This window comes from Pogona vitticeps, chromosome 2, assembly GCF_051106095.1.
Source record: "Pogona vitticeps strain Pit_001003342236 chromosome 2, PviZW2.1, whole genome shotgun sequence".
In the NCBI taxonomy this organism is placed as follows: domain Eukaryota; kingdom Metazoa; phylum Chordata; class Lepidosauria; order Squamata; family Agamidae; genus Pogona; species Pogona vitticeps.
The window spans coordinates 141,088,584-141,232,762 of record NC_135784.1 but is presented as its reverse complement, the minus strand read 5'-3'; the positions used below and the strand labels follow the sequence as shown (position 1 = coordinate 141,232,762).

Below are 144,179 nucleotides of genomic sequence, written 5' to 3'. Positions count from 1 at the left end.
TGTCTGATTTATTTTTCTGTTTCATTCTGAAATTCATTGGGATAAATGCCAGCTGTGATGAACAAAGTAACTGGTCTGTATATCTCTGTAGGACTTCTGAGGGAGTCAAGCACCTTATCTAGGGGTCTGGCAGTTTCAGCTGTGGTTTACTATTGCCTTCTTCTGCATAGTACTAACAAAAGTTAGCTTGAGTGTCACTGCCTTTGTCTGTGAGACACCTTCTGCCAACGTCACTTACAGCTACCGCTGCTGCTCAGTAGCAGCCCTTCAGAGATTTCTCCACCTCCTTCACCATGGGGACTATTGGTTCTCTTCTGCTGACGCAGGGGCTACTCTTGAATGCATCTCAGGCTGTGACCATTCTGCCTTGAGGGATCCTGCTAGGAGTCCAGACTTATAGTGGAGTTTGCCCTCCTGATGGCACTGCTCTTGGCTTCTCTGACACGCTCCAACCCCTCACCACATCAAGGTGCGCACCCAAGGAGGGGGATAGGAAATATAGAAATATCTTGTTCCTTTTGACCAAATAACTGTGTTTGGGTACCATGAGCTTTGACTTGGGAGGGTTAGGGTGCTTTTTTTGTGCTCTGCCTCAGGCAGTAAAATGTCTTGGCCTGGTCTGGCCTCTTGCATCATGTTAAGAGCTGTGGTACCCCAGTACAGAGCCATCACCAGGAGGTAATTCATAGAATCATAGAACTGCAGGGTTGGAAGGGATTCCCAAAGGCCATTCAGTTCTGACCCTTGCTCATCCTTGACAGGTGGCCATAGGGCATCTGTTGTTGTTGTTGTTGTTGTTGTTGTTTAACTACAGTGAAACACATGCACAATAATTACTTAGTGGCTGTAATGTCAAAATTACGACTTGGGTATACAGTATATACCCATGAGACCTGTCACGCATCTGCCACCATGGATGGAACTTCCATGTTCTACCTCAGGACCTTAAGGATATTGCTCTTCAGTAGAGCCTGTTTACACATCAGGCAATGAGACATCAAGTCCAGAGGTCCCCCCTCCCCTGTTCAGGGCTGTCATACAGTGACAGCATTCAGTTGGCCAAGTGGGTTGTGATTACTCCACTGAAATGCAAGGCCTGACTTCTCAGAAAACGTTCTGCTAGGGAAGTTTTATCCAGGGAATGCCTAAATTGCACCTTGAAAACAGGACATCCCCGTCATTGCAGGTTTTGCTGAGCAGCCCGGCCTTCCCAAACAGATTTCTTCTTTGGCCCTGAGGGCCATGAAGCAAGCGAGCCATCCATCTGCCAGCTCACAGCCCTGATGGAGACAGGTGCAACCTGACCTTCAGCGTGGTGTATTTTTATGATGTCGACTCTCCGCTTTATCAATTGCGCTTGCTTTTTACGACTTCTCTGGGGTTTTATCACTGCTGCTGACTCACCTCACAGTGAAAATGGGGATTAATATTTTAAGGGAATTATGTCATGTGGCTCCCCAGAGGCTCCCTGCTGTATTGACCTTGGTGCTTTTCTTCCTTGTCCCGCTTTGCTTGCTCAGTAGGTTTTGAGTTCCTCCTTTAACTGCTCGATTTCTTGCCTGCTTTCATGATATTTCCAGTTGTGGGAAGGAAAGCAAATGGTATAATCAGAAGCATGGGGCTTTCTCGATGATGCTGGGCTGCATCCCCTGTCATTCCTCCCTGTTGGCTATGCTGTCTAGAACTGATAGAAGATGCAGTCCAACATCATCTAGGGGGCCATAACTCTCGGCTATGCTCCCACAGTTCAACACAGATTCCAGTGCACTAAAATTGACCCTGGATTCAGGTCTGGACTATGGAGACTATAATGGGGAATCAGTAAGGTAAAGGTAAAGTTTCCCCTTGACAATTTTTGTCCAGTCGTGTTCGACTCTAGGGGGCAGTGCTCATCCCTGTTTCCAAGCCATAGAGCCAGCGTTTTGTCCCAAGACAATCTTCCGTGGTCACATGGCCAGTGTGACTTAGACACGGAACACTGTTACTTTCCCACCGAGGTGATCCCTATTGATCTACTTGCATTTGCACGCTTTCGAACCGCTAGGTGGGCGGGAACTGGGACAAGCGACGGGCACTCACTCCATCGCGTGGATTCGATCTTATGACTGCTTGGTCTTCTGACCCTGCAGCACAGGCTTCTGTGGTTTAGCCCACAGCGCCACCACGTCCCTTAAAGGCGAATCAGTATAAAAGGCTAAAGCCATGACCACCATATCAGTCCCATTGTTATTTATTATCTGTGTAGATTCCCAGACTTCTAGGAAGTGAGGAGACATTTAGCAAAAATTTCAGGGCTTCTTTATAATGTTCCTTAAATAAAAGACAGGATGGTGTGTTGTTGTTCAGCACGATCTGGGAGGCACCATGTCTACCATCACCTTTTGCTTTAAAACTATCCACTTTTCTGTCACAGACCCAACATCAAGACCTTTGACTGTCTTTAGATGCCTCCCAGTGCACCCTTCCTTTAATCATCTTCTGTCTCTGCCGTGCTTCCTGGGGTGTATCTTGACACTGGGAAGAGGTTTCCCATTTCTGCCTAGTGGACAGCTTCCTCAGCATTGCTTCCTTAGCAGATCCATGCTAATCTTACTGTACCTGCATTTCTGCTGACACTTGAGCCTTCACAACCCAGTCTATTTGCATTGATCATTGATAGCCCAAGCTATCTCTGTAATCCATCTGGTGGATTAGGAAATGTTACTGGCACACTGACTTCAGGGAATTGTGTGTGGTGTAGTCCAAAAGAGTAAGTTTTGACCAATGTTGCTTGAAGACTAACATTCAGAGAAACTCTAGCATTGTAGTTGACAGACTTGGGTCCCTGGATATCATTAGACATCAACTTGCAGAATCGTTAGTCATTAACCCTTGGTAGCTGGGAATTCTGGGAGTTGTAGTTAACATTATGTATGGATTCAGCTTTGGGGACCCCTATTTTTGCAGAAAGAAACAGGTGACATGAGCAGAAGCTAAGAGGGAAATCTGTACTGTCTGAGTATGGTTGAAACCTAATGATAGTATGAAATAATGAGCAGAAATATGTCAAATAATGTCTGAAATCCTGTTGCATAGCTGTGCCAGCATAATGTGAAGTTGTGAAAGCAGTAGTGAAATTTATGCCAAGGCAGACGTTGTATCCAACAAACAGTTCCATAGGCACATTGCACAACTGCACAATGAACTGCACAATCAATTGCGCAATTAGGCATGCAATGTGTACCACTTGGGCATAACTCTCTGTGAACATCTGAAGGCATTACTAGCTGCCTAGCTTCAGCTGCTGTTCCTTGACTGGGATTTATTTGACCCGGGTCATTTCAGTACTGGGAAAGCAGCCTTAGAAATGCCCTTGGGAATGATGTCCTTTCCATGGCAAGTGATTTTTACATAGCTGCAGTCTCTACATGCTATCTTCATTTCGGGTGTCTTCAGCTCAGTCAGGGGCAAACAATGTGGAAGTTGCTGTGTAGAGATTCATAATGTGTTGATGGGAATCCTGAGTCATCATGCTGAGAGCTAGTATGCTGTAGCGATTAGAGCATTGAATTGAAAGTTCAGAAATCCTGGTTCAAGTCTTCACTCAGCCACATGATGCTCACCAGGTGACCACAGATCACTTCCTCTCTATTAGCCCCACAATTTCTGTGGGGATTAAATCATGAGAAAGGGAGCCATGTACAATACCTTCAGCTCCCTGGAGGGAAAGTGGGATATACATATAACAGAATATCTGGGATGGCAGATATAACTGGAAATTCCTAAGGCAGAGAGCTGCTGTTGCTCAGAGTAGATTTCTTGCCTTTTCTTAATGGTCTCTAGCATAGACTCACACAACATTTTCAGCCCTAGCCATGGGGAAAGAATGACCTATAGGCAATGGGATGGTGGGGGTGCATGAATGTAGAGAAGGATTCAGGACATCCAAGGGAGGTAGCACTTCAGGCTGTAGGGGAGTGCAGGTTGTCCTTACACTGTGTGTGTAGATCTAGCTGTATCAACACCAGCCTTCCGATATACGGAAGGGTGGACAGACACCTGTATTGGGATGGTGGCATAGGTCACATTACACCACATATTACCCGTAAAGGGGGCAAAAGAATCACTGAGTGGTAGCAGTTACATATCTCGTATAACCTTTCTTGTTTAGGCCAAGGGTGGGGAAAAGTGATGCCAGACTCCAGCTTTGACTAGTCCTACCCCACTGTCATCAGTGTTTAAGGATGATGGGGTTTGTACTCCAAAAGCATCCTGGGAGCCATGGGTTCTCTTCCTCTGATCTACAGTAGTTCCTTCCTGGAAAAGGATCCCCACCCCCCGCCCCCTCAATGGTTTATAAAAGCACACGATGGACTTCAGGCTACAGTGTTCAGCTGCAAGAGATGTAAGAGCACAAGAGCATAAGAAGAGCCCTGCTGGATCAGGCCAAGGGCCCATCTAGTTCCTGTCTCTCATAGTGGCCCCACCAGAGGCCCCTGGGAGGACACAAGACAAGTAGAGACCTGTCTTCTGATACCTCTTCCCCTACATCTGGCATTTTGAAGTACCTTCCTTTTAAGCCTGGAGATGATACATCCCAATCAGGTCCACCCTTTGGAAATCAAGGATTTTTGTGTCAGATTTGCTTGACACTCTCCCCCCAACATGCATGGCGAAAGAGACCACAGCATGGTCACTATTCCCTAGCAGTTCAGTGATATTCATGTCCCTAACCAGGTCCTGAGTACCAGACAAGATTAAATCCAGAGTCACCAGTCCTCTGGTAGGGTCCATGACAAGTTGCTCCAAGGCACAGTCATTTAGCATGTCTTGACCTGAGCACGCATTGACCCAGTCGATGTGAGGTGCTATACTTAGGGCCAAGCTGACAAATTGCTCTGTGCTAATTGTTCATATTAACTGGTCTCAAGAAGCCTCCAAAAATGGGGAGTTGCAACTCTGATCAAGTCTTGAAATATCAGAACCTGGGGGATGAATTTCTTCTGACTTGTTCTGAGAAACTAGCTCCAAAATTGCATCTCATTGCCTCTGCACCAAAACAGATTATGTAAGCTGTATTCTTGAGACAAAGCAAGCACTGATTTGAGTAAACATGAGACAAACAGGGAGATAAAAGAATCACGCAATACAGCCTATCTCTTAGATCAGTCTTGATAAAATAGAACCTGCTATTTGGAATAACATACCCACACAAGCACCTTGACTCCTCTTGTCTCAGAGCAGGTAAGGTGTACTTGCCAGGTAGCAGTACCTGCTGAGAAAGAAGGGAAGGCCTAGAAAAAAACTGGAAAAATTGGGGGGGGGGAAACTATCCCCCCGTTTTTTTTCCAAAACTGGTTTTTAGGTGTGTGTTTTTCAGAAACATTGAAAAAAATGGAGTGTGGAACATGTGCTTTTACAATGATGATATGTCTATGACATGGTATTCAAACGATATAATGTGAAGACCTTAATGAAACATCTCTGAGACTTTATGTATTTATGCACTGCAGATATATGTAGAATCTGTTTGGCTGTAACAAGCAGGCTTTTCTTGAGATGCTTCCACATTATGCCTTCCCAAACCTTGGAGTCTGCTTTGGAATGATGCAACACAACGTCAGTGTTGAGAGCTGCTGCATCCCAAGTTGAGCCAGCTGTTACACTGTTCACCTTCCACTGGGACAGGAAGAGGAAAAAGAAGGTGAAATCACAAACAACTTACAGGAAGCATGTCATCAAAAGAGATTTTATCCTAATATTTGGCCCAAGCTGGCAGAGTTAGAAAATCCAAATGGTGTCTCTTCTCCCATTGACCCCATTAATAGTAGTAACAATCTACCAGAAATTTCTCCAACAACTGGCCCACTGAAAGAGATGAGAAGTGTGCAGGTCCTCTGCTATCCCTTTCAATAGGGCTTGGGGAAAGACCTTCTTGGCCTTGTCACCCATGGTCTTGATCCGCTTGCTTCTCACTTTGACATCCTTAGAAGGACCTGAAATCTACCACCTGGACACCTGGAGTCTCGCCTTTGATTCAGAGCTCCAGTGGCTATTTTCTCAGAATGGATGTCCTACCCTGTCTTATAACTTATTTTTATCTCCCTTCTCCCCCAGTGCCTGTCCCTTGATTATCATTCCAGTATGTCTTAGCTAGTGGCTATTATTGTGACAGATGAGTATTTGGCATGCTGAGTGATCCTTGGAGAAAACCGACACCTGTCAGAATCCTTCCTCTGTAGAACTCCTCTCCCATGTTCCATATGCTGTTGTTATTTCCAGATAGCACAGATTGTGCTATTCCTTCTGTTTACATGAATAGAAAGTAAGATCCCAGATTAGATTATTGGAAGTCTTGTGTTCCAGTCTGATTCCTTCCTTTAATCTTTCTCAAACTGCCATGTGGTACTATACACCGGCCCAATTCATCAGGAGTCTTCACTCACTTTGTAATTTTCTATTTTTGATAACTTAGACTTCTAAGTGAATAGGGATCAGAAAAGTGAAGTGGATGTGAAAGTCAAAGAATATGGCTTCATAGAGATACATCAATGCTGTCTAGAAATGTGTATCATAGCATTCCTAGTCTTGATAGGATTCCCTCCCTCTTTCTTTCCTCTTGCTCTCTGTAAATATCTACACCTCCAACATGATGATCAGAGGTGAGACACTCCAGATTTTGTTGGACTTAAAACTCCTATCAGTGCTAGCCCGCACATTCAGTGAAAAAGAATGATGGTAGATGCATCTGGAAAGCCATTTGTTCCTTATGTCTGCTGAATCAATATAAATGTTCCCGGTCCAAACAACTGGTGCCAGGGACAACGATAGCAGGGATAAGTTGCTTTAAAAAGCTTTTCTCCTTGTTTATTTCTGACCAAGGTGGACATTCCTGGTTGCAGAGATGATGGCGAGAATGGTGCCATCAATGTATATGGCACCTTCGAAGATGAATAGAGGCTATAGAGAATTTCTTAAGTAAAACAGACAGTGGAAGGAGGAAAGGGAGAGACCGACACAGCAAGGGATGCCTTGCAAGGCTGTTACACAAAGCACAGTTATTGCTAGAAATGGGAAACTGAGAAGACAAAGTCTTTAGGAGAAAGGGGGGGAGGAATGTGACTGCAGAGAAAGAGGATGCTCCCAGAGTATTCTCCAGGTAGAAAGGAAAGCATGGAAGCTTCACTGGTGTCTAAGGGATCCTTGGGAAGTGGAAGGTGGCACAATGGGAGAAGACGTGGTGAAGGACAGACAGAGCACAAGACGCACAAGTGGAAAGACAGTGTTGCCCACAGCCATAGAGTGCCTAAAAGGGCAAGGAATGTTGGTTAAATGGAAGAGGGAATGGAAAGCCTGTAAGGGCTTGGGAGGATATTAAGCGGTCTGAGCAACGGGAAGCGCAAATGGTTGGCAGCAGGTTTTTGGATGCAGCTGAGATGACTGGCCATCACTGGGGAGATCCAGGGCAAAGAAGGTTGCCATGGGAAAGAATCAGAGCATGACTGAGAAGTCCAGTCAAGGGGATGAAGAAGGGCAGGCTGATGGAGTCTCATGCATCAGGCTGGTTTGGGGAAAAGGAAAAACAACACCTCTGAGTGGATCTCAGCCCAGGAATTTGTTTTCAGGATCAGAAGTGGGCTTGAAATCCTCTCACGCCAAACTCCATCCACAAACCTTCACCAACCACCCTGCCTCCTATATTTCCAACAGTCTGAAATCATGTGATGTGTTAGAAGAAGGAGGAGGCAGTGGAAGGAAGGGGAAAAAAAGAGAGAGGAGATAGTTGTTAAGTGCTAAACAAGTGGGAGTCAGAAAGCCTTCCTGATCTATGGCGATTCAACCAGAGATCTGCCAAGAGCTCCTGCCTTCTGCTTTAAACAAGTCCTTGACTCTCAGCTTCAGTCCTTCTAGATGTAATACGGGATAGTGATATTATCTCACAATATAAAGTATTGTAAGATGAAGAAGCATCCTGAGTCATCAAAGTGGAAAATGAAAGGCAAGAGGACTACTGCTGTATCACACCCCCACCCCCACCAAGTCACCCTGTTATACTTAGTACTACTAGAAACCATGGGATTTGATGAGACAGTCTGAGGCTTAAGCATGGAGAGACAATAGCAGGGGATCAAGAACAGTGCCTGAAACCAAAGGAAGAGATAACAGGGCATGAGCTTCCCCCAGTTAAAAAAAAACAAAAACAAAACATCGCATCAGTAATCTGAGTCAGTGGGCTGAGAGCTAGGAAATGACAGTCCCAGATACCAGAGTCAGAGGGGTGGGAGTCAAGCTCAACAGGGGAAGATCAGCAGCAACAAGCACAGCTGAGAGTAACAGGAGGACTAGGAGAGAAGAGAGCGATTTAGATGTCTGCTCCTTTAGTGAGCTGGTGCTGCTAGTGGGGCCCTGAGGAAGGCAGTCAAATTGGAGAGGATCAAGAATGGATCGAAGGAGCCAATGTCAAGACAGTGGAAGTGAGCAGCTTAAGTCAGGAGTATGAAATCAAAGAGAAGATGTGACATCATTTGAAGGATGTGGATGGTTTCAAGGAAACCCCACTGAGGAATCACAAGATGTTGGTATGTGTGAACGTGACAAGAATGAAGCCAATGGAAAGGGATGGGATGGCGTCAGCAAAGCATATCTGTATTGTGCTGGTGATTAGGCTGCAGCAGTTGAACATTGGATCAAGCTTACCGATCATCTCCCCCCCTTTATCACAACAATACACCCATAACAAAAACAGCCTGATCACCATAATCACCCTATCTCCTGAAAAGGACAAAAAGCTGATCCCGCAGCTACAAATACTCAACTATCCCACACACTACACCAGAACACAGACAGAGTTCTAACTCTTGTCCTCTGAAGATGACAGGCACAGAGATTGGCAAAGCGTTAGGAAGAAAAACCTCCAGAACATGGCCAAACAGCTCAAAAAACCTACAACAGCCATCGGATCCCGGCCGTGAAAGTCTTCAAGAATATATTTAAGGGTGGTTTGGCCATGAACAGGCAATTAAGAGCCATTAACTTTAGAAAAGACCTACTCCTCAATTTTAATCTGCACCAATCCAGTGGCTTGCATGTTTAGATTCTTCTTATGGGCTGGGTGGCTGAGGGCATTATGATAAAGAGCAACTGAATTTCAAAAATTTATTATTATCTAATAATGCAGAGCATTATTATGCTTATGTTGAGAATTCACCCTGTTCAACATCCCCTGGCACCCATTTTCAGTCCCTGCTACTTAACAAAGGGAAACTAAAGCAGCAATGTTCCAATAAGACTTACATGAAATGGTGCAATTATCCTTATCAGCTGTGTGTATTTCCACCCACACCCTACTGCTCCTAGTGTATCAAGTCAATGGGCTTCTTCTGTCCCAGGACTGACTGATACCAGAGAGATGAAATCTTGACAATAAACCCTGAAGTTGTCCTCCAGCAAGGGATCGTCTGTCTTTATCGGCACAACAGCATCTGATAATGGGTATTTTTCTGTGCATTTTCAGAGATTAAGTATCAGGGAAAATATCTGTGCCTTGATAAGAGACTTCACCTTTGGCCCACCTTCTGCAGGCAAAAGTTCAGAGAGTCCACCTGTCCCTAGAGGCAGAAGGAGCAGTTGCAAAAAACAGAGGAAGGGGCAGTTTATGGGTGTCCTCAGAAAGACCAGTACAGAAGGCCTGCTTTAAGCTGAAGGCACTTTGCTTAAGGAAGACCAAATCTTGGGTCTCTTTTCTGGTAAGGACTTCTCCTGCTTCAATTGCAAAATAGCACATCCATGATTGGCAAATAGTCATGGCTCTTCCTGTCTCTGTAATACGGGCACTCTTGAGCTCACAGGACAGGGGGCTGATAGAGAAGAGTCCGGCCATGTTGCCAGACTGATGTTTCCTTCTCATTGTCATTTCCTTGGTCAGCCACCCTGGTGCCTCAAAAGGAAAAACAGAGAAATTCCCTCCGATCTCCACTTTGGTATCAAGATTCTGATCCAGATTATGCCACAGAATAGGGACCCTCAGAAAAGATAGGACTGTATTTTCTGCTTGATCCGTGCAGACCTTGGAAACAGGAGTGGGGAAACCTCTGGCCCTTGAGATATTGACAGACAAATTGGTGTCTCTGCATCATGTGACTGGAGTGGGGACACCCAGACTGATTGTGCAGATTTTACCACAGAGGTGAAGAACGGGTGCCCCTTGATATTGGTGGACAGAAACTCCCATCATCCCTGGTCAGTGGCATGCTATTCATTGTTACATGCCATCCAATTGCCTCTGGCCCATGACCTATCTCCAAAATGTCCTGTCTTCCATAGCCCTGCTCAGCTCTTGTAAACACAAGCCTTTGCATTCTTTAAGGAAGTGGATCCATCTTGTATTTGGCCTTCCTCTTTTCCTGCTGCCTTTAACTTTTCCAAGAATTATTGTATTTTCCAGAGAATTCTGCCTTCTCATGTCTTGCCCAAAGTTAGATAGCCTCAGTTTTGTCATTTTTGCCTCCAGAGATATTTCAGGCTTTATTTGCTCTAGGACCCACTTGTTCATCTTTCTGGCAGCACAGGGTATGTACAAAGTTCTCCTCTGGCATCACATTTCAAACAAATCAATTTTCTTCCTGTCAGTTTTCATCACTGTCCACCTGTACATTGAGATCAGGAATACAAACATGTGGTTGATCTTAGTCCTGGTCTCCAGTAACACATCTTTACACATGATGATCTTTTCTAATTTCTTCACCATTGCCCTTGTTTCCAACAGCTATAGCATGATTTCCAATAGGCAATGGTGCATTTTATCTCTGCGTCTGCTCAATCTGTACACAGAACATTTCATAAGGAAAGCCAGACTAGATTCAGATTAAGGAGGAGTGAAAATTGGTGGCAGAAACATCAGTAACTTAAGGTACTGTATGTAGATTACACCATCTTACTGCCAGAAAGCAGCAATGACTTGAAACAGCTTTTAGTGAAAGTAAAAGAAGAAAGTACCAAAGCAGCACTGCAGCTGAACATTAAGAAGACCAACATCATGACTGCAGAAAACTCTACTTTAACATTAAGAACAAAAAAATTGAAATAGTGAAAGATTTTGCATTTGTGCAGTCATCAATCCAAATGGAGACTGGAGCCACAAAATCAGAAGAAGACTGAGGCTCAGGCCTGGCCTGTTCAGATTTTATCCCACCTAACCAAAAGCAGTGTGGTGTAGTGGATAGAGTGATGGATTAAGACTCTGGAGAAGAGGGTTTCAAGGAGCGTGACTGGTAAAACCACTCCTTGAATATCTCACTTACCTTGAAAGCCCTATTAGGGTTGCTATAATTCAATTCTGACTTTACAGCACAGAACACACAACCAACCAGCAGCAGCAACAACCAACCCAACAAAAAAAAGTTATGGTTGTTGTGGGTTTTTTGGGCTTCTTGGCCGTGTTCTGAAAGTGGTTCTTCCTAACGTTTCGCCAGTCTCTGTGGCCGGCATCTTCAGAGGACAGCAAACTGTGCTCTGGGTAGGCTTGAGAGTGGGTGGAGTATTTGTGGCTGTGAGAAGGCTCCTTCAACCGGAAGGAGGAATGTCTGAAACTCAACAAAACCTGGCTCCCAGCTCTCAAAAACACAGAGTGCAAAAGGTCAACGAACTCTACCCAGCCACAAGGTCAGGGGATTACTGCACACAAAAGACCAGCTAATGACACCCATCAACCACAGGGACAGAGAATCTCCCCTCTTTATCAAAACAATACATCCACAACAAAACACATTAATCAACCATCTCCTGATTAGGACAATAGCCTACCTCACAAACTAGCCTTCTCACAGCCACAAATACTCCACCCACTCTCAAGCCTACCCAGAGCACAGTTTGCTGTCCTCTGAAGATGCCGGCCACAGAGACTGGCGAAACGTTAGTGTTACATAACAGCACTGATGTTACCTGTCTGTCATGGGTTTGGAGGGAAAGTTCCATCCTATGGGGAGTGGAAGGCGGGACATCAGGAGGAGGGGCTGTACTGTATAAATATGTGATGCCTGTGTGGTGAAGAGTAGATGCTGAGACAGACTGTGAGACACTGGGTTGGGACGAAGCAGCAGCTGGGGAAGAAGAAGCTGTTGTGGGAGTCTGGGTGTCTGACAGGGTACTACTGTGTGTCAGAGTACCAGCCTGAAAGGTTCAGGGGTCTGTTGGTTAGCCAGAACTGATGGGTTCAGGGTCTGTGCTTTAAGTTAAAGGTTCTAGGTGAACCAAACTGTATGCTTGTGTGTGTGAGAATAAGCCACGTTACTTTATTTTATTCACCTGATTGTTTTATTTACCCTGTTTGTATTTAAAATAAACCTTATTCTTTTATTGTTTAAAAATCCATCCCTGGTCTGTGTGACTTATTATAGGGAATGGTTGGTGGCAGCTTAGTGTAACTGTGTGACATATCCCAGTAGGTCTGGGTTTGTCACATTGATTGGTGTCCAGCGGTGGGATACGACTGGTCCAGTTGTCCAGCGGTCCAGCAAAGCCTTGGCAAGTGTGCCCAGAGCAAGGGGGATCTAGTCAGGGACAGTTTGAGGCGCGTAGGTAATCTTCTAGGTGGACCTCACGGGGAGGTGCGCTAGTAGAAGAACGTGCCAACTGGGGAGACTTAGATTAAGGTGCTCTGAGGCAGCCTAGTTTTGGCGGGAAAACGCTGAGGCAAAACTGCGTAGCAACAGTGAGCTAGCTTGCCAGCTGAGAGGCCCAGCAGAGGGGGGTAGGCTCTGACTCGATACTGTTGCAAATTTAGTGCTGAAGAACAGCAGCAATCTCTAGGAGAGCTGGTTCTGAGGCAAGAAGGAAAAAAAGTGGTCGTTTTATTTTGAGGCTTGACTTTTTAAAGCAGCCTGTTCTGAGGGGGGGGTTATGCCCTTGACTCGAAGCCAAGTAGCAGACATGAGTGAAGTGAAAGACCCCCAGATTGACCAAGGTTCTGAGGATGAATTTGGCTCAGTGCAAGGTGACAGCACAGGAGAGCAGAACCCAGAACTTAGAAAATTGATCCTAGCCCAACAGCATGAACTGAGGGTGAGGGAAATGGAGGAAAGATTAGAGAGAGAGAAAATGGCATTTGAATTAGAGCGAGAGAGAGAGAGAATGGAGAGAGAAGAAAGAATGGAGAGAGAGAAGATGGCGTTTGAATTAAGAAAACTGGAACTGATGAACCAGAACAATAATAATAATAGGGATTCTGAGGGAGGCCAACTGTCTAAGGCTGACCTGAAGAAATTCCCTGTGTACCACAAGGGAGATTGTCCTGAGGTGTTCTTTTCCTTAGTGGAAAGAGCGTTTGTGGACTTCTCAGTGAGGGAAACTGAGAAGATGACCATCATGCGGTCTTTAATCAGTGGTAGCCTGGCTGAGGTTTATGCCGAGATGCCTGAGGAATTGATGAAAGATTTTGCAGAGTTTAAAAAACTGGTGTTTGCAAGACATGGGATAAATGCAGAGCAGCTGAGACAAAGATTCAGGTCCCTCACTAAAAAACCAGAACAGACTTTTACCCAAGTGGGGGCCCAATTGGTGAGGCTGCTTGAGAAATGGCTATCGCAGGAGGGAATAGAGACCTATGAGCAGCTTAAAGACTTGATAGCCCTGGAACAGTTCTATTCAGTCCTGCAGGGGGAATTGAAATTCCAGGTGAGGGAAAGGAAACCGAAATCTGTGGCAGCAGCCGCAGAGATCGCAGATTTTATCTCCCAAATAAGAAAGCCCTTGGGTGAGGGGAAATCTGTAGGTAAACCCAAAGAAACCTACAGCAAGTACTCTCAGGGACCAGGGAAAAGCCAGCAAGGGGGAGGGGCCCATGGTGAAGGGAAGCCCTCAGGCATGAAACAAAGACCTCAGATTTTGGAGGGAAAACCAAAACAAGATGAGAGAGAATCAAAATATACCAGAAAATGTTATTTCTGTCAGGGAAAGGGTCATCTAATCTCAGAGTGTCAGAAATTAAAGCAGCTAAAGGGAATGGTGCCTCAGAATGCTAGTGGGACCAAGCCAAAAGCTGTGTTCTGTGTCCAGAAAGAGCAAAGCTCATTGTCACAGAGGGAGCCTGTTGCCATGACTACTCAGTCTGGAACAGCTACCTATGCTGATCAGGCTGAGGAAAATGGTCCTCTTGTGGAGGTAAAGCGCTGCTTGCTGATAAAAACAGATTCTCAGTTGTTTGAGACAGCAGGGGTGGACGTAGGAATACTTGACCGTCAGTATAGGGGGCTGCGGGACACTTGTTCCCAGGTAACCCTGTGCCATCCAGATATTATTCCTCGGGAGTTTATAATCCCAAATGAGAGCATAAAGGTGGCAGGGATTGAGGGGCAGATAATCTCTCTGCCAGTAGCAGAGGTACCTGTCAACTTTCAAGGCTGGAGGGGAGATTGGCGGATAGCGATTTCATCGACTCTGCCAGCAGCCGTGCTCGTGGGAAATGACCTGGCTGAACATGTGAAACGGGTGCTAGTGATTACACGCTCACAAGCCACCACAGGGACAGTTCAGGGGGGTAATGATGAGCCAGAGACGGTAGCAGAGGGGAGTTCAGAAGCTGTGGTGGAAACCTTAACCACAGACAGCAGATTTGGACAGGAGCAAAAGGCAGACGCCACTCTCCAAAAGTGTTTTGAACAGGTGACTGACGCCCAGCTAACACCTGAGACCCCAGTGAGATTTCTGGAGAAAAAGGGGATTTTATATAGAGAAACCCTGAGGAATATCTCAAAAGGGGGAGATGGGATCAGAAGTCAGCTGGTGGTACCTGAAAAGTATCGCCCCATGATCTTACAAAGGGGGCACTCTGACATGTTTGCTGCACACTTAGGGGTCAACAAAACACAGCAGAGAATCACACAGAATTTCTACTGGTCTGACATAGGGAAGCAGATCAGGGAGTTCTGTAAACAATGTGATGTGTGTCAAAGGCAGGGGAATAACCGCGACAGGACCAAAGCAAAGTTGTGCCCTTTGCCTGTGATTGACACTCCGTTCAAATGCATAGGGGTGGATATTGTGGGACCTTTGCCCAAGGCCACAAAGAGGGGGAATAGGTTCATACTAACAATTGTGGACCATGCCACAAGGTATCCTGAAGCCATACCCTTGACAAACATCGAAACTAACACAGTGGCCGATGCTTTGGTGGGGTACATGTCCAGGATGGGATTTGCCTCAGAGATAATCACAGATTTGGGCACATCGTTCACGTCAAAGCTCATGAAACGCTTATGGCAAATCTGTGGAATTAAGCTCAGGGAAGCCACTGCCTATCATCCTGAAAGTGATGGGGTAACTGAGAAGTTCAATGGGACTCTAATGCGCATGATTAGGGCTTTCTTGGCAGAGAATCCAAACAATTGGGACCAGAAGCTGCAATCCCTTTTGGTTGCTTATCGATCAGTGCCACAAGCCAGTACCGGGTTCAGTCCATTTGAACTTTTATTTGGGAAAGGGGTGAAGGGGCCCCTTGATTTGATCGAGCAGGGTTGGGGGCAGATCGCCCAGGGTGACCCACAAGACGTTGTGACTTACATAGACACCTTGATGAATGACCTAAGGAGAAACCTAGAGCTATCAGCAGAGACCCTGCCAGCTCAAAAGGTCAGAAAGAAAGCTTGGGATGACCAGGAAGGCAGGGAGAGGCGCTTTAACCCAGGGGAGGAAGTGCTTTGGCCTAGGCTCTGCAGAGAGAGCAAACTGCAGCTGGGTATCCCAGAAAGAAAATACTTGGGTCACAAGGTAGGGGGAGGAGTGATAAAACCCCTGGAGGCCAAAATAGAAGCTGTTCGTGATTGGCCTAGACCCAACACCAAGAAAAAAGTCAAATCATTTCTTGGGTTGGTGGGCTACTACAGAAAGTTCATCCCGAGGTTTGGCGAGATTGCGGCTCCGCTGACCGATCTGACGAGGAAGAAGACTGATGACAGCATCCCGTGGACCAGCGACTGTGAGGCGGCGTTCCAGAGGTTGAAGGAGGCGTTAATCAACTATCCTGTCCTGCGTGCTCCAGACTTCGACCGGGAGTTCATCATCTACACCGATGCGTCTAACAGCGGGGTAGGAGCAGTTCTGTGCCAAGAGGATGAGAATGGTGACCAGCATCCAGTGTCCTACCTGAGTAGGAAACTTCAAAAAGGTGAGAGACATTTGGCAACCGTGGAGAAGGAGTGTTTGGCCATAGTCTACGCGATCCAGAAGGCCAAGCCTTACATCTGGGGAAGACATTTTATTCTGTGTACTGACCATTCACCATTGCAATGGTTAAAGACAATGAAAACCCACAATAGCAAACTTATGAGGTGGGCTTTGAACTTACAGGACTATGACTTTGAAGTGAAGGTGGTCAGAGGGTCAGTGAACTGTGTTGCTGACGCCTTATCAAGAAGACCTGAAGACTGAAGACGGCGAAAGAACATGGACTATATGTATATAATGAAGACAAAAAGTTAAAATGTACCTGGTTTTAAATTGGTTGGTATTAATAAAGGTAAATTGATGTACTGTATATGGTAAAATGTTTAAATGCATATTTGCTATGGTTAACTTGGAGTGTAAGTATATGTAAGTATTATATGGTATGTATAAATGTTGTTGTGTATTTTATGCAGGTTGTTTTTTTGGTGAAAAGCACTTTTAGCTTTCCCCCTACAAAACAACTTTTAAAGAGGGGAGGTGTTACATAACAGCACTGATGTTACCTGTCTGTCATGGGTTTGGAGGGAAAGTTCCATCCTATGGGGAGTGGAAGGCGGGACATCAGGAGGAGGGGCTGTACTGTATAAATATGTGATGCCTGTGTGGTGAAGAGTAGATGCTGAGACAGACTGTGAGACACTGGGTTGGGACGAAGCAGCAGCTGGGGAAGAAGAAGCTGTTGTGGGAGTCTGGGTGTCTGACAGGGTACTACTGTGTGTCAGAGTACCAGCCTGAAAGGTTCAGGGGTCTGTTGGTTAGCCAGAACTGATGGGTTCAGGGTCTGTGCTTTAAGTTAAAGGTTCTAGGTGAACCAAACTGTATGCTTGTGTGTGTGAGAATAAGCCACGTTACTTTATTTTATTCACCTGATTGTTTTATTTACCCTGTTTGTATTTAAAATAAACCTTATTCTTTTATTGTTTAAAAATCCATCCCTGGTCTGTGTGACTTATTATAGGGAATGGTTGGTGGCAGCTTAGTGTAACTGTGTGACATATCCCAGTAGGTCTGGGTTTGTCACAGTTAGGAAGAACCACTTTCAGAAAACGGCCAAGAAGCCCGAAAAACCCACAACAACCATTAGATCCCGGCCATGAAAGCCTCCGCGGATACAAAAAAAGTTACTTTGGCAGATACAACTTACTTTCACTGGAGTGCTCCTGTATGCCTGTCTGAACCATGAACAGTCAGAGTCCTTTCCATGCTTAACTTTTAAAAATGTCAATAACCATAGAAACACCGCATCTCATGGATGAAAATCATTTGAAGTTAGAAGAAAAAAGTACAGTACTGTAGCTGCTTCTGTGGATATCCCTATACTGTATTGTTATGCCAATATTGGGCCACCAGGTGGCACTGTACAGCTTTGTATTAGGAAAGCCGTAGCCATCCCCTGTTGTGTTCTCAGCTGGTCATGCCCATATAGGCTATAATTACACTGAATGACCTGAAGCCACCAGTGAGGGACAGAACAATTGGTGCAGTGCCTGCTGTTTAGGAATGGGGAGATCTGCCCACGTAAAGCGTCTTTCACCCAGCATGATGTCAAGCCGTGAAACATAACAATCAGTGTTACGTGTTTGTTTCCAACAAGTTTGAGGTAGCCAAAAAGGGCTGAAGAAAGCAGCTTAGACAAATGAGGGGCTTGTTTGAGTCCAGATACTCCATGGCAAGGCAGGGTGGATGGTCCAAGTCAAGACCAAAAGGCATCACCAGGCTACTTGGGGTCCCCAAGCTGGGACAAGAGGTAGAGAGATTCAGAATTCTTGAAGGAGTTCTGCAAAAGCTAAGTAGGAGGACCCCGAAGATTGGGATGGAAGAGATGCACCCATCGTACTATTCCAGGATGAGTTGAGTGGGGAAGGCAAAATATTGCCCCTGAACTCCCAGAACCTATCCCAGCCCTGGAGAGTCATGTTGGCTTTGACTTCGACTCAGGATCTTTTGGCTTCCCAAGTGTAGGAGGTCCACAGCGAGGATGAGGAATTTCTCAAGACCCATTCCTACCACTTGAACGAGCCTTGCTTAGCTGGCACCTTTGCACGACCTTTTTGTCAAGCATGGCACACTGAGTCTTAATTAGACATCTGTACAATAACACTGACCTGCAGTTTCCACCTTATGGACCAAGCTGGTTGCCTGGGAGATCCACGCTCAGTTTTTCTCTTGCTTTTTGCCCATGAGGCTTATGCTGCCTGATGATATCTGCCCTGAAGTGTGTTTCCCAAACTTCAGCATATTCTTTGTGCTGATCTAAGATGGACCTGCTCACCTCTGAAATCAGGCTTAGCATCAGATGTCTTTAAAGGCAAGCAATTGTAAGCTTGAAGCTGGGTCAGTAAGTGTTCCATAGGAGGCAGAAACCCAGGCTATGATTTTAAGGAGCCAAGGGGTCATAGGCTCTTTGTTATAGGAGCTGGATGGTACATAGACTCTTTGGAGAAATCCATTGGGGGCAGTTCATGCATTTGGCCAAGAGTTTGGAAAAGATAACTATTTTTGGACTGTATCTCCTGAATCTACCATCCATCCAGCACAGTTAGTTGCCAGGCTGTTTGGGGAGTAACTGTTTGACTCAATGATAACACATAACACTTTCTCTCTCAAATAATGAATTTAACACGTAATTAGAAATAGACCTCCCAAAAGTGATAAAAGACACCTTTCCTTGCCTCCATTGTGCTGCTTTTCAGCTGCTTAGCTTTGTGCTTCGTCACTGGAAGGCAAATGGAAACTCACTTTGCAAGTCTGATTGCTGAGATATGCATCACGGAAGGGAGGGGAGAGAATGCTTTGATCCCAGGGAATACACATTTCCCTTCGTATTTAGTTTGAAACTCATCAACCCATCAATTTCCCATACATTTATATACTACTTGTCAGTGTAACATATTAGGTGCTTTACCATGCAGTGATAAAAACTAAAAGCAACAATAAAGGCATAATCAAACAATAACAAAGCATCATAAAGGAATAGCATTAAAAAACAATTCATCATAGGGTGGAGAGCCTGGGTAAAGAACAAGGCTTTTGTTCGGGACTGAAAAAGGCAGCAGAACTCAACCTCCTTGGAGAGAGGATTCCCTGAGCTGGACTCCACTTCCTGGATGCCTTACCGGAGGCCCTGTGGCTCAGCAAAAGGTGCACAACCACCTTCAGGGCAGGGTCTACAGACTGGGCAGGAGCACGTGCATTCACAAGAGCTGTGCACTTTTTCTTTGGAGGGAGGAGGGATTGTAGCAATTGAATTAATAGTACAGATTTACGGACAACTTGCAAACAGCCCACATGTTATTAGAACTTGGGCATGTTAATATGTTAATGTAACTACCATGCCAGAGCTAGGAAAAGTTATATCTTTTAGACTCTTATCTCCCATGGCCAATCTGGCTGGTGGGACTGGGAGCTGCAACCCCCAAAAAAAGCACACTTTTGCCAAATTCTGCAAGGATGTTGTGTAGATTTCTGAAGCCATTCCCCCAAGAGTGCCCTGGGACCCGTGTTGCTGTTGGCTCTGAAAATATACTTCCTGGCTCCATAGAAGCCCACAGAGCACCTGACATGCTCAAGAGTTCTCGGATACAGTCTTCTACTTCTTATTCTTTCTTTACTGGGCGTTTTTTTTCCCCCTCTGCCTGCCTGTTTCGGCTGTATTGAATCTCTGCTGGCGCGCTGGCTGGCACTGCTCAGGCTCTGTGCTTAGCCAGCCAGCCAGCCAAGGGGTATCTCCCATTCAAGGTTATGCCCCGGCAAGCAGGAAGGCCCTGACTCAGCAGCAGTTCCGCTTTTGCTCCCCTCCGGTTGCCTTGCAGCTCGGAAGGATATTTCTGACAACTTCTCTTCTATTTATAATATTTATGATCTTTATATCCTGCCCTTCCTTGAAGGAGATCAGAGCAGCTGCATAGAAAGGGGCGCATGTGGTCGAGAGAGGCTAGTCTGCTCGAAGGCCACTCAGAAACCCTCACTGCATGCAGCTCAGCAAAGAGCCTGGTTCAGGATCAACCCTCCCTCCCCCCCCACTCCCCCTCCAATCCAGAACTAGCAGGAGAATGTCAGGAGTTGCCTTGCCTGCCGTGAGTGACTCAGATGACATGATTAAGTCGCCCACTTATCCTCAAGATAAAGAATAGCAATAAAGGCATCAGGTATAGTTGTGACCCCGTGCCAGCCCATTTTCCAACAGAAGCCGACACACAAGTGAGAACAAATAGATACCTGGTCATTAGCTGTCTGCAAAGCCTAATTTCTCCTTTTTTCATCCACAAGGGCCAGTGAGACAGCTCTCTGAAGGAATGAGTGTGCGTCCAATAACAACAATTCAAGTCACTTACCTTGGAAATGCCCCCTCCTTTCAAAAGGCCCACCTGAAATTTCCAACACCTTCCTCTTTTCTCCTTACCTGCTCCACCCTTCCCCTCCCTCCTTGATTCAGCAGCACCAGGGCTGGGGAACCCGGGGCCCTCCAGAAGTTGTGGGACTCCAGGATCCACCGACCTTAGTTATCCTGGCTGATAGGCAGGAATGCTGGGAGTTGGAGTCTCACAACAGGTGAGACCTACATGCCTATAGCACTTTTAATTGTCCTCGGGATCCAGTACAGTAATGGAGCAAGAGTTGCCCACTGACAAAGACTTCCATGGGTCACTGCTTCACTTTATAGTAGATGAACTCATTTCCGGCCAAAGGTCAGGTCCATAGAAGATTGGAACCACTAATCATTATTAAAAGGTGCCTTTTTGGGGTTCCTTCATCCCAAGGAACAGCTTGGAAAGAAACTGTGGACCAAACCTCCTGGATCTGGTGGTCTCTACACATGTTGATGGGTATTGTAATCCAGTACTTCAGGAAGGCCCCTACACAGATTGCTGCCTTGTTGTGGCGAAGGGGCTTGAGTAATTCAGAGAAGCTACAGGCTGTGCCGTGCAGGGCCACCCAAGATGGACAGGTCATAGTGGAGAGTTCCGACTACACGCAATCCACCTGGAGTGAGAATTGGCAATGCCACTCCAGTATCTTTGCCAAGAAAACTCCATGAACAAAAACAAAAGGCTAAAAGATATGATGCTGGAAGATGAGCCATTCAGGTCAGAAGGCATCCAACATGGTACTAAGGAAGAGCGGAGTGGTTAGGCCAATACAGAAAGGATGCTCAGCTGCAGACGTGCCTGGAAGTGAAAGGAAAGTCCAATGCTGCAAAGAAAAATACTGCATAGGAACCTGGAATGTAAGATCTATGAACCTTGGGAAGCAGGATGTGGTCAAACAGGAGATGGCAATAATAAACATTGACATCCCAGACGTCAGTGAACTAAAATGGACCAATTCAATTCAGACAATTATCATATCCACTATTGTGCGCAAGGATCCCATAGAAGAAGTAGAGTAGCCCTCATAGTCAACAAAAGAGTGGGAAAAGCTGTACTGGGATATAATCTCAAAAGTGATAGAAAGATTTTAATACAAATCCAAGGCAGACCTTTCAACATCACAGTAATCCAAGTTTATGCACCAACCACCAATGCTGAAGAGACTGAAATTGACCATTTCTATGAAGACTTACAACATCTTCCAGAACTGACACCAAAGAAAGCTGTTCTTCTCATTATAGGGTCCTGAAATGCTAAAGTAGGGAGTCAAGAGATAAAAGGAACAACAGGTAACTTTGGCCTTGGAGTTCAAAATGAAGCAGGGCAAAGGCTAAAAGAGTTTTGTCAAGAGAATAAGCTGGTCATCACAAACACTCTTTTCCAACAACACAAGAGGCGACTCTATACATGGAAATCACCAGATGGGCAATATCGAAATCAGATTGATTATATTCTCTGCAGCCAAAGATGGAGAAGCTTTACACAGTCAGCAAAAATAAAACCTGGAGCTGACTGCGGCTCTTATCATCAGCTTCTCATAGCAAAATTCAAGGTTAGACTCAAGAGAGTAGGAAAAACCACTGGGCCACTCAGGTATAATCTAAACCAAATCCCTTATGAATACACAGTGGAAGTAAAGAACAGATTTAAGGAACTAGATTTGGTGGACAGAGTGCCTGAAGAACTTTGGATAGAGGCTCGCAACATTGTACAGGAGGCAGCAACAAAAACCATCCCAAAGAAAAGGAAATGCAAGAAAGCAAAGGGCTGTCCAACGAGGCCTTACAAATAGCAGAGTAGAAAAGGAAAACAAAATGCAAGGGAGATAGGGAAAGTTACAGAAAACTGAATGCAGACTGTGACAACCCCAGACCTACTGGGATATGCCACAGTTTCACTAAGCTGCCACCAACCATTCCCTGTAAGGAGTCACACAGACCAGGAATGGATTTTTAACCAATAAAGGAATAAGGTTTATTTAAATAACACACAGGGAAAATAAAATGATCAAGTGGATAAGATACAGTAACATGGCTTAGTCTCAATCATACATACACCAGTTTGGTTCACACAGAACGCATTTAACTAAAGCACAGACCCTGAACCTATCAGTTCTGGCTAACCCTACAGACACCTGAACCTATCAGGTTGGTACTGACTGACACACAGTAGTACCCTGTCTGACACACAGACTCCCACTCAAGCTTCTTCTCTCAGCTCTTCTCCTCCAGCTTCTCTAACTTCTCCACACAAACTCCACATATATATACAGTACAGCCCCTCCTCCTGATGTCCCGCCTTCCACTCCCCATAGGATGGAACTTTCCCTCCAAACCCATGACAGACAGGTAACATCAGTGCTGTATGTAACACCTCCCCTCTTTATAAGTTGTTTTGTAGGGGGAAAGCTAAGGTGCTTTTCTCCAAAAAACAACCTGGATCCAAAACATACAAAAACAATTATACATTAACATACAATACCATACTTACTTATACTTACACTAGGATAACCATATCAATTAGGCATTTAAACATTTACCATTTACAATACATCAAGTTACCTTTATTGATACAAACCAATCATGTTTAATACACAGGTACATTTAACTTTTTTTTTTCCCATTTTTTTATTTTTTACTTTATATACACATATCCAAACATAGACATATATATACACACATATGCCTAAATCTTTATCTACAAACGATACATACTGTAGAGCTTAGCCTTGAAGCCTTTTGTATAATAACACATTTCTTTCAGCAGTGTCTTCTCCTCATTATTCCTTTTGGTCATTTTCTGTTTATTACAAAGTTTTTGCTTTCCACCATTCGTAGAACATATTCCAGCTTTCATAGTAAGTTGACTTTTCTTGCCCTTTTAGTCTCTTTGTAAGTCTATCCATTTCAGCGCACTCTAATATTTTTTTGATAATGACTTCGTCTTTTGGTGGGTCTCCCTCCTTCCATACTTGTGCCCATGCTAATCTAGCAGCTGTAAGGACATGTGATATTAAGTAATAACTTTGCTTATTTATATTATTTGGTATTAGTCCCAATAAAAAAGTTTCTGGCTTAAATTGTATTTCTTGTTTAGTCATTTGTTTGATCCATGTATACAGTTTGACCCAGTATTTCTTTGCAATATCACATGTCCACCATGTGTGGTAATAGGTTCCTTCTTGGTTTTTACATTTCCAGCACTTATTCGAAATATTGGCAGAAATTTTTGCAAGTCTGGATGGAGGGAGATGCCATCTATAAAACATTTTATACAAATTTTCCTTATATGATGTTGCTAATGTTAATTTAAGATTTTTAGTCCACATTTGTTGCCATTTCTCAAGTTCAATACTATATCCCAAATTTTTTGACCATTTTACCATTGTTTCCTTAACCTCCTCATCTTGAGTGTCCCATTGCAATAAAAACTTATATGCTTTCTGAGTTTGTTGTTTTTCTGTAGTGAGTAATATTTTATCAAGTGCTGTGTATTCGCTATAAAATCCTCCTGTTTTTTTATCCTGATTATAGATCGATTGCAGTTGTAGTTGGGGCCACCATGAAAGAGTCAGTCCTTGACTCTCTAGTTGATCTTTTGTCTTTAACAGTCCTTCCTTATTTAGGAGCTCGTTATATGTCGTTATTTTCTCAAATTTCAATAGGTTTGGGTGCGTGAATGCTTCCATCGGTGAGATCCACCTAGGAGTTTTCATATACATTTAACTTTTTGTCATCAAAATATATACATAGTCCATGTTTCTTTCGCCGTCTTCATTCTTCAGGTCTTCTTGACAAGGCGTCAGCAACACAGTTCACTGACCCTCTGACCACCTTCACTTCAAAGTCATAGTCTTGCAGGTTTAAAGCCCACCTCATAAGTTTGCTATTGTGGGTTTTCATTGTCTTTAACCATTGCAGTGGTGAATGGTCAGTGCACAGAATAAAATGTCTTCCCCAGATGTAAGGCTTGGCCTTCTGGATCGCGTAGACTATGGCCAGGCACTCCTTCTCCACGGTTGCCAGATGTCTCTCACCTTTCTGGAGTTTCCTACTCAGGTAGGACACTGGATGCTGGTCACCATTCTCATCCTCCTGGCAAAGAACTGCTCCTGCCCCGCTGTTAGACGCATCGGTGTAGATGATGAACTCCCGGTCGAAGTCTGGAGCACGCAGCACTGGATAGTTGATGAGGGCCTCCTTCAACCTCTGGAACGCCTCCTCACAGTCGCTGGTCCACGGGATGCGGTCATCAGTCTTCTTCCTCGTCAAATCGGTCAGCGGAGCCGCAATCTCGCTAAACCTCGGGATGAACTTTCTGTAGTAGCCCACCAACCCAAGAAATGATTTGACCTTTTTCTTGGTGTTGGGTCTAGGCCAATCACAAACTGCTTCTATCTTGGCCTCTAGGGGTTTTATCACTCCTCCCCCTACCATGTGACCCAAATATTTTATTTCTGGGCTACCCAGCTGACACTTGCTCGCCTTTACTGTTAGCCCTGCTGCACTTAACCTCTGCAGCACTAACTCCAGGTGTTTCAGGTGATCTTCCCAGGTATTGCTGAAGATCCCTATGTCGTCAATGTAGGCCACAGTAAAGTCACTGAGCCCTGCTAAGGTCTGGTCCATCAGCCTTTGGAATGTGGCTGGTGCATTTCTGAGACCAAAGCTCAGGACTCTAAACTCATAGAGACCAAAAGGGCTGCAAAAGGCGGTCTTTTCTTGATCCCTGGGATCAATTCTTAATTGCCAATATCCCTTTACCAGGTCCAATGAGGAAATGAACCGACAACCCCCTATGGTTTCAATCAGGTTGTCTAGCCTGGGCATTGGGTAGGCATCAGGAGTGAACAATGTGACAAACCCAGACCTACTGGGATATGTCACACAGTTACACTAAGCTGCCACCAACCATTCCCTATAAGAAGTCACACAGACCAGGGATGGATTTTTAAACAATAAAAAGAATAAGGTTTATTTAAATACACACAGGGAAAATAAAACAATCAGGTGAATAAACTAAAGTAACGTGGCTTAGTTTCACTCATACATACACACAGTTTGGTTCACACAGAACCTTAACTTAAAGCACAGACCCTGAACCTATCAGTTCTGGCTAACCCACAGACACCTGAACCTATCAGGTTGGTACTCTGACACACAGTAGTACCCTGTCTGACACACAGACTCCCACAACAGCTTCTTCTTCCCAGCTGCTGCTTCGTCACATCCCAGTGTCTCTCAGTGTCTCCTTGTGTGTGTTCCTCTCACCACCCAGGCATCACATATTTATACAGTACAGCCCCTCCTCCTGATGTCCCGCCTTCCACTCTCCATAGGATGGAACTTTCCCTCCAAACCCATGACAGACAGGTAACATCAGTGCTGTATGTAACACCTCCCCTCTTTATAAGTTGTTTTGTAGGGGGAAAGCTAAAAGTGCTTTTCACCAAAAAACAACCTGGATAACACACACAACAACAGTTATACATACCTTATTATACTTACTCATACTTACATTCTAAGTTAACCATAGCAATTAGGCATTTTAAACATTTACCATATACATTACATCAATTTACCTTTATTCATACAAACCAATTCAAAAACAGGTACATTTTACTTTTTGTCATCAATATATACATATAGTCCATGTTCTTTCGCCGTCTTCATTCTTCAGGTCTTCTTGATAAGGCGTCAGCAACACAGTTCACTGACCCTCTGACCACTTTCACTTCAAAGTCATAGTCCTGTAGGTTTAAAGCCCACCTCATAAGTTTGCTATTGTGGGTTTTCATTGTCTTTAACCATTGCAATGGTGAATGGTCAGTACACAGAATAAAATGTCTTCCCCAGATGTAAGGCTTGGCCTTCTGGATCGCGTAGACTATGGCCAAACACTCCTTCTCCACGGTTGCCAAATGTCTCTCACCTTTTTGAAGTTTCCTACTCAGGTAGGACACTGGATGCTGGTCATCATTCTCATCCTCCTGGCACAGAACTGCTCCTACCCCGCTGTTAGACGCATCGGTGTAGATGATGAACTCCCGGTCGAAGTCTGGAGCACGCAGGACAGGATAGTTGATTAACGCCTCCTTCAACCTCTGGAACGCCGCCTCACAGTCGCTGGTCCACGGGATGCGGTCATCAGCCTTCTTCCTCGTCAGATCGGTCAGCGGAGCCGCAATCTCGCTAAACCTCGGGATGAACTTCCTGTAGTAGCCCACCAACCCAAGAAATGATTTGACTTTTTTCTTGGTATTGGGTCTAGGCCAATCACGAACTGCTTCTATTTTGGCCTCCAGGGGTTTTATCATTCCTCCCCCTACCATGTGACCCAAGTATTTTATTTCTGGGCTACCCAGCTGACACTTGCTGGCCTTTACTGTTAGCCCTGCTGCACTTAACCTCTGCAGCACTACCTCCAGGTGTATCAGGTGATCTTCCCAGGTATTACTGAAGATCCCTATGTCGTCAATGTAGGCCACTGTAAAGTCACTGAGCCCTGCCAAGGTCTGGTCCATCAGCCTTTGGAATGTGGCTGGTGCATTTCTGAGACCAAAGCTCAGGACTCGAAACTCATAGAGACCAAAAGGGCTGCAAAAGGCAGTCTTTTCTTGATCCCTGGGATCAATTCTTAATTGCCAATATCCCTTTACCAGGTCCAATGATGAGATGAACCGACAACCCCCTATGGTTTCAATCAGGTTGTCTAGCCTGGGCATTGGGTAGGCATCAGGAGTGGTTACACGGTTTAATTTCCTGTAATCAACACAAAACCTAATGCTCCCATCAGGCTTGTCCACAAGGACTATCGGAGAGGACCAAGGACTAGAAGATGGGACTATTATGTTCTCCCTCAGCATCTCGTCCAGCTCCTTCCGCACCTTGTCCCTATAGGGTCCCGTTACTCGGTATGGGGATACTGCCTGCGGGGGTGCATCCCCTGTGTGGATCCGATGCATCACTCCCTTCACTATCCCCGGCTTGTTGGAAAACACCTGTTGATATTTACTAAGCAGCATTTTTAGTTCTTGCTGCTGGTCTTGGGTGAGTGCAGGACTGATCTTTACCTCCTCTGGGTTGTATTTTACTTCCCCTCTACCCTCCCAGAAGGGTAATTCAGCTTCCTCACTCTCAGCTGCTTTTATCGCGAATAAAACCCTCTGTTCCCCTCTGTAGTAGGGTTTTAGGGCATTCACATGAACCACCCTCCTTGCTTGGTTCTCCTCCTGCTCTATTAGGTAGTTCAGGTCTGACATCTTGGAAATGACTCTATATGGTCCTGCCCATTTGAGCTGCAGTTTATTCTCTCTGCAGGGCCTAAGCCAAAGCACTTCCTCCCCTGGGTCAAAGCGCCTCTCTCTAGCTTTGTGGTCATACCATGTTTTCTGTCTGACCTTCTGAGCTTGCAGGTTTTCTGCTGCCAGCTCTAGATTTCTCCTTAGGTCATTCATCAAGGTGTCTATGTATGTCACAACGTCTTGTGGGTCATCCTGGGTGATCTGCTCCCAATTTTGTTTGATCAAATCAAGGGGCCCTTTCACCCTTCTCCCAAATAAAAGTTCAAATGGACTGAACCCGGTACTGGCTTGTGGCACTGATCGATAAGCAAACAAAAGGGATTGCAGCTTCTGGTCCCAATTGTTTGGATTCTCTGCCAAGTAAGCCCTAATCATGCGCATTAGAGTCCCATTGAACTTCTCAGTTAACCCATTACTTTCAGGGTGATAGGCAGTGGTTTCCTTGTGCTTAATTCCACAGATTTGCCATAAGCGTTTCATGAGCTTCGATGTGAACGATGCGCCCAAATCTGTGATTATCTCTGAGGCAAATCCCATCCTGGACATATACCCCACCAAAGCATCGGCCACTGTGTTAGTTTCAATGTTAGACAAGGGTATGGCTTCAGGATACCTTGTGGCATGGTCCACAATTGTTAGAATGAACCTGTTCCCCCTCTTTGTGGCCTTGGGCAAAGGTCCCACAATATCCACCCCTATGCATTTGAACGGAGTGTCAATCACAGGCAAAGGGCACAACTTTGCTTTGGTCCTGTCGCGGTTATTCCCCTGCCTTTGACACACATCACATTGCTTACAGAACTCCCTGATCTGCTTCCCTATGTCAGGCCAGTAGAAATTCTGTGTGATTCTCTGTTGTGTTTTGTTCACCCCTAAGTGTGCAGCAAACATGTCAGAGTGCCCCCTTTGTAAGATCATGGGGCGATACTTTTCAGGTACCACCAGCTGACTTCTGATCCCATCTCCCCCTTTTGAGATATTCCTCAGGGTTTCTCTATATAAAATCCCCTTTTTCTCCAGAAATCTCACTGGGGTTTCAGGTGTTAGCTGGGCGTCAGTCACCTGTTCAAAACACTTTTGGAGAGTGGCGTCTGCCTTTTGCTCCTGTCCAAATCGGCTGTCTGTGGTCAAGGTTTCCACCACAGCTTCTGAACTCCCCTCTGCTTCCGTCTCTGGCTCATCATTACCCCCCTGAACTGTCCCTGTGGTGGCTTGTGAGCGTGTAATCACTAGCACCCGTTTCACATGTTCAGCCAGGTCATTTCCCACGAGCACGGCTGCTGGCAGAGTCGATGAAATCGCTAGCCTCCAAACTCCCCTCCAGCCTTGAAAGTTGACAGGTACCTCTGCTACTGGCAGAGAGATTACCTGCCCCTCAATCCCTGCCACCTTCATGCTCTCATTTGGGATTATAAACTCCCTAGGGATGATATCTGGATGGCACAGGGTTACCTGGGAACAAGTGTCCCGCAGCCCCCTATACTGACGGTCAAGTATTCCTACGTCCACTCCTGCTGTCTCAAACAACTGAGAATCTGTTTTTATCAGCAAGCAGCGCTTTACCTCCACAAGAGGACCATTTTCCTCAGCCTGATCAGCAGAGGTAGCTGTTCCAGACTGAGTAGCCATGGCAACAGGCTCCCTCAGTGACACTGAGCCTTGCTCTTTCTGGACACAGAACACAGCTTTTGGCTTGGTCCCACTAGAATTCTGAGGCACCATTCCTTTTAGCTGCTTTAATTTCTCACACTCTGAGATTAGATGACCCTTTCCCTGACAGAAATAACATTTTCTGGTGTATTTTGATTCTCTCTCATCTTGTTTTGGTTTTCCCTCCAAAATCTGAGGTCTTGGTTTCATGTCTGAGGGCTTCCCTTCACCATGGGCCCCTCCCCCTTGCTGGCTTTTCCCTGGTCCCTGAGAGTACTTGCTGTAGGTTTCTTTGGGTTTACCTACAGATTTCCCCTCACCCAAGGGCTTTCTTATTTGGGAAATAAAATCTGCGATCTCTGCGGCTGCTGCCACAGATTTCGGTTTCCTTTCCCTCACCTGGAATTTCAATTCCCCATGCAGGACTGAATAGAACTGTTCCAGTGCTATCAAATCTTTAAGCTGCTCATAGGTCTCTGTTCCCTCCTGCGATAGCCATTTCTCAAGCAGCCTCACCAATTGGGCCCCCACTTGGGTAAAAGTCTGTTCTGGTTTCTTGGTGAGGGACCTGAATCTTTGTCTCAGCTGCTCTGCATTTATCCCATGTCTGGCAAACACCAGTTTTTTAAACTCTGCAAAATCTTTCATCAGTTCCTCAGGCATCTCGGCATAAACCTCAGCCAGGCTACCACTGATTAAAGACCGCATGATGGTCATCTTCTCAGTTTCCCTCACTGAGAAGTCCACAAACGCTCTTTCCACTAAGGAAAAGAACACCTCAGGACAATCTCCCTTGTGGTACACAGGGAATTTCTTCAGGTCAGCTTTAGACAGTTGGCCTCCCTCAGAATCCCTATTGTTATTATTGTTCTGGTTCATCATTTCCAGTTTTCTTAATTCAAACGCCATCCTTTCTCTCTCCAATCTTTCCTCCCTCTCCATTCTCTCTCTCTCTAATTCAAATTGCCGCTGTTTCTCTCTTTCCCTTTCCTCCACTTCAAATTGCCTCATCCTCAGTTCATGCTGTTGGGCTATGAGCAATTTTCTGAGTTCTGGGTCTTGCTCTCCTGTGCTGTCACCTTGCACTGAGCCAAATTCCTCCTCAGAACCTTGGTCAATCTGGGGGTCTTTCACTTCACTCATGTCTGCTACTTGGCTTCGAGTCAAGGGCATAATCCCCCCTCAGAACAGGCTGCTTTAAAAAGTCAAGCCTCAAAATAAAACGACCACTTTTTTCCTCTTGCCTCAGAACCAGCTTTCCTGTAGAGATTGCTGCTGTTCTTCAGCACTAACTTGTAACAGTATCGAGTCAGAGCCTACCCCCCTCTGCTGGGCCTCTCAGCTGGCAAGCTAGCTCACTGTTACTATGCAGTTTTGCCTCAGCTTTTTCCCGCCAAAACTAGGCTGCCTCAGAGCACCTTAATCTAAGTCTCCCCAGTTGGCACGTTCTTCTACTAGCGCACCTCCCCGTGAGGTACACCTAGAAGATTACCTACGCGCCTCAGACTGTCCCTGACTAGACCCCCCTTGCTCTGGGCACACTTGCCAAGGCTTTGCTGGACCGCTGGACAACTGGACCAGTCGTATCCCACACGCTGGACACCAAACAATGTGACAAACCCAGACCTACTGGGATCTGTCACACAGTTACACTAAGCTGCCACCAACCATTCCCTATAAGAAGTCACACAGACCAGGGATGGATTTTTAAACAATAAAAAGAATAAGGTTTATTTAAATACACACAGGGAAAATAAAACAATCAGGTGAATAAACTAAAGTAACGTGGCTTAGTTTCACTCATACATACACACAGTTTGGTTCACACAGAACCTTAACTTAAAGCACAGACCCTGAACCTATCAGTTCTGGCTAACCCACAGACACCTGAACCTATCAGGTTGGTACTCTGACACACAGTAGTACCCTGTCTGACACACAGACTCCCACAACAGCTTCTTCTTCCCAGCTGCTGCTTCGTCACATCCCAGTGTCTCTCAGTGTCTCCTTGTGTGTGTTCCTCTCACCACCCAGGCATCACATATTTATACAGTACAGCCCCTCCTCCTGATGTCCCGCCTTCCACTCTCCATAGGATGGAACTTTCCCTCCAAACCCATGACAGACAGGTAACATCAGTGCTGTATGTAACAGTTACGCGGTTTAATTTCCTGTAATCTACACAAAACCTAATGCTCCCATCAGGCTTGTCCACTAGGACTATCGGAGAGGACCAAGGACTAGAAGAGGGGACGATTATGTTCTCCCTAAGCATCTCGTCCAGCTCCTTCCGCACCTTGTCCCTATAGGGTCCCGTTACTTGGTATGGGGATACTGCTTGCGGGGGTGCATCCCCTGTGTGGATCCGATGCATCACTCCCTTCACTATCCCCGGCTTATTGGAAAACACCTTTTTATATTTGATGAGCAGCATTTTTAGCTCTTGCTGCTGGTCTTGGGTGAGTGCAGGACTGATCTTTACCTCATCTGGGTTGTATTTTACTTCCCCTCTACCCTCCCAGAAGGGTAATTCAGCTTCCTCACTCTCAGCTGCTTTTATCGCAAATAAAACTCTCTGTTCCCCTCTGTAGTAGGGTTTTAGGGCATTCACATGAACCACCCTCCTTGCTTGGTTCTCCTCCTGCTCTATAAGGTAGTTCAGGTCTGACATCTTGGAAATGATCCTATATGGTCCTGCCCATTTGAGCTGCAGTTTGTTCTCTCTGCAGGGCCTAAGCCAAAGCACTTCCTCCCCTGGGTCAAAGTGCCTCTCTCTGGCTTTGTGGTCATACCATGTTTTCTGTCTGACCTTCTGAGCTTGCAGGTTTTCTGCTGCTAGCTCTAGGTTTCTCTTTAGGTCATTCATCAAGGTGTCTATGTATGTCACAACGTCTTGTGGGTCATCTTGGGCGATCTGCTCCCAATTTTGTTTGATCAAATCAAGGGGCCCTTTCACCCTTCTCCCAAATAAAAGTTCAAACGGACTGAACCCGGTACTGGCTTGTGGCACTGATCGATAAGCAAACAAAAGGGATTGCAGCTTCTGGTCCCAATTGTTTGGATTCTCTGCCAAGTAAGCCCTAATCATGCGCATTAGAGTCCCATTGAACTTTTCCGTTAACCCATTACTTTCAGGGTGATAGGCAGTGGTTTCCTTGTGCTTAATTCCACAGATTTGCCATAACCGTTTCATGAGCTTCGATGTAAATGATGCTCCCAAATCTGTGATTATTTCTGAGGCAAATCCCATCCTGGACATATACCCCACCAAGGCATCTGCCACTGTGTTAGTTTCAATGTTAGTCAAGGGTATGGCTTCAGGGTACCTCGTGGCATGGTCCACAATGGTGAGAATGAACCTGTTCCCCCTCTTTGTGGGCTTGGGCAAAGGTCCCACAATATCCACCCCTATACATTTGAACGGAGTGTCAATCACAGGCAAAGGGCACAACTTTGCTTTGGTCCTGTCACGATTATTCCCCTGCCGCTGACACACATCACATTTTTTTACAGAACTCCCTGATCTGCTTCCCTATGTCAGGCCAGTAAAAATTCTGTGTGATTCTCTGCTGTGTCTTGTTCACCCCTAAGTGCGCAGCAAACATGTCAGAGTGCCCCCTTTGTAAGATCATGGGGCGATACTTTTCAGGTACCACTAGCTGACTTCTGATCCCATCTCCCCCTTTTGAGATAGTCCTCAGGGTCTCTCTATATAAAATCCCCTTTTTCTCTAGAAATCTCACTGGGGTTTCAGGTGTTAGCTGGGCGTCTGTCACCTGTTCAAAACACTTTTGGAGAGTGGCGTCTGCCTTTTGCTCTTGGCCAAATCTGCTGTCTGTGGTTAAGGTTTCCACCACAGCTTCTGAACTCCCCTCTGCTTCCGTCTCGGGCTCATCAGTACCCCCCTGAACTGTCCCCGTGGTGGCTTGTGAGCGTGTAATCACTAGCACCCGCTTCACATGTTCAGCCATGTCATTTCCCACGAGCACGGCTGCTGGCAGAGTCGATGAAATCGCTAGCCGCCAAACTCCCTTCCAGCCTTGAAAGTTCACAGGTACCTCCGCTACTGGCAGTGAGATCACCTGTCCCTCAATCCCTGCCACCTTCATGCTCTCATTTGGGATTACATACTCCCTAGGAATAATATCTGGATGGCACAGGGTCACCTGGGAACAAGTATCCCTTAACCCCCGATACTGATGGTCAAGTATTCCTACGTCCACCCCTGCTGTTTCAAACAACTGAGAATCTGTTCTCACAAGTAAGCAGCGCTTGACCTCCACAAGAGGACCATTTTCCTAAGCCTGATCAGCAGATGTAACTGTTCCAGATTGAGTAGCCATGGCAACAGGCTCCCTCAGTGACAAGGCGCTTTGCTCTTTCTGGACACAGAACACAGCTTTTGGCTTGGTTCCACTCGAATCATGAGGCACATTTCCTTTTAACTGCTTTAATTTCTCACACTCTGAGATTAGATGGCCCTTTCCCTGACAGAAATAACATTTTCTGGTGTATTTTGAGTCTTTCTCATCTTGTTTTGGTTTTCCCTCCAAAATCTGAGGTCTTGGTTTCGTGTCTGAGGGCTTCCCTTCACCATGGGTCCCTCCCCCTTGCTGGTTTCTTCCTGGTCCCTGAGAGTACTTGCTGTAGGTTTCTTTGGGTTTATCTACAGATTTCCACTCAGCACCTAAGGGTTTTCTTATTTGATAAATAAAATCTGCGATCTCTGCTGCTTCGGCCACAGATTTCGGTTTCCTTTCCCTCACCTGGAACTTCAGTTCCCCATGCAGGACTGAATAGAACTGTTCCAGCGCTATCAAGTCTTTGAGCTGCTGAAAGGTCTCTGTCCCCTCCTGAGACAGCCATTTCTCTAGCAGCCTCACCAGTTGGGCCCCCACTTGGGTAAAAGTCTGCTCTGGTTTCTTGGTGAGTGACCTGAATCTCTGCCTCAGCTGTTCCGCATTTATCCCATGTCTGGCAAACACCAGTTTTTTAAACTCTGCAAAATCTTTTAACAGCTCCTCTGGCATCTCTGCATAGACTTCTGCCAGGCTGCCACTGATTAAAGATCGCATGATGGTCATCTTCTCAGTTTCCCTTACTGAGAAGTCCACAAACGCTCTTTCCACTAGGGAAAAGAACACCTCAGGGCAATCTCCCTTGTGGTACACAGGGAATTTCTTCAGGTCAGTTTTAGACAATTGGCCTCCCTCAGAATCCCTATTGTTATTATTGTTCTGATTCATCAGTTCCAATTTTCTTAATTCAAACGCCATTCTTTCTTTTTCCAGAGCAATTTTCTCTTTCTCTAATCCCAATTCAAATTGTCTTTGTTTCTCCCTTTCCTGCATTCTTTCTCTCTCTAATCTTTCCTCCATCTCAAATTGCCTCATCCTCAGTTCATGCTGTTGGGCTATGAGCAATTTTCTGAGTTCTGGGTTCTGTTCTCCCGTGCTCTCATCCTGCACTGAGCCAAATTCATCCTCAGAACCTTGGTCCACCTGTGGGTCTTTCGCTTCACCCATTTCTGCCATTTGGCTTCGAGTCAAGGGCATAATCCCCCCCCCAGAACAAGCTGCTTTCAAAAGTCAAGCCTCAAAATAAAGCGACCACTTTTTTTTTCTTTTGCCTCAGAACCAGCCTTCTATAGATTGCTGCTGTTCTTCAGCACTAACTTGCAACTGTAGCCAGCCAGAGTCTACCCCCCTCTGCTAGGCCTCTCAGCAGGCAGGCTAGATCACTGCTACTTTACACAGTTTTGCCTCAGCTTTTTCCCGCCAAAACTGGTTGCCTCAGAGCTCCCTAATCTAGTCTCCCCAGTTGGCACGTTCTTCCACTAGCGCACCTCCCCGTGAGGTACGCCTAGAAGATTACCTACGCGCCCTCAGATTGTCCCTGACTAGACCCCCCTTGCTCTGGGCACACTTGCCAAGGCTTTGCTGGACCACTGGACAACTGGACCAATCGTATCCCACACGCTGGACACCAATCAATGTGACAACCCCAGACCTACTGGGATATGCCACAGTTTCACTAAGCTGCCACCAACCATTCCCTGTAAGGAGTCACACAGACCAGGAATGGATTTTTAACCAATAAAGGAATAAGGTTTATTTAAATAACACACAGGGAAAATAAAATGATCAAGTGGATAAGATACAGTAACGTGGCTTAGTCTCAATCATACATACACCAGTTTGGTTCACACAGAACGCATTTAACTAAAGCACAGACCCTGAACCTATCAGTTCTGGCTAACCCTACAGACACCTGAACCTATCAGGTTGGTACTGACTGACACACAGTAGTACCCTGTCTGACACACAGACTCCCACTCAAGCTTCTTCTCTCAGCTCTTCTCCTCCAGCTTCTCTAACTTCTCCACACAAACTCCACATATATATACAGTACAGCCCCTCCTCCTGATGTCCCGCCTTCCACTCCCCATAGGATGGAACTTTCCCTCCAAACCCATGACAGACAGGTAACATCAGTGCTGTATGTAACACAGACTTCCAAAGAATAGCAAGGAGAGACAAGAGGGCCTTCTTAAATGAACAGTGCAAAGAAATAGAGGAAAATAATGGAAAGGGAAAAACCAGAGATCTGTTCAAGAAAATTGGAAGTATTAAAGGAACATATTGTGCAAAAAGGGACATGATAAAGGACAAAAATGGTAGGGACCTCACAGAAGCAGAATACATCAAGAAGAGGTGACAAGAATACACAGAGGAATTATACCAGAAAGATCTGAATGTCCCGGACAACCCAGATAGCGTAGTTGCTGACCTTGAGCCAGACATCCTAGAGAGTGAAGCCAAGTGGGCCTTAGAAAGCTTGTCTAACAACAAGGCCAGTGGAGGTGATGGTATTCCAGTTGAACTATTTAAAATCTTGAAAGATGACACTGTTAAGGTGCTACACTCATTATACCAGCAAGTTTGGAAAACTCAGCAGTGGCCAGAGGATTGGAAAAGATCAGTCTACATCCCGATCCCAAAGAAGGGGAGTGCCAAAGAATGCTCCAACTACTGTACAATTGCACTCATTTCACACGCTAGCAAAATTATGCTCAAAATCCTCCAAGGTAGGCTTCAGCAGTATGTGGACCGAGAACTCCCGGAAGTACAACCTGGATTTCGAAGAGGCAGAGGAATGTGAGACCAAACTGCTAACATACGATGGATTATAGAGAAAGCCAGAGTGTTCCAGAAATACATCTACTTCTGCTTCATTGACTACGCAAAAGCCTTTGACTGTGTGGACCACAGCAAACTATAGCAAGTTCTTAAAGAAATGGGTGTGCCTCACCACCTTATCTATCTCCTGATAAACCTATATGTGGGACAGGAAGCAACAGTTTGAACTGGATATGGAACAACGGATTGTTTCAAAATTGGGAAAAAGAGTACGACAAGGCTGTATATTGTCTCCCTGCTTGTTTAACTTATATGCAGAATACATCATGCGAAAGTCAGGACTGGAGGAATCCCAAACCGAAATTAAGATTGCCGGAAGAAATATCAACAACCTCAGATATGCAGATGATACCACTCTGATGGCAGAAAGTGAGGACAAATTAAAGAACCTTGTAATGAGGGTGAAAGAGGAGAGTGCAACAAATGGTCTGAAGCTCAACATAAAAAACCCTAAGATCATGGCCACTGATCCCGTCACCTCCTGGCAAACAGAAGGGGAAGATATGGAGGCAGTGACAGATTTTACTTTCTTGGGCTCCATGATCACTGGAGATGGTGACAGCAGCCACAAAATTAAAAGATGCCTGCTTCTTGGGAGGAAAGCAATGACAAACCTAGACAACATCTTTAAAAGCAGAGACATCATCTTGCTGACAAAGGTCCGCATAGTCAAAGCTATGGTTTTTTCAGTAGTGATGTATGGAAGTGAGCGCTGGACAATAAAGAAGAGTGACCGCTGAAGAATTGATGCTTTTGAATTGTGGTGCTGGAGGAGACTCTTGAGAGTCCCCTGGACAGCAAGCAGAACAAACCTGTCAATTCTAAAGGAAATCAACCCAGAGTGCTCACTGGAAGGACAGATCCTGAAGCTGAGGCTCCAGTACTTTGGCCATCTCATGAGAAGAGAAGACTCCCTGGAAAAAGACCCTGATGTTGGGAAAGTGTGAAGGCAGGAGAAGGGGACAACAGAGGATGTGAATTTGACCCAACTCTGGAAGGCAGTGGAAGACAGGAAGGGCAGGCATGCTCTGGTCCATGGGGTCATGAAGAGTCGGACACAACTTAACGACTAAACAGCAAGGACAACTTCATGAAAAAGGCTGGTCAGGGACAAGTACCCAAAACCACTGTATCAAAAGAGACTGAGGGATCTAGCAAAGGCATCAAGAGTGCCCTCACGGGGGCAGGAGGATGATGCCACCAGGGCGGCTCGTGGTGTGTTCCCCCCTCCCATCCCATCATGGGAGGCAGGACGTATCTGTAAATCAGTCTCTGGGGAATACAAGCAGGAGGCCGTTGCTGCTCTCCCATCCTCCTTGTGGTTTTCAAATGGGAACTGGTTGGTCGATGGGGAGGCAGAATGCTGGATTCAGTAGGCTTTAGCTGGGCTAGTATGTCTCTTCTTATGTTCATAGGCACTTTCTCCATCCTGTTTTTTTAGTGCATCTCATCCACCCTGATTCTCCTGTCAGGGTGGAAGGATCTGAGAAAGAACCAGATAATTAGTTTCATTCAGAAAAACCTGGGCTTGGTTCATTACCACACTCCTGAGCCCCTTTCCCCGTGGAATGAAATACCAGATACTGGCCCATACATGAAAAAAATGGAGGGGGTCCAGAGAGGGTTTTTGTTACGTTCTTACCACTTTTCCCTCCAGCCTAACGGGTGTATCTTCCTCATATAAGGAACCATTAGAAAGCAAATAGTGTTTGTAGGGGCCTTGTGTGGAATTTTTACTTGTGGGCCTTAACCTACATTGGGTATCGACGGGAAATTCCAGATCGCCGGCTTTGAGCTTGCTTCTGAAAAGCCTGAGCAGGGCCAGCTGTGGGACCAGCTGGAAACCCCCGCAGTTCCTTCCTCCCGGAAACTGACTTTGCACACAGCAGCCAGAAGGCCGACGGTTGTCTTGGCGCGAAGGTTTTCCCCAGCCCGTTGGCGGAGAACGTCTCCCAGCCTTTTTCCAACAGGACTCTCCCGGGCGGGGAAAAGGGACGTCATTCATCCCCCCCCCCGTCCCACGCCCGCCCGCCAGCCCGCCTGCCCGCCTCCGCTTTTGGCTGCTTTTCCGCCTCCTCAGCCTTGCCGGAGAACGTCCCTTCGCCCTGGGCTGCCCGGCGACACCCCCGCCCCTCCGGAGAGAGGCTCCCTGTCTCCCCGCTGACCTCTGGAGAAAGAGAAGCTCGCTCGGAAAACGCCGACTAAACTTTTGCAACCCGAGGAGGAGGCGGGCAGGCGGCGCCTGGGAGGGAGGAGGCGGCGGCTTCGCGGAGGAGTCGGAGTCTCTCCCTCCCTCCCTCCCTCCCTCTCCCCGGCCCGGCCCGGCCCGCCTTTCCTCCCCTCCCTCCCGCTCCTCCCGCTGTCCGTGGTGCTGAAATGCCCCGGCCGCAGCCTCCTTGACGGGCCCCGAGCGAGCGCGCTGGCTTTCGAGAACTGCCGACGCGACCCAATTTCAGGCCGACCGCTGTCGCCGAGCTGACCTTTCCAAGCGGGGCTGGCAGATTCCTGAGGCTTGCGGCGTGTCCCATCGCTCCCCTGCGCACCCTTCGGGGGAAGGCTAAACGGGCTCTCCTGGCGTGGGCTGTCACTCCCCATCGATCTCACCTCCTCCGCCAAAGTGTGCGCCGGACCCCTCTTTTCCCCGCTGCCGCCCCTTGGACTGAACCTGATTATCAGACAGGGAGAACTTTGCACGAGGCTTTGTTCGGCCTCAAATCCCGGACTTTTGCTTCTCGTCGTCAGGAGGACGAAAGGAAAGAGACCAACTCAAGGGCGGGGTGTTTGTGTGTGTGTATGTGTTTGTGTGTCTGGGGGGCGCGGCGGGTGCCAAGTCAACAACAACAAACCCAAGTGTGTTCTATATCTGACCTGCGCCTATGAATAGTTCTTTTGTGCACTTTGCATTTGAATTCTCAGTGCTTTCTCCATGGTCCAGGAGCCAGAACTGATTTTTGCTATTCAAGGCAACAAAATTAACCAATTAACAGTAAAGTTACCTCACACAGAAGGTGAATATGAGTTCAAATGTGACTTGGCTACTAGACCCAGGACCCAGAGAGAGTACCGTGGACTATCTGTATTCTCACATGTCTTGAAATCATGTTGTTGTTTCTTGAAACCTGGTGTCCAAAAAGGTGCAGATTATAATTTTATATTAAATATTGGTTAGATTTTATATTAAAACTGAGATTGAACCTAGAACCTAGAGCCAGTTTGGTGTACTGGATAGAGTGTCACACTGGGACTCAGGAAACCTGGGTTTAAATCTCTGGTTGGCTATGGAAACCCACTGAGAGGTTGCAAAGATAACCACCTTTTGAACTTCTCATACACCTTGAAAGCATCTCACATACCTAGTTGAGTCACCATACATCAAAAATGGCTTAATGGCATATAACAACAGCCTATCAACATGCATGGATTCTTATGGCAATCTAAAAAAAATTGCTTCGTGGTCCACATCCAGCACAACAACTGCCAAATGACTATACCATACATGATGGCTTAAACATTGCACAACACCTTTCTTTCTCACTTATTAATTGTGGAAAATGTTCCCTTGGGCATCCTCCATCTGTAACGGTATCTCTCTTACTCTTAAATGGGGTGAATTCCCCAGACATTTACGTGGACAGTAGGACTGTGTAATTTCAGCTGCTTGGTGCAGCAAGATTCTCCGACTGAACCCCCACCAGAAATACACCCCTTTCCTAAAATCTGGCAATGAATCCAAAAGCACAGGGGATCTCTGGCTCGGAAAGGCCCCTGCCTGAATCCTTAAAGAGCTACCGCTAGCTGGTGTAGATGGGAAGAGGAAAGGGTTTGTGGCTTTTCAGATGTTGGTGGATTCCAGACCCCAACGTCCTAGCCATTGGCTAAGTTGCTTGGGGATGATGGGAGCTGGAATCCTGGTTTTGATAATAGTGTGCTGGATGGATCAATGTTTTGGTGCAGTTTAAAGCAGGTTCCTCAACCTTCTTATGATCTGTCCTATGAACTGGGGACACAGAAACACACCATGGCCACAGTGCTCTAACTTCTCTGAGCACTGTTAGTCTGTCTCCTTGTGAGGCATTAGGAAGATATAATTTGCCACAATAGAGAAGGAGCCTTTATTTTTTTGCAGAAGCTACTTCTGCAGTCTCTTCCTCCTGAGCTCCTCATTTCATTCCCCCCTTGTGAGGTTAACCAGACACCTGGTTTGGGTGAGGGGCTGGGAGCAAAACTGTCCAGCATTTTCCATGCTTAAAAAAAAATAAGCCAGAAACCATATTTCTGACTGGCAGATCCTGCAATTATTGATAAACACTCATTGGCCACTGGAGCCTGGTGAATTGCCAGCCTAGCAACCCCAGTGGAGTTCTTTCTCACCAGCATCATTTTTCTTGATGACAAGGTATTCAGGAGGAGCTGTGCTGGGGTTTAGCTTCTGTGTAACTTTCCTCCCCTTTCTATGCATCACTTGTTTTAAATGATCTTTTGGGCCTTAAGGACAGATGGGAGGGAAATTGGAATTAACACCCGTAATTGTTCTTTCTGATTCTCTAAACAGAGTTAGAGATGAGGGGCAGTCTGGGAAGATCTAAAGTTTTCCAGTGGATAAAGCCCTTTTACGTTGGCTTTGTGGTTACAAGCTGCAGCTCAGTCTTGGTATCCCGGTGTAGGATTGAACCCTCCCCCACTAACCTTCCTCCACATTTACAAAACTGAAATACATCACTTGAGAACCCAAGTACCTTGCCCAGGGGGTGGTCACACAGGTGTTGTTTCCCCCTCCCCTTTGCTGGTGAATATGGGTCAAACAGGGGTGGTAAAATGCTTTGCATATTAGAGTATCTCTTCCATATAGTATGGAATCTTATATGGCATGCAGTACAGAGGTAGGTTGTGAAACCAGGAAGTGAGGGCCATTACCCGGAGCAGATGGACCCACTGCTAATATTCACCAGATCAGCTGTTTAAACCTCCTGCCCAGAGTGGCCCATTGAGGATAAAGACTGGGCCCCATTGTGCAGTTCACCCGATTAGCTGAGAGATCAGACCTTCCACCCCAGCATGCCATGATCAAAGTTTGGAGTCATAGGAAATAGTGGTTCCCATTTGCAGACTCTCTGTGGGCCAAACTGAGAAAATTCAAAACTGGAGTAGGCTTGGAGGGAAGGTTTCTTGCTGCTGGAGGGCCTTAAAAGTGCAACTTGTGCCAATATAACTGTAACTGCACCATGATGAAAGCACATGGGCCATTCATGCCACTCCACTGCATGGCCAGTACAATCTCATGAGATAAATGTTTCCTCTGCATTCCATTAAAATAAGTTTCATAGTTGTATCAATATGTTATTAAAATGTCTGCAAAATGACTTATCAGCACACAACCTTGTGTTTTCATCCTGCTCCAGAAATCTTTCAATTAATTTCTCCCACACCTTTACTTTATCTGGCAAGAGAGCTACATGCCAGCACAGGTGGACTGACCCACAGTGATGGCAACAGGAACTGGGAGTGGGGAGAAGAGATATATAATGCTAAATATGTGTTGGTCTGCTCCAGAGCTTTATGCATTTTTATAGAAGAGTCTAGAGCAGTTCCAATTTGATAGGAATGCTGGCCAGGTCTGAAAATTAGACCAAGCCTCACCCATGCTTCTTTTGGCATTGCAGGTGTCGGAACCTGTGTGTCTGAGCTCAGGACCATGAATTCAGCTACACCCACCTGTTGGTGGACTGCTCACACCACTTGGAAATTAGCCACACGTCAGTATAGATGGGCTCTCCATGCCCATACCACTGCAGATAGACTGATTTTGCAAAACTGGAAAGATAGGTGCCCACCACCAGTAATCCAGTGGACAGAAGACCTTGCAGCTGGTCCAGTGGTTCAGTGTGCTTGTTTTCTGGTCAAACAGCTGATCCTGATACGGGAGGGTACTGAAACTGTATTTTAACATAACTGTTACAATCATATGTGCTGACAACACTTGGAAACTTCTTGAAAAATTCTCTATGTACCTGCAGAACATAAACACTGCTCTGTATCTATGCTCTGTATCTATACCACAAACTTTCTTGATGTACAAAGTGGTTTGTGCCCATCGCTAGTCAGAACAATGGATCCAGCTACACCTATCTGTTTGTGGAGTTCCCCACATCACTGTGAAAGGGCAAAATGCCAGCATAGCACTGCAGGTCAAAATGTTGACATCACAGGATTCTGCTGTGAAGATGTTTCATAAGATGAATATTTAGACATTTCTACAGACATGTGTAGGTGTCTTTTCACACCCATGAGCTGGGGGGGGGGGGGAAACTGGTGCTGTGAGACTCTGCCTATTCCTGAAATCCAGATGCTTTTATTTTAGAGACTGGAAGCATCATTTTGATGGTGTTCAAATAGGGCTGGAGTGCCCAGTACATCCTCCTGGGCAGAATTCCCCACAGTTCTCTGCAGATGTGTTCTAAACAGTCACTTCATGATTCTTTTGTGAGGTTGTCAAGGGACGGGAAAGAAAACTACTCCTTTTTTTCACTACCATCTCCATCTTCAGTGGTGAAGAATGTTACACCACATTCTTTTCATGCAGAAAGGCCCACGTTTGTTCCCTGCAACCTTCAGGGAACTAGTTTAAAATCAAGAGGCAGGAAGAGGATATTATCAGTACATGGCACTTCATACGGTACAGGAAGAAAGTCCTGCCCCAAGGAATTTACAGTTTAGAAAAAAGACCAAAGGGGAAAAACATGGAAGGAGAAGAAAGATATTGAAAGGGTGAACAGGCCACAAATATGCCCTTATTTCAGTAATGTGTACTTAGGCTTAGCGATGGTTGAGGAAAAGGAGGTGACTTTGTGCCCTCCAGAGATTTTGGACTCTAAAATTCCACATGCCCCTGACATTATTGCTGCAATCTTACTGGTGTGATTATCCCGAACACCTGGTGGGCACCAGGCCTTTTGTTCCTGCAGTAACATATGAGGAATAGGATGTGGTGCCAAAGAGCTTTGATAGCAGGTCTGGGGGAGGGGAGCTGTCTGTCTCAGGCTCCAGAGAGTCTCCCTCAGCCATAGCCTTTGACACTGTGCCAGGCAGAAGAGTGGTCCATGTTGGACTCAATAAAAGACTGTTTTGTACATTTGCAACCAGATGTCTACTACAGGGCTGATTCTGGTGGACAGGGAGACACTGTTTGGAGAAGCCTTGGGCTTCTTCTCCACTAGGTGCTGGTGGCTGCAAAGACATGGCTGCAAAGCTGTAGGATTTTCTTTTTAAAAACCTTGTAGGACTACCATGAGCCAAACAGACCTAGTGGGTTTTAAACCAGAGCTTGCACAAATCTAGGAATTCTATTGTGCGGCGAGAGCTTAATCAGATGATTGCAAAGGTCAGAAAGGATTAATCTTAACTCCAGGTATTTCAAGCCATTTCATTTCTCCTCCACCAAAAATGGTCACAGCGACAGAGCAGAGAGTTCCTGAAACTGATAGCATGTTTGTTGTTGTTTCACTCCCTGCACTCGTTTCAAGGACTTGATGATAGGGAGATTTTAGACATTGTATTAAAGGGAGTCAAGAATGTATTCCCCACACACCCAACATCAACATCGACCAGTTTATTATATATTGCTTTATGGTGACATACAATTTCTTTTATAAAACCAATTTTAAAAGTATATCTAGTTCTATTTTTTTAAAAAAAGCACACTTCTCACATGAAACTGGACAGTGATAAAGCAAAAGCAAAACATAACCCCAAAGCAGATAAGCTATAATCCCAACAACAGTTTAAAAGCCAATAAGATGGGTGTTTTGCCTAGTACACCCAGGGAAAACATTCCATAGTCTTGGTGCTATCAGGTAGATGGCCCTGTATCTGATGAACACACCAGAAAGGGGAAGCTGCAACAAATATTTTGTGGAAGGGCTTCATCTGGCAGGTGCAGATGGGAACAAACCCTCCTTTCCATAGCCCAGTTGCAGAACAACTGGGCTATGGAAAGGCAAAAACCTACCCTTTGAATTACACATAGATGCAAACTAGTAAATAAAGCGGATCTCTGAACGGAGGCAAAATATCACAATTTTGAGTGGTCCCTCTGAACATTCTGTCGGTAGGTACGTAAAGACTGCTAACAGATGAATCAGTTGCAATACGTGTAGCATCAAGCATAAAATCAGCAGCCAAGGCATCAATACTACCACTACTGATATTGTTGTCATCGTCATCATCATCATCATCATCATGACCATCATCTTAGAACTGCAGAGCTGGAAGGGATCCTATGATCACCACTACTACCACTACTATCGGAAACAATGTGCCATCAATTCACTTCTGGTTCATGGCAACCCTTCCCAGTGTTTTCTAGGCATAAAAATTTAGTACTCCGAAGTGGTTTAACATTGCCTTCCTCTGGGAGTGCTCTGGGACTATGCAGTTTGCCCAAGGCTATGTCCGCTGGCTATCCCCCTCCACCCCCACAGCATAGTGGGGAACCAAACTCTCCATTGCTGGCTCCACAGGCAGGTATCCCATTCAGTGAGCTGTCTAGCCAGGTCATGAAAATGAGGGCATCCTGAAAGACCCACAGCAGAAGAACCACAAATTACAGCAGTGCTATCTATGAAGGGTCAACACCATTTCAACTATGATTTGGTCAAGTGCCTCTTACACAGGAAGCTTTTCCCTTTTTGTTGCAGATGAAGTTGTCTTGACTGATAGCCTGAGCTATCTGCAATTATTTTTTCTTAGGGAGGGCACCATTGTGGTCCCACAGAGTGCAGACTGACGTGCAAGCTAAGCTCTGCAAGCTAGCTGGAGGCTAGAATATATGGTGTTTCTCCCCCCCACACACACATCAATGAGTCCAGTTAGCCGCCCTGAGTAGACATGGTCTAGAGGGGCGGGGGTAAAAATCAAATAAATAAATAAATAAATAAATAAATAAATAAATAAATAAATAAATAAATAAATAAATAAATAAATAAATAAATAAGGCAGAGTCTTTCCTAAGTGTCCTCCTATGCACAGCCATTAGCTTTAAACAGCCAGGCAGCTGGGTTTTCCAATATGTCATGGTGGGGAAGCTTTGGTCCTCCAGGTCTTTGGCTTTGGACTTCAATTCCCAACAGCTCCACCTGGCTCAGTTAAGCCTAAGGAGCTTGTGCCACATTAGCCCAATACATGGGCCAAAGCCAAGGTTCTCCATCACTGCCATATGTTCTGTTTTGGTCTAGTATGTGGGTTTTATTTTGTGTGTGTGTGTTTGTGTGTGTGTGGTGTGTTTTATTTTTAAAAACTCGCTTTTTGTAAACTTATCTATTTCCCAATGTGTCTGTGATCCATTTAATCCATATTAGGTACAGTACAGCTCGCTGGGTACTCAGCAGTTTAGGCATCTGACTGCAGAGCCAGAGGCTGGGAGTTCAATTCCCCCCCCCCCACTGTGCTTCTTCCTGGGAGAAGAGCTAGCCTTGGTGGCCTTGGGAGAGCTGCACAGTCCCAGGATGACTCCCATAAAAAACGGGAATGGTAAACTACTTCTGAATACTCTCTACCTGGAAAAACCATGGGAAGTGTTAGCATGCAACAGGATTGAATTGATGGCATATGATGGTGATTATTTAGTAGGATTCCCAGTGTGGTGTAGTGGATAGAGTGGAGAACAGGGTTCGAATCCCCACTCAGACATGAAAAGTTACTGGGGGAGTGAAACTGGTAAAACCACTCCTTAAATATCTCACTTACAGTACCTTGAAAACCCTATTAAGGTCTCTACTAGTCGGTTCCGACTTGATGGCACATAACACGCAAGCACGCACATGCATGTGCACACAGACACAGACACAGACACAGACACAGACACAGACACAGACACAGACAGACACGCACACACACACCCCTCTGTAATTCCCAGAATTCATTTCTCTCTATATTCCACATCTATAAAAACACGTGCCATTCCCTGACATGTGAGGCCTATCTCCTTCCCCAGTTTCCTTTATTAATTAAAAATTTATCTTGCTGTTGTGTCAGAACATGGCACTCATGATGACTCAGAACCACAACAATAATTCACGTACACACAGAAATCCATTTAAAACATGGCACCAGGTTAAATGCACAAGTAAAACACAGCAAGGAAATCTGCCTGTTTCCTCCACAGTGTGCAGCAGCATTTTCATTGCACAGACAGCATCAGAGCAGTCTCAGGATAAGGAGGAATAAATGATTTGCAAGGTTACTGCTCACTAAAACAGAGAATCACATGAATGTGAGTTGACGCTCTTGTCCAAAATATTTGCAATTGTATATCCACTATTTCTTTCCTTTATATATAAACCCTCTGGAAGCCACAGCTCAGGTTTGCAGATGACAGGTTTGCTCTCTGCTAAAGGTTCACATTCCTTTACATACATACACACACACTCTCTCTCCCTCCCTCCCCCCCCTCTCTCTCACACACACACACACATGGACACGCAGACAAATCTGAGCCCAGCAAATACCCTATTACAGTTGTCATGGAAATTAGAAAGTGTGTCTGTTTGAATTTCCTCAGCGCAGGCCTCCTTGTTCCCAGCGGTTGCTACATCAGAGAGCCTCTGGCAGTGCTAATGCAGGCGCCACTCTCATTAGAGGACTGGGAGGCTCAGTGGGCAGCCACCACGTCTCTCCCCCTGCCCGCCTGCCCTGACTGGCACTGAGGACTGAGGGCCACAATTGAATGTGTCAGGCTTCTTTAAGCTAAAGCAAGTAAAGATGTCTTACAGCAAACTGAAAGGTGCGATTAATCAATGCAGTTCCCCGGAGGATGCTGGCCTGTCAGGCACAAAAAACCACATACATCACAACAGGGGAGAAAGGAGAGAAGGCCTTGCTCAAGTGGTTCCCCCCCCACTGCCCCCCACACACATCCATTCTGTTTTGTGTTGTTTTATTTTGCTGCTCTGTGGCCATTTTAGGTCCAGGTAAGCTGCCGGTTCCTTTGTGATTTGAAGCTTGGACAGGAGCCAGTCGAGACAGGGGCCAAGCAGAGCAGGAAGCCAGCTCTGTGTACTGGGAGGTGTCCTCAGCTGGATAATGAGCTCTTGTCACTGAAAGATGGGCAGATGGAAGGATGGAGTGCTATGCTTTTAAGGCACACCCTGGCTGGAAACATTATTTTACCTTCTTTTATTGGTAGACAATTAATGCAGAACCACTCACATCTCATCAAGCCCACCCAGAGGACAGAAAAACGTAGATCACATTGTGGCCTGGACCAAATGTTAAACTTCTTGTCCCCCTTTTCAGCAAAACTGTTAACTCACTGAAGGCTTTTGTTCCTAAACCATTAAAGATGTTTATGGGGTTTGGGATTGAATCAGGAGCCTTACATTGTTCAACTGCCATCATGTAAGAAATGGGTCATAAAACTGCCGAGGAAGGGAAGGAAGAAACGCTGGAGCAGACAGATAGATGGAGGGAGGGAGGGATATGTATGCACACCAAAGTGGCCTGGGAAAAGAGGAGGGGAGTGCTGGGAGAAGAAGTGGGGAAGATTTCTGTTTCAGGAAGGTTGTGTCAAGTATAAAGCCTGATCCAACAAGGCGTGCTTTGGGACTGGCCAGATCTCGGTGGGAATGTGGAATGAGGCAGGTTGCAGGGGGGGTTGGGCAGGGGTTCGCTGATCTGTTCCGCAAACCACCAAGAGTAGTGGGTGTCACTAAGTGGGGCAGTATATATGTTGAATTAATTAATTAATTAATTAATTAATGAACACACAGACAGAAAAAAACACAGACAGACAGACAGACCTTCTGCAACTGCAGGGAGGGGAAAGGGTGTGAGAAATATGTTAACGCAAGAGAGCTGTTACACCAGAAAGGCTGGGCATGCTCCAGATCCATGAGATACACCTTTCCACAGTAGGCAGTGTGACAGTTTCGTACAGCAGGTGCCGCTGCTTAAGCTGCCTATGCTGGTGTACTGGGCTTGAACTTCCATTATGCAAAGGCAGCAGGTGATCTGCTAGCTGGGCATTATGGGATTTGTAGTCCAAAACATTTGGAGGAACCATGGTTGGGGAAGGCCAACTTACATTTTGCTATCTTTTGCAAAGCACAGTGGATGGGGCTGCCCCAGGACTCATCCCCGTGAACAGCTTGTCTAGAGACTGAAGGTCATTTCTATGGGACAAAAGGCCTCTCTCTTCCATAGGGTCCTTAATCCGGTACAGTAAATGCTTTTACATAGAGTCCTGGACTGTGGACAGGAGTCAGGTCGAAATTAGAACTGCCCTTGAATTTCACTTAAATTGGAACTCAGCTCAACATCACTCAGGATTCTGTTACTGGAGAGTTGTGTGCTGAAACTGTAGGGAAGCCGGCTAATAGCCTCACTGCATCTGCTGCGTTTCTCCATCCGGGAAGTTTTCTATCACTTTTAGCACATGCACCAAAAGTGACAAGCGCCATTCATTCCTGCAGTGCCTCATATGAGAAATAAAGTTGAGGAAACCATAAAATGATAGAACCCCTGAAGCTGTTTGACTATACATGAAATATATGTGTGTCATTTTTTTTTAAATCACCCAGGCCTGCAGCAAGAAATCAGAACTACAGGAGAGCAGATACACTCAGAATCTCCAAGGGTGGGTGTGTTTTGCAAAGCAAATTGTTGAAATAGGTACCAGCTTCCATAGTGGGTGATGGGGGGAGGGGAGGGAGAGGGAGGGAGAGGATGCTGATAATGGTAGAGAAGAGGGAGGAGCTGTAAATGCCCACTCTTATATAGCCTTGCCCCTCCCCCTCCATGCAAGGCCATTTGGGTCACCACAATCCAAAGTAGTTGCACCTCAATTAGCCAAAAAGGAAAAGTCATCATTCACCTCTGCTCCTGCCTATCATCTTTCTCTTTGTTTCTCCCTTCGTCACCCTTCCAGTATTTTTGTGAGTGTGACAAATATCCCTGGCCACTTCCCCTGAATACTTGCATCTTTCACTTCCTTTCCAGACAATTGGCCTCATCCCGGCCATCTCCCTTCCAGGTTTGGCACGACTGTGATTCTTGCATTTTCCTCTAACCCAACGTGAAAGGTGGAGCTGCAGGTCCTCGAGAAAACTGGCTATTGTCACAGAAGGCCAGTGGCCCTTTTCTGTTGCTATCCCCCATCAGTCCCTCCCTCTTTCTCTCTCTGGTTCCCTTCATTATAATTTCATCTCCCACCCCCTGGTGGCAGGTCCTCCTCCTCCCCCCCCCCCGTTCACCACACTAGCACAACGAAGAGTCTTTCTCCCCATCTCGACATCGCAGCACCGCACATAAAAGCGGCCCTGATGGCCGTGGCATGATAGCAGAGCCAGAGCTTAATTTCACAGCATTTTTCACGTAATACTCCATAAAACTGAACAAATTTGCTGGACTCCAAATTCCATCTCATTATACAGAGTCAGTGCAAAAGCGGAACCCTTTTAGATTCCAGGGCTCGAAGGCCCAACTAAGGGGATGTTACAGAAGAAGGGGTGAAAAATAATTAATTAGGTACTGCTCGGTATCTTTGATCCTCCCTCGTGAGGCACATTAAATAAAATGCCTGGCTCATGAATATCAACTTGGCATGGACCCCCACCCCTCGCCCCTTCTTAGGGGATTAAAAGTGAGCCTCAAAGACATGGGAAGCTGGGGTGTATTGCAAAGGCTGGTAGCAGCTATTATTCTGTTCTTTCCACAGATGTCCTCTGTGCCCATGCTCAAAATGTGTCTTAAGGCTCATTGGGAAAGCAGGAGTGTGTGTAGCAAGAAGTGGAACAGCAGGACAGGGTAGTATAGGACGAAGGCAGTGGTTCCCAACCTGGGGTCCCCAGATGTTCTTGGACTACAATTCCCAGAAGCCTTCACCACCAGCTTTGCTGGCCAGGATTTCTGGGATCCAGTGTGCACACACAGCTAATTCATATGGGCAAGTGGGCACACTGTTCCATCTTAGGCTCAGGCTTTCTCCTCCATTGTTCTACTCCTGCTTGCCTCCGTCTCTGTGGCAAAGTGTATGTGCGTATTATGTTTACTGGTTTCTGCACGTGAATACTCACTTTTGCTTCTCTTTCTGCCCATTGAAGATTGCTGTCTCTTCCACCCACCCACCACTACAGGCACCAGCTACCACAGGGCCTGGAGATCAGCCTGCAGGAGAGGAAAAGATGAAGACATGCACCAGAAAAAAAAAACCCATGGAAAAGATTTACAGTAGATCCAAGGGCAGTAGTGACGTGTGAGGGCGCAATCGCTGATTCGGCTGGGACAGTCAGGAAACAACTGATGGGAGCAGAGATCTTCTGATATGTTACTGGTTGCCCTGTGTGGTTGTAAAGAGACCACAGGACTTCCATTCTCCTCCTTCCTGCCACTTCAGGTCCATCCATGCAGATATTCTGTTAGTTCTTTCTGACCTGCCTATAATTGCTTCCAGGTCAGGATGTGGTCTGTACCTGAACACAAGCCCAGTTCGAACTTCAAGTGTATTGCTGTTCAGTGTTTCCAAGAACATGTCCTTCCTGGCTCTCTTGCATTTTACCTCATCTCTTTGCTTCCTTGTCTAGGCTGTCAGTACAGTCTAGACCTCCCGAAAGATCTGCTTTCTGTCAGCACCACAACTGTATTCCATGGGTACATTTATCTCTGGTGATCAGGACGCAGTGCTAGTGGAGAGGAGAGCAAAAGCAGGAGTTGTGTGAAGTATCTGGGTTGTTTTCATGAGAACAAGATGGATCTAGCACAGGGAAAGTGTGGCCCCCCAGAGGTTGCTGAACTGTGTCTCCCATTATCCTTCAGTGGCTATGATGTGCAACATCATTGTTTTCCTGTGTGTGGACATATTCCCCAGCCATGGTCTGATGATGAGCACAGTTTCTACTAGGCACCATGTCTTCACATTTTTGTCATGCTTCCTGCTTTCAATTTCAGCAATATCCAGAGCTTCCAGGGGGCCGGACCTTCTGGCTGTAGCATTTTTAACTGACTGTGATGCATACTAACTTGGTCCGAAGGGGAGTTGAAGACCAGGCTTGATTTTATACAGTTTACTGTGTCTGGGATTTATTTGAAGAGCAAAGTACTTCCCCTTTACTGTAACCTGAGCCAGTGAGATCCAGAGTCAGAGAGCCACTCAAATAACAGCAGTGGTGGCAGCAGAAGCAGCCACCCTCCCACCCCCACTGATTGTCAGTAACTTTTCACTGACAGATACTTTTTCATGAATGCACAGCAAATAAATATTAAATGGTGTTTTCTATAAGATTTTACTGCAAGTTTTATTATCAATCACTGAATTTATTGGTGGTTAACAATCCTGTAGGTATATCAGACTCTGAAAAGAATCAAGACTGTTTATTCTCTGTTTTATTATATTATTCCTTACCCTCTTTGGACTACAGCTGCCATCATGCCCAGCTATACTTGTTAGGGGTTATAGGGGCTGTATAATCTAAAACATCCAGAGGGCAGATCTGACAGAAATGAACACATGAAACAAACAAAAACAAACCAACAAAGAAACCAGGAATCACCTTGGTGCTTTCTCTCATCACACCCCAATCTTCTATTTGAGGTACAAATAGGGCCTCTTAGGATACCTGGCTCGTTTTCCAGTCCAACTCAGTTCTTGCTGTCTCCCCGGCAGCAGGCATGGAAATTGTGTGTGTGTGTGTGTGGGGGTGTCAGTAGCATCACAGAGCAGGTAGATTAAAAGCATCCAGCCCAAGCAATCCTGCCAAGGAGAGCCTATTTCGCCTGAGGAAATTAATTAATCTCCAAGCCAACAAGGATGCTCTTGTCTATTCTTTAGTTAATCCATAACCCTGAAATTATGGCATCTGTTCAATACAGATGAAATTAATTACCTTGGGAAACAGGTAACAGGTTGCATTTCTAATGCCCCCTTATCAAATACAGTAATCAAAGCTACAAAGTGCTTCCTTGAGCGGAGTCGGCAGCAGACAACCTGGGATTCTTTGAAGCAGTCATTAAATACTGGAGCAGCTTTCCTCATAAATCTGGCACAGACACCCTCACTCTTAAGTAAGGCTAGAGTCAGTCACTGGGGAAAAAAGGCCACAGGAGTAGAGCAAAGGAAGCCAGAGGAATTGTTTTCAGGACACGGCAGCAATTTCTGAAAATCTCAGGCATGGTCTGTGAGGAGCCTACACTGCTGGTGCACCATGAGTTGAGAGGGATCTGCTTTGCATAGAAGCAGGCAGAAGAAGGTGTCAGAAAAGACACATGACATACTCCCTTCATGACCGGAATACTTCTGCGATGATCTGCAGAACAGTGGTTTCCGTTTGTTCAAAAAGCAGTATGTGAACCACATTAAAGAATGGACCAAGGCTGTTGGCTACCACAGTGACTTATTCCCACATGGGCCTATGAACTCATCATTGTTTAGTCGTGTCTGACTCTTCGTGTAAACGGGTCACCCCTTAAACAGAACACAGACCATCTCCCATAGACTGTAGACTGTAGGTTTATGGTGCCCTGGTGTTCCATCTCCACATGATTTTTCCAACTACTGTACAATCGTAGAGGCTGAAGGTAACTGCACTGGAGATCAAAGAAGGGTTTTGTTGTTGAGGTTCTACCCATTTGGTTGTGTGTCTGATTATAGCAGCTATGCTTTGCTCCCTTCTTCCAGGTCATAATTTCTGGATGTCAGCTGAACGACTTCCCATAACCCAGCCTCCACATGTGACTATTAGGAGGCATATATCCTTTCTCATCCTTTTCTTCTCAGGATGTGTGCATATGTGTGTGTGTGTGTGTGTGTGTGTGAGAGAGAGAGAGAGAGAGAGAGAGAGAGAGAGAGAGAGACGGGGGGGGGGAAGGAGGGGTATGAGCCTGAAAAAGAGAGAGAGAACCGCTGTAGAGGTTGAGATTTCAGGAAGTTTAGTTCTCCCCATTGCTTTGGAGTGTGTTTCAAAGGAGTCTGCAAACAACCTGTCAGAATGACAGAGAGAGGAGAATTGCCTCTCTGAGGACAGAGAGAGGTACTTTCAAGTACCTGCAAATGATTGGATGACTCTCTGAATCAAGAGACAGAACATTTCCCACAATTTTCAGGCAGGCATTTGGTGTGTGTGTGTGTGTGTTGTTCTGTTGTTAATTGCTAGAAATACTGTATATTCCAGCTCAATCAGACTTTCCTTTCTTTTTCTTCAGAGATACGAAGCTTGCTACTTTGCAAATGGGTTGAAACAAAGAAACAAACAAAATCTAAATTAAGGGAACCAAGGTGGAAAGCTGCTGACCACTGCACAGAACGTCAGCACAGAAGCCAGAAAAAGTACCACAATCCTAAGGAAGAGCAAGCACAACCCCTGTTAGCAGTGTGTATACAGTAATTGCATGAGCAAGACCACATTACAGGAACAGCACTCCTTGGCATGTGCCAAGCATGAGTTTAATTACCACATCATTTCTGGGACGCCTGAGGGACATTCGCCAATTTGAAAAGACATACATTAAATGTGTCCCAGGAAGGGGCTTGCCATCCATTGCCTCTGAGAGCAATATTTAGTTCAGGTTGAGCACTCTTTAAGATGCGAGTTACTAAAAGTGCTCGAGCCTCCCTTTTCAGTAACAGAAGAAATAACATTACAGAAGCATTTTTATGTGACTGGGAATTGCAAGGCGAGCCTTCCATTCTTCAGAGATTTCACACAGAAAAAAGATGAAACCTTCAAAATAGGGCTCCTAATCTTGGGAGAAAGAGGGGAGGGGAGGAACTTCCTTCTTTCCTTCAGAGTATAGAACAAAACAACCATAGATTTGTGAAACACTGGTTTGCCAATGGCCCAGAGCTGGACTAGGAATTGAATAATCAAGGTCCAAAGTTCTGTTTGCAAAGGAACAGAAATTCCCTCTCCCCTACTTGGCTTTCTACTCATGGCGTCTCTGGGCACAGTTTTTCCACAGGTTGCCTCCTGAATAGATTTCCAAGGGAGCTAGCTGTCTTATTCTGTTGCAATGAAAACAATGTAGAGTCTTAAGGGAGCTATCCCCAAGGGAGCGAGAGCTGCGCGCTATTTGGCATTAGCTTTTCTGGACCGTCGGCCACTTCCTTCGGAGGCATGCGAGGCCGCGTCTTGTTGCGATCCCCGGCAGCTGATGCCAGACAAACTGAGTCTGGCTTTGAAGCAGGTCCCGCAAGACGCGTTGTTGTCTCTTTCCCTCGTGAATGGGGCGCGTCCGCCTACGATCCCGTTCACGTTCCGTCTGAGGAGAAGTCTGAGCGTGAACCAGGCGTGGGGCCTTCCCCGCGGCTCCTTCCTCGCCTTCCTCCGCTTCGAAGCCGGCGCCCGGGATGGGGGTGGGGTGGCCGGCCGATGCTCCCCTCCGTCTCCGCGCCCTCCGGCTGGAGGGGCCCGATGACTCTGAGGGGAACAGAGAAGGTCCCCTCGCCAGAATGGCGCAGGAGCCTTTTTGACCCCTGGGCGCGCAACCAGCGTGATTGACTCTTTCTTCCTTCTTCCTTCTTCTTCTTCTTCTTCTTCTTCTTCGTAACGTCCCCTCATGGGAAGTTAGCGAGACCGAGAGGGAAGACTGAGAGGAAAATAGGATGGCGGCTTCAGGGCTGGTTCTCTAGTCAGCAGGCTCTCTCTCTCTCTCTCTCTCTCTCTCTCTCTCTCTCTCTCTCTCTCTCTCTCTCTCTCTCTCTGTGTGTGTGTGTGTGTGTGTGTGTGTGTGTGTGTGTGTGAGAGAGAGAGAGAGAGAGAGAGAGAGAGAGAGAACAAGGCGCCGTGAAACAGCGGGGACCTCGCAGGGAGCGGGATGCCGCCAGGGCGGCTGAGCAGGGCCGGGGAGAAGCCTAAAGGGTCTCGCCCAGCAGGGCGCCGTCGCCGCCACCCTCGGCGGAGAGGAGGTTGACGTAAGTGGACTTGGGAGAGGAGGAAAGGACAAGAAAGAGTCTCATCATCAGATGTCCAGAAGTGGATGGAGTCGGGGCAAAAATGGATGTGGCCACTCCAGGCTTGCTGTTTTATCCCCCCCCCCCCCCGCACACGGGTACTCAGTCATACAACATCCACCTCCCACCTCGCAGGAGCGTCTTGCAGACTGGATAAGGGAAGGGCCTGGTCCCAATACTTCAGGGAGGAGCTCCAGCCCTGGTCTGGAGCCACCTCAGTACACATGCATGCACACATTTGTGCACGTCTTCATGGAACATCCATATATACGCATGTGCTTGTGTAACACACACACAGAGAGAGAGAGAGAGAGAGAGAGAGAGAGAGCACCTAGGACTGGGGGAAAAACCATGTAATTGCTGAGGGAGGAGCAGAACCTTTGCCCAGATCACAGCATGAAAGAAAGGGAGGGTTAATCCTTTCACCCCCGAGTCTTGTTGAATTTTGCTCTCCTTACATGACAACTGGATGTGAAAGAGGTTCCCACTGGAAAGTGTTTGTGTTTTCCCCCTAAAGGGCAGGAGAGTTAAAACTGCTTATGCAGTGCCACCCACCCACCCGTCACTTATAAAAGCAAAGAAAGTCCGAGAGCAGAGAAACTAAGAGGGAAAGTGCATGAACCAACTACATTCACAATGGCTGCTGAGTGAAATACTAGCGGTATTTGGCTGATATGGCTAGCAGCCAAGGAAATATGATATTCAATAATATCTTCAGGCTTTAGACTAGGCTTCATCAGCCTTGTGCCTTCCAGAGCTTGGGGGCACAATTCCCAACATTTCCTTCCAGCACAGAGATGGTGGGAGTTACAGTTCAGCTCATCCGGAGGGCATACCCCATTAAAGGAAAGCTGCTTTAAACCTGACTTAAGCTATTGACCCTCCTCCTCTGTAATCTCATGCAGACATAGCCATATAATTTACAAATGCAAAACACACAGACAGGGGCTCTCCTCTCTCTACCTCCAGACACCCAGCTTCATTTGAAATTTGCTACAGTAGAGAAAACAGAACTGTTTTGTTCCCTGTGCCCCTTTTTAAAATTGAAAAATATTTTGATTATTCATTTTCATATTACTTTGTTTTAATTGTGTGCATACCAAAACAGATTAAGATCACAAAGTATATAATGTGCACAAAATCAAACAATTTAGTGTAAGTACAAAACACTGCTTCAGAGTTGCAGGAATCAGAGATGTTACTTAACTCAACACACAGTTTACAAGCTGAGAAGTAACTCCTGTGGATCTTTTGGTGGATTCTATAATTGGAATTCAGTTAAGTAGGAATGTATTTACTTTTCACTTCCCAGTGGAAATTCTGAGTCAGTGTGTGATTTTCTCTGCTATTACAAAGTCTCCCGTGTTTCTGTATCACAGTAACCAAGAAGGGCTTCATTTGAATTCCATCTTCTAGACTTCTAGATTTAGTAACCCCAAAAAGAAAGTGGTGGGATTGCCTACTGGGTCCACAGTGGTGAAGAGCACCTCCCTGTCTCTTTGCCATACAGAGTACTAGGGAACCCCTAGAAAAACAAATTGCTTTGGCTGGAGGTTATTGACCAGGAGATCTGTGCAGCCTTTAGGAACTCAATTGCTCATAAGCCCCACCTCACTATGGATAGCATGAACATCAGTACCGATTGGAAACCAAAGTAAAAGAAGGCTGGCTTCACTATGGGGAACTTGCTGACATGATGGTGACCATCACAACTGGCCATGGCACTGAGATGTGGAAGACAATGGAAAAACTTTCACCTGCTGAACATTTTACCTTCCAGGTGCATTTGTAAGACTCATGACTAGATAGAAAAGCAAAAAGGCCCTCAGCCCCAAGCAAGTTGTAGATGGCCAGAGAATCTGTGGGATGAAGTTTAGGTTAGGTTTCTGGACTGAACAGAGTATGTATGTATGTGGTAGGGGAAAGCCACAATACAGTCAAAGAAATGAAAAAGATGAACATTTTGATCCTTACACTAAGTGAAATTCACTAGCAAGGGTCAAATCAAATACATACAGATACTAATCATACACTGTTTGATTCGAGCAAAGATAACACACAACACTGTTATGGTATTGGAGTCATAGCTGCATCCACATTGCAGAATATAGCACTTTGATTACATTTTAACTAAAGTGGCTCTTGGGATCTGCAGTTTTGTGAGGCACTTAGAATTTTCTCAAAGATAGCTATAGCACACACACACCCCAAACTATACCAGAAAAATCTACATAATTACCTCACCAAACTATAGATCCCAGCATTTTGTATGATGATGCCATAGCAGCTGAAGTAGAATCAAACAGTGATAGCAGACTGCTATAACAGTATCTATATACTGTAGATATACTCTTAGTTTTAAAAAGAAATTAAGTGCAGCTGTGGCAAACTTTGTTTCATACTCACATGAGGTAATGTTTGTGTAACCACAGAGGAATTTTATAAACATCAGCATCACACAAATATATGACTCAACTGAAGAAAAGTATAGAAATGAAGAAAGTCTATAAGGAACTCAATGCTGATATAAAACACAGAAATATATATAATATAAATTTTATAATGAAGGGTTTTAATGCTAAAATATGGAAAGAAGGCTGAGGAGATTTTGTTGGAAAATACAGACTAGAAACACTGAATGTGGGTAATAAACATTTTTTGAAGAAGAAAAAGAATCTGTGGTCACCAACTCAACATTCAAATTACCACTAAGGAGATAATGTCATGGAAATTCCTACAAGATGACAGTAGCAACAATAATATCCTAGTTAATCACAAGTAAAAAACTCCAATGGTGTTAAGTTGTATTACATAAGGTCAGTTCCAGAAATGATTATGATTTCCATATAGATCATAATACTGTACTATCATTGCTGTAGCTGACCAGAAGTTAAAGAATTTTTTTAAAAAAAAAAAAGCATAGAAATTAAACAACAGAGTGATCCAATTGTATATATGATTATTAGGGACAGGGGTCATGAAAGCCTACCACATAATCAGATAAGACAGATATGAATCCCACTTGCCAGTGATTCTTAACCTCTGTTACTCAGGTGTTTTTGAACTGCAACTCCCAGAAACCCCAGCCAGCATAGCTGATGGTGAAGGCTTCTGGGAGTTGCAGTCCAAAAACATCTGAGTAACAAAGGTTAAGAACCAGTGCTCTAAACTGTCAAAAGTATTAGCAGATATGACCAGCAACAAATTCAAAAGTAGAAATGTAAGGCTGTTCTTAAATAATTTTATTTCATTAGTGATATATCGATAAATCAGGTATCTAGGATGTGCCACCTGGTGTCATAATAGTCACTAGAAACCTTCAGGGAAACACAAGAGAGGGGGACCACAGCAAATTAATGATGAAAAAAAAAATGACAAGGGAGCGGGGGAAGGCTTTCAGCTGCTTTTCCAGGGCGAGCCTCCTGGTGGGTGGATCATCATCTATGTCCCAGGTAGACCCGCTCTGTGCCTGCTTTGCATCTGCTGGTCTTCTGCTGCTCTGCAAAGAGAATATAATAGGTAGCTGTAATGCTGAGCATATTGATGAACTGATACAGTAATAAACATTATAAGGTATTTATTTATTTAATTTAAAAGGAAAATTGATGGTGCCCTGCCACCCAAAATCCACATAGGCAAAAATTTAAATGACAGCAAGCGTTCACATCTACAAAAACCGCATTGAATTGAATTGATTTTAGAAGCAGAGTATTTTTAAAAGCCCCTGCTGGCCAGTTGAAAAAAGCTTGCTTTGCCGCTTATATAAATCGATTTCACCCTTGCATTGTGTGAACGATAAAATCTAAATCAATTTAAATGATGCTTAAATGTAGTTCTTATTGCCAGTGTGGCTGCAGCCTCAGTTACATCCCAGCTGGGTTACTGTAACATGCTCTACATGGGGCTGCCTTTGGAAAGTGTTTGAATAAATCAGCAGGTCCAAAACACTGCAGCAAGATTGTTAACTGGGGCTATTCACAGGGATTATATACAAACCACACACACACACACATTAAAGCAATTCGAATGGCTCTAATCAATTTCTGGACACAGTTCAGAGTGCTGTTTTTAACCTATTAATCCCTAAACAGCTTGAGTTGTCTCCCCTTTTGAGCCTACCAAGGTGTTAAGATAATCCGGGGAGGCCCTTCTCTTGGTCCCACCACCCTCACAGGTGCATTTGGTGGGGACATGGAAGAGGGGCCTTCCCTGTTGCTGCTCCTAAACTCTGGAACTCCCTCCCACAGGAGGCCAGGCTGGGCCCCACATTTGCTGTTCTTCTGCAAGCAGATGAAGGCAGGCTTTCCCCTCAGGCTGTCTGAGCAGGGTTTTTAAGTGGATTGTTGTGCCTTGTTGCTTTAAATGTTGTTTTTGGTGTTGATTTTCTTTACCACTTTAGAGGAGTATTTGTCTGATTGTTTTTAAATATTTCTATATTTCTTTTAGCTTTTAAATATTGTCTTTTAAGGATGTAAGCTGTCTTGGGTCCTCTTTGAGGAGAAAGGCGGCTATAAATAAATAAATAAATAAATAAATAAATAAATAAATAAATAAATAAATAAATAAATAAATAAATAAATAAATAGCAAGTACATTAAAGAGCTGTTTGAAAAGAGCTGATAAATAGAACTTATTGGACCAGATGTAAATACTGGACTGGAAATACAGGAATCCCTAATCTGGAATGCAATGCTGTTAACAACAACAACAATAAAAAGGGTAACATTCCTTAGTTAATGTTTTTACAATAGTATTACTATTGGCTTTTAGGGAATCTTTTTAATCAACTCTATGGAACAGAAATCGTTCCTGAAATTTGGCCGAATTCAAACGTTATTACATTACTCAGAAAGAAAAAGGCTGGCACTTTCAATGCCTAGAGAAGAGTAAGCTTTACAGCCACACACCATATTATCTTTAAACCAACCAATCAACAAAAACGTGGCAAATTTCCGAGCTGTGTGAAGACGATAGGGATTCAGAGGAAGTTTTAGAACCAGAGAAGCGCTGTTCTGCCTATACATACTTATGGGCAGATGCTGTGACATGGACTTTATTGGTTACGTGAAAGCACTTGACGAAGTCCAGCGTGGCAAGCTGAAAGAGACGTTGGTAAGCAAAGGCTTGATTCAAGATACAGTATAACCATATAATTGTCAACCTGTGCGGGAATTTGTTTCCTGACTATGACTCCTGGGAGAAGAGCCAGCTTGTGTGGCCCTGGGCAAGCTGCATACCGGTAATTCCAAGGTGTTACCAGAAGAAGTGAATGGCAAACCACTTCTGAGTACTCTTTACCTAGAAAACTCTGAAAGGGGTTGCCTTAAGTCACAGTTGACTTGATGGAACATGATTATTATTATCAATGGTAACAAAAAGCTGCAGTGAAAGTTGAAATTCAGATGACATTATGTAAGGACAATAATGACAAAGATCTATATACACTGGTGTTTAATGTTATTCCGAATGTATTTTTAAAGATGTACTTACTGATTCAAATGACACTATTATTGTTGGTGGGCAGGTTATCAATAACATCCAATATGTAGCAGATACAGTTTTACTAACTGACAATGTACATGGTCCAGAAAAGTGACTTATCAAAGTCACTGACCTAAGTAATGAACACCATCTGAAAGTGAATGTTAAGAAAATCAAATTAATGGTAATCAGTAAAAAAAAATGAGCTTAAGAAATGCAGTTAAATATAATTTTTTTGAAGAATTCAGTGTTTTAGAAAACATAATTACCTTGGAATATTATTTGAATAGGTAGTGGAGTTATAGCCAGAGCTGAGATAGACCACAGAAGCTTCCTAAGATGAAGAATATACTGTACAACCAAAACTTAAAATGGGCTTTGAGAATGCACATTCTATGGTGCTATATTCTCAGTCCTGCTGTCTAGTATAGAATCACGGATTTCAATGCAAGCAAGAAGCACTAGAATTATGGATTTATTGCAGTATGCTGATAATTTATTGGATCAAGAGAGAGACCAACAAAGAAATACTACAGCAAATGAATAAAGACTAAAGCCTCGTACATGCATAACATTAAAAAAACTAGAATACTCTGGTTATGTACTAAGAAACAAAAAGTACATTTGCTTAGAATTAATAATTTATGGTAAAATAAATAGGAAAAGAACTGTATGAGCAGAAGGACCTATTAAAGATCCTTGGAGAATGGTTTGAATGGTATACAACATAATTGTTTAGATCTGCCACATCCAAAGTCAGAGTGGACCTTATGATGTCCAACCTCCAGGACAGGAACAACAAGAAAACTAAACCCTACTATTCTTCTTCTTCTTCTTCTACTACTACTACTAAATGGGGAGAGGTCATCAACATCAAAATATAAGAAAATCAATTCTAAATGCATTGGCAGGACCAACAATGTTATGTTATTCCAAAATCCTAGGGCTATAGTTCACTCTTGCCACATAGGCAGATATGTTACCTTAATTATGCAATCCTTCTTACAGAAGCTAGATCCATTATGGTGGGATATTTTCACAAGACTCACGGAACACATGCTTACAAACTGTCCATTCTCCAATACTGACATCAGTCCAGGGGTCAAGTTATTTGGCCGCATTCCATTTCATATGTTGCTATTCCATTGCATTTGTAACTCATCCCTGTCTTACTTTTTCATATAACGGAAATATATTTCACATAATGAGTTTGACAAACTTGAAAGAGTTGTACAATGCAAATAACTTTTTAGGAGTAAGTCCCATGAATTCAGTGGGGCACCCCCATGTAAGCGTGTACAGGACTGCAACCTCAGTATATTTTTTTGTATAGAATACAAATTATACCTTTAGAGACCCCTGATTTCCAAGAAGTACAGCCAAATACCTCTTTAAAACTGTCCCCAAGGTCATTGCTACAAAACAAAACAAAAAGCCCTGGGGATTTAGTAATGATATAGTGGTAGTTATAAAATCCCCGTGGGACCAGAAAACTCTCATAAAATGGTTTTCTACAGGTCTGAAGGTAAGGTTTAAAAAAAGAGAAGAGAACATTTGGAGTGACTAACAAAATGTAATGTATAATAAGGTTCCCCCACCTTTTCCCATTTTGCAGACATTAATAGAGAACAAAGACACAACTGTGTCAGCCATAAAACAAAATCCAATATCTGTATTGTGCAACATCCATATTACGCAAGCCACCTACAAAAGTACAAAATTGTGTGCAAACTTCAAACAACACAAGATCTCCACATCGAGTAAGGTGGAGCAAAAGCTGAAGGAGGGAGAGTCAGAGAAAGACACAACAACCACAAGCACAACAGCCACAAAAACAGATCTTAAAAGTCCTTATGATACCATCATGTCTTGAGTTATAATAGAGGAAGAGGAGGCAGCAGGTAATCAAATGTATCTGTGTCAGGTGAGGAATTGAGGATAGGTTATAGCAGGGAGGCCACTTTCCTAACTGATAAAACAGAGGCCAAGAGAGTTTGTTCTTTTATGTGCCTCCCAAATTGTTTCTGACTTACGGTGATCATATGAATTAACTACAGTACTTCAAAAGGTCCTATCATGAAAAACTCTACCCAGGTTCTACAAATTCAAGGCTACTTTTATTGAGGCAATCCATCTCATGCTGAATCTTTCTCTCTTTTTTAACTGCCTTCCACTCTTCCTAGCATAAGTGTTCTTTCTAGACGATCTTGTATTCTCATGATATGTCCAGAGCCTCTGTTTAGTCATTAATTAGAAGTATGAGAGGGTTTTTATAAATAAATTTTTTTGATCTACACTCTCATAGTATCTGTAAACATCTCCTGCAACACAGTATTTCAGATGAACAAACTGCTTTCCTGTTAGTTTTTTTCACTGTCCAGCTTTCACATCCATACACAGAAACAGGGAGTAGCATCTTTACCCTTCACAACCTTCTCTAATTCCTTACTAGCTGCCTTCATGTGTCTTTCTTTATTCCCTGGAAAGGGTAGCCAGAAGTCAGATTTGACTTGGCAGCATATATTTATTATTTTATTTTTATTACAATCTTCATAGCTTAGTATAAGTCTTAGTGCACAAGCTCCACACATAAATCACAAACACTATCACAGTGCAGAAAAACAGTATCCCTATTAGCAAAGTCTGAAGCAATTTTTCAAGATGGGCAACAAAAGACTTCCTTAAGCTAAGCACATGGAACTTGTCAGAAATCATAACATCCAAAGGGCTGACAACCCAAAGTTCCATGTACTTGGGTCAACAATCAAAAAGATGATTAGTTTTAAGGAAACATTTAAAAGTATATGTCAGGATCTGGCCCACACTGCCCTGGCACCTGCAGGATCAGGGCCAGCCTGACCCAAGAATGGCCTGGTGTTTGCAGGCTCAGGCCCTGGTGTGTGTAGCAGCTGCTGGGCCACTCATGAGGCTCACCTGGAAACCTGGAGGGACGGCCTATTGAAGGAGTGGTTCTCCCTCCCAGAACTGGCCTTAGCGACAAAGGTCTTTGGCTATGTGCTCTCTTCCTAGTGCCTTGCTGCTCCTTGAGCACCTGTGTTCCTGCATCTGTTTTTGCTTTGCCCCTGCTTTTGCCTCCTGCATCGCTGTGTCTGGACTCCAGTGTTCCTGTTCCTGCGTTGCTCTTGCTTATGTCTGCTAGTCTCCTGCATCTTGGTGTTTCAGCCCTGGGCAGCTGTAAGCAAATGGAATGCATATTCCATGAAAGTCCATGTAAGCAGATGCATTTTCAACTACTGTTTGCTGGACTGAAGTGTGGAGATAATATGATCCCTGGCAGAAAAGTGTTCTGTAAGTGGGTTGCCATCACTGAGAAAAGTCGGCCACACCACTATGGGCCCCGTAGTACTCTTGGGGATCTGAGGCAGAGCTTCCTCTAGCAGTTCCTCATTCTCAATTGACTGGTAGTGGGTCAGGCAGTCTTTCCAATATCTGGCTCCAAGTTGCTTAGAGTTTTATTTATTTTATTTTATTTATATCCCACCTATCTGGTCTTGTGACCACTCTAGGCGGCTTTGTACAGTGGTGCCTCGCACAACGAGTGCCTCACACAATGATAAATTCACACAACGATGGCTTTTCCTGAAAAATTTGCCTCCTCACACAAAGATGTTTCCTATGGGGAATTTTCGCACAACGATGTCCCTTTTCGCTCCTGTAAAAGTGCCTTAAACTGTTTGAAAAGTGTTTTAAATGCTTGCTATCATTAGCCCACCTCCTGAAACCTATGCAAACTTAATTTGGTGTTGTTCTGAGGCGTCCTTGATTTTTTGTTTTCTGCATTGAAAGCCATTGGACGGTCTGTCCAATGGCTTTCAATGGAGAAAACAAAAAATCACCAAAAATGAACGAAGACTCAGAACAACACCAAATTAAGTTTGCGTACGTTTCAGGAGGTGGGCTAATGATTGCAAGCATTTAAAACACTTTTCAAACAGTTTAAGGCACTTTTACAGGAGCGAAAATGGACTTCGCAAACCCATTCAAATGCATTGAGTTGGCTTCAATGCATTTCAATTGGGGAACCGCGTTTCCCTCAACGATGTTTCCTATGGGGATTTTCGCTTAAGAACGGCAATCTGTTCCAATTGGAATGGATTAACCGGTTTTCAATGCATTCCTATGGGAAATGGTGTTTCACAGAACAATGTTTCACATAAAGGTGTTTTTTTTTTGGAACCAATTAACATTGTTGTGCGAGGCACCACTGTATAATGCTAACATCTTGAACTGGGCCCAGTGTCTTACTGGAGTCAATGAAGAGATTTTGGAAGGGGTGTAATAGAATCAAACGCTGCTGCCCTTCTCATCTGGGCAGCAGCACTCTGCACGAGCTGTAGCCTCCAGGCTGGAAATCAAATAGTCCATGCAGACAATATGCTAAGACACTTCAGAAGAGAGACTGCTGTGGCTGGGTTATCTGGTCCAGGAACGGCTACAGCAGGTGGACCAAGCCTTGTTGGTCTGAAGTGCTCCTCACTGTGACAAACCCAGACCTACTGGGATATGCCACAGTTTCACTAAGCTGCCACCAACCATTCCCTATAAGAAGTCACACAGACCAGGGATGGATTTTTAACAAATAAAAGAACAAGGTTTATTAAACAACACACAGGAAAAATAAAATGATCAGGTGAATAAGATACAGTAACGTGGCTTAGTCTCAATCATACATACACACAGTTTGGTTCACACAGAACACTTAACTTGAAGCACAGACCCTGAACCTATCAGTTCTGGCTAACCATACAGACACCTGAACCTATCAGGTTGGTACTGACTGACACACAGTAGTACCCTGTCTGACACACAGACTCCCACTCAAGCTTCTTCTCTCAGCTTTTCCTCCAGCTCTCTTAACTTCTCCACACAAACTCCACATATATATACAGTACAGCCCCTCCTCCTGATGTCCCGCCTTCCACTCCCCATAGGATGGAACTTTCCCTCCAAACCCATGACAGACAGGTAACATCAGTGCTGTATGTAACACCTCCCCTCTTTATAAGTTGTTTTGTAGGGGGAAAGCTAAGGTGCTTTTCACCAAAAAACAACCTGGACCCAAAACAAACAAAAACAGTCATATAGTAACATACAATACCATACTTACTTACACTTACACTCTATGAGGCATTTAAACATTTACCATTAACAATACATCAAGTTACCTTTATTCATACAAACCAACATGTTTAATAAACAGACACATTTGACTTTTTGTCATCAAAATATATACATAGTCCATGTTTCTTTCGCCGTCTTCATTCTTCAGGTCTTCTTGACAAGGCGTCAGCAACACAGTTCACTGACCCTCTGACCACCTTCACTTCAAAGTCATAGTCTTGCAGGTTTAAAGCCCACCTCATAAGTTTACTATTGTGGGTTTTCATTTTCTTTAACCATTGCAGTGGTGAATGGTCAGTGCACAGAATAAAATGTCTTCCCCAGATGTAAGGCTTGGCCTTCTGGATCGCGTAGACTATGGCCAGACACTCCTTCTCCACGGTTGCCAAATGTCTCTCACCTTTCTGGAGTTTCCTACTCAGGTAGGACACTGGATGCTGGTCACCATTCTCATCCTCCTGGCAAAGAACTGCTCCTACCCCGCTGTTAGACGCATCGGTGTAGATGATGAACTCCCGGCCGAAGTCTGGAGCACGCAGCACTGGATAGTTGATGAGCGCCTGCTTCAACCTCCGGAACGCCTCCTCACAGTCGCTGGTCCACGGGATGCGGTCATCAGCCTTCTTCCTGGTCAGATCGGTCAGCGGAGCCGCAATCTCGCTAAACCTCGGGATGAACTTTCTGTAGTAGCCCACCAACCCAAGAAATGATTTGACTTTTTTCTTGGTGTTGGGTCTGGGCCAATCACGAACGGCCTCTATCTTGGCCTCTAGGGGTTTTATCACTCCTCCCCCTACTATGTGACCCAAGTATTTTATTTCTGGGCTACCCAGCTCCAGTTTGTTCCCTTTGCAGGGCCTAGGCCAAAGCACTTCCTCCCCTGGGTCAAAGTGCCTCTCCCTGGCTTCCTGGTCATCCCCAGCTTTCTTTCTGACCTTTTGAGCTTGCAGGGTCTCTGCTGCTAGCTCTAGGTTTCTCTTTAGGTCATTCCTTAAAGAGTCTATGTATGTCACAACGTCTTGTGGGTCATCCTGGGTGATCCGCTCCCAATTTTGCTTGATCAAATCAAGGGGCCCTTTCACCCTTCTCCCAAATAAAAGTTCAAACGGACTGAACCCGGTACTGGCTTGTGGCACTGATCGATAAGCAAACAAAAGGGATTGCAGCTTCTGGTCCCAATTGTTTGGATTCTCTGCCAAGTAAGCCCTAATCATGCGCATTAGAGTCCCATTGAACTTCTCAGTTAACCCATTACTTTCAGGGTGATAGGCAGTGGTTTCCTTGTGCTTAATTCCACAGATTTGCCATAACCGTTTCATGAGCTTCGATGTGAACGATGCGCCCAAATCTGTGATTATTTCTGAGGCAAATCCCATCCTGGACATATACCCCACCAAGGCATCTGCCACTGTGTTAGTTTCAATGTTAGTCAAGGGAATGGCTTCAGGGTACCTCGTGGCATGGTCCACAATGGTGAGAATGAACCTGTTCCCCCTCTTTGTGGCCTTGGGCAAAGGTCCCACAATATCCACCCCTATGCATTTGAACGGAGTGTCAATCACAGGCAAAGGGCACAACTTTGCTTTGGTCCTGTCGCGGCTATTCCCCTGCCTTTGACACACATCACATTGTTTACAGAACTCCCTGATCTGCTTCCCTATGTCAGGCCAGTAAAAATTCTGTGTGATTCTCTGCTGTGTTTTGTTCACCCCTAAGTGCGCAGCAAACATGTCAGAGTGCCCCCTTTGTAAGATCATGGGGCGATACTTTTCAGGTACCACTAGCTGACTTCGGATCCCATCTCCCCCTTTTGAGATATTCCTCAGGGTCTCTCTATACAAAATCCCCCTTTTCTCTAGAAATCTCACTGGGGTTTCAGGTGTTAGCTGGGCGTCAGTCACCTGTTCAAAACACTTTTGGAGAGTGGCGTCTGCCTTTTGCTCTTGGCCAAATCGGCTGTCTGTGGTTAAGGTTTCCACCACAGCTTCTGAACTCCCCTCTGCTTCCGTCTCTGGCTCCTCAGTACCCCCCTGAACTGTCCCCGTGGTGGCTTGTGAACGTGTAATCACTAGCACCCGTTTCACATGTTCAGCCAGGTCATTTCCCACGAGCACGGCTGCTGGCAGAGTCGATGAAATCGCTAGCCGCCAAACTCCCCTCCAGCCTTGAAAGTTCACAGGTACCTCCGCTACTGGCAGTGAGATCACCTGCCCCTCAATCCCTGCCACCTTCATGCTCTCATTTGGGATTATATATTCCCTAGGAATAATATCTGGATGGCACAGGGTCACCTGGGAACAAGTGTCCCTCAGCCCCCGATACTGATGGTCAAGTATTCCTACGTCCACCCCTGCTGTTTCAAACAACTGAGAATCTGTTCTCACGAGCAAGCAGCGCTTGACCTCCACAAGAGGACCATTTTCCTCAGCCTGATCAGCAGATGTAACTGTTCCAGATTGAGTAGCCATGGCAACAGGCTCCCTCAGTGACAAGGAGCTTTGCTCTTTCTGGACACAGAACACAGCTTTTGGCTTGGTTCCACTCGAATCCTGAGGCACAATTCCTTTTAGCTGCTTTAATTTCTCACACTCTGAGATTAGATGGCCCTTTCCCTGACAGAAATAACATTTTCTGCTATATTTTGAGTCTTTCTCATCTTGTTTTGGTTTTCCCTCCAAAATCTGAGGTCTTGGTTTCATGTCTGAGGGCTTCCCTTCACCATGGGCCCCTCCCCCTTGCTGGCTCTTCCCTGGTCCCTGAGAGTACTTGCTGTAGGTTTCTTTAGGTTTCCCCATCGATTTCCCCTCACCCAAGGGCTTTCTTATTTGGGAAATAAAATCTGCGATCTCGGCTGCTTCTGCCACAGATTTCGGTTTCCTTTCCCTCACCTGGAATTTCAGTTCCCCATGCAGGACTGAATAGAACTGTTCCAGCGCTATCAAGTCTTTGAGCTGCTGAAAGGTCTCTGTCCCCTCCTGAGATAGCCATTTCTCTAGCAGCCTCACCAATTGGGCCCCCACTTGGGTAAAAGTCTGCTCTGGTTTCTTGGTGATTGACCTGAATCTTTGCCTCAGCTGTTCCGCATTTATCCCATGTCTGGCAAACACCAGTTTTTTAAACTCTGCAAAATCTTTCATCAGTTCCTCTGGCATCTCTGAATAGACTTCGGCCAGGCTGCCACTGATTAAAGATCGCATAATGGTCATCTTCTCAGTTTCCCTCACTGAGAAGTCCACAAACGCTCTTTCCACTAAGGAAAAGAACACCTCAGGGCAATCTCCCTTGTGGTACACAGGGAATTTCTTCAGGTCAGCTTTAGACAATTGGCCTCCCTCAGAATCCCTATTGTTATTATTGTTCTGATTCATCAGTTCCAATTTTCTCAACTCAAACGCCATTTTCTCTCTCTCCAATCTTTCTTCTCTTTCTATTCTCTCTATTTCAAAATGTCTCTGTTTCTCTCTTTCCCTTTCCTGTTTCTCTTCCTTTTCCCTTTCAAACGCCATTCTTTCTTTTTCCAGAGCAATTTTCTCTCTCTCCCATCTTTCTTCCATTTCCCTCACCCTCAGTTCATGCTGTTGGGCTAGGAGTATTTTTCTGAGTTCTGGATTCTGTTCTCCCGTGCTGTCACCCTGCACTGAGCCAAATTCTTCCTCAGAACCTTGGTCCACCTGGGGTTCCCTCACTTCACCCATTTCTGCCATTTGGCTTCGAGTCAAGGGCATAATCCCCCCCCCCAGAACAGGCTGCTTTCAAAAGTCAAGCCTCAAAATAAAGCGACCACTTTTTTTTTTTTGCCTCAGAACCAGCTTTCTATAGATTACTGCTGTTCTTCAGCACTAACTTGCAACAGTTGCGAGCCAGAGTCTACCCCCCTCTGCTAGGCCTCTCAGCAGGCAGGCTAAATCACTTCTACTACACAGTTTTGCCTCAGCTTTTTTCCCGCCAAAACAGGCTGCCTCAGAGCTCCCTAATCTAGTCCCCAATCTGAGGTTACACGTTCTTCTACTAGCGCACCTCCCCGTGAGGTACACCTAGAAGATTACCTACGTGCTCTCAGATTGTCCCTGACTAGACCCCCCTTGCTCTGGGCACACTTGCCAAGGCTTTGCTGGACCACTGGACAACTGGACCAGTCGTATCCCACACGCTGGACACCAATCAATGTGACAAACCCAGACCTACTGGGATATGCCACAGTTTCACTAAACTGCCACCAACCATTCCCTATAAGAAGTCACACAGACCAGGGATGGATTTTTAACAAATAAAAGAACAAGGTTTATTAAACAACACACAGGAAAAATAAAATGATCAGGTGAATAAGATACAGTAACGTGGCTTAGTCTCAATCATACATACACACAGTTTGGTTCACACAGAACACTTAACTTGAAGCACAGACCCTGAACCTATCAGTTCTGGCTAACCATACAGACACCTGAACCTATCAGGTTGGTACTGACTGACACACAGTAGTACCCTGTCTGACACACAGACTCCCACTCAAGCTTCTTCTCTCAGCTTTTCCTCCAGCTCTCTTAACTTCTCCACACAAACTCCACATATATATACAGTACAGCCCCTCCTCCTGATGTCCCGCCTTCCACTCCCCATAGGATGGAACTTTCCCTCCAAACCCATGACAGACAGGTAACATCAGTGCTGTATGTAACACTCACCACTGAGGTCTTCCACTGACGGCTAGAAACTGAGGAATCTTCTCACCGAAGAAGTGGTATCGGATATCAACACAGAATAAAATAGGAGCTATATTCATGCCGAATACTTCTCCTGACCTCTCTGGTGGTTTTCACCGAGTTTGGTGCTGTCGATAGCTAGTTTTGTTGTCGCAAGCCCACCCTTTGTTAAATACATCTGTACAGAAAAGTGATTTTTATTTCAGGCTTTAAACACTGTGCCGGAGAAACCTTTCCAGCAGTGTTTGCCACTCCTTGAGTTTAGGGTAAATTGATGGGGCTTGGAATAGAAAGTTAAACTTAGGTACTGCAATCATTTTAATTGCACCTATAGAACCAGCCCCTCACAATTTTATTTCCTTCCATGTATTCAGTTTTTCCCCCCTGAATAAGTGAAGCTGGGGAGCAAAATTATTGTTATAAAGCTCAGACCAATTATCAGTGCTCTCAACACCAAGTTATCTCCAAGGTCTACAATTCTTTTTCCAGGGGAAACAGAATGCAGTTTTCTAAGAATATTGCCTGTGATATTAATTGCCATGGCTTTTGGAGTCTTCTAATTAAGCTTGAATGCTGAGGTCTTGCATGGTTTCCTAGGGCCCGAACTAGGGCGGGCAGGCAGGCAGGCAGGAGCTCTGTGTCTGGACCTCCTATTTTTTCCAAACAGCTTAACAAGAACAGCAGGAGTGAGGTGGGTGTGAGTCCAACTGGGGCCGTGACATGGAGAAGGCGAGGTGAGCACTTTCCCCCTTGCTGCTTTGCATTGAAAATCTGCCCCACCCCAAAACATGCACACTACTATTTGCCCTGCGGAGGAACATGAGCATGTACCTATACGGTACCTGTATATTTTTCTCCATGGGGCAAATAGCACCTTTCGGGGGACTATTGTCATTGAGAAAACAGTGCAAGCTGGAAAGGTACCTCTGGCCCCAGCAGAACACACTTCCTGCCAAGGGATGCTAATAAGCGGTTGAAGGAAACAGTGGGAGATCCAAGCATGGATGTCCCACTGTCGCTTCTCGTAGTTGCACCCTGACTCTCTGCAGCAGGAAAAGCTTTGATTCCAGATCAGACAAAAAGAATGTTAAACATTATCTGGGGTTGCGGGGGAAGGAAATAAAGGTTACTAAGACATTGCATTTATCCAATAAGCTCCCTTTTGGCTGTTGTCACTTTTGCTTGTATTAGATTTCCTACGCTGTACCTAGGGATAGAGGTTGCCAGATGTAAAAGGAGAGCCCAGACACTCCAACTGTAATACTTGTGCAGTAGCGGTAATGTTATCAGGTGCAGCTTTTCTGTCCCCTTCCTGATTAGCTGGACCTGCCACTCTGCCTTGTTCTGCTCCATCCTTTAAAGAGCAAAAGCCATGTCCTGTGAGCCCAACCGTAAAATCCCAGCTGCATTAATGTGAGAGAGACAATGGGTGGAAATGGACAAAGCTACTTAACAGGAAACCCCCCCCTCCTCACCCTTCCCTCGGCACCAAGCACAAGGGCTTTCTTACTTCTCCAGTAGCAAATTGGTACACGCTGTGCGGAACATGTTGCCACTGAGTGGTTTCTTGTGGATAAAGGCTATTGTCAACTAATGCCATTTGGCACTCTGCAGAACTATGCTACAGTGCAGAAGTGGGCAGCCGGCAGCCTTTGGCCATCTCTGTGCTGAGGGCAAATAAAAGGCAGCAGCATCCTTCAACATTTGCTTTGTAGGTCCTGGATGTTGCCTGCTGGGCTAGAAGAACCAGAGATATGGTCTAGTGTGGCTATTGTGTATTGGGTAAACTGGGGGGGGGGGGGGAAGGGGAAGGTTTATTCTCCCTTTGTCTTTGGTAAGATCTGTTTTTTAAAAAAACCCATGGCCTAGGGCTGTGTTAAATTCATAAACAAAATGGAGACAGAAAGATAAAGCGGAGGGGACAGAGAAAGACAGAATATTTTCAATGCTTTACATTTTCCAATAAATTAATGGAGTTTAGAAAAGTATTTTTTGCACTACAACTCTCAGAATCCACCAGCCAGCACAGCTAGTAACTTTTTCTGGTTCTGTAAGGAATTAAATGTCCCCTTTCAGAAACAGTCCGGTATCAACAACCCTCTTTGCCCATTTCCCACTTGCACTCCCTTGCCTTAATTACATCTCGGTTGCTTCTCTTCTTGCTTTAGCCAGCACCAAAAAAATTAGGGTCCTGGCTCCATTAACAATCTGCCATCACCCTGGTATACCTAGGTTCATGCTTCTCCCCTTTCCCCTTATGGAGTAACTAAAAAAAAAGAGGCCTTCATGGACATTTGTAGGCAAAAGCCTTTGCTGCAGACGCTGTTCCTAGCCTTGCTTTTCAGACTCCTGTGGTGAGTCTCTCTCCGTCTCTCTATCATAACTTAGATTATGTGGCAAAACACACAGCGAGATCATAAACTATTTCAGCCAGCCCGAATAGCCTTTGCCTGCATGCCTTCAACCCCATCACCATGCAGCCGGCTGCCTAGTCCCAGCGGGGAAAATGGGTGAGTGTTGGCAGCATTCTGCTGGGGAGCATTTCAGCATTGCTGATGTGTGTGCACCTTGCCCTGTTCCAGCAAAGTCGTCAGCTTTCTTTGGTCTAAGGAGGGGGGGGGAACCCACAACAACTTTTCTTCTTACTTCTCTCTTTGTCTCTCAGGCACCCTGCAGCCCTCAAGCAGAAGCCTTCTGCCTGCAAGGTCAAGGCTTGGGCATCTGCAGCGAATAGCAACTCTATTGCCTCTCCTGCCCCGTCCTGGCCAGTCCCTCTTTTGAAACACACCAGGACTGCCTTTTTAGCTTCCAGCTTGGTGAGTCATACACGCACTGATGTGTTGTTGTCTACAGAAGGTATCTGGCAAAAATGAAAGCCTTTCAGTGACAGTGAATCCCCTGGGCTGGCTGAAGCCAGCACACCTGCAAATGAAAAAAGGAAGGCAAAGGAAAGGGAGGGGAGGGGAGGGGAGGGGAAACCATCCCTAGCCAGCAGGACCTCTCACTGGAGCATGCATCAAAGAATTTGGGATCAGCAGTTCTATTTTCTACCCAGTTCTTACAACGAAACTCTATCCAATATGTTAAAAATTTAAAGACCCCCTCTTTTAAGCCATCATTTCGATCTATTCTTCAGTTCTAGGAGCTGCAGTTCAAAGAAAGAACTTTTCCAAGCTCTGATTTTAGGGGCCGGAAATTCACACGTTTTATTGTTATGTGATGTCAAGTCAAAACCAACTTATAGTGACCCTGACAAGGCTTTCCTGCTTAAGGAGTGGTTTTACCAGTTCCACTTTTCCCAGAGAGTTTCCATGGCTGAGTAAAGAATCGAACCCTGTTCTTCAGAGTCCTAGTCTGTCACTCTGTCCACTACCCTACACTGGTTACACTCAATTCACACATACATGTTAGATTAGCCAGATCTTTTTGTCACATCAATTGTGATGTGCAGAATGTTTCTCTGGGGAGGGGGACCAGTCGGTTGATTAGTACCCAGAAACAGAAACGGTTTGCATTCTTACCAAGATAGGGCCTTACTAGATGAGAAGCTGATTCCACATCTAGATACAGTGCACCCTTCAAAGGAAAAACTATATGTTTATTCTAACAGAGAGGTAGCCACACTAGGATAGACCAGCATGCACAATTAAAAAAAAAAACCCTGTTGTCAGATTTGTATCTGTATATTCTCCAGCATAGACTGTCTTGTTGCATCAGAAGATTTGACTGGAGACCACAGATGTTGTGGAATGATCCAAGTGGAATGTGGTATCTTTCCTTGAGTCTGAACTTATTGAAAAGAATCAATTGAAACCTACTACCACAACTTCAGTAACTTTCCTGTACCATTAACCTGAGTCTACTATCTACACTACAGGTGTACTCTCTGGACATCATTGTTCAACAGCACAATGGACATACAGTATAAGCACCACATTATAGTGTAAGCCCATCAATCATGGTAGTTCAAATCCGCCCTTCAGCCATGCACTCTGTATATAAACTGGTGGACTAATTATTGTACAGTGGATTGTAATCCATGAAAGTTCATACTGAAATCAAACTGTTAGAATTTAAGGAGTCATAACACTTTCATTTTTTTATTTTTTATCTTTTCGCTAACATACTTAATTTAACATGGGTTTGCCTCAATCTGCATTTGACAAATTACCTTGCTTTTGTTTTCCGGTTTGGAAATAGCATGGTCTGAGCCTCAGTGGAAGGCCAGTGAAAAATAGGACAAGATTCTTGGGAGATTTCATGACAGAGAACTTGTTAACACATTGGTCATGTGTTCCATCTTTTTCGCCTTAGCAGATTTCCTCTGGTAAGAGAAAACATGGACCAATCTGTAGGAAAAGATGGAAGGATTACTCATGGAAGTAGATGTTGTTTGTTGTTTAGTCGTTAAGTCATGTCTGACTCTTCATGACCCCATGGACCAAAGCACGCCAGGCCCTCCTGTCTTCCACTGCCTCCCGGAGTTGGGTTAAATTCATGTTGGTAGTTTCGATGACACTGTCTATCTATCTCATCCTCTGTCGTGCCCTTCTCCTCTTGCCTTCACACATTCTTAACATCAGGCTCTTTTCCAGGGAGTCTTCTCTTCTCATCAGATGGCCAAACTATTGGAGCCTCAACTATAGGATCTGTCCTTCCAGTGAGCACTCAGGGTTGATTTCCTTCAAAATGGATAGGCTTGTTCTCTTTGCAGTCCAGGGGACTTTCAAGAGCTTCCTCCAAGATCACAATTCAAAAGCATCAATTCTTCGGCGGTCAGCTTTCTTTATGGTCCAGCTCTCACTTCCATACAACCATAGCTTGGACTATGCATACTTTGTTTGGCAAGGTGATGTCTCTCCTTTTTAAGATGCTGTCGAGGTTTGTTATCGCTTTCCTCCCAAGAAGCAGGCATCTTTTAATTTTGTGGCTGCTGTCTCCATCTGCAGTGATCATCGAGCCCAAGAAAGTAAAATCTGTCACTGCCTCCATATCTTCTCCTTCAATTTCCCATGAGGTGATGGGACCAGTGGCCATGATCTTATTTTTTTTTGTGTTGAGCTTCAGACCGTTTTTTGCACTCTCCTCTTTCACCCTCCTTAAGAGGTTCTTTAATTCCACCTAACTTTCTGCCATATCATCTGCGTATCGGAGATTGTTGATATTTCTTCTGGCAATCTTAATTCCGGTTTGGGATTCCTCTGGTCCGGTCTTTCGCATGATGTATTCTGCATTTAAGTTAAATAAGCCAGGGGACAATATACAGCCTTGTCGTACTCCTTTCCCAATTTTGAACCAATCACTGTTTCCATATCCAGTTCTAACTGTTGCTTCCTGTCCCACGTATAGGTTTCACAGGAGATAGATAATGTGGTCAGGCACTCCCATTTCTTTAAGGATTTGCCATAGTTTGCTGTGGTCCACACAGTCAAAGGCTTTTGCGTAGGCAATGAAGCAGAAGTAGATGTTTTTCTGGAACTCTCTGGCTTTCTCCTTAATCCACTGCATGTTAGCAATTTGGTCTCTACTTCCTCTGCCCCTTCGAAATCCAGCTTGTACTTCTGGGAGTTCTCGGTGCACATACTGCTGAATCCTACCTTGTAGGATTTTGAGCATAACCTTCCTAGCATGTGAAATGAGTGCAATTGTATGGTAGTTGGAGAATTCTTTAGCACTGCCCTTCTTTGGGATTAGGATGAAGACTGATCTTTTCCAATCTTCTGGCCACTGTTGAGTTTTCCAAACTTGCTGGTATAATGAATGTAGCACCTTAACAGCATCATTTTAAAAGATTTTAAATAGTTCAGCTGGAATGCCATCACCTCCACTGGCCTTGAAAAACATATAATCTGGAGTCCCTGTCCAATTCTATGAATGAGTCAAGAACCCACAGACTTTTAATAATTCTGGACAAGAGGCGGGGGGGGGGCGGCTTCACTGTCTGACAGCTTTAAGTTTGCATGACAAGTTTCACCCACTGCAACAAAGGAGCTTTTTAGACTGGAGATTTGTAAATAAGTCTGCTCTTCAGCCTGTCTCCAGAGGCTTGGAAAATGACTTGTGATTGACTAGTGACTCTTCTGCTCTCAGGTGGCACTTTTCCTTGCCTGACTGTTCACATATGTGCTGAGGGCAAACTAAAAGTTCTGAGGTAAACTTTGGGTGCCCAATCCCTGCCTCCTTGGTAGTGATGCTTGAAGAGGCCTTTGTAGGGGAGGACTGGTGGTCAGTCCAAAAGGGAGGCACTGAGACCTTCCTCCACTTACGGATACTCCCTTATCTCCACAAATACTTCTCCACCCCCATGTTTATGGCCAGCAATACACACAGCAGTGATGGAGGATGGATGATTGGCCAGGAAATATCCACAAAGTGGCAGTGATCCACAACGTAGAAGGGCAGTGTAGGACAATTGTCTGATAGAGGTAGTCATGTTGACTGGTCTTTAGAACTGTGTAGTTGCTGCTCTCAGTAATTTCACCAGCTTTGAGGCACTTTCTTCCCATCTCTCTGCATGCTTTCCATTTTTACTAATGGCAGGGGTGTGAGAGGTGTTATAACAATCCCTCACAGGTTCCAGCAGGAATCAAGCAGGAGGTTCTTGGGGAACAGCCACTGAAAGCAGCAGCAAAGGAACTGCTGTGTGTTTGTGGATCTCAGTGCTCCAGAGTCCAACCTCCTGGCCTTGAGTAGCTTGTAATCCCATCTTCTCTCCCCCTCCATGTTTCTCTGCCAACAGCATTGTTTCAGTGCTGAGTAAAATATAGCACACAACAATGGTGTGTTGCAACCAGACACTTAAACCCATACAAAAGGAATGCTCTCCTGCCAAAGGCACTGGGTTTCTCTCTCTCACTTGCATCTGTTTTGTTGAAGGGGAGACCGGGGGGGGGGGGAATTGGGAGGTGGAGATGTGGATCACAGCAGAGTCTATCAGTGACATTTAAGGATCCCCCCCCACAGCCAAAGAGAAATCAAAGCCCTGCAGCAACAGAATTATGCCTCTGTGTGCCATGCCAATTCTTCTGCACAACACCATTAATCCAACCCAACTTTTGCACAGGCTTCCTCTGTAAACAACCTAAATCCCCATCAACAGTTTTAATTAAAGCCCATTAACCAGAAGCCAGTTCTGTCCTTTGTGCACTGAGTCTGTGGCTTGAAGAAGGCCCTGGCAGAAAAGATCTAAATGGAAGACCTTCCCAATGACTGGGCAACAACAGGACAGGGGAACAGAAAACCTGGCTGGATGTCCATTGGAAACTGGTTGAAGCTTCTAAACCATTTTCCTGGACTGGTTTTGGTGGTTTAGTTTTTCTGTAGGGAAGGATTTTGTGTAAGTGACCAAGAGAGATACCAGTATTCACATGGCTAACAAATAAAGGCTGGTTATAACATAAAATCCATACTAAAAGGGGTAGCAATGAATTCAGTGAATTGCCAAGCTGACAAAAACTGATATTACCGGGGCATTTTAGGAGACTTCTTATTTCCCTTTCAGCCATTAAAGCTTAGCTCCCTGGATGAAATTCAATGGAAGGAGGAAGTGGGGGTGGGGGAGATAGAATTGTTGCTGTTCACTTTACTCTGTCCATTTAAATAAATTATCTATTAGATTAACTACACTTAAAAGAAAACAAGAAATCAATCCCACCAGCCTCAGCTGCTACTTGCACCACTAAACTGATAATTGCTGAGGGTGCTTGTGAAGGAGGTGTTTCTAATTGAATTCCATTTGTGTTCCTTCAACATCTTTGGAAGGAAAGGGCAGTGCAAGAGGGAAGGACCACTCCCCAGACGCCCCCCCCCCGTCCCTTGTTCCCAGAGCTAATCTGTTTTGCACAGGCTGTTACTGAGTTGCAGAAAGTTGTGCTTTCTTTTTTACCACGTGGTAATGTCTGGAGACATTCACAACCTTCAGGTTAGCCTAATTTAGGCAGTGGGACAGCTGATTGAGAAAAAAACAGGATTCTCAGGGAAGGATGCAGCTGTGGCTATGACACCTGCATGTCTGCAGCTGTGCCAGTGACAGGTGAGATGGGGAGCTTTGATCTCTGTGGCGTGTGCCTCACAGCTGTGCCTCATTAAAGACTCAAGGGCACCCCACTCTTCTCCCCACAACACCCTCTCAGTTTGTCAGCCCCATTTTTGCAATTCAGAACTTGGAAGCTGACACGACAGGCAGGTTAACTGATGCTAAAAGAGTGGAAGCAGATCCATTCTGTACCACAACTGAAGTGCAAAGTTGTCAGAAAAGTTAAATGGGACTACAGATTTGGAAACTGGAGTCTAAAAAGCAACTTTTCAAAGACTTTATTTGGTGATTCCCTTTTGGAGCCACCTCAGTTACAGCTATCACCGTCTTACTTGCCCAAGCCATTTTGCTCCTTGAGATGAGATGCTCCTCAGCTCGCGGACTCAGACTGTAACATGAATCTGATGTTTATATTTGGATCTGCAGAGGTGTTCTCAAGTCTGCTTGTATGTAGGCAAAACTGGATTTTTCCACTACATTGCAAATTAGTTCTGATTTGAGATGCATCTTTTCTTGATTCCCTTGCCTGTTGGACTGATCAATTTGGACTGTTTCAGTCCTTGAGACAAATGTGGCTTACAGTGGCTCATATTCATCTTGACAAAATATCACTTATAGGGTTGTGACCTGTTGTCTGTCTTCTTGTGCTCATTGTTCTTTCCTGACTGAGGTGAGTCTCCCACTGAGTTCCCACATGACTTGCAACAAGAAAGAGCCGTACAGAAACTTAAAAACTAATACATGTATTGTGGCACAAGCTTTTGTTGGTATTGTATTAGCTGGCCTTCCCTCCAGCTAATATTTGACCCCCCCCCCCCTTTTTTCCATTTTGAAGAATCTGTTATCTGACGTAATAATTTCTTTGTGTTAATATTTTACATGTCATTTTATGTATGTATTTGGAAGCCACCTAGAATGGTCGTAAGACCAGATAGATAGATAGATAGATAGATAGATAGATAGATAGATAGATAGATAGATAGATAGATAGATAGATAGATAGATAGATAGATAGATAGATAGATAGATAGATAGAGATGGGCATGAAAAATGGTGGTTCAAGATAATCTGTGGTTAGCTATAAACCACGAGCCACCACAAACCAACCAGGAAACCAAACCAATTCATAGTTCAGTTTTTGATCCATGCCTGGTGTGCTGAACTACCTGCTCCTGTCTCACCACCACTAACCTTCATGACAATGAGGAGGTGGGGTGCTTCTTCTGCACAGGTGCCTGACTCTGAGCTGATCACCCTTATCAGCTGGGAGGCAGGTACATGTGTAGAAGATAGCAACTGGCTTCCTTTCCAGGAGACCAGGCAATGCTTCTGTGCAGGCACCCAACCCCCCTGATGATCACCCTGATTGGTATGTGCAGAAGGCCTTGACCAACTTCCCTTACAGGAGCCTGGGTGCTGCCTGTGTGCATCCACCTGACCCCCAGCTGGTTGCCCTGATTTGATCTCTTCCCTATTTATTTGCCTTTCTAGTGATCTACATTATCTATAAAGCTCTCCTCCAACATCATGGTTCATATGAACTCTTTTTTTCCCCTGTCACTTTTCTTCACTGTCCAACTTTTGCATCTATATGTAGTAACTGGGGAAACTATAGTATGGACGATCTTGAGTTTGTGCTACAATTATATGTTTTTACACCTCATTTTATTTTTATAGGTTTTCCATGCCTACCCTTCTAAGCAATGCAAAAATACAATTATAGTACAGTATAGCTTAAAAACTTGCTGTTTGTTTGACTTCTATACCTCCCATCTGGCTACCAAGGCCACTCTGGGCAGTTCGCAATAGCTACTGCTCAGGACAGTTGCCAAACTCTACATAATTGTGGGTATTGGGCCTTCTAGGAAGTATCTCTCCTTCTGTCTTACTTCCTAATTTTGTCAGATGAATAAGAGCTAGAAGCTGTTGTGGTTAGGATTATGGTTGCTCTTTCCACCTGAGGCTTAACTAAGGGCGGATGCACACACTGTATTTCTTCTGGTTTAAGAGAGAGTTCCAATGCCCATTGATTTGGATTATTTTAACAAATCTATATGATGTTACTGAGGTCTCAAATCAATCCTTCCCCTTTGGTTTCCATTTCAGGATTGTTTTCCCTTGCTTGGGATATCGTCCCCTGTCCCCCCCGCCCCATCTCCGTCCCCTGCTTTTAGCCCAGGTCTTTCCAGATTGGTTTTCCCTGTCTCAAAGAACTCTAGGTCCTATGGGGGGGGTGTACAATTAGAATTCCCCTGACGTCAGCTATTATATCATCAGTGGGAGTGTTCTGTACAACATGGAACAGGGCTGCCTCTGGCTGTTTCTCTAATTGGGATGAGGGAGTGAGGTTTTTATTTTATTTTATTTGCCCAGCACAGCTGCTTTTCACCCTATATTTCATAACTGGCGGGATCAATGTAACACATTGTTTTATTAAAATCAATAATTGCATGAAATAAATTAGGCAATACCATGAGAAGGTAACAGACAAGTGACGGAGACAGGGCATAGAGTGTGGAGGCAGAGGTAGGAGAAGGAAGGGAAAGGACATGTTATTAGTGTTGAAACTCAAATTGGCTTACACTGAAGGAAAACTGACTACATCTATGGAACCTTGCAATGAGTAAATCCAGATCGATGGGGGAAAGAGACCACAGATCCAGTCCACATAATCCAACCCACACAGCTTGCCTGGATGGACTATAAGTCTCTTTCATTTGGGGAAAAAAGACTCCGGCAAACAGGGTGGAATCTTATTCTTTGACTAATTTAACATCTCAACGCAAAGACCAATCCCTATGTTTGCCCTGCTCTTCAGCAAACCAACAATGATAACAATCAGCCCCATATTCCTTTAAGGTGTCTGGTGCAGTCAATCACTGAACGTCATGTTCTGCTGGAAGGTGCCTGATGATAGAGCAAAGGCTAGATCCATAGCCCATCCAAAGTACTCCAGGGCCTCAGGTACCAAAGTACCCAAGACCCTGATCAGCATAAATGAACAGGTAAGAAAATGACACCTTACTTGCTCTGCACTGACTTTACACAGCTCCAAGTCTCGGTGATGCTTTGGCTGAGATATTTCGTGTGTGTGTGTCTTTTTTTTTTTCCTTCACTAGTGCTATCCTTGCCCATTTTCTTGCTCTTTCCTTCTAGTCCTTGGTCCCAAAAGGAAAGAGTGAAACACGAGGAAATCACTCCTCTTTATCCTCTTTGCTGCTAAATCTGCTCACTCCCTCTGGCCAGATGACCAGACAGTGACAACAATGGGGAGTAGAAGTGGTATGCCAAGGTGCTCTAGATTCTTGGCAGTGGACCCTGATATGGAGAGGGGGGTAGGCCTTGGTAGCTCTCCAACAATGACAGCACCTGATGCTGATCTCAAGGGAGAGGCCGTCGTTCACTGGTAGAGAGCACACACTTTTACAAGGACCCAAGCTCAATGTCTGGCACTGCTAGATAGGACATGGAATGGCTTCTTTCTCAAAATGGGTGAAGCTGCTAAGCTGCTGCCAGTCAGCAGAGGGTGGGCAACCATGGCTTTGTATGCAACTCCCATCAGCCCAAGGAAGTATAGTTAGTTATAAAGGTTTGAGGAAGCTGCAACCAAACAACATTTGGAGGGCCATAGTTGCCCATTCCTGGTGCAGGCAGCAGAAACAATTCTGAGTTAGATGATCTGACCTAGCATAAAGCAACTTCCTATGATTTTCCTGTGACTTGAGGTTGGCTGCCACTGCTGCTGGTGTTGCTGGTGCTGCCAGAGACATACTTAACACAGCATCTAAGTGGAAAGAGGGGGGGGGAACCCCTGTAGAAAGGCAAGGGAGTTCATTTCTTGAAATCTGCTCCTTCCCTTCCCCACCCTCCTCAAAAGGTACTGCTGATGCCTTTCTCTTTTCACCAAAGTTACTTCTTTGTTTAAACCCGCTCCAGCAGCTTCTCAAATAAATTAGCATCTCGAGGATCTTTCTCTCTTTGCATTCAAGGAAAAGGAACACAGTAGTGCCAGCAGCAGATTGCATTGTTTAGAAGCATTAAAGAGACACAGAGAAAGCTCCTGTTCTTCCCCCTGCTGCTAGCAAATACAATTCAGTTCAGGCGAATAATGGGCCTTTGTATAACTGTGTGTGTGCCTGCATATTACCGGGCTTCCATAGTGAATCTGGAAAGAGATGAGTGGGTGCCTGCGTGCCTGTGGGGAGAGAGAAAGCAGATAGTGAGGACCCTCAAATCTCTATTGCCCTGCCATGCCCTAGGAAACATGGGTCAGGTATATGACAAAAGAAAGGGCTAGAGTCAATGAGCCCATGAGTCACCCGCTCCAGGTTCTTTTTGGAAAGTGTTTTGTCTTGGGCCATGGCTGCAAGAGACCCATGCTCCAGGGGCCCCTGATTTCAGAACACCCTTTTAAGTGAGGAGGGGAGAAAACAGCCTCATGCTCAGCCAGCTCCACCGCAGTTTTAATTTCCTTCCTCAGCCATCCTCTGTACGTCAGCAAACAACACATGCCAACCTGCAGCTACTTCTGTGGCTTCTTCTCCTGCTCCTCCGCCAGGGAGATTCACCTCCGAGAAGCTGCCTAAGACCTTACTTACCCTTGCCAGCTGCTCCATTATTTATTTTACTTGTGTACCAGAGCTTGGACATTTCCTTGCAGGAAAATGCATCTGAGCTTGGAAAAGTTACTTTTTTTTAAAGTCATCAGCTCCAAGCACCAAGTCATGTTCACCAAGCTGAACATAGTTCCTGGAAAAGAGAACTGCTATTAAAAAAAAAAAGAGGATGGTTGGTCCAGCCATTTAACAGTACTACTACTGGTTGTTGTGGGTTTTTCGGGCTCTTTGTCTATGTTCTGAAGGTTGTTCTTCCTAACATTTCACCAGTCTCTGTGGCCAGCATCTTCAGAGGACAGCACTACTACTGATACTGATACTGATACTGATACTGATACTGATACTAATACTAATACTAATACTAATACTAATACTAATACTAATACTAATACTAATACTAATACTACCCTATCAAGTCAATTCAAAATTTAGTTCTCCTTTTAAAAAATAATGTTATCTACTCCACCTCAAGACAAAGATATAACTGAAAGGGTACTTGAAGAGTTTGGTTACCATCAGAGATTCAGAATAAGAGGATGATTTTACACAGAGCTCCTGCCAGGATACTCAACGCGCCTTAAAAAAAATCAAAAAGGAAGCCTTTGAGGAATTTGACCCAAGTAGAAGCCATCTTCAAAAGGAGAGACGAAAGAAGCAGAAATCACAGACAAAGGTAGGAAATGAAAGCAGGGAGGCACATACGCCTTGGCTGCTGGTGTCATCCAAGGCCATCCCAAAGGAGAGTAGCAAATGGCTGTTGCCAAAGCCAGCCAAATTATTTTGGCAAATGGATATTCTGTCTGTTCCCTAATGGTAGGACTGGCTCAGTCTGGCTCTCCATCAATCTCTGTTAGAAGAGGAAACACACAGGACAGTGTGTCTGCATGAATGTGATTGGAGCAAGACTCTATAAATTGCTTGGTTTCACACCCATAATAGAACAATCACATCGCACTACATGACAGGGTTACCGTAAGCCACTCCCCGTTTCTTCCTTAGCTTCATTCTTATCTAACCAATACCTCCAGATGCAATCTGGATACAGTGATAGTGAACCATTTATTTCTGCCTTCCTAGCACAAGAGTAGTTCCCACCAAGTGAGCTCAGGAGGTATAGTTGCCAAAGCTAGCCAAATTGCACACACAATTACACAAAGCCACCCACACACACAAAATTTAAATCACATATTTCCTTGTACAGGAAGAAGACTAGTAGCTGAAAGTGCATGGATGCCTTTCTTTGCTTCTATTCTTGTGACAGAAAAGAGAGGACGGATACACAGTGCTACCAAATGCAATAATAAGGTTCTGTACTTCTATGTTGTCTGCTATGAGCAGCTGTCAGCATTGACTGCTCCTAATGAGAGGTAGCTAAGGAGTCAAGAATAACCTGGAAGTGGAGTCTGCTCGCCAAGAGACAGTTCTCCAGTCTAAAGGAATTCCCATGGAGAGAGAACTGTAAGTTGGACAAGTTTCCAGTGGGACTGGAAAAGGAGGTGGGGGAGGGGGGAGAGAGAGAGGCAGATATTTTTCACTAGATCCCAGCTCCAAACAGTGAAGGCAGGCGGCATGGAGTTGACTGCCTTGGCTGCTGACCTAACCCCATTGATTTCCACCTATCCAAGTCTGATGAGATGTGTGCAGCAATCAATGCCCCTGCTGCAGCTCTGTAAGAAAATGTGAGTGGAGGGCCTGGGCATAGACCATAATTAACCCTTTCTATGCACAGTAGGCTTCCACAAGGCAGCTGAAGCCAGTAGAGACAACCCCACTCTCCTACTCTCTTCTTTGGATGATCTAGCTGAGAAGCTGAGCTCCGAGACACACACAGCCCCACTTTTTAGTTATGCATACCTTCTGCATGCCATTCATTTGTCTTACAAATAACTTACAAAATACACTCTGGCTGTCAACTGGGAAATGATAGACATCCCCCTCCCTCATTTTAAATCTACATCACATGGAAAAATCAAAAATTTTCCTGCTACAGACATACTTACTCTGTCATTTGTTCCCTCACCCCACCCGATCCCACCCCATTGAACCAAGGAAGCTGAGCAGTTCTCTAGAACTTCAGCCAGCACCTTGAGACCTGATAACCTTATGTGGGCTGTGAAAGGATGAGGCTGGTTTTATGGATGGTCGTCTACATGGGATTAGGTTGGAGTTGAGCAAGGTAGGAGGTAGGAATAATTGGGTTTAACGAATTCTCAGCAGCAATAGGAAAAGGAGCAAGAGTTAGTTAATCAATTGTCTCTGCTTTTAGTCCTTGGATAATATTGTGGACCTTAGATCACTTCAGATCATTTGTCCTGTGTAAATACGCTATCACATATGGAGAATGTTAACAGGAAGTCTGGTCACCAAAATCTGAGGTGGGCAGGCTATACCGAAAAGAAGAGCAAGAAAACAGAACTGACACTTAAAATAAAATTTCTGTATTTACTTAGTGTCCATCATACACTGTAGTTCTAAACTACAGATTCCACATGAAGATAGAAAACAGTGAAATGGACTGGGCTGGGAGGTGTGTGTCAAGGGTGGGGGGTAATACACAGAACAGAGTTGAAAATAAGACAACAATAGGAAATGCTTGATTATTAATCTACAGCTCCCAAAATCTCTCTGCCAGCATATGGGAGGACCTGTCCAAAAACCAGACATTTTTCATCTCTTGCAAAAGTAGCAGCACTTATCCTATCTCATCATTCAGATGCTAGATGTAAAAAACCCTAAGACTTCCAACCAAGGTGAAAGCACTGGAAATCTGCTTTTTAACAAGAAGAGAAAGAAAATGAGTGCTCAGTCCTTGAGATTTTCTGCCAGCCTGATGTGTTAATGTGATAGCAGCATAATGCTGTATTTTGGGACCTATTTGCTTTGCCTTAACCTAAGTCTCTAGTGTGCTTGAAAGCAAATATAAAACGGGCTAAAAGAAAGCTGATCTCCGAAGGCTGTCCATATCTGCTGTAGATGCCATGCTACAGACATACTGAGCATGAATGGCCTTGACCAAGATATGTGCTTAAGAACAACACTGTGTGGGAAGACGGTTAATGACAGGCTCCTAGGATAACCTGATGGAAATGCTGTGTTGTTTCCAAGCCCAAAAGCTGACAAAATAAAAGGGGAGTGTGGAAGAATCTCACAGGGACTTCTAGTTACTATTTCTAGGGCAGGGAGCAGGTCTGTCGTGGTTGCTCAGCAACTACCCAGTTCTGCTCCAACCTAGAGCTTCCAATTCTTTCCTGATTAAATTGTGACACATGGTCATGGCCTGTGGGTGGAATCTCATAGTGCTGGAGAGTAACCAGAGCTTAGAAAAGTTACTTTCTGGACAGCAACTCCCAGAATCCCTTGGCCAGCATGTCTACAAGGAATTGTAGTCCAGGGTTTCCGTGCTCTATTCCTACATGCAAAGTCAAGAAGCACCCATGATGCTGCCCTGTTACTACTGCTACCTCCTCCTCCTCCTCCTCCTGGGTTTGCTGCTGAGGATGCTGTTTATTGGATGCCCGGTGTGGGAAGCTCCTGCCCGAGGCCATTAGCTGTTATCTGTTTTCAGTGATGAGCAGACTCTCCTGAGGGCAGGCAGGGTGACCTCTCATTCTGCCTTTTCCCTTAGAGTTAGGGCATTGGTTCAAAGACTTTCTCCGGCCAATCCTAGTGGCAATTAGGTAACTACGTAGTATCCTATCTGAATTCTTTCAACATTCTGTGTAATTGTGTTATGTTAATAAAAAAAATTCTCAAGGCATGCTCCAACCTCTCTAAAGCAATTGCCTTCCTATTGTTCTGTGATCACCCCCATCATTAGTTTTCCTTTTGCTCCATGATCACCTATAGCCTGATGCAGGTGACTGACAGGCAAGTAGACACTGAAAGCCACTGTAGCTCTTGGTTGAAAATCCAGGGCTGCTCTGCATGTGTAGCAGACCTGATGATGGTGGCAAAGGGCTCACGGGCTTAATTTATCCAGAGACAGCCTCATCCAATGTAACCTCTCTGACCAAGCTGGCATGTGCATGCAATCTAATGGTGGCTTTTGAAACCAGGATGGGACAAGAATGGGAATATTTGCCTTTCCCTTTTCTGGCAGTGGAAGGAGTCAAAGCCTCTGCCAGTTAGACAAAGCCAGCTTCCAGGCCTGCTCTAACCACCTTGTGGGAGGCCCATCTTTTGCTCTGAAGAATTAAGGCTTTATCGCTGTGCTTCTTGTGGCACCACAGCCCCATGGGTTGTGCTATAGGTTTTGCTTGAACAGGAAGAGATGGGCAACCCACTGCTTACTCTCAACAAGCAGAGGAGGCCACTAAACACTAACCCGACTGGTGTCTTCTGGTATAGATTCTTGGCACCTGGAGCTGCATATATACCCAATTTTCCATTCTGAATCTTTATGATTTTTTTAAAAATCTGGAGTTAAAGAAATAGTTTAAAATCCTTTTATCCCAAATGCTCTACTTATAGATGTATTATGAGATTACAAAACCTCTTATTTTAGAAGTGAAAATAATGACCCTTATAGTCATGTATCAGTGCACTCTTTGTGATTGCCCAGTCAGTTTTAGCCTTTCTGCAGTTCCTCCCATTTGCTTTGTCTTGAATCAGTGGTAACAGGCTATACTTTTTGCTTCTCATGCAATCAGAATATTTTCTGAATTTTATGTTTTTATGGTGTATTGATTTTTATTCATTCGCCTTAGCACTTCTTCACTGCTCACTTTCTCAATCAATGAAATTCTTAGCATCCAATGATAAAACTATAGTACATTTCAGAGGCTTCCATCTTTTCATGCCATACATGAACTAAAGCTGATAGCTTTAGTTCATACCGGTCATTCTTTAGGTTGCACACAAAATCACGATGTTTCTGGTTAATGATGGTGAGTGGCCATTCCATGTACAGCTCCTCTGCAATTTTTCCATGTAGTAATGCAGTCTTGACATCTAGGTGCTCAACTTGATCTGCTTGGAGCCTGCCACACTCAGGAGCATTCGTATAGTGCTTAAAAACAGGAGCAAAGGTTTCACTGAAAATTTTCTATACATCTGCCAGAACCCCTTTGCCACCAGTCTTGCCTTGTAGCATTCCACATTTCCTTCTTTGTCCCACTTACACTGAATGGCTTTCTTGCCTGATGGTAGTTTCGTCAAGGTCCTCATCTCATTGCATTATCTCAAAATGTGTTGGGTAGCTCTGCATCTGCAAGCACACATCTTGTCATCTCCCCAATAGATCTGTTTCCTTTTGGCTTTACCATTCTGCACTCGTGCAAAACAGCTTGTCCCTACAGGAAGGCTTTTCTGTGGTGTAAGAGGTACTCACCACCAACGTCCATCTGAAATGCATTGGGTTTTCTTTCAAACTTGTTGCTCACCATGGCCTCGTACTTCTGGAGCATCTTATGTCTCTGTTCTCCATCAGTAAATAGGTGAAACAGTACCTCAAAAAGTCATTTGCAAATATTAAGACATATCTATTGTGTTCTAGTGATGGCACATTAAGTGGCCCACACAGGTCACTGTGTATTAGGTCCAGCACTTTGCTGCTCCTTTTCTCAGATCTTGGTAGGAATGAAGACCTAATGCCTTTTTCTCTTAAGCAACTTATGCACCTATTTGTATTGTGTGGGTTTACCTTGATACCTGTAGCAACTGTTTGGTTCTGCAGCTCAAGGATCACCTTTGAATCTGTTGCAAAGTGACAGTGACAGAACTCGAGGCTAGTGTGTCATCCTGTCTCTGGGCTTGCGCTGTATATCTTGGTGTGGTGAAAGATTCTGTTTGTAGATACTGTAAGATTTAGAAGCTTGAAATTATATGTCATTATTTTTTCTGTACTATGTATTCTCCATTTTCAATGTGTCATTTAAGGTTGAAATATTTAGCATATTGCATTGCATATCAGGAACATATATAACATCACTTAGAGTGTTGACACTGATTTCATTGGACAGTTCACATGCTAAAGTACCACTTCCAGTACTTTCTATATTTATAATCACTATTGGCTCTTTGCATATTTCCACCATAACTGCCAAATCAATGATCCAATCATTTATTCAGTTATAAGCCATGCAAACTCTCTGTTTAAAATCTTTGCTGGCCTTTCATAGAATCAGACTTCACATGTTTCTTGTGACTTATTGTCTCAGAACTGGCTGGGCTAGCTTTGGCTGAGTAATCTCTGGGGGATGGGCATTCTTAGGCTAGATGGCTCTTTCCACCACAATTCCAGCAGCTGCATGGTTGGCTTCTGGTGTGACTTTTCTATTGTTCTTCCTATTCACCAGGTAATTCTGATCTAGGACTGTATCAGAAGAACTACTTTGATCTATAAATTCCTCTCTAGGGCAATTGAGAGTTTCTTACAAGCTTACTTCTTTGCCATTCAAAATAGATATAAAAGCATCAAATTTTTCACCTAGTGTGTCTGAAAGGAAGCCCACCTTTTGTTTATCATCTACCATGTTTCCCTGAAAATAAGACAGGGTCTTATATTAATTTTTGCTCCAAAAAAACATACTAAGGCTTATTTTCAGGGGATTTTTTTTCATGTACAACCGTCTACATTTATTCAAATACAGTCATGTCATCTTCTTCTGGTTGCTGCACAATGGTGGAGAGTGTGGTTTCACTTAAGTGGAGTTTATTTTGGGGGTAGGGTTTATATTACGAGCATCCTGAAAAATCATACTAGTTATTTTCAGGTTAGGTCTTATTTTCGGGAAACAGGGTAGGTTAAATTCATTCAGGCTTAGCTTATTAAATATAGTCAGTAAAGCAGTTATGTGTTTTTCACAGCCTTTTTAATAATTAAGCCTTAGTCTTACAAGCCTAGCTCCCTGATCCAGACTGTTTGTGATTTAAAACTAGTGAAGCCATAGGATCTTTCCAGGGCATTTGATACTTCCTTTGCAGTCTCACATTGATCAGTATAAATCATCTGCTCATGTGATAGGCTTTCACAGATTACAGTATTGCTTTAACTATAGAATCATATTTCTGCCAGATTATTTTAGTTTATGTATATGGTTTTCCTGGTTCATCTTTTTCAATACAGTCATGGACTTGCAGGACTCTTAAATCAAGTTTCAGCTTGTTTTCCATTCAGAGAAATTAGCAGAAGTAAGTTTTCAAAGTTTCCCGGAAAACTTGTAATCTGATCAGAATCCATCCTTGTATTTCTGAGCAAGTTTAGTTACTTATCTCAGAAAAAGGAGTTTTTACAAAAATGAACAAACAATAACTCTTTTTCTCTTTAGCTAGTGAGTGACTTAGTTGGGGTAGGGGAGAGAAAATGTGTAATAAAACCTGAAAAATACTAGTTAGCTATCTCTGAGCAAAACTGCTCACTTTTGGCTGTTTGCCTGCTTGGAGCATAACCTGTTGGAAAAATTATGTTGGTTATTCCTTTTAGTTAGAGTAAGAAACACAGAGAGATCAGCCCAGTCTCATTGCTACCCCCACTAGCCCCCTCGCAGACTAATACTTTGTTGGTATAAAATTACTCCAGGGGCATTTAAAGTAGAAAATAATATATCTTTACTTACAGTTGCTCTCTATAGTTTCAGTCAGAAGTATAAAAAGAAAATAACAAGGAGAGGTGAGTCTCAACCATGTGGGAGACAGAACCTCAATACTGGCTGCATGGTCAGAGATCAAGGGTGAGTAAAGATAAAAGAAGGAAAGGAGGATAGGCAAGTCAGAGGCGGTAAAAGAAATTTAGCAGTAGGTTAACGGAAAAGGAGAGAATTCATTTAGGTCTGAAAAGTCTCCCTCCCACTGATACCAAGTGTTATAAAGCATGCGAGATTGTTATTATATCAACACTCTCTCTGCCTTCCTCATTGAGACTTTTCCCACTTTCCCATTCATGGTGTTTCTACCCACATCTCTGTCTACTCCTTCATGGCTGAGACCAGATGGGTCTGGTTTCAGAAGGAATTGCTGACAGTTCTTTCTCCCTTCCTTTCTCATTCTGTTTGTCTGTGTCATTTTGCGCTGTGCCCTGTGGCTCCTTCCTTCCCCCTGTCTTTTCTTAATTTTTTTTTCCTGTGCCCTTGAGCACTGTTTCCTTTTCCCTTGCTGTGGGGCTTGCAAAATCAAACTAAATAATTAACTACATCAAAACATGTCTAGCTTTTCATATTGTGCCCACTTCAGGGGAAAATAGCTGTCACTGTAGGATGCAAGCATTTTTGGAAAGGGGGAGGCGACTCCTCAACTGCAAGATTATGGTAGCGGGAGGCTGTGTGGCACAAACAGTTGGCTCCCAGCATGCTAACATTGCGCCAGGTCACCTGTAACATTAAGAACCTTTTTTTTGTGAGCTCCTGGCCTAAGCAAACCTTATTTAGAAATCTTATTGGACATAATTTTATGAAACACTACAAGATTTGATTTATTTTGATACAATAACATCTTGCTTTTCTCACACTCAGCTCAAGGTGTTATACCCTCAGCATTGCTTCCACTTCCTGAAATTATTTTTTAGTGGCATAAGTAACATAAATTAATGGGATTAGCAAACACTGAAGGCCCTGGCAGGATAATCCTCATCCCCATCACTGTAATATTTTGCTAAGTGATGAGAGCCATCGCGCTACGGAAGTCATAGGCCTTGCAGTTACTTCCATTCAGCTGAAGGACATGCAGGTGCTGAGACACACAGACTGTAAATGCATGTATGGACATGGGGATACGGTTGGTGGGAAGTCGCATCCCTAATCCTGAAGCCTCTTCCTTGAGTTTTCGGATAAAACTGGGACAACAAGAATGCCCCCTGTGGAGTCTAAATGTAACATATGCCAGGAGACTTTGGCTTCTGCTACTATTTGAACACCTTCGGGTAGCTCAGGCAAAATACTTTGTGATTTCAAGCATGGCATGGCAAAAGGCACTGACAGCTTATGGTCCAGGTGCACTGGGGTTCCGTATTCTGCCATTCTTGGTACTATGTTTAAAATGAGCTAAATAGCAAGCAGAATAGCATATAGACAAAGCAAGGAATATTCTTCACAATGCTGCGCCTATTGTACTCCATTTCAGTACAGAAATTAGATGATCCCATATATAGGTCCAACAGCCTTCCCTATAGAACTGCTTTGTATCCAGCCTTGAAAAATCCCCTACGAACATCAGAAGTGGAGGAGGCTTTTTTCATAACAACCCAGTGAGATGGGCTAGACATGGGATATGTCTTACCCACCTCTGCCCCAGGTATATACCTCATAATAAATGCCATGGGATACATAGTTAGAGGAGGAATGTCTAGTCTATGATGCATAAAGTAGAAAATGAACAAGAGAAAATTACCAGGAGGGTGACATATTAAATAATCCTCCAGTCGTAATTGCTTTCATAGGCAAAGAGTAGATACAGTGAACAGTAAAAAAAAAAAAGAAAACAAGCAGAGGCTGGCAAGGTTTTATCAGTCCCAAACAGTGTGTATTATCAAGTCAAAAGCTTCACATAATCAGAGAATTCTCCCCTGGGCTGTTTGACCCAATGAACATTGGCCTCCCTCCCTTCTCTGAATTTGCCTAGCTTAACTTACAGCTGTTTGTTCTTGCTCTGAATTTTTCTGTTAGCATGAAGAACACTTCAGCGTCTGAAAGAGTCTCCCTGGGAAGATACTTATACACAACCATTAAATGACTCCTTAATCTTATTTGCGATAGGCTAAACTGATTTAGCTCTTTTAAAAAGATTTCACTCAAAAGGGTCCATCCACATGTTGCAATTTGCAAATGGCAGAACCTCAGTTGCTGTGTCATCCCCCTGTGTCACAGTTACAACTGTATCTTTCCAGTTATAAAGCACCAAGTTCAGTGAACACTGAGGATTTTTTTAACTTACAATGTTTAAACCATCTTTGCTCTACTGAATGTACACATACACATAAAATATCACAGTAAAAACAAAGACAAAACTAAGATATGTGCGTCTTTTGAGAACTTGCTTATTAATATTTATTCGTGTAAGATTTAAAAGCCAGCTTTAAAAAAGAGAACTTTCCCCAAAACAGCTTTCAGTCAGGATCATAACATTTTAATAATTCAGCATTGAATAACAGCAACAACAACAACAACAATTTTACAGTTTAAAATAGCAGCATAAAATGGTTCTGATTTAAAACAGAGAGTTGACAACAGTTTAAAAATCCAGTCCATTATTTCAACCAAAGACAGATTGAAATAAAAAGGCACTTAAGGCCTTTTTAAAAACAAAGGGGACCAAAGAGAGTTCCGTCATTGTGAGAGTACTAATGAAAAGACACCTAGTTTTATCTGTACAAACCACCACCAATTTTAATAGCAGTTCTGTGAGCAGGTCATTTGTGGTCAAAATTAAGACCAGTAGAGCTTGATGGCCGCCTAGAGTGGTCCTGACCCGACCAGATAGGCGGGATATTAATTAATAGGCTTAGTGGAGCTATCCAGGGTGTTGAAACTGTTTCAAGAATAGGGGTCCCAACGCTTGGATAGTTCCTTTAAAGTCCGGAGTAAAACTTGGAACAAGCTTATTACCTCACCAACAAGTGGGCAACCAGTCTCTACTGTTTTAGGGCCCAAGGTGGCAACTTGGTCCCAAACCATTTAAGACTCTAAAGGTCAATACTAGGACTTTAAATTGAGCCTGGAAATAAACAGAGAATAATGCCATGGATACAAGATCGATATATTGCACTTTAAATGCTTAGTTATAACAAGCATTCACTCACATGATTTACTAGTTGAAAATTCCAAATCTCTTTTAAAGGGTGTGCCAGATGAATCTCATTACAAACTAACATAAGTGGCTTCTGACCAAGAAAGGAACAGCCCACAGAAAATTTTATGGGTGGGGTGGAGTGATTCCCAGTCTGCCCCAGTCCATAAGTCATACCTTCAGCTTTGTCTAGATATAACCAGGACATGAAAGGCCCAAAGAAGTATTTGGACAATCTAGTCAGGTGGAATTAGATTACAGTCTTACATCCCACCAGGGTTTCATTGATGATCATGAATTGGCTGACTTTATGGCTCTCTCATACAGGGTTTAATCATATTTTAAAATGCTGTCTGAGCCCATACATCTTTTGTTTCTGGTTATTAACTTCAGGCTGCTCCGTATCCACCCACCCAATGGATAAAACATAAATATTCCAATACTTCTCAGGATACAATGCACCATTTTTAGGAAAGTGCTGCAACAGGATTGGGATAAAAGACATGCCTTGTGTTCTGTGAATGAACTAAGTGGCATATGGCAAATTATATATGTTGTGAGAATGGCTGATGGTCAGATTCCAAAAGATCTCCTGTACAGAGAATTACTGCGGGGAAAGTGCCCCAGAGGGAGACCACAGCTGTGATACAAGGATATCTGACAGTGGGATCTGAAGGCCTTAGGAACGGACCTCAACAGATGGGAAACCTTGACATCTGAGCATTCAGCCTGGAGGCAGGCGGTGCATCGTGGCCTCTCCCATTTTGAAGAGACATTTATTCAGCAGGCCAAGGCAAAGAGGCAGTCCCAAAACCAGCAAAATCAGGGAGCTGGTCAGGGGACAGATTGTATTTGCCTTCAGTGCAGAAGGGATTGTCACTCTCAAATTGGTTTTCTCAGCTACACTAGATGCTGTTCTAAGTCCTCTGTTCAGAACACGTTACCATAGTCTCTCGAGACTGAAGAATGCCTAATCTAATTCAATATATGGTACACTTTGGCTTAGGCATGTTGTTTGAGCAATGCCTTTTGAAATCAATTAGGATTCACACAGGAAAATATTTGAGGCAGGCATGTCCTGATAAGGCTGTAATATGATGGCCATTCCTTTAAGTACAGCAAATGGCAATACAGTGGACCCTCGACTTACAGACGGCTCGACTTACAGACTTTTCGAGTTACAGACTTCTCTGGCTGCAAAATTTAGATTCGACTTGCAGCTGGAGAATCGACTTACAGACCAGAAAAAAACAAAAACAAAATGGAACAAAAATAGAATAAAAACTGCCAGTTATGGGATTAATCGGTTTTCAATGCATTGTAGGTCAATGGAGATTCGACCTACAGACTTTTCGACTTGCAGCCACCATTCCAATACGGATTAATTCCGTAAGTAGAGGGTCCACTGTAAGATGAACCTCAGGGTTGTTACTCTTTAGAAAATCAACTCCATTGGATCTATGAAGTGAGAAATCCTAGGACAGGAATTAAAAAACAAACAAACAAAAAGACTGCATTAATGTAAAATGACCTAAAGCAGCAAATATGGGAGCTCCACCATCATAAAAGTCATGTTTCATTGTGTATCTCTTGCATGTGTTATTTAATCTTTCTATCCCTTTAAAAAAACAACTAAGGATTCCTTGTCTGCACTATCCACTACCTCTGCCTTCTCTAATTCAGTGTCCTCAAGATGCACAGGACTCCAAGTTCTATCATCTCTAGAAAGCACAACTATGACCATGTTGACAGGGGATGATAGGAGATAGAGTTGGAGACCCACACATCCGGGGGGCTACACCAGCTTGGACTGCTTGTTGCCAGCTGTTCCATTTTTGCAGCTGAAGAAGTGGATTGTAGCCTATGAAAGCATTCAAGGGTGCATCTAAAAGGATGCTTGTGAACCATGTTTTAAAATGTAGCAACCCAAACATAGCTACCCAAGTGCACCACAAGACAAAATGACTGAACAAGACATTCTTGCCAGGTCTCTCTGTAATCTTATGGACCACAAGCCTAAGCTAAATGTGTCACAGTAATGTCAAATGCCTCGATTCCTGCTTACGATTTGTTCTTGATTCCCAGTGCAAAGAATATCAGGAATAGCACAGACATAATGGTCAATGATTGCTGGATTAAACCCAAAAAACAATGTCCAATCTTCCTTCAAGCAAGTGATGAGTATGGAGAGCTTCCAGCTATGGGCGAGGCCCAGAATATTTAATTAGATTTGATGGAGAAGGGCAAGAAAGTACATTTCACTCAGGCTGCGTCCAACTGCAAGGTCAAAGTCCTTGGTGCAGGAATGCCTCTGGTTCCAGGCCTCCGTGGGGTGCTCCTTCTAACCACAGATCTTTTGAGACATTGCTGAGTACCTGGTTGTAACATTTCAGCCACTCTGGTACCTGCTAGAAGCCAAAATTAGACATCTATATTCATGAAATGCCTTGCTTCAAGGATTTTCAGCGTTGTTATTTTCTCCACACAGAGCCGTGATGCCTTTCTCATATGGTATTTGGTGAGAAGTGCTGTGAACTCCCTCCAGATGAACTTCATTACCCAGAATGAGCCTATTCCTCAGGAATTGGGGAGGAACTGTTTAATTGCATTTACAAGGCAAAATCTGATGGAACAGGGAGATAAATTGAATCTTAGCTTCATCTCTCACACATGAGACACAGTCAGACTTTTTGCCGATTAGAAAAATTCACACAGAGAGTGCCATTTATAACACCAGAACAACATGAGACATTTGGCCCTGAGGGAGGTGGGAACAGAATCTGCTACTAGTATCTAATCAGCTTTTGCTTTGCCCTTCCTCTTCCTCCTCCCCACCCCCATCAACATCTCAGTTCCTTTCTCCCATCGCTTGGCAGCTCCTCTGTGTATTTATGCTTCATCTCTTTCAGGTGACTAATCATTAGACTAATTACTGGCTAATCAATGTTTAATTAAACCTTGGCTGTTAATTACAGAAAGTGCTACTGTAATGTGGGAGTAAAATATTTCTTAAATACTGCTGTGTCTCTCCCCACCCCCACCCCTCAATCTTTTGCTGTAGCATGTGGTCTAGAGATGGTGGGAAAGAGTGAACATGTCTCAAGTCTGTCTTTCCTTTAGTGCGACAGAAGCTTGTGTGTTGGTCAGAGGATGGCATGGAAGCTGCCGGTCGCTCTCATATGAAGCCAAGTCTGTATGAGAGGTTGGGAGTATATATATACTGTGAGGGGTATATATAATATTATATATTATAGGTAGCCAGAACTGATAGGTTCAGGGTCTGTGCTTTACTTAAATATATACCCCTCACAGTACTGAAGGTATAACTACATTACATCTGCAGTTCAAGGACTTCATGAATTCATTCCTCACACAGTGGTACTGCAACTTCTAAAGCTTCGTTTACAATTACAGACTTGTGGCCTTGATAAATGGTGGATGCAACTCACAGAATTCAGATTCTTCTTCATGGTCTCTGTGAACGCACATTATAGGGTTTAATCTGTGCTTGCACAGAGATTTCTAGAATATTTTAGAACTTTATCACATGTTTGCCAGGACCACCCCCCTAGTACATGTGGTCCGCCTGTCCTGGCGATTAACTTAGTTCCTTTTTGCCACTGCTGAGGTTTCATCTCATGACGAGCTCTCCATTCACCTTTATCTTCTTCTCAACAGTAAAAGAAAGAAAATCAGAGGGAAATCAGTGAGAGACTTTTTGATCTGGCACCCTCTCCCTACCACCCCGTTTCCCCCTTCCCATCATTTTATGACCCCCATGGGGCCATTCAAACGGTGCACCTCGTGCCCTAACAAGATTCCCCTCTCCAATGGACATGACTCCTGCCTTTTTTGCCTCAGAATCACATCAACCGTCTTTTTGGCAAGCCTGTAGAAATCTTACAAAACAGGCTCTCAAGCTGAGGCAACAGCACCTCAGGTCTTTCCTCTGGGAATGTGCCCTCTGTCCGTTACCACCTGCGATGGAAGCCACACCGACTTCCCAGCCTCACAGTGCTATCTCTTCAGATATACCCTCCGCCTCTCCGATTTTGAAATTGGTCTCATTGAAGCTTAGATCTAAGTCTACCTCAAAATCTAAGGCCTTGGGTCAACGTCAAAACCCATTATCAGAGATAATCTCTCTAATTTGAATAGCAGATTGTAAAAAGCAAGCAACATGAGTAGTGACATAGTTGTTTTCCCCATGGACTAAAAAGCAAACCTTGGTATTATTGGAAAGATCTTGAGAGCCAGAGAGTAATGGATCAAGAAATCTTGCTCGGGAGCTGCTATAGCAAGGACAGTCCAAAAGAACATGAGGGACTGTTTCAATGGCTCCTTGGCTGCAAGGGCTCCAGTTCATCTCCACCAACTTCCTCCGTCTTCCCCCCATTCCTCATCTTCTCACTCAGCATCAAAGGAAGACCTTCCACCCTGACCTCCACACTCTCCACCTCACAGCATGAAGAATTCACCCTCCATAGCTACTATGTTCGCTAACACTTGAAAGCCTGCCACCACACAATGTTATGCCTATAAATGGGCTGCATTTCAGAAAGTTGTAGTTCCCCGTATACTGCCTACTACACCAACAACTCTTCATGCACTTTTAACCTTCTTTTCACATTTCTTCAGGCGAGACGTTTCACTGTCTACCATTAAGGTTTATATCTCCACCATTGTGGCGTATCAACCAAAGGACTCAGATGCTGCCCTGCTCTTCAGGCATCTCACTCTGAAACAATTCCTCAGAGGCATATCTAATATGTGCTCATCCCATCCCTCCCTCGCACAATAGTCATTACACACCATTCTATGCCGGCTCACACTGCCTCACTTTGAACCTCTTATAACTATGTTGGAATGTTTCCTCTCCTTTAAGACCTTGTTTTTGGTCTCTATTACTTCTTCTCGCAGAGCTTCTGAACCCGCTGCTCTCCGAGTTGACACACTGTTCCTTCAATTCCACCCTGAAAAATTTACCCTTTATCCAAATGTCTCTTTTCTCCCAAAGATTATCTCTGATTTTCACCTTAAACAACCCATTATTTTACTTACCTTTTTTCCATCACCAACTAATGACCTGGAATAGTCCTTACACTTACTGGACATTAGGAGGGCTCTGGCATTCTACGTTTCTAGAACTTCTTCCTTCTGCAAGTCTAAGAGACTCTTTGTCATCCCTCATTTACCTCATAGAGGTTCCCATGTCTCTTCTCAGACCATCTCTCAATGGATCATGACAACAGTACACCTCGCATACCAGTTCACTCGCAAGCCTCTGCCGTCCGGCATTACGGCACACTCCACAAGAGGTGTTGCTGCTTCCACAGCTTTCTTGAAAGGCATACCTTTCCCTGACATCTGTAGTGCTGCTACCTGGCCAACTCCATCTACCTTTGCCACACATTACCATCTTGATGTCAGAGCCAAGACAGATGTGCCCTTTGGCAGAGCTGTGCTGTTATCTATCCTTCCGTGATGTCCCTCCTCCAGTAAGTCAGCTTGTTAATCACCCTATAGTGTGCATTCGCAGAGGCCATGAAGAAGAAAGAGAGGTTACTTACCTGTAACTCTGGTTCTTTGAGTGGTCATCTGTGAATTCACATTTCACGCCCATCCTCCCCTCTGTCTGTCACGTCTGTTTCATTTGATACAGCAACTGGCTGTTCTTAGGAACTGAGGTAATTGCCAGGACAGGCAGACCATGTGTACTAGGGGGGTGGTCCTGCCGAATGCATCATTAAGCTCTAAAATATTCCAGAAACCCTTGCACAAGTGCAGATTAAACCCTATACTGTAGTGTGAATTCACAGATAAGCACTAGAAGAACCAGAGTTACAGGTAAGTAACCTCTCTTTTAAAAAAAGTGGGGGGGAATATAAATTAACACAATGTCAGCTAATTTTGAGAAGGAAGAAAGTTGCATTTAAAAGTTAAAGTACTATCTATCAGTAACTAATTATTTTTGAGGGGTTTGGAATGATTGCGATAACCAATTGGCGCTCACCTACAAGGGAAATGAAATGTTCCACTGTATCTTTTATTGTCCAAAAGGGAAAGCTGCTTGGGAGCAGTTTTGGGTGGACATTTGTCTGGGAGTGGACAAATGGGAAACCTTTAGCTGGAACTTTTCCTTCAAAAATAAACCAAACAAATATTTGAGGGGAATTACAGAATAGCAGAAGATTTGTAGTCTGGACATGTACTGTAGTAGGAATAGATGGGTCTATATCAAATATGACCTGGAAAGCAAGGCTGGAAATTAAATTTGATGGGTTCATATTTTGCTAAAGTAACATCCATTTTGTGCTTCCTGAGACAGGCACTGGAATGAAATGCATCTTGTTGTGGAAATCCATATATTTCCGATATGTTTCAGGGAAGGAAAAGAATATGAACAAAACCATGCCTACATTTGAAAAATATATGTGACAGAAGGGCATATATTTGAAAAATGCACACAAAAGCATTTCAGTCAATGGGAAATACGTGCAGAAATGCATACATTGCAAAATATGTATGTTTTTAAAGTATATACACAAAACCATGCAACAATTTCAACACTGGAAAGAAAAAGGATTCAAAATCCAATACAAAAGTAGAATGAGACAAGAATGCCAATGAGATTGTGAGAAACATGAAGCAAAAGAAGACAGATTTTTATAACCTTGGCAGAAAATGACTTTAGATATAAAAAGGGAATAGTGGGAAAAGAATCAAGAGATAAAAACACTGGGGGTGCAAAACATGCAAATATAAATAAATGCCATCAAGAGAAAAGGGGAGTCAAGAACTTTCTTTGTCAGCATACAGCCCAATTCTGTATGTAGAAGACCTCACCACAACAACTGGGAAAAAAAAATAATATTCATATCTACCTTGTCATAGCTGACTCTGATGTAAAATCTAACCCACAACAACATTTTTATTAGCTTGTGAGACAGGTAGATCCCTGCAATACGTGCTAGAACTGCAGAACAGAATTAGATTGAGTCTTTTTAAAGAGAAAAGTGGGGTAAAAATATTTGAAATAAATAAATATAAATAAGTTCCATTTTATCTTGGAAATGCCAAAATGCTGTAACTGCAGTGTATACGCTTCGTGTTTGTCATTATTACCCATCTCTGATTCAGTGACAGGTGGGTTTATGTGTTGTTGTTTTTTAAATTATGTCAGTTCTTCTGGCTGTTCTGTTTTGAGATGACAATGTTTTTGTCTTACCACATTTTCATTAGAAATACTGCAGAGCTTCTGGTCATTTCAAGGAGCAGCCTTCTCACACCTTCTTATATTGGAGACCCTGAAGCAGAATTGCTCCTCACTCTCAATTACTTAGTGTCACTTGGATTGCTTGCGGTTTAGCTTTCCTGATTTAAACCTCCATGCTATGGTTGGTTTTGATTTCTCAGATTAACTCAGAATGTGCCTTCATTTGGCCCATGCTACTGTTGTGAGACCCCTTCATGGATTGCTGCCTTGTCGTGGTGAAGGGGCTTGAGTAATTCAGAGAAACTATGGGCTATGCCGTGCAAGGACACCCAAGACGGACAGGACATAGTGGAGAGTTCCGACTAAACGCAATCCACTTGGAGCAGGCTTTGGCAAGCCACTCCAGTATCTTTGTCAAGAACACCCCATGAACAGAAACGAAAGGCTAAAAGATATGACGCTGGAAGATGAGCCCCTCAGGTCGGAAGGCGTCCAGCATGTTACTAAGGAAGAGCGGAGGACAAGGACAAGTATCTCCAGAGCTAATGAAGTGGTTGGGCCAAAGCCGAAAGGATGCTCAGCTGCGGACACGCCTGGAAGTGAAAAGAAAGTCCGATGCTGCAAAGAAAAGTACTGCATAGGAACCTGGAATATAAGATTTATGAACCTTGGGAAGCTGGATGTGGTCACACAAGAGCCGACAAGAATAAACATTGACATCCTGTGCGTCAGTGAACTAAAATGAACAGGAATGGACGAATTCAATTCAGACGATTATCATATCTATTATTGTGGGCAAGAATCCTGTAGAGGAAATGGAGTAGCCCTCATAGCCAAGAAAAGAGTGGGGAAAGCTGTACTGGGATACAATCTCAAAAATGATAGAATGATTTCAGTACAAATCCAAGGTGGACCTTTCAACATTTATTTATTTATTTATTTATTTATTTATTTATTTATTTATTTATTTATTTATTTATTTATTTATTTATTTATTTGTTTGTTTGTTTGTTTGTTTATTTGTTTATTTGTTTATTTGTTTGTTTGTTTGTTTGTTTGTTTGTTTGTTTGTTTGTTTATTATACCCCGCCTATCTGGTCTTTGCGACCACTCTAGGTGGCTTCCAGACAAATAAAAAATAACATATACATATACCAAATTAAAAATTATAAAACAACAAACAATAAACAAATTCTTCAAGATGGAAAAATAACAAAGGATAAGTGAAGAAAGAAGAAATTAAGTATTAGCTGGAGGGAAGGCCTGCTTAAACATCCAAGTTTTTAGTTGGAGCTTAAAAATACCCAGCGACGGGGCCGCACAAACCTCTGGAGGGAGGTTGTTCCAGAGGCGAGGAGCCACCGCCGAGAAGGCCCGATTCCTTGTTTTTTCCCTTCGGGCCTCCCTTGGCGTCAGGCTCCTCAGCCTCACCTCCTGACTCAAATGAGTGATACTGGTAGTAATCCAAGTTTATACACCAACCACCGATGCTGAAGAGGATGAAATTGACCAATTCTATGAAGACTTGCAACACCTTCTAGAACTGACACCAAAGAAAGCTGTTCTTCTCATTATAGGGACTGAAATGGTAAAGTAGGGAGTCAAGAGATAAAAGGAACAACAAATAGTTTGGCCTTGAAGTTCAAAACGAAGCAGGGCAAAGGCTAATAGAGTTTTCTCAAGAGAACAAGTTGGTCATCACAAACACTCTTTTCCAACAACACAAGAGGTGACTCCACACATGGAAATCACCAGATGGGCAATACCGAAATCAGATTGATTATGTTCTCTGCAGCCAAAGATGGAGAAGCTCTATACCGTCAGCAAAAACACGACCTGGAGCTGATTGTGGTTCTGATCATCAGCTTCTTATAGAAAAACTCAGGCTTAAACTGAAGAAAGTAGAAAAATCCACTGGGCTAGTCAGGTATAATCTAAACCAAATCCCTTATGAATACACAGTGGAAGTGAAGAACAGATTTAAGGAACTAGGTTTGGTGGACAGAGTGCCTGAAGAACTATGGATGGAGGCTCATAACATTGTACAGGAGGCAGCAACAAAAACCATCCATAAGAAAAGGAAATGCAAAAAAGCATAGTGGCTGTCCAACAAGGCCTTACAAATAGCAGATTAAGAGAAGGGAAACAAAATGCAAGGGAGATAGGAAAAGTTACAGAAAACTGAATGCAGACTTCCAAAGAATAGCTAGGACAAACAAGAGAGCCTTCTTAAATGAACAGTGCAAAGAAATAGAGGAAAATAATGGAAAGGGCAAAACCAGAGATCTATTCAAGAAAATTGGAGATGTTAAAGGAACATTTTGTGCAAAGATGGACATGATAAAGGATATAAATGGTAGGGACCTCACAGAAGCAGAAGACATCAAGAAGAGATGGCAAGAATACACAGAGGAATTATACCAAAATATCTGGATGTCCTGGACAACCCAGATAGCGTAGTTGCTGACGTTGAGCCAGACATCCTGCAGAGTAAAGTCAAGTGGGCCTTCGAAGGCATGGCTAACAACAAGGCCAGTGGAGGTGATGGCATTCCAGTTGAACTATTTAAAATCTTAAAAGATGATGCTGTTAAGGTGCTACATTCAATATGCCAGCAAGTTTGGAAAACTCAACAGTGGCCAGAGGATTTGAAAAGATCAATCCATATCCCAATCCTAAAGAAGGGCAGAGCCAAAGAATGCTCCAACTACCGTACAATTGCACTCATTTCACACGCTAGCAAGGTTATGCTCAAAATCCTACAAGGTAGGCTTCAGCAGTATGTGGACTGAGAACTCCTAAAAGTACAAGCTGGATTTCGAAGGGGCAGAGGAACTAGAGACCAAAGTGCTAACATGTGCTGGATTATGGAGAAAGCCAGAGAGTTCCAGAAAAACATCTACTTCTGCTTCATTGACTACGCAAAAGCCTTTGACTGTATGGACAACAGCAAACTATGGCAAGTTCTTAAAGAAATGGGAGTGTCTGACCACATTATCTATCTCCTGAGAAATCTATATGTGAGACAGGAAGCAACAGTTAGAACTGTATATAGAATAACTAATTGGTTCAAAATTGGGAAAGGAGTATGACAAGGCTGTATATTGTCTCCCTGCTTGTTTAACTTATATACAGAATACATCATGCGAAAGGCTGGACTGGAGGGATCCCAAACTAAAATTAAGATTGCCAGAAGAAATATCAACAACCTCAAATATGCAGATGATACCACTCTGATGGCAGAAAGTGAGGAGGAATTAAAGAACCTCTTAAGGAGGGTGAAAGAGGAGAGTGCAACAAATGGTCTGAAACTCAACATCAAAAAAACTAAGATCATGGCCACTGATCCCATCAACTCCTGGTAAACAGAAGGGGAAGATATGGAGGCAGTGACAGATTTTACTTTCTTGGGCTCCATGATCACTGCAGATGGTGACAGCAGCGCCGAAATTAAACGACGCTGCTTCTTGGGAGGAAAGCGATGGCAAACCTCGACAGCATCTTAAATAGCAGAGACATCAACTTGCCGACAAAAGTCTGAATAGTCAAAGCTATGGTTTTTCCAGTAGCGATTAATGGAAGTGAGAGCTGGACCATAAAGAAGGCTGACCACCAAAGAACTGATGCCTTTGAATTGTGGTGCTGGAGGAGACTCTTGAGAGTCTCTTGGACTGCAAGGAGATCAGACTTCTCCATTCGGAAGGAAATCAAGCCTGAATGCTCACTGGAAGGACAGATCCTGAAGCTGAGGCTCCAATACTTTGGCCATTTAATGAGGAGAGAAGACCCCCTGGAAAGGACCCTGATGTTGGGAAAATGTGAAGGCAATGAGCAAAAGGGGGCATCAGAGGATGACATGGTGGACAGTGTCATCGAAGTGACCAACATGAATTTGACCCAACTCTGGGAGGCAGTGTTAGACGGGAGGGCCTGGTGTGCTCTGGTCCATGGGATCACAGAGAGTCAGACACGGCTTAACAACTAAACAACAACAACTGTTGTGAGGTAGTCTACTGATGAAATATGGATCTGGATGGGGGTGTCTTGCAGTCCCACACTAACTCAACAACTACTGCATTTTTATTTCCCCATAAATTTTATCTTATCATTGCACAGACTGACAATCTGTCAGAGGATATTTTTGCATACTGCTGGTTTTGTAATGCTGACACATAGCCACAAATTGCCTTTATGCTGGTGTTTAAGTCAGAGCAGAAGAATACATCTACATTTACTTTTCATCTACTTTCTCAGCACAGTCAGAGCCTGGCTGGCAGACAGATACTTGCTTTACTCTCTCTCTCTCTCTCTCTCTCTCTCTCTCTCTCTCTCTCTCTCTCTCTCTCTCTCACACACACACACACACACACACACACACACACACACACACACACACTCCTCTTGTGGGAGTACATTTACATCCAGTCCAAGGTGAACAGGAACATGATGTTGTACAGAAGAGCCTCTTTCCAGGTTTCATGTTGCTGATAAAGCATCAAACAGCCCCTCTGTGATCAGATGGGAGCTGCAGTTTGCTAATGACTTGATTTACATTCTTCATGCTATTTCCATGCCATTTTCACTGCTCTTTCAGTTTCCTTTATGCAGGCCATATTGTGACAACAGAGCTATGTACTCTCCTTCATTGCCCAATATCCAAGTTACTTGCTGAGGTCTTTCTGTGTTTACCAGCATGATAAACTTGCACGCAACTCCTGAGCACTGCTGTGTGTGGCTTGTGGTAGAGATGGCATTAACTAGGCTTGCTAGGATCCTAGATCTGTGTCTGGAATGCCCCATGCCAGATTGTAAATCCTTGATTAAATGTCTTTGTGGCGTTGTTGTTATTGCTGCTGCTGCTCCTGTTTTTGTTGGTGTGTGTACGTAACACACACCCTGTTATATTCAGAAAATGAGTATGCCAGAAGGAATGACAGGATAGAACCTTTCCCTCTGACATGTGGATTATTGTCATTCTTCCCATTATCACTATGATATGAAGGACCATTCAGATATGTCAACCACCCAGCTTTCTTGTGTGAATTGGTATACAGCCTAGACATAGATTTATTACCACAGTGGAATCCTAGTGGTTTTAAGAACATAGATGTGAGTTTCTAATTCATGAAAAACAAGTTAGAACAGATACTATTACTGCTGGCCATCACTGCAACCTGGGGACACCCCAAGGCTATGAACTTAAATGGCCAGCAAAACTGGATGTTCTTTCTCTGATGACAGGAAGCTCAAAAACTATTAGAACTTCTACCTGGCCAAGCTTCAGATTCAGCAAGATTAGCCCCTTGTGTACCTTAAAACAGACAATGGCAGAGGAAGCCATGATATTGTGAGCTGAGGGCATCAAATTAATGATATCCCTCCTAATTAAATATGGGGGGGGCAACCTGAGCAACTCCAGGGGCCAGTTTTCCTCCTCAGAACTTGCTGCAGGCCTCTGTCCATTGCACTGATCAAACCTGATGATAAATCTCTCTATGAGATTTCAGTAGCCGGATGGGAACCCCCTTAAAACAAGCGGGCAATGCTAATCTTGATGGATTTTTTTTTCTGTTTAGCCCTCTGTATTGCCTCCCATCTGATCTCACTTGGTGGGGAAACAAATTGTAGTGTAGTGTAAAACAGGATGCTTTGGGCCCATGCGAGGAAGTCTCTTTGAAGGAGCATAAGCAGTCTAAAATTTTTCATTTTTGGGGGGGGGCACACATGATCAGAACTAATAATTATACTTTGCCAACAATATGCAGCCTTACATGGTCATGACTTCCATCACCACAGGGTTATATATACATGTGGCATAGTGTGTGAGCACTCCATGTGTCTGAGGATGTGGTTTTAAACCTTGAAAAGTCACAATGAAACAAATCTGTTAGTCTTTAAGGTGCCACAACATTTTGTCCTTTCTTCTGTCGCCACCTTTCCCTCTCCTTTTCCCCCCGTTCTTTTTATTGTTGTCTACATGCTGAGAGGGAGGTGATGGAAGGAGCCTTCCCAAAAGAACTGTGAAACAAAGATGGACATCTCCCTGGGTGATGACAGAATCTGTCATCCTTTCACCCCAGAAACACAATTGGACTACTTCTGTCCCAAGCAAAAAAAAGATGACCACACTGGGATACAGAAAACTCTACCTGCCAAGTCTTTAAATGTTGGGTAATCAAGAATAGTGAGGATTATTTGAAGTTGTTAAACAATCAATGGGACATGCTCTCCTCCATTGCTTTGTGTCTAGGCAAAGGCAGACATGTTCTCTATAACTTCTTTTGGATATGCCCCTTAACATGGCAAGGAGTTCTGAGTGTGTCAGGGAAGCTGAGAACAGTAATTTCAGGAGTCTAGACTCTGTTTTTTAACAGGTTATACAAGATGGAACAGTCAAAGCTGAGCTACCAAACTAAAATGTACCTAACCTCTTCAGGAATTAATAGGCCAATCAGCAGAGGAGAATTGACAGAGTAGGAGTCTGCAGCTGGGCAGCAAACTTAAAAATAGATAACACTGGTGAGGATCTTTCATATACAGTGACAGTGATACCTCAGCTAATTCTTGTTAGCACTGTGCAGAAGAAGGCAATGGGAAAGGTTGTATACCTTGAAAACCCTATGATGAGACAATTCAAAAATGGAACAAGAGATAGTGCTGTCACTCATGAAGCAACCAGATTAAAGTCAAAAGCATATCTAGGTGCTATTGTGGACATCTTCAAAAGGAAAGTCCAGTGCTGCATGGCACATACAATTGAAACATGGGATGAAGTGTGGTCAAACCTGGCAGATTAAAGGATAGTCTTTGTCATCTAAAAGGTGGACAGTATTAAAAGAGTATTTGACCTTGCCAGTACTTCCTGCATTTCCATTCTCTACTGTCTACCATCCTGCCTCCCAAATGCACACTATATACAGTAGGTACTGTATTCCTCAAATCCTGGCAAAAAAAACAACAACACTCCATGTATCAGAGGAATTGGGCTATAGGCCATGACAGATCCTACTATAAAAAACACTCATCTTGAAGGTGCAGCAGGACAGCCAATTCAATATATTTTAAAGTCAAATTGATGTTTAATAATTGATTAACAAATCAGAATAAATATAGAAACATTATAATACTGCCAATATATTTAGAATACTTAACAGAGACAACTTTTTTGACAGACAGGCTCATATAATACTGTAGATTGCTTATAATCTAAACTGTAAGGCCTAAGATCTGACCATCATACAAAGATTAAAACAATTCTATCCACTCTAAGCCCCTTTTCAAATGGCATTATAGCACTTCTAATCGGCACTTAATGAATGAAGGATAGATTCAATCCAACTAATTAGTTAATTAATGCTTTCAGAACTGCAAGGAAGGTCATGAACAAAATGTCAGAAGCCAAAGGGCTGAAGCACTACAGAAGCCAGGAGCTGACAGCAGAGGAAATGGAGTGGATATCAATGGGCCACATTGGATTTGGTAGGAAGGCTCAGAGAACAGTAAGGATGAATTTAATTAGGCATTTGTTTCCGAAAACAAAAACAAAACCCAGAAATCAAAACATCTCTCCCTCCCCATCCATAAACAGTACATTTTTATGTGTGTTCAGAAATATTTTCATGTTAAATATAGCTGAGGTATTTATAAGAACAAAAATGAATTAGCAACATCAACTTTGTGTTTTTTTCAGAAAGCAAGGATAATTTCAGAATAGGCAGGTCCATTTTAATTCTGCATTATTAGGCGGGCAAGAAAATCAGAACAGTAAACGTGTGTACTGGGTCTAAGCACCCGCTTCACCAAAGGGCCCATTCACATGTCTGGAGACTATAGTTTTGTGTCAACCTGTCCGGAATAGTAGTGGAAGGGAGGGACACCAAAGAGCATTAATTACAATACTCACCTTACCATACTGTGATTTGGAAAAGTGGGGCATTAAATAAGCTTGTCCCTGTTTACAGAAGCCCCCAAAGGCATGTGTGTGCTCCAGTAGGGGGTTGACAATGGGATACTCCAATGGCATTTAGGGCTGAAGGGGTGGTAATGAAGGATGGTTGACTTCCTCTAGAACATTTCCCCAACATACATACTATTTGCAGCATAGTCTCTCTCTCTTCCTCCACCTCCTCCTCCTCCTCCCATTTCTACAGTGGCCTTTCCGTCCATTAGGATACTTTTGCAAGAGTAAAGTGTTTCTGGACTCACACGTTCTTACCTAGCGAAGAGTTTTCCAACTTGCATGCAGAGCCTGCCTGGCGGTCATTGTTGCTCTTGGCTAGCCATTAGCTGGGCTTGGCTCTGCTGAAAAGACTGGGTGAGTCACTTTCTACCCGCCTGTTCCATGTCATGCAGTTGTGGTGGTGACCCAAGGAGAGAATAACCCTGCATGGTGACCTGAGTAACTTAGAGCAAGGGAAAGAATCAAGTGTGCTTACCTCTGAAGGATACTTCTGATGATGCTCGTGTTGTGCTGTTCCTACTGGATAACTACGAGAGATCGATGCAGGGCCAGGTGGGGTTTGGGTAATCGTTGAGTGGGCGGCCCTGCAGATGTCCTCCATATAATTGCAGTCTTGCTGTATTGTTGGCCATGTGTTCAGCGAATATAACCCCAGGAGTACTCCTACTGGGACAATTTGGGGCCAGTCCTGGCCATATGGAAGAACTCTGGGTGGAAAAACTGGACACGAAATGCACACACTAGATGTTGGGGCAGAACAGAGTCTCTACTGAAACAACGGCCATCCTTGCTTTCAGATATTAAATTCCATAAAGAATATTAAATAATTTCCTCTTCAGTGATCCCAGTAAATTTAATTAGCTCTTGTTGCCTCAATAGAGTTGTCTCTCTCTTTCTGTGTCTCTGTCTTTCTCTATTCTTAAAGCTCTCTTTTAGGAGTGAAAGGGAACATCGTGCATAGACTAAGTACTCTCTCTTCCAACAAAGGATTGCAATTTGCAACTGGTGGACCAAGCAAGGTTGAAACAGGAAACACAGCAGTGTTGCCAAATAGCTCCATTTGTAATAGGAATGGCTGTGCCAATCTCCCCAAAATTGATCTTCCCAATTTCAAGCCTCAACACTCTTTTCTAATCAATTTAATAAGTAACATTCCTCAAAGTAGGTCATCTTCATCCTCATCACCCACTGTCCCATGGAGAATTCTTACATGGAACTGTCTTTTCTCCCAGGTCATTTGACTTTGCACCTTGTAAGTGGAGCTATCTTGTATAAAGATGGCCAAGCTTCCAAAGGCATGCCTGTAAAAATGAGAACGAAACAGAGAGTGGAACATAGGAATATTACTGGAACTGGAATGTGTCTGGGTAGTGCTGACGCAAGGTTTGGGAGTACTTTGGGGTAACATGCTCTGAGTAGGGTCCTCCCCACCTCCTCCTTACTGCTACCATTTTCTTGCCTTTCCTTTCTGGGAACACATTCACTTCTTCATTCTGGTCAACAATTGCATGCTCATAAAGAAAAGGTGAATGGGCAATGAAGATAAGGAAGGACAGTAGAAATGTATGCGGCTCCAGGGTTTGACAGCAGAACCTCAGCAAGTGGCCAACTGCACATATCCTATCCTGGCCTTGTGGACAGACCTTACAGCTCAGACAAGAACCTTCATCCCCAATGGCTAGGGAGACAGCTTGGTTCTGCAGTGGACAACAGACAAGTTCTAATCACCTCCAGCACTTCTTCTACCCTAACCATTTACCCCCACCCTTGACCTGTATTTGAGCCAATTCAATTCTTCCAGTAACTGCATTTTTTTTTTTTTTACTCTGAAGCTCTTGTCTTACCTTCCTTTTGAATTTTAGAACTTTAGGGCAAGTTTTTAAAAAATGTATCAAGCAACGCCATTCTTTTTCCGATGGAGGAAGCTCATCGAGGTTTATAAATGTGTCTCTGGCATGGTTCATTACCTGCGATGACATATTGAGAGCCATGGATGGTCTGATACCAGCAAATCAATTTAAAATTTAATCTGAGGGAGGAAAAAAAATTGAAAGAGAAGGAATGGTGTGCAAGGAGGTGGTTTAGGGTTTGCAACATGTTACCAAACATTTTCTATCAGAATAAATTGTGCTGTTCTTTTGCTTTAGTAATAGAACTTATTGTGCACAAGCTACTATAAAAATACTTTCTCTCACACACATACATATATACTCTCTCTGTGTGTGTGCGTGTGTGTGTGTGTGTGTGTGTGTGTGTGAACACTATTTAATTTGCCTAATGATTATTTTATACTATTAGTCTTGTCTTAAATCGGGATGCACAAACGGCAGTGTTATCTGTGCTAAGAATTATTTTTGAAAAAATTGGGGTAACAGCTTAATATCCATACTTCCTGGAATATTCCTGGAATACCTGTTCATCTTTTCCAATGGTTTTTTTTAATACTTCTGCAACAAAGCATTCCTGACCTGGGATGCTGCATTGATAGACCACGCTGGGAGCTTTTATAGAGGCCATATCTCCTGCATCTGACTGTAGTACTCTGTGTCAGTTGCTGACTCAGGGTAAGAACAAAAAATAGGAAGGGTACTCAAACATTAACACCTTTTCAGGGGAAAAACCCACCATCTTCTGTTAAAGTTGACAATCACCCATCAATACTGGCAATCTGGTGCAAGATTCAGTTTGAAACTGTGAAGGCATCTTAATGACTGAATGCCTGAAGAAAAACCTGCGACCAGCTTTGGATACACATGCAACCTCTAAATGCTAGCATCTAAGGAAGGGATGGGCAAAGTGAGTCTCCAAGTGTGTTTCCAATCCTGGAGGCCTACAGGAACTATGATTCATCTTTCAAATGAGTTACACCCTCCCCTGCTCTATTTAACACCAAACCATGGGCAGTCATGTTGTTACTTTGCTCCACCTATGAAATAGAAATTATGTCATTGTCAGCAGGAGGTTGCCGCTGACTAAAAAGTTCCTTTTTTAAAAATTTCTGGGTGTGCACAAACTTGGCTCATTGCATTCCCGTCAAGTGCAATGCACCTACCCCCCACTGAAGGAGGAACTATTCAGTTGGCGGCCATCTGCTGCCGCCATCCTTCCTCTTGCACAGGCAGAACAATGCAACAGGACCCTGACCACCACCTGTTTTTCAAAACTGGAAGTGGTTTTCCAGCCACTTCCAGTGGTGTCCTACATAGGCTTTTTGCAGTGTTGACAGTCTATGATGTGGCCCCTCGATGATTACCATGGCTGCAAATTAGCCCCCAGCCCTTCCAACATTGCCTACACTGGTCTAAAGGATATTGGATTACCCTAGTAATCTTTCTGTTGCTTTGGTAATGACCTGATGCACCCTAATGTTCATTGACTAAATAAGCTATTGGGTGTAATAGAGGCTCCAGATCTCATTGTTAATACGTTTCAATGATTACATTTTAAAATTTCTCATTATGTTGCATAATTGCATAAATTATATTTGCAAAAAAAAGCATTTTTTAAAGAGTGTGTTCTGCTCTATTCCGGTTGGGCTTAGAGCTTATTCTCTCTATCTCTAACCCTCCCTCCCTCTCCCTCTTTTTTTCCCTCCCTCTATTCCAGGTAAGTACTCTCTATATGTAACTATGCTCTTTGTTCAATCTACACCAATGAAAACCTCACATACAGTGATTGTTCTTGCATTTCCAGATAATAGAAAGGACAAAATAAGTAGAGCTGCAGGATCTTTTATTGGGCCAATGTCTGTTGATTTAGGTCAGGGATGGGCAATTAACACCCTCTGGTCTGTGCTCAGATATTTGGTCTATCTGTAGTATAAAAGGAAGCACTTCTTCAATAATTACCATTGCTGCATTCTATTCCATTACAGTATTATATTATTAATGTAATGCACTGTATTTCATTATAACAATTACCATTACTATGACATTTCTAGGCATGCATTAAATATAACTGCTCACCATTGCTGTAGGTCAAGCATAAATGATCATTTGTGGGCTAGCATATCTCTGGCCATCTGGTGATGGTGGGCTGTGCACATCTAATGTTTGGAATGGCCCCTCTGGTGTTCAACATTGACCAATATGAGTTAGTTTGTTTTTTAACATCAAGTCTTTGGGAATCTTATGATATACAGTAGATGCTTTTCACTTTTAACAGAATGAACAATGGAAGGGAGAAGGTGTTTGAGAGAGGGGGAGGGAGGAAGATGATGCCTGGGAGACAACCATGCCACTAAAGACCTGGAACATGATATTAGGTTCCAGAAAATGTCCTTCAAACATTGAAAATAGATCACTTTCCCTTAAGAATCATACACAGTTCTGATTCTCCCCCCCCCATGCAATCATTAAGTATGAGCATGTCAAAACTGTGAAATGGCCACCACATTTAGAGGTAGTGCTACTGGCTGCTGTGGTGTATCTGGTGCTTTGTAGATTTGAGTTAGCTGGTACATACGAATTGTCATTGGGGATGTGCATTCAGATTAAGAGATATTCGGAATTCACAGAATAATGTCATATTCAGATCTTTCCAAATATATTCAAGTCCAAATGTAATAGTCCCAAATATCTATAACAATAATTCCTAATGTTTGGAGTCCCACTCACTCCTATAGATTAGAAACTAAAAGGCTAGGCTTCTGCTTGCTAGAAGAAGAGATGAAAGTGAAATCTATTTTTCAGACATCCTGGAGTGATTTCTTGAGAAACGAAATTGGCACCAAGGGTAGTGAGGACAGAGAATGTACTGTCTCCCAAGTGGGATTGCCATGGTAGAGGGGATGGAGTGAGAGCAAAATGTGTAAATGATGTCTCTCTGCACCAATGAATCTAGAAGCAAGCACAGGCACCAGAAGGCATTTCTTCACATTGGGTCTTTCCAACTGAAAGGTGAGCATAGCTGCTTAGAAGTCCCCTGAGCACTTGCTGTTAGGATATGTTCTGTTACAAGCCTGCACTACAGACGTTTTCTCTGTGTCCTTGTTTGAACCCTCAACTTATACTAACATTCTCTACGTCCCATTGTCTCATATGTTATCTACTTAATGCAGATAGCAACAAGATTTTGGGTTCATAGATTCATAGATATATGTTATAAATCAGCAGGGAAATATTGTCTTAGGTTTAGACTCTTTTGGGTTATATCAGGCAGGGAATAAGATTTTTGTTATATAGAGACTTTTAATTTAACTTATACAGTGGTGCCTCACTTAACGAGCGCACCGTTTAACGACGAATCCGCATAGCAATCTATTTTTTTAGATTGTTAATGCGATCGCATTGCAATGTTCTGACTAGGCAAAACATCACACTGCGATGATCGGTAAGCGTTTCGCTTACCGATCTTCGCATTGCGATGTTTTTTTAAACAGCTGATCGGTGGTTCCAAAATGGCCACCGGGTGCCCAAAATGGCCGCCGCAAGTGTTTTTGCGCCCTGCCCTCGCTTACCGAGGGCGTGAAAATGGTGGCGCTATGGAGGAACTTCGCTGAACGGTGCGTTTGGGAGCCATAGGAACACATTAAAGCAAGTTTAATGCATTCCTATGGCTTTTTCTGTTCCATTTAGTGATGTTTCTGCATAGCGACGATTAATCCGGAATGGATTAACGTCGCTATGCGGGGCACCACTGTATTAAGTTATATTCTATTAATTTATATTAAGTTAATAGATTGTTTTGTTATGTGCATGTGTGATTTTAATTGGAAGGTTTTGTCCTCTGCTGTAGCAGAATCAGATATTTTTCTACTTGGATAAAATCTACAGGTAGAATGAAATATAGTTTAGTGGAAGAGATAGGCACTTGGGGAAGGCTGCAGGAAGGCTGCCTGTACCCACTGTAGAAGCTTCAACGGAGAGGATTTGGAGAGGAAGAAGAAAAAGACAGCTTACTACTGCTGTTATGAACTCCCCCTCAACAAAACCTGTCTCCCACTATCTTGTTTAGCACTGACACTATGAAAGATCAGCAGGAAATGTCTGTTTCTGCCATGGAGGTAGCAAAGAAACTATTGGTTCAAGGTGGGACAGATATCAGTGAACCTTAGACATGTTCCATTGACATCTTTCTGCAATTCAGCCAGGGCAAGGGCCCAGAAAAGATTATGAAGAAGGTACTTTCCCTCCCCCCCCCAAAAAAAGTGCTGATGTACCAGAGAAGGACAAGGATGGCATTAGCACTCAGGCTGACACTGTCAACCTGGGCGGCAGCAGCAGTGCTAATGCTTTTGTGGTTAGGAAAGAGGTTTGGGAAAAGCACCTGACATTGCCTTCCATTGCCCTACTATGCAGCTTCCAGCTCCCATTCCCAGCAAATTTATCTTGTGGAAAATAGTGTTGTGGTTAGTGGGAACCCCTCCTTCAAGTACATGCACATCTGAAGTGTGGGAAGAGGAGACTGAAGGGACTCAGGTGGGAATTATTTCAGAAGCATTTGACACAGAAATCACCCCTGCCCCTCTGGTTCCACTTGCCCCACCAGCTGCCAGAACTGATGATGACAAGTTAGCAATCCATCTTACAAACATGCAGTCAAAAGCTTGACTTCCCAAGAAGTCAATGATCTGAACACATTTTCAACAGTGTGCAACAGATGCTTGCATGACCAAGTGCATGTATTGCATGAAGTTACTCAAGCATTTCCAGGACTTGATACATTTTTCCAACAGTAATATGTTCAATCGCCCGGAGACTCAGCACCAGGGCTTTGCTGCTGTCACATGGAGTGGGTACTGTGGCTTCCTTATTGTGAAGGCTAAGAATCATCAGAGGGCAAAAGTTAATAAGTTCCAGGCTACCTTGGAAGAACTTGAAGAGGTGCAGTAAAATGCCTTCTGCAAACATAAAAATGCTAGGATTGATTCTCATCTAGGAGAGATGATAGTCTTGGATGACCAGACATTTTCTCTGGTGGCAAAAACTGATTTCCATAGGTTTGTGGAGGAAATGGCACCCCATTACCAATTGCCAATCCAAAGGACCCTTATCCCCAGACCCTTAGCGCCATTGCAGGCAACTGGTACAGCAGAAGGCTAAGGCACAGGTGGTACATTTTACAAGTGACATCTTGAGCAGCCAGGGTGCAAAACATGCCTGTTTCTTCTTGACAGGGAGATGGAGACATCGTGCATATGGTTACACACACAAGCAGGACACAGGTCTTGTTGAATGTCTCTGTGATGGAGGGCAGCCAAACAGCTCACAACATTAAAAAGGCTCTGGGGGACATACTGCAGCAGGGGAGTCTAGCTATACAAAGACAAGTCTGTTTGTTACAGACAATGGGGCAAACATCGTGGCAACACTGCAGACTGGGAAGATGAAAGGGTGTGATGTATAGTTCACACCTTCAACCTAGTATTCGGGAAATTTTGCAGAGTATGGAGAATAAATCCGTACCTAATACGACTGAATGGGACAGACAGGTGGCAGGGCATTTCCACCATAGTATGTAGGGAATTGAGCTATTGCAGAAGAGTCACAAAAATTTGGGATGGAATTCCGCTTTCTGTATGCTTGAGAGACTGCTAGAGCAGCAAAAGGTATTATTTGGCACTGGAGACTTCCGTTGGTGTGGCTGCTCTTCCAGACAGAGAAGAGTGGGACATTATGGTTCAAGTGGTCTATGTCTTCTGAAGATTTGAGAATATAACACAGGTCATTAGTGAGGAGACAGGCATCCTCAGCAAGATAATCCCATGTGTTCCAGGTCTTGGAAGGCATTGTGGATGACACAATGAGTGGTCAGTCTAGCCCAGCGGTTCCCAACTTTGGGTAACCCAGATGTTCTTGGACGTGCTTGCTGAGGTTTCTGGGAGTTGTAGTCAAGAACACTTGGGCTATCCAAGCTTGGGAAATTGCAGTTTAGGTGGATGGAGAATTTGGTAGAGGGAGAACAGCATTTTCTTCTGTCTTAAGTGGTGGCCTTGGCCACTGCAGGTTTAGGCCTCCCTGTGGAAGAAGGAGGAGTATGTTCTAGCAACTCTCTTGGACCCCTAAATTAAACAGTGGGCGATTGATATGCAGTACAGTAGCAGCAAGAGGGAGCTATGCCAGCCAACGTTTGCTGCATGGTATTGTGCCTCTGTTGTCAGCAGGAAAAAGGATGCCAAGCTTTATAGATGTAGCAAAGGGCAGCCTAAATGTTGACACTTTCCGAAAAAAAACAGCCCAACAATTGTTTTGAGCTTGGCTGAGGAGTGGTTAACCGATGGAAAATAAGGTCAACATCTGGGATTTTCCCTTGCTTGGTGACACTTTATGAATGCTAGTGAGCACGGTATTCTGTAGACCATCATGATTGCTGCCTCTGATGTTCACAGCATCCAGGCTGTCTTTTTCTGTGTAATGCTTGCCATCCTTTTTCCTGCTGACAACGCAGGAACAATATTGTGCAACAATAATGGGCTGTTCCCTGGCTTCTGTGGTTACGTCGTCGTTTAGTCATTTAGTCGTGTCTGACTCTTCATGACCCCATGGACCAAAGCACACCAGGCCCTCCTATCTTCCACTGCCTCCCAGAGTTGGGTCAAATTCATGTCGGTTGCTTCACAGACACTGTCCAGCCATCTCATCCTCGGTCATCCCCTTCTCCTCTTGCCGTCACACTTTCCTATCATCAAGGTCTTTTCCAAGGAGTCTTCTCTTCTCATGAGATGGCCAAAGTACAGGAGCCTCAGCTTCAGGATCCGTCCTTCCAGTGAGCACTCAGGCTTGATTTCCTTTACTATTGATAGGTTTGTTCTCCTTGCAGTCAAGGGGACTCTCAAGAGCCTCCTCCAGCACCACAATTCAAAGGCATCAATTCTTCAGCGGTCTGCTTTCTTTATGGCCAGCTATCACTTCCATACGTCACAATAGGAAAAACCATAGCTTTGACTATTCGGACTTTTGCTGGCAAGGTGATGTCTCTGCTTTTAAAGATGCTGTCAAGGTTTGTCATCGCTTTCCTCCCAAGCAGCAGGCATCTTTTAATTTTGTGGCTGCTGTCTCCATCTGCAGTGATCATGGAGCCCAGGAAAATAAAATCCGTCACTGCCTCCATATCTTCCCCTTCTATTTGCCAGGAGGTGATGTGACCAGTGGCCATGATTTTAGGTTTTTTGATGTTGAGTTTCAGACCATTTTTTGCACTCTCTGCTTTCCCCCTCCTTAAGAGGTCCTTTAATTCCTCCTCACTTTCTGCCATCAGAGTGGTATCATCTGCATACCGGAGGTTGTTGATATTTCTTCCGGCAATCTTAATTCCGTATTGGGATTCCTCCAGTCCAACCTTCCGCATGATGTATTCTGCATATAAGTTAAAGAAGCCAGAGGACAATATACAGCCTTGTCGTACTCCTTTCCCAATTTTGAACCAATCAGTTGTTCCATATCCAGTTCTAACTGTTGCTTCCTGTCCCACATATAGGTTTCTCAGGAGATAGATAAGGTGGTGGGGCACTCCCATTTCTTTAAGGACTTGCCATAGTTTGCTGTGGTCCACACAGTCAAAGGCTTTTGCATAGTCAACGAAGCAGAAGTAGATGTTTTTCTGGAACTCTCCGGCTTTCTCTATAATCCAGCGCATGTTAGCAATTTGGTCTCTAGTTCCTCTGACCCTTCGGAATCCAGCTTGTACTTCTGGGAGTTCTCGGTCCACATACTGCTGAAGCCTACCTTGTAGGATTTTGAGCATAACCTTGCTAGCGTGTGAAATGAGTGCAATTGTACGGTAGTTGGAGCATTCTTTGGCACTGCCTTTCTTTGGGATTGGGATGTAGACTGATCTTTTCCAATCCTCTGGCCACTGTTGAGTTTTCCAAACTTGCTGGCATATTAAATGTAGCACCTTAACAGCATCATATTTTAATATTTTAAATAGTTCAACTGGAATGCCATCACCTCCACTGGCCTTGTTGTTAGCCAGGCTTTCTAAGGCCCACTTCACCCTCCAGGATGTCTGGCTCAAGGTCAGCAACCACATTTTCTGGATTATCCAGGATATCCAAATCTTTCTGATATAATTCCTCTGTGTATTCTTGCCACCTCTTCTTGATGTCTTCTGCTTCTGTTAGGTCCCTCCCATTTTTGTCCTTTATCATGTCCATCTTTGCACAATATGTTCCTCTAATATCTCCAATTTTCCTGAACAGATCTCTGGTTTTTCCTTTTCTGTTATTTTCCTCTATTTCTTTGCATTGTTCATTAAAGAAGGCCCCCTTGTCTCCCCTTGCTATTCTTTGGAAGTCTGCATTCAATTTTCTGTAGCTTTCCCTATCTCCCTTGCGTTTTGTTTCCCTTCTCCTCTCTGTTATTTCTAAGGCCTCGTTGGACAGCCACTTTGCTTTCTTGCATTTCCTTTTCTTTGGGATGGTTTTTGTTGCTGCCTCCTGTACAATGTTACGAGCCTCTATCCAAAGTTCTTCAGGCACTCTGTCCACCAAATCGAGTTCCTTAAATCTGTTCTTCATTTCCCCTGTGTATTCATAAGGGATTTGGTTCGGATTATACCCGAGTAGCCCAGTGGTTTTTCCTACTCTCTTCAGTTTAAGCTTGAATTTTGCTATGAGAAGCTGATGATCAGAACCACAATCAGCTCCAGGTCTTGTTTTTGCTGACTGTATAGAGCTTCTCCATCTTTGGCTGCGGAGAACATAATCAATCTGATTTCGGTATTGCCCATCTGGTGATTTCCATGTATAGAGTCACTTCTTGTGTTGTTGGAAAAGAGTGTTTGTGATGACCAGCTTGTTCTCTTGACAAAACTTTATTAGCCTTTGCCCCGCTTCGTTCTGAACTCCAAGGCCAAACGTCCCTGTTGTTCCTTTTATCTCTTGGCTCCCTACTTTAGCATTCCAGTCCCCTAGAATGAGAAGAACATCTTTCTTTGGTGTCAGTTCTAGAAGGTGTTGTAAATCTTCATAAAATTGTTCAGTTTCAGTCTCCTCAGCAACGGTGGTTGGTGCATAAACTTGGATTATTGTGATGTTGAAATGTCTGCCATGGATTCGTAATGACATCATTCTATCATTTTTGAGATTGTACCCCATTACAGCTTTTCCCACTCTTTTGTTGACTATGAGGGCTACTCCATTCCTTCTACAGGATTCTTGCCCACAATAGTAGATATGATAATCATTTGAGTTGAATCCCCCATTCCTGTCCATTTTCTGTGGTTACCGAAGCATAATATTCCACATTCATAAACCAGAGGGTTTTGTTTTTGTAGAATTGAATAGTATTCATATTGACTATCGTGGAATCTTGAGTATCCAGGAGTTCTGATGGTTTAAAATTCCTCATTCTAAATCTGAAAGGCTAAAATTCCAAATTCTGTATCTGAATCCCAAATCTGAATTTTGGAGCTAGTGCACATCTCTAGATATCAGTCAGAAATGCTGAGTTGGGAGCTGTCCACAGAAACCCTTAGGAATGATGGTGCTGAAACAGGGAAAGAGAGAAGTCTGGAACTTGACACTGCTTTATTCAACACAAATAGTTTCAAACCCTCACTAAAAATATGTAAAGACTACTTCATGTGTCATGGTTCTAATGCCTATCTGAATCATACACAGAAGAATTAAGGCGTAGTACCTGTGAACAGGTTTCATAAGTGTACACATAATTTGCTATTAGCTATTACTCTTTGTGGTTTGTTGCTACATTGGAAGACTCGTGGCTTCAGACTGTCAGTGGCCCCAGGGTGAGCCAGACATCTAAGGTCATGGGATAAAGCCACAAGTAAAAATACCCTACCCCACACTCCTTTCTCAACCATTTCCAGAACTAAAAACTGCACCTTAGATGCAAGCATTTTCACTGTATAGCTGGAAATGCTTCTGGGTTCATACCTGTATACCTGGAACATTCCCAACAGAACCCTCGACTGGAATGGGTGGATGACCAACAGAAGCGGGGTTTTAAAAGTCAACATTCTTCCTTGTTTATACAGAAAATATGCAGAACACATTTTATCATGCATTTGGGGATGGAAATCCACTGTCTTGCTGGAGCCAAAGAACAGTGGCTTAAAATGAGACTCTGATTTCTAGGCCAGTACAAAACTGACAAACTCTACAGGTTAAATGTGTTTCCTAATCACTCACATGCTGAATCCTTTGTGAATGGGCCATCTTGCTATTTGCCACCAACTCTGGTCTTTTGAAACGTGAGATATCTGTATGTGCGAATCATTCATGTGCCCTTCCCATTCAGAGACAGGCTGCCTTACTCTAACAGTAGAAGGAAAATGTGGGAAAGGGGTCATTGTGGTTATGTCCTTCCAGCCACTTTTCCTTATTGCAAGTACAGTTACCATGACCTGGGCATGAGATGGAGACATATAGCTGGAGCAATAGAGGAGAGTAAAGTGTAGGAGGGGGAGGTTTTCTGTTTCTCTGCTCCATGCATCCTTTTTACTGTTCATATGAGACCCTTTACTCCTGTTTGCATCTGAACAGATGGAACATGTGAAAAGAAACATGTCTACAATTGCCATGTCTAATTTGGCTGTAAAGGTTCTTCTTATTCATCTTGATGAAAAACCCTGTTTAACTTAAACCGTTACACATTCCTGCTGAAGCTGGGCCAATAGAAACATCATAGTTCTTCTTCTGACTGTCCAGTGGAAAGGACTTTAATGTTATTTTATCATATAAAGGACAGCAAAGTCATGGTAAGTATCCACCTCTTTTGCAAGGTTGTGGGAAGTCCCCCTTGACATTTTTAGCCCAGTCGTGTCTGACTCTAGCGGGTGGTGCTCATCCCGATTTCAAGCTGTAGAGCCAGAGCTTGTCTGAAGACAGTTTCCATTGCCACATGGCCAGCGTGACTAGGGAACACTGTTTTACCTTCCCACCGAGGTGGTACCTATTTATCTACTCGCATTTGCATGCTTTCGAACTGCTAGGTTGGCAAGGAGCTGGGACAAAGCGACGGGAGCTCACTCCGTTGCGTGGATTCGATCTTACGACTGCTGGTCTTCTGACCTTGCAGCACAGAGGCTTCTGCTGTTTAGCCCACAGCGCCACCACATCAGGGGGAAATGCTGCTGCCATTAGAAGGAAAGGAGGGAGGGAGAGACAGAGTCCAGGACAGGGAGAAAAGCAGAGACCAATGCTTTCTGAAATGATAATAAGGTGGATAGTATTAGCATTCAGCCCTGGCCTCAGCGGTTGCAGTTCTAACAAAAGTCAAAGGGGAGCTGTGTCAGCTTATGTCACGGGCAGAGTTTGGCACACCATGTTAATAAAGTGCAAACTTCATGACCAAAAGAGTTGAGAACAGAGAGAGAGAGAGAGAGACCTGTTCTTTTTGCAACCAGTAAAAACTTTCTTGATCTGACAGAGCAGCTTAAAAGAGAGACAGATATAAAGAGATCTTGTTTGCTAGAGATTCAGATAAAGGGAAGTGTTCTCTCATGGTATTATGATGGCATAGTGAGTTCCAGGCAAAATTAATTTCAGTTTGCCAGGAAAAAGGAAGCATAGCCAGACTGTAAATAAATAAATAAATAAATAAATAAATAAATAAATAAATAAATAAATAAATAAATAAATAAATAAATAAATAAAATTTTAAAAACAATAAAAACAAAGGTATACTCATTAGTCTATTAATAAAAATAAAATCCCAAGTTGGTCATTGCTTTTATTAAGACGATTTCCAAAGAGTTAATCTGTTTTATCACATACAACAAAAGCGTGACAAAACAAAGCAAAAATCAAGTCATGCAGCATCTTTAAGACTAACATAGTTATTTCAATATGAGCTTTTCTGGTTGCAATGAGCTTCATCAGACACATATGCTCTTCTGACCAACTAAGACCTCAGAAATGTGTACAATGTTTGAAGTTCTTCAGAAGGCTATGGGGAATACAAATGTAAGGCATCAGCAGCCAAAGTCAGTCACAAAATTGATACTGTAATCTCAAATAAATCACTAGTAGCTGTTGGAGTATCAGATTACTCCTAGCAATATGAATTTAATATGCAACTTGATTTCTGAAAAACCAAGGCTGGTTAATTAACACCTACAAGGATATGTGCGATTCACCAAATGGACAGATCTCTTGTGTTCACAGCCAGCTTGTGCTTTGGAACTGAAGACATTACCAGTGGGAAGAAGAATGGCAAGATGTACATGACAAAGATCAATCTGAATGTTGAGGCCACCAATGTCAACAGTAAAGATAATCTACAAGAGTCTCCCTTCACTCACTACCACAGACAGACATTAAGCAAGGGGAAATCACAGAATCAGATTTTTTTTCATCAATTAAACACATTTCACCCAAACACAAACAATTGCAACGGCTGTTTGAAACCCATTCAGAAGTTACAACATTTTGTTTAGACTGCCCCTCCTATCAGTAATGGCTTAGTACAGAATGCTCTTTTGACTGGTCACAGAATATGAACTGAAGTGGCCGCAGCAGGGATGTGTGAGTAGCAGGAGTTGGTACATATTGGCAGCCATCTAGAGGTACCATGTTTTAGAAGGTGAAAGGGGCTTCCTTAGAACAGACCTCCAAGACTAGTGTGTCTAGGTAGAAAGGAAATAGAACTCTCTATTTGTTCTTATATCATATCAGAGGCCATTGGGCCATATTTATTGTCTTCTCTGGCTATCAGCCACTTTCCCAGATCTCAGGCAGAGCTCTGCTGGATGCAGAGTTTGCAATTTCTCCTTCCAACAGAGCTATGCCTGAGATCTGGGGACATAAATATTTTACTACAAGTCCCATAATTCCTTAGTGGTCATACTGATTGGGGCTTTCTGAGAGTTATAGTTCAAAACAGTGTTTTTCTCCAAAGCTCTGCTGTGGTCATGCTTCCTGTGTTTGCTGGTAGTACTATGCCACGTCGCAGGAACTGTACCACAGGGCAGGATAAGTGGAGCGCACATTTACTCATGTCAGGATCTGAACTAAATGGAGGGTTACTGTCAATACTAAATCATCTTACATCACACTGTTCCTGATTTTAAGCACAGTCTATCCCACAATCCTTCTCCCACTTCTTGCTTTTTTCAGAACTGTGACAACGAAGGGTAGAGACACAACTTTAGAAATTCAGTGGGAGGTGTTTCTTGACACATTCTGGAAATATCCCCATCACCCTACTTCATTGCAAAGAATTCCTCTTGCAAATTAAAGATAAATAATCAGCTATAGAATAAATACTCATGAAAGATGGACTATCCCAGTAAGGAATAAAGTTTTAAAATGGTGAACCCAGGTGTGCAGCTAAGTGAAGGCTGGTTTCTTTACAGGAGAATACTCTTTGGGATTATCTTTGGAATAATATTTGGAATTTGCCTTTGGAATCATCTCCCTCCGGAGATCTGCATGGCCTCTTCGCTCGGCATCTTTAAAAGCCAATTGAAAACCTGGCTGTTTAGGCAGGCCTTCCCTCCACCCAATACTTGATTTACTCTTTTACCTTTTCCATCTTGAATCAGTTTGATTATGATGTCTTATAATTATTGTTATATTTTAAATTGTTTATTTTATGTTGCACGCCGCCCAGAGTAGTCTATTGACTAGATGGGCGGGATATAAATGCAATAAATAAATAAATAAATAAATAAATAAATAAATAAATAAATAAATAAATAAATAAAGACTGATTCTTTCTTCATGCTCCTGTTCTACCAATAATTCCTCTTTTCATATTCACCCATTATTGCCATTATTCTTCACCACTTGTCCTCTCACATGGTCATGTCATTCCCCACAGCTACGTATTTTTCAGACTAGCTCTCTCTCTCACATGTCCTTCAGTCTGTCAGGCCCAGATAAGCACATTATGCTGGAGGCCACAGATCCTAAAACCATGGCACCAGCTCAGCTCAAGACTTTTTCCCACATGGTAGCATGAGGTTGCCTAGCAATCCTGCACAATCTCTCTCTGTGGCAGCTAGCAGCTTTTCTTCCACTGCACTCTGGCTAATAGTGATGCGCCTTCCGATTCATAATGATTTGTCTGCAGAATGGATGCTGTTTCCTATTTGCATGCATAGATTTCAGATGTCGTCTTGTTACTGGTTGCCTAAGAAGCTCAACAGCTTGGATGCCGTTTCTCCATTTGACATGCTGTTGTTTAAGATAAATCCATTTATTAGGACTTGGAAAGAAACTATCACTATATAGGAGAGAAAAACATGGAAGTTATACTTGCATCCATAAAATCTGAAATACTAATGTGAAAAGAAACAGTGGTGCTGGCTGCATCTTTGTCAACAGCATGGTAGAGGTCAGGGTGTAAACATTTCAGGGACTAGAATGAGAGAGGCCAAAGGTCGAACCATAAATCTTGTTGGCCATTGCTGGCTCAAGGTATTTTCCTGCCTGAGGTAGAACAGCAAACAGCCTCCCATCCCCCAAAATGAAGCCACACAATATCTGAAGCCAGTCAAATTATTTCAACACAAGGGTTGGGTAACTCCTCAAGCATCTCTTGGTCCAAGGGCAAGGGCAGGTGATACTTCTATTAGGCCACTAAAAAAAAGGAAAATTACAAACACCATGGGTGTAACGGGCAGACATAACATCACCTGTCCATCACAGCTGGGCAGTGAGTCATCACCCTATGGCAGTGGTGTCGAACTGTGGCCCTCCAGATGTTCTTGGACTTCAACTCCCAGAAGCCTTCACCACCACCTCTGCTGGCCAGGATTTCTGGGAGTTGAAGGCCAAGAACATCTGGAGGGCCACAGTTCGACACCACTGCATGGTGTGACGGAGGGTGGAACTTAAGGGGAGGAGCTAGTATAAAAAGGGGGGTGAAGAGTGTGTGAGGGGAGATTGGAGATGAGAGTCTGAGCTGAGAGTTTAAAGTGATTGTTAGTTTTAGAGTGAGTGAGAGAGCCTGTCAGTGTGAAATAGTCTGTGTGAGCCAGTGTTTATTAACAGTGATTGATTAATTGATTCTTTACCCGTGATTTACCATTCTTATTTTTGTAATCAATAAACCAGTTTTTGTTTTTAAAAGATATACTTGTCCTTTTATGATTTTTTTTAAGGATACGTTGGTGGCAGCAGAGGTTTTTGATGTGAAGTAGCAACCACTCTGTGAAGGGTGAGGGTGGCTGTTACAATGGGCTTTCAGCTAATATTTGTTTGTGCTCTTTTAGTTATCTAATAGCGGTATCATTGACCCTTGCCTTTGGATTGTGTACAAATCCACATGGCTTTCTCCCCTTTTGTCAAGAATTTCTTATCATACCTGGAAGTACTAATAGCATGATAACAAATTAGACAATTGATCTATTGCTGTTCTTTCATGATACTTTAAATCTTCTACCTCAGGTGGCTGCCTCTCTCTCCCTAAACATAGGGCCAGCCTTGTTGGTGGGTGACATTGTGTCTGTCACTATGTCTCAGTCTAACCCACCATTCAAGGGGACTGTAAGGATAACATGGAAAATAAGGGGCCCCTATACACTGTCCTGAGTTTCTTGGATTAATTTAAGAGTATAAAATGTAATAAATGGATGGGGAAGTAATCATAAACAAATTAGTTGTTTACAATGAATGTATGTATGAAGAATGTACACCAATGTATCACATCTTCACACATTTGATTTTGAACTGGGCAACACAAAAAGTCAGTTATGAACTAGAAACAGAATTTTTTAGACTTTTGGTTATCAAGGACAGGTAGCCAGTATCTGTATACTTGACTGTAGAGATGAGGTGCAGCACCAGGTCAGGATGCCAGAGATGTTATCAAAATTCACACTTTGTGGAGAAGCTTTCCAACAGATGGTGAACACGAATATCAAAAGTGCTCTTTGAAGAGGCACTGGTAATTATCCACATTTGGCTCCTAGAAAGTGAAGGCAGTGATCTGTCCCAAAAATCCCTTGATATGCAAATCTGACCAGTTCTACCTGAGAAGCCCAGTTAATTGCCTTTGGGCAAAAGCCCTCTTTGATGTGTAGTGCTTGGCCAAAGAATACCCAGAAAATCAACAAAGGGCCAGGATGGGTACTTGAGACAGCAGTCAGAAACAAAGAGAGAAGAGAGCTGCTTTTCTGTTTTCCAAGACATTGGGAAGATGTACTTTTGAATTGTGGTGCTGGAGAAGACTCTTGAGAGTCCCCTGGACTGCAAGGAGAACAAACCTATCCATTCTGAAGGAAATCAACCCTGAGTGCTCACTGGAAGGATAGATCCTGAAGCTGAGGCTCCAATACTTTGGCCATCTCATGAGAAGAGAAGACTCCCTGGAAAAGACACTGATGTTAGGAAAGTGTGAAGGCAGGAGGAGAAGGGGACGACAGAGGATGAGATGGTTGGACAGTGTCATGGAAGCTACCAATATGAATTTGACACAAATCCGGGAGGCAGTGGAAGATAGGAGGGCCTGGCATGCTCTGGTCCATGGAGTCACGAAGAATTGGACATGACTAAACAACTAAACAACAACAAAAGTCTGAAGAAGAAATGTGCATCTAAGTAAGTAAAGATGGATCTTGCTGTCCTCTTGTGTTGCAGGATGTAGAGCTAACCTGGTTCAATCTAAATCCAAAGTATCTTACTGCTCTTGGTCCAAACTACCTGAGATTTATTTTGGTCTTTTATTCCTTTCACAGAAGAGAGAGCTGGTGGCAGAACTACCCAGAATTTCAGGGGGGGGGGAAAGAGCGTGGGGCTGTAGTAATGGGGTGCTGGGTTCCTTCCTCCCCAGCTTTGCTTAGCCAAGGTCCTAAGCACCCTTTTTTGACAATGACATAATCCATGTATTTCTAAAGTTATTTTCAAACATGCCTATTATTTAGGCACAACTCCTTGTTAGCTCATAGACATCCCAGGGAACCTTGGAACAGAAGTCAGCCAAGTTTCTAATGACTCTACTGCTACTAATGATGATCCTACATTGCTGCTTGTGAAATGCAAAGAGTTAGTTTGCTGGCTGGGATGTTGCTGATAGGATTGTGGTTTGTGAAACTTCACCTGTAAATTGTCTCTCTGACAAAAGACAGCAGGTGGGTTCTTGTAGGCTCAAAAAGAGAGAGAAAGATACTTATTGTCTGTATGATAGGTAGTGCTTTTACTCCATTAACTGCTCAGCCATTGTCAGGTTTGAGATCAACAAAGACAAGTTTGAAGGAAGATGCTCGGTGGAGGGCAATAAGGCAGCTTTTACAGATGGTTAGTGTGGGGGAGGCAGTGAGTTAGGAAATGAAAGCTGGTATCAACAACCGAGCTAAGGCAGGGGATGAGAAGGACTTGCCCTAGAAATGCAATGTGTACATTTTGCACAAAGATAGCATTTAGGTTGTGCTCCTGAGAGCATTGCACAATAAATGTGCTTGATTTTCTGGTGCCTTAGATGTCTTTATTAACAACAAGAGCAGCAGCAGCAATTCCTAAATCAAAGGAAATTGTTGAGTACCATTACTCTATAAATGGTAAAGACTGTTTGTGACTCTCTGTGTCTATACATGTTTTCTTTCTTGCACTGTTTTCATGGTAGGGAAAAAGAAAAACAGTGTACTGTGGTTTTCAGGAAAGATTTGGTGAAGTCCGATGGTGCCATCCAACCCACAGAGAAGGCCCTGATCCACCAGATGCCTCCCCTAAAGAAAGAGAATTATTATATTTTCTCTCCAACCCTGCCACCATTTGCACTGCTCTAGAGAGTCCTTTGAGACTCTGAATCACATTTTTGGGTATTTGATTGCAAGAGGCTACAAAAAGTAGGGAAAACGAAAAGGATTTTCCTCTCTTCGTCCATTGGTATAGAAAGCTACTCTCCAAGTGGAACAGAACCATAGGACTCTCTACCCATCAGACTGATTCTGGGTGTTGAGTTTATGAGCACATTCACACATCATCTACTTGTACTCTTCAAAGTGATACTGTATGTCTAGTGGTGCCACTATATACACGAGAAAATAAATAAACATTCAGTCCAGGCACCACTTTTTTTATTTTTCACTAGATTGCAGAAATGAGTAAATCTGTCAACATCTTATTATCAGTCAAATAGTTCGAACAATGTCCTTTGGCAAGAGTGAAAATAGGGAAAGCAAATGAAATGCAAGGATTTTGAATAGACTGATAATGAAAGCATAATTACCAAAAGGTAAATGAAAGAGGCATGACAAAAATCAACCAGTCATATAAAACAGCAGATTAAATGGTTGTGCAACCATAGGAGGGAGAATTGAAAAATATTTCCAAAAGCAATGGAAATTGTACAGAAAATGGGGAAAATATTTAGGTGCAGAATAAACTACAAGGTTAAAAAAGATTAAAAATATGTGGATTAAAAATTAGGTAACATCTGCATTTTTAAATAGCATGGGCTACTGTAGTGAACACTGCTCTCACAAAATTACTTTGTTTAAATTAAAACAACTCAAACAGATTTAAGAACAAGCTTTGCCCATGTCTAGCCTTTACCAATCTGGAACCCACCAGATTGTTTGGATACAATTCCAATAATCCTCAGACAGCCTGGGTTGATAGAAATTGTAGCCCAGGACAGCTTGAATTGTGACATGATGGCAAAGCTGCTTTTGTCAGGCTCGGTTTGAAATGCTCCAGGCTAAGTTTGTTAACTGTCCTTCCCGTCATTTTGCCTTTCCATTTTTGATATTCAGTAGCACATTCAGTAAGGGACGTGGTGGCGCTGCGGGCTAAACCGCAGAAGCCTGTGCTGCAGGGTCAGAAGACCGAGCAGTCATAAGATCGAATCCACGCGACGGAGTGAGCTCCCGTCGCTTGTCTCAGCTCCCGCCAACCTAGCGGTTTGAAAGCATGCAAATGCAGGCTTAGTTTTTTGTGTGTGTGAAATGAAACACTCAATTTTGCCCTCCTAACCTTCTTATTTCTTTTTTCTTGACCCACCCAAAATATACATATTCCTTCATTTGCAAGCATCCTTAATCTTCTCCTAATTTCCATATGATTAAGCCAAAAGGGAAAGTAAATCTTGTCCATTTTCGTTTCCTGGTTGTTTCTGATTTGTTCTTATAGAATCAGACAAAATATTGATTTGTTCCCTTATCCCTGCTAGTCCTGATTATTATAGTGCTCCCACCACTTCTGTCCATTGCTCATAGGGTGCACAAACTCCTTTTGTGCACCCTATGTGATCCCCTTGCTTCTCCTACAATTTTCCAACATTATTTTTTAATTCTATAGTGTCTTTTTAATTTATTTTTATTTTATAAATACATGTTTAACATCTGTCTCTTGATGCTGCTTCACAGGATCTTTATTAAATCAGCACTAAATATTTATTTTAAACCAGTAGTTTTATTTTCCACTCTTCAGGCTTTATCACACACACACACTGCTATATGCGTCTGACGGCTGCATGATGGCTGCTCCTTTGCTCCGTCTTTTAAACAATGCTGGCATGTTCATTCAAATTCTTTCTCCACCTGCCCACCTGCCTTTTGAGTCTTAATCCACTTTGCTCCATTTGTCCTTGTCTTAAGAACTTGCAGTCCTGTAGGAAAACCTGGGCATTAGGGTGAGTTCAGGAGCAGAGCATGCCTTTTGCATACAGAAGGTCGCAGGCACCATCCCTGGCATCTTCTGTTAAAAGGATTTTGGGTAGCATGACTAAGTGTCCTCCTTTGGCTGGGACCACGCGGAATTAAGAGGTTTGCACCTTTATTGCCATAAAAGCAGATGGGAATGTCCCAAGGTACTTATAAAGAACTTTAATGCCGTCTCCCTTTAAACATCTGATACATTTTCAGACAACCACTGTGTGTGAACTGAGAATTTCTAAAACAGCCACAATGTGAGACTCTTTTCTTTCTTCCTTTCTCCAGACTTCTAAATACTCACTGGGAAAATGAAGAAAGAAAGGAAACCACTTTTCTTTTGTGATCACTTTAAACTTTCTTGAAGAAGAGCATCCTGTGGCTCAAAAAGCATTAATGTAGACAAAAGATACGAACATTATTTATAGGCACCCAGGTTGTCCCTTTTAAGATTTTGTGATACCATGGAGAGCTCCTGCCAACTGTAATAAATGATGCTGGACTACATGGAGGAGCCATACTGTCACTATGCAGCCAATTACACATCTCACGTATTTAATACTTTGTACAGTAGATATTGTTACATACAGCACTGATGTTACCTGTCTGTCATGGGTTTGGAGGGAAAGTTCCATCCTATGGGGAGTGGAAGGCGGGACATCAGGAGGAGGGGCTGTACTGTATAAATATGTGAAGCGTGTGTGGAGAGTTTATGAGATGCTGAGACAGACTGTGAGACACTGGGAGGGACGAAGCAGCAGCTGGGGAAGAAGAAGCTGTTGTGGGAGTCTGTGTGTCTGACAGGGTACTACTGTGTGTCAGAGTACCAACCTGAAAGGTTCAGGGGTCTGTTGGCTAGCCAGAACTGATAGGTTCAGGGTCTGTGCTTTAAGTTAAAGGTTCTAGGTGAACCAAACTGTATGCTTGTGTGTGTGAGAATAAGCCACGTTACTTTATTTTATTCACCTGATTGTTTTATTTACCCTGTTTGTATTTAAAATAAACCTTATTCTTTTGTTGTTTAAAAATCCATCCCTGGTCTGTGTGACTTATTATAGGGAATGGTTGGTGGCAGCTTAGTAACTGTGTGATAGATCCCAGTAGGTCTGGGTTTGTCACATTGATTGGTGTCCAGCGTGTGGGATACGACTGGTCCAGTTGTCCAGCGGTCCAGCAAAGCCTTGGCAAGTGTGCCCAGAGCAAGGGGGGTCTAGTCAGGGACAGTCTGAGGCGCGTAGGTAATCTTCTAGGTGTACCTCACGGGGAGGTGCGCTAGTAGAAGAACGTGCCAACTGGGGAGACTTAGATTAAGGTGCTCTGAGGCAGCCTGATTTTGGCGGGAAAACGCTGAGGCAAAACTGCGTAGCAACAGTGAGCTAGCTTGCCAGCTGAGAGGCCCAGCAGAGGGGGGTAGGCTCTGACTCGATACTGTTGCAAATTTAGTGCTGAAGAACAGCAGCAATCTCTGGGAGAGCTGGTTCTGGGGCAGGAGGGAAAAAAGTGGTCGTTTTATTTTGAGGCTTGACTTTTAAAGCAGCCTGTTCTGAGGGGGGGTATGCCCTTGACTCGAAGCCAAGTAGCAGACATGAGTGAAGTGAAAGACCCCCAGATTGACCAAGGTTCTGAGGATGAATTTGGCTCAGTGCAAGGTGATAGCACAGGAGAACAGAACCCAGAGCTCAGAAAATTACTCATAGCCCAACAGCATGAATTGAGGATGAGGCAATTGGAAAAAGAAGAAAGATTAGAGAGAGAGAGAATGGAAATGGAGAGGGAATTGCAGAGAGAGAAAATGGCGTTTGAATTAAAGAGATTGGAACTGATGAACCAGAACAATAATAATAATAGGGATTCTGAGGGGGGCCAACTGTCTAAGGCTGACCTGAAGAAATTCCCTGTGTACCACAAGGGAGATTGTCCTGAGGTGTTCTTTTCCTTAGTGGAAAGAGCGTTTGTGGACTTCTCAGTGAGGGAAACTGAGAAGATGACCATCATGCGGTCTTTAATCAGTGGTAGCCTGGCTGAGGTTTATGCCGAGATGCCTGAGGAACGGATGAAAGATTTCGCAGAGTTTAAAAAACTGGTGTTTGCAAGACATGGGATAAATGCAGAGCAGCTGAGACAAAGGTTCAGGTCCCTCACCAAGAAGCCAGAACAGACTTTTACCCAAGTGGGGGCCCAATTGGTGAGGCTGCTTGAGAAATGGCTGTCGCAGGAGGGAACAGAGACCTATGAACAGCTTAAAGACTTGATAGCCCTGGAACAGTTCTATTCAGTTCTGCATGGGGAATTGAAATTCCAGGTGAGGGAAAGGAAACCGAAATCTGTGGCAGCAGCCGCAGAAATCGCGGATTTTATCTCCCAAATAAGAAAGCCCTTGGGTGAGGGAAAATCTGTAGGTAAACCCAAAGAAACCTACAGCAAGTACTCTCAGGGACCAGGGAAAAGCCAGCAAGGGGGAGGGGCCCATGGTGAAGGGAAGCCCTCAGGCATGAAACCAAGCCCTCAGAATTTGGAGGGAAAACCCAAACAAGAGGAGAGAGAATCAAAATACACCAGAAAATGCTATTTCTGTCAGGGAAAGGGTCATCTGATCTCAGAGTGTGAGAAATTGAAGCAGCTAAAAGGAATGGTGCCTCAGAATTCTAGTGGGACCAAGCCAAAAGCTGTGTTCTGTGTCCAGCAAGAGCAAGGCTCAGTGTCACAGAGGGAGCCTGTTGCCATGGCTACTCAGTCTGGAACAGCTACCTATGCTGAGCAGGCTGAGGAAAATGGTCCTCCTGTGGAGGTAAAGCGCTGCTTGCTGATAAAAACAGATTCTCAGTTGTTTGAGACAGCCGGGGTGGACGTAGGAATACTTGACCGTCAGTATAGGGGGCTGCGGGACACTTGTTCCCAGGTAACCCTGTGCCATCCCGATATCATTCCCCGGGAGTTTATAATCCCAAATGAGAGCATAAAGGTAGCAGGGATTGAGGGGCAGGTAATCTCTCTGCCAGTAGCAGAGGTACCTGTCAACTTTCAAGGCTGGAGGGGAGATTGGCGGATAGCGATTTCATCGACTCTGCCAGCAGCCGTGCTCGTGGGAAATGACCTGGCTGAACATGTGAAAAGGGTGCTAGTGATTACACGCTCACAAGCCACCACGGGGACAGTTCAGGGGGGTAATGATGAGCCAGAGGCGGAAGCAGAGGGGAGTTCAGAAGCTGTGGTGGAAACCTTAACCACAGACAGCAGATTTGGACAGGAGCAAAAGGCAGACGCCACTCTCCAAAAGTGTTTTGAACAGGTGACTGACGCCCAGCTAACACCTGAAACCCCAGTGAGATTTCTGGAGAAAAAGGGGATTTTATATAGAGAAACCCTGAGGAACATCTCAAAAGGGGGAGATGGGATCAGAAGTCAACTGGTGGTACCTGAAAAGTATCGCCCCATGATCTTACAAAGGGGGCACTCTGACATGTTTGCTGCACACTTAGGGGTCAACAAAACACAGCAGAGAATCACACAGAATTTCTACTGGCCTGACATAGGGAAGCAGATCAGGGAGTTCTGTAAACAATGCGATGTGTGTCAAAGGCAGGGGAATAACCGCGACAGGACCAAAGCAAAGCTGTGCCCTTTGCCTGTGATTGACACTCCGTTCAAATGCATAGGGGTGGATATTGTGGGACCTTTGCCCAAGGCCACAAAGAGGGGGAACAGGTTCATCCTAACAATTGTGGACCATGCCACAAGGTATCCTGAAGCCATACCCTTGACTAATATTGAAACTAACACAGTGGCAGATGCTTTGGTGGGGTACATGTCCAGGATGGGATTTGCCTCAGAGATAATCACAGATTTGGGGGCATCGTTCACGTCAAAGCTCATGAAACGCTTATGGCAAATCTGTGGAATAAAGCACAAGGAAACCACTGCTTATCATCCGGAAAGTAATGGGTTAACTGAGAAGTTCAATGGGACTCTAATGCGCATGATTAGGGCTTACTTGGCAGAGAATCCAAACAATTGGGACCAGAAGCTGCAATCCCTTTTGTTTGCTTATCGATCAGTGCCACAAGCCAGTACCGGGTTCAGTCCATTCGAGCTTTTATTTGGGAGAAGGGTGAAAGGGCCCCTTGATTTGATAAAACAAAATTGGGAGCAGATCACCCAGGATGACCCACAAGACGTTGTGACTTACATAGACACCTTGATGAATGACCTAAAGCGAAATCTAGAGCTGGCAGCAGAAAACCTGCAAGCGCAGAAGGTCAAACAGAAAACATGGTATGACCGCAAAGCTAGAGAGAGGCACTTTGACCCAGGGGAGGAAGTGCTTTGGCTTAGGCCCTGCAGAGTGAATAAGCTGCAGCTCAAATGGGCAGGACCATATAGGGTCATTTCCAAGATGTCAGATCTGAACTACCTAATAGAGCAGGAGGAGAACCAAGCAAGGAGGGTGGTTCATGTGAATGCCCTAAAACCCTACTACAGAGGGGAACAGAGGGTTCTATTTGCTATAAAAGCAGCTGAGAGTGAGGAAGCTGAATTACCCTTCTGGGAGGGTAGAGGGGAAGTAAAATACAACCCAGAGGAGGTAAAGATCAGTCCTGCACTCACCCAAGACCAGCAGCAAGAACTAAAAATGCTGCTTAGCAAATATCAACAGGTGTTTTCCAACAAGCCGGGGATAGTGAAGGGAGTGATGCATCGGATCCACACAGGGGATGCACCCCCGCAGGCAGTATCCCCATACCGAGTAACGGGACCCTATAGGGACAAGGTGCGGAAGGAGCTGGACGAGATGCTGAGGGAGAACATAATCGTCCCCTCTTCTAGTCCTTGGTCCTCTCCGATAGTCCTTGTGGACAAGCCTGATGGGAGCCTTAGGTTTTGTGTCGATTACAGGAAATTAAACCGTGTAACCACTCCTGATGCCTACCCAATGCCCAGGCTAGACAACCTGATTGAAACCATAGGGGGTTGTCGGTTCATCTCATCATTGGACCTGGTAAAGGGATATTGGCAATTAAGAATTGATCCCAGGGATCAAGAAAAAACTGCCTTTTGCAGCCCTTTTGGTCTCTATGAGTTTCGAGTCCTGAGCTTTGGTCTCAGAAATGCACCAGCCACATTCCAAAGGCTGATGGACCAGACCTTGGCAGGGCTCAGTGACTTTACAGTGGCCTACATTGATGACATAGGGATCTTCAGTAATACCTGGGAAGATCACCTGATACACCTGGAGTTAGTGCTGCAGAGGTTAAGTGCAGCAGGGCTAACAGTAAAGGCCAGCAAGTGTCAGCTGGGTAGCCCAGAAATAAAATACTTAGGTCACATGGTAGGGGGAGGAATGATAAAACCCCTGGAGGCCAAAATAGAAGCTGTTCGAGATTGGCCTAGACCCACCACCAAGAGAAAAGTCAAATCATTTCTTGGGTTGGTGGGCTACTACAGAAAGTTCATCCCGAGGTTTAGCGAGATTGCGGCTCCGCTGACCGATCTGACGAGGAAGAAGGCTGATGACCGCATCCCGTGGACCAGCGACTGTGAGGCGGCGTTCCAGAGGTTGAAGGAGGCGTTAATCAACTATCCTGTCCTGCGTGCTCCAGACTTCGACCGGGAGTTTATCATCTACACCGACGCGTCTAACAGCGGGGTAGGAGCAGTTCTGTGCCAGGAGGATGAGAATGGTGACCAACATCCGGTGTCCTACCTGAGTAGGAAACTTCAAAAAGGTGAGAGACATTTGGCAACCGTGGAGAAGGAGTGTTTGGCCATAGTCTACGCGATCCAGAAGGCCAAGCCTTACATCTGGGGAAGACATTTTATTCTGTGTACTGACCATTCACCATTGCAATGGTTAAAGACAATGAAAACCCACAATAGCAAACTTATGAGGTGGGCTTTAAACCTACAGGACTATGACTTTGAAGTGAAGGTGGTCAGAGGGTCAGTGAACTGTGTTGCTGACGCCTTATCAAGAAGACCTGAAGACTGAAGACGGCGAAAGAACATGGACTATATGTATATAATGAAAACAAAAAGTTAAAATGTACCTGGTTTTGAATTCGGTTTGTATGAATAAAGGTAAATTGATGTAATGTATATGGTAAATGTTTAAATGCATAATTGCTATGGTTAACTTAGAGTGTAAGGATAAGTAAGTATAATATGGTATGTATAACTGTTGTTGTGTATTTTATACAGGTTGTTTTTTGGTGAAAAGCACGTTAGCTTTCCCCCTACAAAACAACTTATAAAGAGGGGAGGTGTTACATACAGCACTGATGTTACCTGTCTGTCATGGGTTTGGAGGGAAAGTTCCATCCTATGGGGAGTGGAAGGCGGGACATCAGGAGGAGGGGCTGTACTGTATAAATATGTGAAGCGTGTGTGGAGAGTTTATGAGATGCTGAGACAGACTGTGAGACACTGGGAGGGACGAAGCAGCAGCTGGGGAAGAAGAAGCTGTTGTGGGAGTCTGTGTGTCTGACAGGGTACTACTGTGTGTCAGAGTACCAACCTGAAAGGTTCAGGGGTCTGTTGGCTAGCCAGAACTGATAGGTTCAGGGTCTGTGCTTTAAGTTAAAGGTTCTAGGTGAACCAAACTGTATGCTTGTGTGTGTGAGAATAAGCCACGTTACTTTATTTTATTCACCTGATTGTTTTATTTACCCTGTTTGTATTTAAAATAAACCTTATTCTTTTGTTGTTTAAAAATCCATCCCTGGTCTGTGTGACTTATTATAGGGAATGGTTGGTGGCAGCTTAGTAACTGTGTGATAGATCCCAGTAGGTCTGGGTTTGTCACAGATATATCTTTGATGTACTTTAAAAAATAATAAATATACATAAATACTGTTATTAATTCAACTGGACTAACTTTTGCATCATCATACTTGGGTTGGCCATCAATAAAATTCATCACACAGGTTGCAGTCCAAACTGCAAGAGATGCAGAACTCATGGCTCAGCAGGAAAGCAGAGGAGATTCAGGACTTTGCTGATTGTGGAGAAACTAAGAAGTTCTTTGAAGCATTCAAAACCATCTATGGCCCCCCAATCTGTGGGAATGTCACCCCTCCTCAGCTTTGACAGCTCAGTACTCACTACAGAAAAATTATAGATTTTGCAGAGATGGGCTGGGCGTTTTCAAAATCTGCTGAATAGACCATCTGAAGTGAGAAGGCAATTAGCAGGCTACCACAAGGGCCCATCAACAGTTCCATTGACCACCACCCATCTCTGCAAGAAACACAAGAAGCCATTAAGTAACTCTTTAATGCAAAAGCCCTGGGGCAGAGGCAATTTCAGAGGATATCTCTATAAAAGGGAGCAATAAACTCCCCACACAACTGGCACACGTCTTTCAAGAAAATGTGGACACAAGGCAAAATCCACCAGGACTTCAAAACTGTCCACTTTTATAAAAAGAAAGGCAACTGCCCACTCTGTAAAAGACAATGAGACATCTCACTTTTAAATACCACTGGGAAAATTCTGACAAGAATCCTTCTGAATAACCTTATAGGACACTTGGAGAGAGGCCTATTACCAAAAAGCCAACGTGGCTTCTGGAAAGAACAAGGGACTCTTGACAAGATCTTTGCCATTCAACATCTACAAGAGAAGTGTCAAGGACAGCATGTTGGCCTCTTCCCAACATTCATAGACTTGACTAAAGCTTTTCGATGGGGGTATCCAAAAAGATCTATGGAAAAGCATGAAAAAAATTGGATGTCATAAGAAATTCACACAAAATCATCTGAGAATTCCATTATGATATGCAAACTCTTATCTTTAACAATGGCACCCTCTCTGATGCCTTTCCTGTTCCAAGTGATGTAAAGCAAGGCTTTGTTCTTGTTTCAATTCTTTTCTGTGATGCCCTGTGATGCTTACAGGGGAGAAAACGCTGGTGTTGACCTTTGATTTCTCACTGAGGGGAAGCTGATCAATCTGTGGCATTGGTAGGGCAAAACTAAAATCTCATTTTACACAGTGCATGGGCTACTGCACTCTTAATGCAATGACACTTTTGGATATACAAAGAAGTACTGTATTGATTTTGTTCTCCTCCATCTGCAACGTTTTTGATCTGAAGACCAATACTAATAAGACCGTGGTGATATACCAATCTGCTTTGGGTGTGCCTTATGAGGAACCAGATCTGAAGGTATACGAACACTCCCTTCCTGCACTGTATCTTGCCAGCACTGTCTCCTGTTGTATTCTTGCTGGTGATGTGACCGCACAAACTTCTGAAGCCGACACTGACTTCAAATATTTTGCAATTCTGTGTGAAATCGACATGGAAGCAATTCTTTTGTTAAGCTAAAAATGTACAAAGCTGTTGTTCTATACTCTCTACTTTATGGAATGGAGATGTGACAATCTATCATTGCCATGCAAGAAAGCTGAGACATTTTCATCTTACCTGTCTTCAGAGAATTCTCAACATCAAATGGCAGGATAAAGTCTCTGACATTGAGATCTTGGAGAAGACACAGATAGCCAACATTTTTACCATTTTGGAACAATGACAACTTCAGTGGGCTGGCCTTATCAGATAACTATTTCCCAACATGTATTTTCTATGAAGAGCTTGTTGTAGGTGCTCAATTGCATGATGGACAAAAGAAATGATTCAGGGATACACAATAGAACAATATTGACTGTATCAGTTGGGATGCTTTTGCTCAAAACTGAGATGTCTGACAAAACACTATCAGAAGAGGGGCTAACTTTTTTTTTAATATCAAGGATACAGAAATGAAGCAAGAAGCAAATATGTAGCTTCTTGACAACTCAACAACCCCAGGACCAACCAAATTGTTTCCATATCTGCCAGGCTCATATTGGGCTACATAATTACTTGCATGTCCGTCAATGTAGTGCTGCTGAGTCTTAACCAGAAACTACTTCTCTACCCCCACCCCCAATGGTTAAATCTGATGGAGACGGTCCTCTTTGAAAATGAAAAATGCTTACAGGGCACAAACAAATCCAAGAGTAATAATAAATAAATGCCACTTCTTTTTTTGCCAGCATCCTCATGTTGTAGGCATCCTTCAGTCTCGAGAGACTATGGTATCGTGCTCTATATGGAGGTCTTGGAACAGCGTCTAGTGTGGCTGCGGAGGCCAATTCGAGAGTGACAATCTCTTCCACACTGAAGACAAATACAATCTGTCCTCTGTCCAGCTCCCTGGTTTTTGTTTCGGGACTGCCTCTTTGCCTCGGCCTGCTGTACAAGTGTCTCTTCAAATTGGGAGAAGCCGTGATGGCCAGGCTGAACGCTCAGATGTCAAGGTTTCCCATCTGTTGAGGTCCATTCCTAAGGCCTTCCAATCTCGCTTGCAGATGTCCTTGTATCACAGCTGTGGTCTCCCTCTGGGGCGATTTCCAGGCACTAAATCTCCATACAGGAGATCTTTTGGAATCCGACCATCAGCCATTCTCACAACATGCCCAAGCCAACGTAGACGGCGCTGTTTCAGTAATGTATACATGCTAAAAATTCCAGCTTGTTCTAGGACTTCTCTATTTGGAACTTTGTCCTGCCAGGTGATACCAAAAATGTGTCGGAGGCAACGCATATGGAATGCACAAAGGGTCCAGGACTCATTGCAATACAGGAGTGTGCTTAGGACACAGGCTCTATAGACCTAGATTCTGGTGTATGCCGTCAGCTTCTTATTAAGCCATACTCTCTTTGTGAGTCTAGAAAACATGGTAGCTGCTTTCCCAATGTGTTTATCGCATCCTCATAGTAACATGTTATAAGGGACTCAACCCCAAACATTGACTGTTCATTAGATATATAGCCAGAAATTTTTAATCATGATCATGATATTAACCTGTGAACCATTATTTTAAAGCTACTGCAACTTGATCATTGGCATCTGCCACCTTGTTCATCCTGACACATTAAAATGTGAGTTACTAGTTTTAAAGAAAATTTATAGAAAATCTTTATAGCCAAAATTGGAGATTTATGCCAACCTAAATGTAACTGTGTAAATCATGACAGCAAATTGCCACTATTTTACAATTTGCTGTTCACATTCTTGGTCAAGTGCCAGCCTTGCACACGACCAGGAATGCAAGGAGCAACTGAATAATTATCATCTGTTTACATGCATGGCTTATACAATAATATTTACACTGGCTTAAATTACCAATAGGATTCTAGCCTAATTTCTTTAAAATCAGTATCAAATACAGATATGTGTTGGCACTGTAATCAGAATGAGACAAATTTTGCATAACAAAAATTTGCTGTGCAATGAAATGAGAAGACTCGATACATAATTCCACTGTTAATATTTTGCTTGCATCCTTATGGTGTGCTGTGAAATACTAGAAATGATCTTATGTCTGACCAAAGCCGGTTGAAGGAGTGATGAAAGTGGTATCCTTCTGTCCCTTTGTGCTGGTGAAATGCAAACCTCTATCAGCATGGGGAATTTGTGGTGGATTCCAAAGCAATCTTAAACTGAGGGAGCTGCTGTATGGGAGAACTACTGGGACAGACATGAAGCAAGCTGCAATACATTCAGGCTTTCCTAGGAGGAAGGACTGAATCTGTGTACAGTAATTGAAAAACTAAACTCCCATCTATAAAGGAAGAACAACCTAATTTGATACACTCAAAGAAATTACATCAGCAGCAAACAATCTGAAGACAGCACACACAATATACCTAAAGGCCTGCCTAGCCAACAAACAAACAAACAAACAAACAAACAACAGCAACAACAAACTCTTCCCATTTCCAAGCAAAGAAAGGCCTGGGAGACCGTCAATAATGTATCTCCCAGAAATCAGCTATCTGTCCCATTCACTCCTCTTGATTCATGTTGTTAAACGTTGCTACACCAAGGGAGGTCAAAAATGTGAATATAAGGAATAATGCCTTATACTGTCTCTCAGAGTTCTGTTATGTCCCTTATTCAATTTAACATCTACTGTATATAAAACCGCTGGGAGACATTGTCTCAAGTTTTGAGGTTTTGGTGTCTCCAGTATGCGGAAGACATCCAGCTCTATCTCTCCTTGCCATCTAAATCTGAGAAAGTTATTTCAGTTCTAGATCAGTGTTTAGGGTCAGTAATGCACTGGACGAGGGTGAATAAATTGAAACTTAATCCAGACAAGACAGAGGTGCTCCTGGTCAGTTGAGAGGCAGATCATGGAACAGGGTCACAGCCTGTGCTGGTTGGGCAACACTCCCATCGAAAAAACAGGTGCGCAACTTGGAGATGCTCCTGGATTTGTCTTTAAGTTTGGATGCCCATGTTTTGGCGGTAGTCAGAGTACATTTGCACAATTAAAACTGGCCATGGTGACACATGACCTGGCCATGGTAACACATGATTCAGTTCCATCCTGGCTGGATGGCTTTAATATATTCTGCATGGGTCTGCTTATGGAAAGTGTCCAGAAACTTCAGCAGGTCTAAAATGCAGCCAGATTGCTAACCGGGGCAGGTTACAGGGATCACATAACCCATGTTACAGAAAGCACACTGGCCACCAATCTGTTTCCAGCATGAATTCAAAGTGCTGGTTCTAACCTATAAAGCCCTAAATAGCTTGGACCCAAGCTATTTCAAGGACTCCCATCTCCCTTTATGAGGCTGCTCAAATGTTAAGAGGCCTTTCTCTCGGTTCCCTCCACCTTCATGGGTGCACTTGGTAGGGACACAGGAGAGGGCCTTCTCTGTAACCGTTCTTAGACTCTGGAGCTCCCTCCCACAGAAGGCTAGGCTGCCCCCCTTCTTACTGTCCTTCCACAAGCAGGTGAAAACCTTTCTCTTCAGGCAAGCTTTCCCTGAGTGAATGGCTGCCTAAGGGGTTTTTAATAGGATTGTTGTACCTTGCTGGTTTTAATTGTGCCTTGGTATTTGTTTAATCATTTTTGTAGTGGTATACCCACAGTTGTTTATCTTTAAATACTGTCTTTTAATGATGTAAGCTGCCTTTTAAGGAGAAAGGTGAGATAAAAATATTTTAAATAAATAATAAAAAATAATTTTTCAATTGTGACCCCTTGTCTCTGGAACAAAATGCCAACAGAGATAGACCAGGCTCCTTTCCTCCTTATTTTTAGCAAGTTGGTAAAGACTGCATTTTCAAAAGCTGCCTTAAATAATTGAATCTCCAGGATGCTGTCAATAATGACTTATTTTCCTTTTTTAATTAATTCTAGATTTTTAGAGGGTTATTTATATTTATGGTTATAATTATTATCTGCTATATCACCATATCATTTTAATGTATTTTCTGTGGTATTGAGGGTTGCAAATTTTAATTTTTATGTAAACCTCCCAAACTAGTGCATGCACTAATGGGGCAGTATAAAAATTGAATGAATGAATGAATGAATGAATGAATTAATTAATTAATTAATTAACTAAATCTCATGGTGATCCTTCTTGGTAATGTAACCAACCATAACACAAGGAGTTTGCAAGTTTAAATCCTGAAGAAAGCCTGCTATTTTTTGTCTGGATACATAATTTCACAATAATTTTTGTAAGTATTTCTCTGAATATTATTTTATTTCAACTTAAACATATTTATTCATATCACACTTCACAAGATTCACAGCAGTTTAGAAAATTCAAAAAACATTAGAGTAGACTAATGGCTACAAAAAATTTCCACAGGAAAGGGAAAGGAAATGCACGTGCTTGGAATTTCACTGAAAGGAGAGTTGTGCTGTCTTCCATATTTTCAGAGTAAAGCCCACACCACACCATCTCAATTCTGAAGACTTTTGAAGAAGAGAAGATCCTAAAGGCAGAATGGGTAAAGCTGATGGTTTTGTTTTGAAGAGTCTGCTTGTGATGATAATTGCTGTATAGCAGATGTGGGGAACCACTGGCTTTCCAGGTGCCTACACGTCCCTCATTTCCACCTGTCACTTTTCATGGTAATTGCATGGGCAATAGTGCAAAATGCTGGGGGAGGGGGTCAAAAACAAGTCACTCTTGCTATACGGCTTTAGAATTCAGGAGAGGACGACCAGTGTAGGGTCCAGAAGAGGTCTAGAGATGTTGGCTTTGTTTTAATTTACAACCCACTTTTTTGCCTAAACAGATGTTCCAGTAAAGAATGGAAAGGTATGATACTGAGAAATAGATGGGGGCAGCTTGGGATTGGCA

The 144,179-nt window shown here is 43.8% G+C and overlaps 2 long non-coding RNA genes across 3 annotated transcripts; one reads left to right on the top strand and one right to left on the bottom strand.

Moving 5' to 3' along the window:
• Positions 1-56,414: 56,414 nt before the first annotated feature.
• LOC110091346 (uncharacterized) lies at positions 56,415-63,119 on the bottom strand. Of its 2 annotated transcripts, none has more exons than XR_012083282.2 (3): positions 62,995-63,119; positions 61,144-61,285; positions 56,415-59,152 (listed from the first exon to the last, which is right to left on the bottom strand). It is a non-coding gene; the product is annotated as an uncharacterized LOC110091346 (long non-coding RNA). The 2 variants fall into 2 exon arrangements; XR_012083281.2 differs by lacking the exon at positions 62,995-63,119 and adding an exon at positions 61,404-62,721.
• A 2,518-nt stretch (positions 63,120-65,637) lies between these two features.
• LOC144586295 (uncharacterized) lies at positions 65,638-137,730 on the top strand. The gene is made up of 2 exons (XR_013541039.1): positions 65,638-66,160; positions 137,216-137,730. It is a non-coding gene; the product is annotated as an uncharacterized LOC144586295 (long non-coding RNA).
• The last annotated feature ends 6,449 nt before the right edge of the window (positions 137,731-144,179 follow it).